Genomic DNA, 144,179 nt, shown 5'->3' on the forward strand with positions numbered 1-144,179 from the left:
TCGGGGTGAGGACAGAGACTTTGACAGTAACCCAAGCCTCTGCTCCCTTATGACATAACTTTTGAGTCTCCCGGCATGCACTGGGGATTCTCAAAGGACATGTCATAAAACTGGAAGTAGGTAAAAAAATAAAATTGCAATAACAGTATTAAAATACTGCTATTTAGATCTGCAATACTTTTAGTTTCTGGATCAGCTGTTATGGACAAAAGATGTCACAAGGCCTACCTGAATGTTCATATACTACTTGTGACTCTTTGGACTGCTTTAAAATGGGCAGCTTCGAGTGAGTTCCCTGATGATGTCAGATAGGGCATATGGACAGGGTTTATCCCAATAGATCAGCCCTCATAACAAGGGTAAGTGTTGATTACAATAGATTATCAGCCAATAATGCACATACAGAAGTTAGGTTATATTAATAGGTCCATCCTAAAATGAATCTAACTTGATGGCACAGGGAGAAAATTGTTCCAGATTGTCAAGAGAATAAGGGAGAAGCATGGGAAACAATGTGTGAATTTTATAACAGCCATGAATATGTCAGCTTATTTTGCAATTGGTAAAATGTTGTCACACCTGCAAGTGGTGCACATGGTTCGTGGACCCACTGTGCCACAGGACTGGACCTACCTAGGAATGTGCATAGCTAAGCGGCTACCTGATGTTTGCTGAATCTCACGATGGTGGTTTCAAGAATAGGATGCCGCCGAGCGGACACAGGAACACAGACAAACTTTACTGGGCTAACGGGAATATAGGAATAACTTTAACAGACTAAGGACGAGGACGAGGTAACATACAGTTGCATAAGCCAACACCACTATGACTAAACTGTAGGGGTTGTTCATGTACCTCCCTATTGGGCAGGGTGCCTTTTATACAAGATGCCTTCCAGCTATCGGCTGGGAGTCACCTTGCAGGGAATTACATTGAATAAATTACTCTCAGCTGTTAGCTGGGGACATTTTACCATGTGCGCTACCCCTTTAAGAGCTGGGGAGTGTGCGCACAAGGCAAGCCACCGGAGTACTGTGCGACATGCACAGGAAAGGAGGAAGTAGTTAGGGAGGATGCTGCAGGGGCTTGGGCAGTGAGTAAACTGGTGTCCCCACATGGTAGGAGGAAGGGAACCATGAGGAGATGCCGCCAGATGATACAGATGTGCTTTCAATATAATTAATGTGTGAGCACAAAAGATTTCACAAGCAGCTAAGCAATATGAAAAGTTTTAGCCAATGAGTCTCACTTATACCAGGAATATAAGAAATGTGCCTAATGATTTTCAGGTGAAAATACTGTAATTACGACTTATTGTGATTAGAAATGGGCGAACCCGAGCAGTAAAGTTTGGTGTCAGTACCGAACGCCTACTGTTTGGGCACAGGGGACCTGCCAACATACAGTTGTACACACCAACACCACTAAGACTAAACTATAGGGGTTGCCAATGTACCTCCCTTTTGAGGAGGGTGCTTTTTATACAAGATGCCTCCCAGCTGTTGGCTGGGAGGCACCTTGCAGGGAATCACATTAACTAAATTCCTCCCAGACGCTAGCTGGGGGTATTTTGCCAAGTGCGTGCGCTGCCCCTTAAAGAGCAGGGGAGTGCACGCACGTGCACACGCTTCTGCGGCCCGGGCAGTGAGTAAGCCGGCGTCCCTGTATGGTGGGAGGAGGAGAACCATGCTGAGGCACTGGTAGACATTACACCAACTTTTCATCAAGCCTCCAAATACTACTTGCAGAGTACATGGAGCCAGATTCTTCTTCCTGAACTTCCATGACCTCTCATCAGGACCACATATATCTCCCACCTTCTTGGCCATGATAGCTCACACCGGCTGGACATCCTCAGAGCAGAACAGAACGAATTTGGAAACAGGGACCTTAACTTGCTGAGTCTCATTTAGTCCAACAGGAATAACTGTCTCCTTGGAAGAAACGAAGATGGATTGGGACTTCTCCTTGTTGGTGAACCGTAGAGACTCGCAAGAGGCTTCCACCTTGATATTGTAATCCTGCAACCATCTAGAACTAGAAGATACCTTCTCAGGGTCGATCTTCACATTTGTCTCACCCAGGATACGTACTTCAGGTAGAAGATTTTCAGAAAACAGGCCATTGGAACATTGCCTGTCAAAGATGATGGCAACGCTGGTGACTCAGCTAGAAGCACAGGAACAAGACACCCCGTGTGACATGACTCTCCCCATCAAAGTTCCTCACCGGACTTCAATATAACACAAGCTCACAAGTTCTCAGCCATGGAAGATCAAAGAGAAGGGGGTGAAAATTTTCAGCCAGCACACAGAAAGCAATTTTCTCCAAATGGAGTGCTCCTATTTGGAGGACAACAGGTTCTGTGAGGACTTGAACGACTTCAGATAGGTCCTTCCCAACAACTTATGACACTCTCAGTGGATTCTGAAGGTGTCAGTCAGGAATTTGATACCAATCCACCTCGGCCTGTTGTACAAAATTTCCCGCCGAATTGAAGTCAAGAAAGGCTGTTTCGTTAAGCTAGTTTCCTCCACAGGGCACAGAAACATTCAAAGTCAGTGATGAATAGTTTCCACTCTCATCTAGGGAAACTCCACCGCAGATTTAGCAGTTTAGACCTCTTAGGACAGTCACAAATAAGCACACTCCCTTGGCATGACCACTTTCTTGTTGCGGCTCTGCCAGCTCAACATGATCGACCTGCATGGGTTCCACAAAGATGGCTGTTTCTGCAGGCTGAGAAAATTATTATTATTATTATTTATTATTATAGCGCCATTTATTCCATGGCGCTTTACATGTGAGGAGGGGTATACATAATAAACAAGTACAATAATCTTGAACAATACAAGTCACAACTGGTACAGGAGGAGAGAGGACCCTGCCCGTGAGGGCTCACAATCTACAAGGGATGGGTGAGGATACAGTAGGTAGGGTAGAGCTGGCCGTGCAGCGGTTTGGTCGATCGGTGGTTACTGCAGGTTGTAGGCTTGTCGGAAGAGGTGGGTCTTCAGGTTCTTTTTGAAGGTTTCGATGGTAGGCGAGAGTCTGATATGTTGTGGTAGAGAATTCCAGAGTAGGGGGGATGCACGAGAGAAATCTTGTATGCGATTGTGGGAAGAGGAGATAATAGGGGAGTAGAGAAGGAGATCTTGTGAGGATCGGAGGTTGCGTGCAGGAGAGTACCGGGAGACGAGGTCGCAGATGTATGGAGGAGACAGGTTGTGGATGGCTTTGTATGTCATGGTTAGGCTTTTGTACTGGAGTCTCTGGGTGATGGGGAGCCAGTGCAGGGATTGACAGAGGGGAGAGGCTGGGGAATAGCGGGGGGACAGGTGGATTAGTCGGGCAGCAGAGTTTAGAATAGATTGGAGGGGTGCAAGAGTGTTAGAGGGGAGGCCACAGAGCAGGAGGTTACAGTAGTCAAGGCTGGAGATGATGAGGGCATGGACTAGGGTCTTTGCGGATTCTTGGTTTAGGAATGTGCGGATCCGTGAAATATTTTTGAGTTGGAGGCGGCAGGAAGTGGAAAGGGTTTGGATATGTGGTTTAAAAGAGAGATCAGTGTCAAGGATTACCCCAAGACAGCGGGCTTGTGGGACTGGGGAGAGTGGGCAGCCGTTTACTGTAATGGATAGGTTCGTTGGGGAGGTCGTATGAGATGGGGGAAAGATGATGAATTCTGTTTTGTCCATGTTAAGTTTTAGAAATCTAGTGGAGAAGAAGGATGAAATAGCAGACAGACATTGAGGGATTCTGGTTAGTAGGGTGGTAATATCTGGTCCAGAGATGTAGATCTGTGTGTCGTCAGCATAGAGATGATACTGAAAGCCGTGAGATTCTATGAGCTGTCCCAGGCCAAAGGTGTAAATGGAGAAGAGCAGGGGTCCTAGAACTGAACCTTGCGGGACTCCGACAGATAGGGGGCGAGGTGAGGAGGTGGTGTGTGAGTGGGAGACGCTGAATGTACGGTCAGTTAGGTATGACGAGATCCAGGATAGGGCCAAGTTTGTGATTCCAAGGGATGAGAGGGTCTGCAGCAGCAGGGAATGGTCCACTGTGTCAAAAGCAGAGGACAGGTCCAGGAGGAGGAGGATAGAGTAGTGTCGCTTGCTCTTGGCGGTTAATAGGTCATTGGTGACCTTAGTTATGACAGTTTCAGTGGAGTGGTGTGACCGGAAGCCTGATTGAAAGCGGTCGAAGAAGGAGCAGGAAGATAGATGGGAGGACAGTTCAGGATGGACATGTTGTTCCAGTAGTTTTGAGGCAAAGGGGAGAAGTGATATAGGGCGATAGCTAGATACAGAGGATGGGTCAAGAGAGGGCTTTTTGAGGATAGGTGTGATTGAGGCATGTTTAAAGCTTGAGGGGAAAATGCCAGTTGTTAGTGATAGGTTGAAGATCCTGCTCGTTGGAGTGGGATCTTTTCCATCTGCGCTCAGCAGCTCTGGAACCTCGCCTCAGTTCTTTGGTCATGCTTGTGTGCCAGGGTTGTCTGTTGATTTTGCGAGCTTTGGTATGTGTGAGAGGGGCAAGAGATTCCAAAGCTGCAGCTATTGTGGTGTTATATAGAGCGGCAGCATCATCCGCATTGTGTAGGGAGCTTATGTCTGTGAGAGCGAGGAAGGATTCAGAGAGTGAGTGAAGATCAAGGTCTTTAAGATTTCTGCGAGGGTGTGAGAGTTTGTGGGGTGGAGGTTGTAGACAAGGAGTGGAAAGGGAAGAGAATGTGAGTAGGTTGTGGTCAGAAAGAGGAAGAGGTGAGTTTGAGAGGTTAGATAGGGAGCAGAGGCGGGTGTGGGTGGCTGTAGAAGACCATTGAGTGTGGCCAAAGGAGGAAGTGAGGGATAGAAGTTTAGTGGCAGCTGAGAGGGAAGTGTCAATGGGGATGTTGAAGTCGCCCATGATGATAGTGGGGATGTCAGCAGCGAGGAAATGGAGTAGCCAGGTGGTGAATTGGTCAAAGAAGGTGGTGGCTGGCCCTGGGGGACGGTAGATGACAGCCAGTTGGAGGTTGGAGGGTGAGTAGATGCGCACAGAGTGCACCTCAAAGGAAGGGAGGGTAACAGAGGGTGGCAGTGGGATTGGGGTGAAGGAGCAGTTATCTGACAGGAGAAAACCAGCTCCTCCGCCATGCTTGCTGCTGGGGCGGGGTGTGTGAGAAAGGTGGAAGCCACTGTAAGAGAGTGCAGCAGGGGAGGCTGTGTCAGAAGGGGTGAGCCAGGTTTCAGTGATGCCGAGGAAGGAGAGTTTGTTATTGATAAAGAGGTCATGGATAAATGAAAGTTTATTGCAGACAGAGCGTGCGTTCCATAGTGCTCCAGATAGGGAAATTGGGGGAGTGGGGGCAGGATGAATGGGTATGAGGTTACTGTGGTTGCGAGGATGTGTAGAGGATCGTGGCAGGGGATTAGAAATGAGTGTGGGAATGTGATGAGGAGGGCCAGGATTTGGGAATATGTCGCCAGCAATGAGGAGCAGCAGACTGAGCGTTAGAAGGTGTGAGCTGGATAGGTCATGATGCGGCCGTGTGTGCCTGGAGAGAAAGGATTGTATGTGGAGGAACAGTTCTGTGGAGGAGGTGAGGTGGCTGGGGAGGATTGAGGAAGAAATGACTAGTTCCTTACTGGGTGGAGTGATTACAGGAGATAGGAAGAAATAAAGTAGTATGGGGGTGAATGTTAAAAGAAACCGAAACATTATAGTGGTTTTCTATTCCTTTACCTTCCAGTCAATTCCAGTCCAATTCTAGTCTAATTCATAGCAATTTAAAAATGCAATTTCTAAGATGGTCAGACACGTCTGGTCAGACTCATGGCTTTGAATTTATGTGCACCTAAGTGCTCACAGCTGAGAGAGGGGATGTGGGCGTGTGTGTCCAGAGCACATGTTCACAGTTAAGCCAGGTCATAAAGAGGGGGTGGGGTAGATGGCCACTCAGGTATGCAATGAAGAGGCAAGAGAAGTGAAGTACATATGGATAGAAAATAACGGGTAAGCAAAGCATGCCATGTGGGAATTATATGCACTTCATATAGACAGAAAGCAGGAAAGCTGAGTGAAGCATACCAGGTGGGAATTATATGCACTTCATATAGACAGAAAGCAGGAAAGCGGAGTGAAGCATACCAGGTGGGAATTATATGCACTTCATATAGACAGAAAGCAGGAAAGCGGAGTGAAGCATACCAGGTGGGAATTATAGCGATCTTTGGAAAGATAGAGCCAGATGCCATAGTTTCTTTGCACACGGCACTTCTTTGGTCCATTCTTGAAACCTGAGTTGGATCCCGATTGCCAGAGAGATTAGTTAGTTCATCTAGAGAGGCCAGAAAGCCAACTTGTCCTTGATCCTTCTGGATAATCCCTCTCAGAAGGCAGCTACCAAAGCTTCATCGTCTCAGTCAAGTTTGGATGACCAGGTGTGGTATCAGACGGCATACTGGCTGATGTACAATTCTCCCTGATTCAGACTGAGCAGGGAAGATACAGTGAAGGAAGCATGACCAGGTTTGTCAAAGACCTTTCGGAAGGCCACCAGGAAGGCATGTAGGTCCATGGTCACAGTATCCCCTCTCTGCACAAAAGGAATAATCCATGCTGAAGGCTTCTCCTGAAAGATAGGGCATCAGGAATCCCACTTTAACCCAAAACTAATGGGCCAAAAGATGATAGTGCAGAATGCACTGGTTCAAGAATCCACAGCATTGCTTAGGGTCTCCGCTGAATTGTGGAGGAGCCAATAAGCAGAGATTAGCTTCTGGGGTATAGATCGCAGGCAGAGTAGGCTGATACATAGCTGAGACACCTTGAGCTGGAACGGAAGAAGCTGCCATGGTTAGAGCATCTATCTGGGAATTTACAGCCCTCAAATATGACATGGCTTGAACAAACTGTCACGCCCACAGGCGGTGCACGTGGTTTGTGGACCCACTGTGCCACAGCACCGGACCTACCTAGGAAGGGGCGTAGCTAAGCAGCTACTTGGTGTTTGCTGGAACTCCTGATGGTTGAGACAGATTGGGCTGCAGATAGCTGCGAGGTACCACTCATAGGCATGAGCCAGTACTGCAGCTGCCATTCCCAGGGGTTTGGTTTGTTGTCACTAACAAGCAGGTAACAGAGATGGATGGACAGTAAGGACAACTTGGATGTTAAAGATGGGTTCTTGTTAAAACACGTAGAGATCGGGGAAAAGATCTGTAGTTGGCTGCGCAGCGACCCGTGACAACGAACACAAAACTGGCCACACCAGGACCAGGAGACCGGGTATATGTACCACAGATGCAGTTTCAAGATTAGTATGCTGCCAAAGTGGACAAAGGAACACAAAGAAAATATACTAGGCTAACGGGAATACAGGATACGGGAATAACTTTAACAGACTAGGGACGGGGGACATGGTAACATACAGTTGCATACACCAACACCACTATGACTAAACTATAGGGGTTGCTCTGGCACCTCCCTATTGAGGAGGGTGCGTTTCATACAAGATACACCTTGCAGGGAATTACATTAACTAAATGACTCTCAGCTATTATCTGGGTACATTTTACCATGTGCGCTACTCCTTTATGAGCTGGAAACGCGCATAAGGCACGCCACCGGAGTACTGTGCGACATGCACAGGAAAGGAGGAAGTAGTTCCAGAGGATGCTGCAGGTGCTTAGGCGGTGGTGTCGCCAGACATTACTGATATGCTTTCAATATAATGAATAAGTGCGCACAAAAGATTTCACAAGCAACTAAGTAATATGAAAAGTTTTAGCCAATAAGTCTCACTTACATTAGGAATCTAATAAATGTTACTAATGATTTTCAGGTGAAAATATTGTAGTTATAACATATTGTTATAAGAAATGGGCAAATCCGAACAGTAAAGTTCGGCGTCAGTACCGAACGCTTAGTGTTTGGACACAGACTCCGAACACGGACTTCACCAGGAAGTCAGTGTTACTGTTTGGGTTTGGCACCCCAAACACCTGGTGTTTCTCACATGTGCATGACAGTGCGGCAAACAATGCCTCTGATCTGCGGTAAAATCATCATAATCGGTTAGACAGCTGCGGTTCCCATGTTGTCAAATGACAGAGTGAGATGGCAGCTGTGATTGTAGGTTAAAAAGTTTACCTCGGATCACTGGCATCGGCTGATGGGACTACTGCTTTTATCTGCCTACGCCTGCTGCCGCTAATAACATCGAGAGCAGCGGCTGCCAGAAGTATTCATCAGGTGGTACCTGTTCTCTAAATAAATAATAATAAATAAATGGTGTGATTTCCCTGTATATTTGATAACCAGTCAGGCAAAACTGACAGCTGCGGGCTGCAACCCTCAGCTGTCAGTTTTAGCAAGGCTAGTTATCAAGAATAGAGCCTCCACACCGCTTTTTAATTTATTTTTGACAACCAGCCAAGCTAAATCAGACAACTGGGGGCTGTTATTCTCAATTTGGTAAGGGGACATAGATATTGATAGAAAAATGCATCTATTAGATGTGCCAATTCTGGCGCTTTGACCAACACTTTACACTTGGCCTGTGGCGGTGGCAAATGAGGTTCATAGTTGTAGGGTTGATGTCACCTTGGGATTGTTCAGTGACATCAAGCCCACGGCTTAGTAAGGGAGAGGCGTCTGTACAGGTAAGAAATATTGTGGCTTATTATTTTAATTCTGTTACAGAAGACCATGGCTTCTGTGAACTGGGTGATAATGTGAGTATGGTTTAATGTAGATTCATTAAAGGAGTCTGTGTCGTTCTTTTAATTAAAGGACGTTATTCTGGGTGTGTGTTTATTTACAACTAGCTGAAGAGCCTGGCGTTGCCTGGGCATAGTAAATATCTGTGGTTAGTTATAGCACTTCACTTCTCTTATTTTCCCATCACGCCTCTCATTTTCCCCCTCACATCTCTCATTTTATCCCTCACACCTCTCATTTTTCCCTCACTCCTCTTATTTCCCCCCTCACTCCTCTCATTCCCCCCTCACTCCTCTCATTCCCCCCTAACACTTGTCATTTTGACCTCACATCTGTCATTTTCCGATCACTCCACTATTTTCCCTCACTCCTCTCATTTTGCACTCACACCTTTTCATTTTCACCTCACACCTCTCATTTTCACCTCACACCTATTATTTTCCCCTCAGTATATACATGTTTGTCATCTCCCTTATATATAGTATACACCTGTATGTAATTTCCTGTATATAGTATAAGCTGCTTGCCTATTGCAGATTCAGTCCTCCCACCCTGGTGCAGTGCTACAATTTTGTTTCTGGTGTCCTTTGACAGCTCTTTGGTCTTCACCATGGTGGAGTTTGGAGTGTGACTGTTTGAGGTTGTGGACAGGTGTCTTTTATACTTTTATACTTTATACTTTTATACTGATATCAAGTTCAAACAGGTGCCATTGCTACAGATAATAAGTGGAGGACAGAGGAGCCTCTTAAAGAAGAAGTTACAGGTCTGTGACAGATGGAAATCTTGCAAGTTTTTAGGTGACCAGTTACTTATTTTCCACCATAATATGCAAAATGAATCTTGCCAAATCAGACAAGGTAATTTTCTGGATTTGTTTTCTCAATTTTGACTCTCATAGCTGTGGTATACCTATGATGTTAATTACAGGCCTCTTTCATCTTTTTAAGTGAGAGAACTTGCACAATTGGTGACTGCCTAAAATTTTTTTTATTCCCTCTGTAGGTGTCTATGATAAAGAACCAGTCGGTTTGAAATGCGTAAGGCCATGAGTTTCCCAGGTTACTTGCCTTTTTTCTAAGCTAATGGTATTATACCATATTTTTAACCATGTTATATATTAAAGATTTTTGTTTTTAAATAATTATAATAATAATATAATAATAATAATTTTTATTTATATAGCGCCAACATATTCCGCAGCGCTTTACAAATTATAGAGGGGACTTGTACAGACAATAGACATTACAGCATAACAGAAATACAGTTCAAAACAGATACCAGGAGGAATGAGGGCCCTGCTCGCAAGCTTACAAACTATGAGGAAAAGGGGAGACACGAGAGGTGGATGGTGGATTATTCACCAATGGATCTGTTACTGGATACCTTTCGCTCTTTGATGCTGCTTCTAACACAAACTTCTTTCCTTGCATGGCCATTGGATACTACTGCGGTGAGCTGATTTTTTTCTACAAAGTTTTTTTGTTAGTATCATGGTATTCTTATATGGCTTACCCAGTGCTCTGCCTTATAATCAGCTTCATGTGACCATTGCTCCGCTCTATAAGCTTTACCCAACTGACTGGAGATGAATTGCAAAGTGATACAAGTTTTGGAAACTAATTTTAAATAAAATGTTTTTAAAAGCTGTGTAGTTTACACAATAAAGAAATCCTGCTGTTTTTGCTCAAACCTCATCTAAAATCGTATGTGTCTTTGAGGCTGTGTGCATATGTTGCTGATTTTTCAAATTTTTTTCACGATAAAAACGCTATAAAACCGCAAAAAAAAAGCATACAATAAGCATCCCATCATTTAGAATGAATTCCGCATGTTTTGTGCACATGATGCGTTTTTTTCCGCAAATAAACGCATCACGGTAAAAAACGCAGCGTGTTCATTAATTTTGGTTTTTTTTTTGCAGATTTCCCACTATAAAATGCATTGGGAAATGTCCAGAAAAAATGCACCAAAAACGTGGCAAAAACGTGCAAAAAACGCATGCAGATTTCTTGCAGATTTCTTGCAGAAAATTTCAAGTTTTTCTCAGGAATTTTCTGCAAGAAATCCTGAACGTGTGCACATAGCCTAAAGATCCAGGTTACAGTGTTAACATCCTAAAAAAATTACCTCTTCAATCCTGCACAAATATAGAACCGGTGGGCAAGACTAAAGTGGCAGCACTGGAGAAGAGTGAGATTTATAAGGTGATTGTTATTTTTATTTCTTTTTGAATAAAAATCATTTTTTGTACTGTTATTTGCCAGCAATTTGCTTTTTTATTAAAGTACAGTTTATTTCCAGACTGCTTAATAATGGTTCTATATACACGAGTTGATTTATCTGATTTATACTTGAGATGTCACTCTGAATATCTTTGCAAACTATTTCTGCATTTTCTTCTCCTACATCCTCTTCACCAAGCATCCTGTGCCCACAGCAAATCTGAAAATGAAACATTAGCTTCCTCAAGGAACTTCATCTATAACGATGAACAGCTTCTCCATGATGACATTATGAATATCTCTTTTTGATGGATAAACCAGTTTCCCAATTGAGTCTTTACCAGGTTAAAAGGGTTGCACCATAAACAATTTGTATCTCCTTTCCATAGCATAAATGTATGATTATTGGGCATCTAAGCTGGGACCCTTGGCAAGGGGAGTGGTCAATTGTGTAACAACTGCTCCATTGACTTGTATATAGAAGTGGCGATCCCACATATTTTCTACCACTTTATTCACGTAAAAGATTTTAAGCCCTCCGTTCTCAGGATCGGTGGAAGTCTGAGAAGTCAAACAATCATGCAAAGCTGAAAATATACAAGGCCAGCTTAGGACAATAGGAGTAGAGTTAACCTAGCCCAGAACTAAGGTAAATAGAAGTGTTTATGTGGCCTGTTTTTCATCTCTTTCTAATATTTTCTGACATTTTTGTTAGGCTTCAGATTATTGTATCACTGTTATTGATTTTAGATTGGCAAAGTAGTAAAATTGTGATACCTAACATTTTTTCTGAAAAGCTTCTTGATTTCCCAGCTTTGACAAGTTAGGCTAGATCTGGTAAATTCTATAAACGTACAAATCATCATTTTATTTAATCTCATGTGTGCACCAAAGGGACCTTATTACTCTGTGGAGGCACCAAAGGAGAACTATGTCTTGTTGGGCACAAAAAGGGGTAGGGCATCAGGAAGAGGTCAGGATTACCCTTTTGGGCTCTAGGGATAACTATGTGATCTTTAGGATGGTCTTGGAAAGATGGTGCCGAAAAGGAACTGTGAAAATCTATATTTAGAGGAGATGTCACCTGTGAATCATTGGATTCATCTGTATTGTATATAAACATAGACATCTTGCAGCATGCCTGTGTGCAACTGAAATTAGTCACTCACTGGTCAGTGGGGGTAATATTCTTCTTAGTGGGTAACAATATAGTGGTGTTAGTGAGTCACTGGTGTATATTCTGGTAAATGGGTAAATGTGGTAATAGTGTAGGAGCATTATTTGTCTTTTGTGTAGTGGTATTAGTATTTTTGTCGTGATTTGTGTTCACTAAGAGTATATCGATAGTATGAAAGTATTAATTTGGTAACTGTTTTCATTAACAGTATATTATCGTTTAGAGAAAATTATGTTCTAGTTATAATTTCTGCAATATTTCTATATTATATTTGTATTAATTTTTTTCCATGGGGGGAGTAGAAAAAAACATACAGTACAGACCAAAAGTTTGGACACACCTTCTCATTTAAAGATTTTTCGGTATTTTCATGACTATGAAAATTGTACATTCACACTGAAGGTATCAAAACTATGAATTAACACATGTGGAATTATATACTTAACAAAAAAGTGTGAAACAACTGAAAATATGTCTTATATTCTAGGTTCTTCAAAGTAGCCACCTTTTGCTTTGATGACTGCTTTGCACACTCTTGGCATTCTCTTGATGAGCTTCAAGAGGTAGTCACCGGGAATGGTTTTTACTTCACAGGTGTGCCCTGTCAGGTTTAATAAGTGGGATTTCTTGCCTTATAAATTGGGTTGGGACCATCTGTTGTGTTGTACAGAAGTCTGGTGGATACACAGCTGATAGTCCTACTGAATAGACTGTTAGAAGTTGTATTATGGCAAGAAAAAAGCAGCTAAGTAAAGAAAAACGAGTGGCCATCATTACTTTAAGAAATGAAGGTCAGTCAATCAGAAAAAATAGGAAAACTTTGAAAGTGTCCCCAAGTGCAGTGGCAAAAACCATCATGTGCTACAAAGAAACTGGCTCACATGAGGACCGCTTCAGGAAAGGAAGACCAAGAGTCACCTCTGCTTCTGAGGATAAGTTTATCTGAGTCACCAGCCTCAGAAATCGCAGGTTAACAGCAGCTCAGATTAGAGACCAGGTCAATGCCACACAGAGTTCTAGCAGCAGACACATCTCTACAACAACTGTTAAAAGGAGACTTTGTGCAGCAGGCCTCCATGGTAAAATAGCTGCTAGGAAGCCACTGCTAAGGACAGGCAACAAGTAGAAGAGACTTGTTTGGGCTAAAAAACACAAGGAATGGACATTATACCAGTGTAAATCTGTGCTTTGGTCTGATGAGTCCAAATTTGAGATCTTTGGTTCCAACGACGGTGTCTTTGTGCGACCCAGAAAAGGTGAACGGATGGACTCTACATGCCCGGTTCCCACCGTGAAGCATGGAGGAGGAGGAGGTGTGATGGTGTTGGGATGCTTTGCTGGTGACACTGTTGGGGATTTATTCAAAATTGAAAGCATACTGAACCAACATGGCTACCACAGCATCTTGCAGCGGCATGCTTTTCCATCCGGTTTGCGTTTAGTTGGACCATCATTTATTTTTCAAGAGGACAATGACCTCAAACACACCTCCAGGCTGTGTAAGGGCTATTTGACCAAGAAGGAGAGTGATGGGGTGCTACGCCAGATGACCTGGCCTCCACAGTTACCAGACCTGAACCCCATCGAGATGGGTGAAGGCTAAAGGGCCAACAAGTGCTAAGCATCTCTGGGAACTCCTTCAAAATTGTTGGAAGAGCATTCCCGGTGACTACCTTTTGAAGCTCATCAATAGAATGCCAAGAGTGTGCAAAGCAGTCATGAAAGCAAAAGGTGGCTACTTTGAAGAACCTAGAATATAAGACATATTTTCAGTTGTTTCACACTTTTTGTTAAGTATATAGTTTCACATGTGTTAATTCATAGTTTTGATGGCTTCAGTGTGAATGTACAATTTTCATAGTGATGAAAATACAGAAAAATCTTTAAATGAGAACGTGCGTCCAAACTTTTGGTCTGTACTGTATACTGGTAATTTATTAATGCCCCTGAGGTCCGCACACCTGAGCAGTGTGCTAGTGGAGATCCAGATATTACTCTGGGGCCCATTGGACTCTTGCAAACAGAACCATAAACAACTCAGTTACAAGAATCCATTGTCTTCAATTTATGAACTATAACTAAACCTGGTGTTGCTTCTTTTCAATCTCAGAATGGGTTACAACTAGAAATGCTTGAATTCGAATTGCATGGATAGGAAAAAAAGAAATGCTGGCACCATTTTACATACTGCTGAAGAGTCATAGAGTGGGCTAATGAAGTCAAACAGCCAGGTAGGCTTCTTCATAAAGCCTCAAGCAGAAAAACTGACCAGCACATCCTAACTAGTGTGAACAGGTGCCAGCTAAGGCTGGTTTCACACTAGCGTTTTTGAACGCATGCGTTTTTACAAAAAAAAACGCATGCGTTTTTTTCCCTATATTTAACATTAAAAACGCGTGCGTTTTTTGATGTCCGCGTTTGTCCGCGTTTGTGAACGCATGCGTTTTTTAACTGCATGCGTTCACTTTCTAAAATGCAACCTGTAGTATTTTGCAAAGCATTTTTTTTTTCCAAAAAAACGCATGCGTTCACAAGCGTTTTTTTTTGGAAAAAAATTGCATTGGAGTCAATGGAGACGCATGCGTTTTTTTGGACATGCGTTTGCATGCGTTTTTTTTGACGCATGCGTTTTTTTGAAGCATGCGTTTTTTTTGGCACCATAGTTAAGATAAGGTTGTCTAGACACTGATAAGGCTCCCCCATAGCTGAAGGGTTATAAAAGGAAGGCTGGGGGAAGTTTCTGGTCACTTCTCATCAGACTCCAAGGAAGACAGCACCCTGCCCGGACGCATTGTTGGACAAGACACAGAGCAATGTGAGTATATCCTTGCCAATGCATTATTCTTCAATTTTTTGGATCTACATGTCCTAATTTTTTCAATGTTTTTCTTTCAACACGCATCAGAATGTCTTCTCCGGTTTCTTCGTCTGATGATGAATTCCAGCCACGGCAATCAGAAGTGGATCACGTGAGCGAGGTAATTTTTTGTTCCGTCAGCTTGGTAAGTATTGACTGTCACATCGACACGAGGCAATTATATTTTTTTTATTCTATAGAGCACTTCAACTGAGGGACAGAGAGGTACGGAGCAGCGGAGTCAAGGTCCAGGTGGAAGACGGCAGCGGGTATGTATACCAGGCAGACTGTCCTTATTTAAGTTGTCTTTCATATTTCTGCCCTTTCTCATTTTTTTTTTTTTTTTTTTAAAATGTGGTTGAGCAAACTTAATTTTTTTTAATTAAATTTTAGGTTTCACAACGGGACGATGACCACATCGATAATGACCTGCTAATCACTCTGGTACAGGAGCGAGTCCCGTTGTGGGACAGCCGGGATCAACAGCACTCCGTCAATAGTGTTATCCGTCGTTTGTGGAGTGAGGTGGCCCAAGCGTTGTGGGATGGCTGGGAGAATTCAACGCCACGGGTCCGTAATGCATTTGGTAAGTATTGCACGATAGTGTGAAGAAACAGACCTTGGCCATGCTCTCTTGACTGTGTGTGATGACAGAAACTTTTTGTAGTTTCTGTCATCACACACAGTCACGAGAGCATGGCCAAAAGTCCTGATTCTGACCATTATATTTTATTGTTATTTCACAGTGGACAAAGTAAGAACACGTTGGCGTTCCATGAAGGACCGCTTCAACAAGGACCTGCGTGCAGAGAAGAGTGCAGCTAGTGGTTCCGGAGCAAGGCACCGGCTGTACAAGTACCACCGTGTGCTGGCCTTCCTGAGACCGGTCCTTCTCTTGAGAACGTAAGTATTTGTCACATGCCTCCGGTTGTATTGCATTGACATAATCTGTCATTTTTAATTCCATAGGATGTACCGTCTTGTTATCGTTTGGTATTAATTTTCTGTTTTATTTTTTCACAGCACACACTGCACGACTGTCGCCACAGGTTCTGGAGCGGTCCTTCAGCCGACAGCCACGGACCCGTCCCAGCCATCCAGCAGCGCAGCACCAGGTGGGTCTTCCACAGTCACTGGAGACCAGGGAGCTGGCCCATCAGGTCTTCCCCTTTCGCAGTCCTCTTTCGCTGCACCCATTTTTGCGGGCTCATCCCGGCAGCGACAGAGGGCTTCGGATAGGTCCCTCATGCCCGAGTTTTTGCACTTGAGCTCGGTTTTACACGAAGCTATCAAGGCTTTAAGTGACAAAATGGATGTGTCCCATAACCTGTTACAGTGCCGCATCCAGGATGTCGCTAAAAGCCTTGATCAAGTTAAAGCCGACCTCCAGAAGCCAGCTCATCATTTTTTTAATAAAATCCACCAGAGCATGTCGGAACACCTTAGCCCTGATCTCCAGCTGAGTGTGATGCAGGCCTGCAATGTTGCTTTGGGGCAGGCTATGCAGCAGAGTCAGAGTCGTAATGTGGCGGCATATCCAACTGTGCCGTCACTGTCCGAAGTAAACACCATTCCTACCTCTGCTGCATACCACTGCACGGCCACCTCTATTCCCTCCACAGGTGTTCTCCAGTACAGCGCCAACACGATGACGAGTGCTGTTGGACATCCCACCGCCACCACCGTGACGACCGCTGCTCCGGCTTGGACCTCCTCCGCTGACACCTCTATGACGCAGGACCCTGGCGTGGCTTATCGGCCCGGCAACCTCCCGATGCAGCAGGACCAATCCATGCAATATCGGACCGGCCCACCCCCGATGCAGCAGGACCCATCCATGCAATATCGGACCGGCCCACCCCCGATGCAGCAGGACAGAGGCCTGGCATATCTGACCGGACCCACCCCGATGCAGGAGGACCGAGGCCTGGCATATCGGACCGGACCAACCCCGATGCAGCAGGACCGAGGCGTTGCTTTCCGGGCAGGAAACCCCCCGATGCAGCAGGACACATCCATGGCGTATCGCACCGGTCACCCCATGATGCATGACCAAGCCATACGTTTCCGGGCAGGACCCACCCCGATGCACCAAGAACCATCCATGGCTTTATGTTCCCCCCCACCAGCAATGCAGCAGGACGCTGGTATGGGATTTGTTTCCCCCCCCCAACGAGGCACCAGGATCCTGGGAGGGTTTTTGTTTCCCCCCCCCCAACGAGGCACCAGGACCCAGGCGGGACTTTATCTTTCCCCCCATTGGACTCAGAGATTGCCGAGCGCTCCACAATGGAGACTGACTGTGAAATTGTGGAGCCGGGTCCTGACGTGTCTCCCACCCAAAGTTTACACCCTAGCCCCAAAAGACTTCCCCCAACCCGGAAAACACAGAAAACTGGCAAAACCCATAAGAAACAGAAAACTTTGTTTATTCCTCCCCCATCACCTTCCGATGTGTCTCAACCGTGCAGTTTGTCTCAAGCCCCTCATGTTTTAAGCCCCATCCCCGAACTTCCAGACCCTTCAAGTTTTGTTGCCCATTCTCCTGCAACCTCTGCCTCCTCCACGGTGAGCCAGGCTTCAGTTCTAAATATCCCCCAGTTACGGCACTCAACCCCAAGCCGGCGTGGTTCAACCCGGCGCGGTAAAAAAAAATAAATTTGTGTTTTTCCCCAATAAAAAAAAGTTTATTTTCAACAATTATGTTTGGTTTATTGTGTCTTTCACCACTCTAAATACACACCAATAAACTGCGTTTACACACTTTTATTCTTTTGGCCTACACATATCTCCAGTAGTATAAAATACCAGACAACATCTATATGTGTTTCTTTAGTATACAGATATGAGTTGGCCAAAAAAATAGTAGTTATTTCCATACTCTTATTTTTAATTTTTAACTGGTGTAGTGTCACTGTACAAAGAGAAAATGGTGTAAATCAAGTTCAGAACTCAACTGAACCGGTCAGATGTCAAAATAGACACCTGACCTGTTTAGTTGATTACTGACTTGTATATTCACCATATTCTATATAGCACATTATGTGACAATGTTTGTCAAACTGATGGGACAATGGTTGGCACACGCTAACTATCTATCCTCACCTTGGCAGGTGTAAGAAATTTTGAATTCATGATCATGTTTATGTTCATCATGAATTCATTATTTCTTACACTTGACTTGACGGGAATAGAGAGCGTGCCAGTCGTGACGCAATGACGTCAAGAAGATTACCAATAAAGAAATTTAAATCTGGTTACATTATAAGTATGCGTGTTTATATCATTGTTTGTAAACCAAAATAGGGAGTGCAACAGAGGTCAATTATGATTAAAAAAATCAAATTATTACCTCATCAACTATCACCCACTCCTTGTTTTGGATTACAAATTATGATATACTACTACTGCCCATCTTTGTTCAACCTTTAGAGAGGAAAAAGACAGGAGACCTGGTGAACACAAAAAAGTTTATTAATAAACTTTAATATTTGGTAAACATTAACATACAACAGGACATTTAAACAACATTGTCCTGCCATGAAACCCGTCCAATATCGGACACAAAATAGGCCGCAAATTGGTCACGCATAAGACCAACGGCTGCAGTTGACCTCATCGGGTGATGATGAAAATCGGGCAATGGGTGTGAAATTGGTTCATCAAGTTCAATGTGGGGTCGCTCCTTAGCCATTATATAATTGTGTAGAACCACACAGGCTTTGACCACCTCGTCCACTGTTTCCACTTTTAGATTGATGGCTGTTGCGAGAATGCGCCATTTTGCAACCAGAATGCCAAAGCTGCACTCTACGGTTCTTCTTGCCCTTGTCAGTCTGTAGTTGAATATTCTGCGAGTATGGTCCAAGTCCCTACTAGAATATGGCTTCAGGAGATTTTCACACATCTGGAAGGCCTCATCCCCAACCATAACAAATGGCAGCGGTGACCCTTGAGTGTTGGGGAGAGGCTGTGGAGGTGGGAAATTAAAATTGTTGCCATACACACGGCGGCCCATATCAGAGCTCTTGAAGGTCTGGGAATCATTGCCACGGCCAAAAGCTCCAACGTCCACGGCGATGAAGCGACACTCCGCATCCGCTATTGCCATGAGCACTATCGAAAAATATTTTTTATAATTAAAAAACTCAGATCCGGTTCTTGCAGGTTTAACAATGCGGATGTGCTTCCCATCCACCGCCCCTAAACAGTTTGGAAAATCACACACGTTCAAAAATGTTTTGGATATTTCCCGCCACATGTCCACGGTGGGTACGGGTATAAACTCCTCACGGAGTACATTCCATAACGCACGACAGGTGTCCACAACAATTCCGGACAGGGTTGAGATTCCAAGGCGGTATTGGAAGTGCAGGGAAGATAAACTCTCTCCTGTGGCCAGAAATCTAGAAGGAAAAGAAACCAAAAAAAACATTATAAAACGGCTCTTATTTTATGTTGTTTTTCAATAAGAAAAATTTTAAAAAAACAACCCAAAATACATGTCATAACCCCAAAATTTGACTATCATTGGTTTATTTTTGGAACGTACCGTAATGTCACCAACAGACGTTCCTCGGGTGGAATTGCTCTACGGAGCCGTGTGTCCTGTCGCCGTATGGAACCTTCGACACGAGACAGTAATTCACGGAAAGAATCTTGCGACATTCTGGTGTAATCCTGGAATTTCTCCGGGTTGGCATTCAGCTCCGCATACAGGGTGTGATATGCTCCGCGGGTCTCACGCACTTCAATGATGGGGTGCCTCCAAAAACGCCGACGCTGTCTCCTTCTCCATCTTTGGCGGTTTCGGTCTTGCTCCCAAGCAAAAACACAGGCAAGGAAAATCTTGAAGCTGAACTCCAGTTGGAAATTAAAGTTCGCTATTGAAAGATCCATCGTGACACCGGAAACAGTAGCAAGCTCTGAAACTTTATGTACCCCTAGGGTCTATATATTGAGTCCCAATCATGTACGCCCTCTCTAGCCCACTCTATTCTCATTGGTTGGTTATTGTAACCTTTTTTTTTTTTTTTTTTTTCCCAAAAATGCACAAAAAACGCAAACGCATGCAAAAACGCATGTAAACGCGTGTAAACGCTGCGTTATTTTGACGCACGCGTTAAACGCGTGCGTCAAAAAACGCAGCGTTTACACGCGTTTACATGCGTTTTTGTACCATGCGTTTTTTTAAAAAAACGCATGCGTTCAAAAACGCTAGTGTGAAACCAGCCTAACACAGTGATTCATAATGTCTGCATCTAACATATCATATGGTTTAGCATAGACAATCTTTATGGATTATCACAGCCAGTATAAAAGACAGGGGCCGGCTAAGGAGCACCATTTAGAATTTTATAACATAGGGATAGGAAGTCTGAGTGCACAGCCCATTCACATAGGCGCAGAAAAATACCCAAATTGGATTGTGTTGTACTACTGTACTAATGGGAGTGGTAGTTTGTGAATAATAAATTATCCAGATTCAAGTGAGTTAGAGAGATGCTATATTGAGATCCTTCTCAATTCTTTGGGGAAATTTGTTTTGAAGGTTTGAACCTAGAAAAGTTGTCCATTTTCAGAAAACTTTTACCAATATGTACAGTTTATTGTAAGAAAAAAACAAAACAAAAGAAAACTGTGCTTTACCTACCCTCCTGGGGTCCAGAGCAGTGTCTCAGCAGTTGTCCCATACTCCATTATTTGGCTGCAGAGGAGACATCACGTTGACATTGCTGCAGCCATTCCATGAGCTCAGTTGCACTGCACATGACACATGATACATCGGGCGCTGGGGGGGCCACAAACCTTGAACTGCCTGGATCACTGGCTACTCTTAATGGTTATGTGTTACAATAACTGACGCAAAACACTGAACAAATACCGACATGGAAATAAAGCCACAGCTAAAAGCTGCCTGAATAGAGGTGGGACAGGATCACACAGTTCCTGTGGCTGCATGATATTAAGTCAACAATATTTGTGTCACGGAATGGCGTTTAAATATGTGACTGAATAAGTATTTTATTCCTCGCTACGACCTTTACCAATCAAATTATTTTATATTTTGATATATCAGACTTTTACGAACCAGTGATACCAAATGTGTGAATTTTTTATTTTTTAATTAGAGATGGGCAAACTGTTTGGCTTCATCATTCGATAGTGTGAGAAACAGAGCGGTAAATTTGTTACTGCCGATCAGAGTATTGCGGTTCCCACGCTATCATACAGATGACAGCATGTGGGCCAGAAGCTGTGCCCTGCGGTAAGAAGGTTACTGCCGGTCACAGGCGTTGGCTGGTGAGAGTACTACTCTCATCATACGCCCAGTCTCACTGATCGCAGCGAAAGCAAATGTATGATAATGGAAGTATTCATCAGCATGTGCAATAAATAAATAAAATAAAAAATGGAGTGGGATCCCCTGCATTTTTGCTAACTAGCGCAGGCAAAACCGACAACTGTCAGCATTATCTAGGCTGGTAATCAAAAATATAGAGGTCCACATGCCGTTTTTTTTAATTAATTAAATAGATAATTAAAATTGCATGGGGTCCACCCATTTTGGACATTCAGCCAAGCTAAAGCAGAAAGATGGGGCCTGGTATTCTCAAACTGAGAAGGGGCCTTGAATATTGGCCCTCTCTAGTCTAAAAATAGCAGCCCAAGGCCGCCCCAGAAAAGGCGCATCTGTTATTGGCTGGCTCTTCCGGACATGTCAGGAATATGGTGTTTTATTATTTTTAATTTTACGTTAATAAATGGGTAAAAGAGGATGGGGAGTGTCTCTTTCAATTAAAAGAGTCTGTGTTTTTATTTCAAATAAAGGACTTTTCTGTGTCTGTGTTTATATTACATTTGACTATGTGGTTAGTAATGGGGGTGTCATATAGACGCCTCTCCATTAGTAACCTGTAAGATTGAAGTCAGCTAACATTACAAAGCTGACACCAACCCCACAAATATTACCCCACTTGCCACCACACCAGGACAAGGTTGAAGAGCCATGCAAATTAACAGAATTGGCGCATATAACAGATGTGCCTTTTCTGGGGTGGCTGCAGCCTGCTATTTTTGAGGCTCGGGAGGGTCTATATCCAAGGCCCCTTCCCAGTCCGAGAATACCAGCCCCCAGCTGTCTTTTTTAACTTGGCTGGTTGTCAAAAATGGGGGGGGCCCCAAGCCTTTTTTTTAAATTATTGATTTATATAATTTAAAGAAACAGCGTGGAGACCTCTCTATTTTTGTTAACCAGCCAAAATAATGCTGACAGCTGAGGGCTGCAGCCTGCAGCTGTGGGTTTTGCCTGCACTCGTTAGCAAAAATAGAGGGGACCCCTTGCCATTTATTTTATTTTATTTATTTATTGCAAAGGCACCGGCTCATGAATACACCCATCATCGTACACCTGCTCTCAGTGCTATCAGTGAGACCCAGAGTATGATGATGAGCGTATTACTCTCATCAGCCAATACTTGTGACTGGCGATACCCTTTCTACTGCTGGTCACAGCATCTGGCTTACATGCTGTCATCTGTATGACAGTGTGGGAACCGCAGAGCTCTGACCGGCAGTAACTAACCGCCGGTCAGAGTTGGTTGTTCTTGCACTGTCACATAGATGACAGTGTGGGAAACACCGGATATTCAGGTCCCCAATCATTTGAATGGGGTTTAAGTTTTGGTATCCGAGCCGTACTTTTTTTAAACACTCTGCTGATCCCGACGGACCCAAACATCTACGGGTTCACCAATCACTATTTTTAATGGGACAAAAGTTGGGTGATTTGAACGTGTTTTTTTTTTCATATTTTAAAAACATTTTTTTTTTACTTTTTAATGTATTTAATAGCCCCCTTAGAGGATTTGAAGCTGTGATTATCTGATTAATTGTACTATGCAAAGCAGTGCATCAGCATTGCTACGTATAGTGAAAATCATATTCTCCTATGAACGCGAGTTTGCATCGAAATCATGGACACGACATATGACATAAATATACGTCATATGTCATGAAGAGGTTAAAAAAGTGATGTCTTTCTTTTTGCCAATTTGAAAAAATTTCGCTGGCTGGATATTTTCAGGAGATATGTTGCTTTTTTTACTCATAGACCTTCATTCTTTATTTTGGTGCGTCTTACATTTTTGGTGCCCTTTTTTGCATTTTGACATTACAAATCAAGGGAGTCTAAGAGGAATCTTGGATACACATCATCAATGAATCGCATGATTTTTCATGTCGAAATCACAGTCACGAAGTTTGGGAACTAAAACGTTTGTTTTAAAAAATGCACTAAATACTCAGGAAAACTGCCAGAAAAAAAATGCTGACATTTTTACATACGTTTTTTAGGCCAAAAAAAGTTGGCAAAATAGTGCATGTTTAGGTATAGAGCTCCAAAATAGACTTTCCAAAGGAGAATGCCATGCAATCGATCAAACAATATAGCCTCACTCAGCTCAGAAATGTACAGAGCCCTACTATGCTCCTCTCGTGGACTCATGCTAAGTTCGATTATCGTTCCATCAGACATATGTGAGATTTGTGGAACATAATCCCACATAAGACCGCCATTGTAATATTCTGCATTTGTAGACATTAATAAATCATTGTCAATGTTTCACTCAAATAAAATATATTTTCCTTTATTAGGATAAATGTCTCAAATGTTTAATATTAATGGAGTGGAAACTTGCACTACTCTTTCTGGATTGCTATATTAATGGAAGGAATGAAACAATTGGTAACTCATAAAATGTAAAGAAATGATCAAAGTACACAACGTGTCTTGTAATATAATGTAGATAAGTCATTCAAAATCAGTTAGAAAGGGTATATTTTATAATTTTATTTTCACATAATTATGTGCGCACTGATTCAAAGCCTATAGATTTATGTAAAGCATGCTCCAGACAAATGTAAAAGTGCCTTGCTGTATTGCAGAGTCATCTTGAGTGCAGCTGTTAATTGCTTTCTGCTAACAGCTCATCCTAGTCAGCAGGAAAGATCTTTGATCTTTTATAACAGATCACTTAACGCCATTCCCAGGGCGATGCTGTTATACCACTGCTAAATTCCTCATAAATGTTAAATAAGGGGTTCATCCTTCTTATGTAAACGTTCGGAATATATTTATTTGTAGCAGTTTTCTTACAACGCAGTAAATTGTGGAAACTGCAAATTTTATACAGTATAGACTATAGGTACGAGTATATACACTCCTCAAAATTGAAATTGCAACACCAAGAAGGAAAAGTCATGGAAATTATGGAAATCACTGGTTTGATAGACATGTTACTGATATGCAAATTGTAAAGAAATGGAAACAACAATTTCAAAATATCTCAATTTATTAAATATCAAGCATTATTATTATTATTATTACTATTATTTATTTTTAAATTAATTCTAGGGTGCTGTATATGTGAAAAGGGTTACATTCTTATAATACATACATTGCTCAGCATATATACACCCCACCAAGTTTAGAACCAAAAACACATGGGCTACTTGCACAGTGAACAAGTCTGTAGAAACCTGTTCACACCACCAAGAAACTTGAAGACACAAAAAGACCACAGTGAGGTCAAAAATACTCTGTTGTAAAGAAGTCACAGTAAATGAGCAAGTGCTAGTTAAAAAATGAAAAAAATACAGGGTATTTAGTTAATACTTTTTTGCAAAAAAATGTATATTAAGCTGCTCCACCAATCGCCAAGGTATACCCATAATAGAGCAGTCCTATCTAATGTATATAATCCCTATCTGATGTATTTAAAAACCTGATCATCTGTATAGTACCTGTATGAACAGGGTTCAGAGAGAAAATGTCCATGTGGACATGCAGGATGGAACAGCTTCAGTGCAAATGGCCCACAGAGGAGTGGTGAACTCCCCAGTCTTGTAGAAACAAGGGAACAATTATAGAACCAGAAACACATGGGCTACTTGCACAGTGAACAAGTCTGTAGGAACCTGTTCACACACCACCAAGAAACTTGAAGACACAAAAAGAGCACAGTGAGGTCAAAAATACTCTGTTGTAAAGAAGTCACAGTAAATGAGCAAGTGCTAGTCAAAAAATGAAAAAAATACAGGGTATTTAGTTAATTCGTTTTTTGGAAAAAAATTTATATTAAGCTGCTCCACCAATCGCCAAGGTATACTCATAATAGAGCAGTCCAAGTTTGTAAGAAGACGTTTAGTTTCCTTTCAGAATCAACAATTTTCATAGGATACCATACTGCAAAATATTAATTGATTGCAAACAATATCTGTGGTTTTGTACACCCCCCAAAAAATTTTTTCCTTACAAATTAATTAAAGATCATGTTGCAAACATGGGTACACACCAATAAAAGTCTTAGGAGCAAACCTAAAGTTTACACTACAAAAATTCTAATTAAAAGGAATTCCACCACATATAAGTCTAATTATTTATGAAACAGGTGCAGAGCAGACAGTTGGCCATTAAAGGCCGTTACTTTATAAAGAAAACCCCTTCCCATTTCATGCTGTCATCAATGTCACTGCATGGAAGAGAAATGTCACAAGACCTGAGAAAAAACTGTAATTTCTTTATACCAGAAAGGTGAAAGCTACAGGAAGATCTGCAAAGTTTTACTTATCAGTCAGAATACTGTAGCAAAAGTTTAACCAGAAACTTTAGAAAGATTGAACTGCAACTATCTCACAGAGATATCCACACAGACAATGGACGTTAACACCTAAACAGGAGCATCTTCTGCTGATGAAAGGTTAAAGAAAATTGATATGCAAGCTCACTACAGTAAGCGAAAGAATTAAGGTACCGTCACATTTAGCGTCGCTCCAGCGTTATAGACAACGATCCGACCTAAACTAGATCGCTGCAGCGTCGCTGTTAGGTCGCTGTAGAGATGTCAAACACAGCAACTCCAGAAAGATGCAGGAGCGATCCAGTGATGTACTTATCGTTCTCGCTGGTTGTTAGCTCTGTGAAAAAACATTGCAGGCATCGTTGCTTTTGCTGTCAAACATGACGAATCACGCCGACCTGACGACCAAATAAAGTTCTGGACTTCTAGCTCCGACTAGCGATGTCACAGCGGGATCCTGATCGCTGCTGCGTGTCAAACACAACGAGATCGCTATCCAGGACGCTGCAACGTCACGGATCGTTGTCGTTCTCGTTGTAAAGTTGCTCAGTGTGAAGGTACCTTTAGAAAGTAGAACCGGGGTAAATGTCTCCCATAACATAATACTGTGTACACTGCTGAGGAATGGTGCATGGGTGTCATTCACGAAGGAAACCTCTCCTAAAGCTTATGCCAAAGAAGTCTGCCTAAAATTTGCCGGGACCAATGATGAAAAATAGGAAGACTACTGGGACGCTATGCTCTGGATTGATGAGACCAAAATAAATATTTTTGGAACAAATGGCTTTAAGGCTGTCGTCACACTAGCAGTATTTGGTCAGTATTTTACATCAGTATTTGTAAGCCAAAACCAGGAGTGGGTGATAAATGCAGAAGTGGTGCATATGTTTCTATTATACTTTTCCTCTATTTGTTACACTCCTGGTTTTGACTTACAAATACTGATGTAAAATACTGACCAAATACTGCTAGTGTGACGGCAGCCTAAAACTGTATGGTGTTGCAAAGGTGAGGAGTTCAAAGAAAACTGTATGGTGCCTACTGTGAAACATGGTGGTGACAGTTTCCTTATGTGGGGCAGCATGAGTGCTGCTGGTGTCAGGGAGCTACATTTCATTGTTCTAATTATAAATAAACAGATGTACTGCTCTATAGTAGTAGAGCCCTTAGTACACATACACTTTCCCAACATGACAATGATCCAAAACCCACATTTAAGGCCAATGTTGCATTTCTGAATAATAGGGTAAAAGTGATTCAGTGGCTAAGCATGTCTCCTGAGCTGATCCCAATTGAAATACCTATGGGACATTGTGAAAAGACAAGTTGAGCATCACTTTCCATCCAGTGAAGAAGTGATGGAAAAAGATAGATTTCACAATTAGTGATGAGTGAACATGCTTGGATAAGGTGTTATCCGAGCACACTTGTGTGCTAACCGTGTGATTTAAGCATTCTTGAAACATGCTTCAAATAAAAAGTTGGATATTCCTGACTTCTCTATATATCTTAGTGAACATAAGATTAGATACTGTAAGTACTAAATACATAAGTTATGCACAGCACAGTAAGGGTAAATAGTGCACTTTAGATGCATGGTCAAGGACAACAGATATATGCAACAGTATACATAGAACACATTGTGTTAGAGTAAGTATAGACCTCACACCAGATGCATGTTCCTAGCACACGTTTCGCCGGTGGCTTTCAAAAGGGAAGTCTATTTCAAGAGTGGCAAAATTGAGAAAAACAGCACAAATACGCCATTGTTTTTTGGTTTTTGTTTTTGTTCATTATTATTATTATTATTATTATTATTATTTATATAGCACCATTAATTCCGTGATACTGTAAACTGCATCAAGCACTCTGTACTCAGAAACAAATTGTACCATACATTTAAAATGGTTAACCTACTTTTACAAATTTGATGGCTGATCCTAAGTATATACATCAATATTACATCAGTGGTCAAGGCCAGGACAAGGTATTTTTGTGCCCTAGGCAAATAAAGCCAATGGTACCACCTTAATCCAAACAAAAGATGGGTCAGAGACAAAGGAACAGGACCCTTATTGCACCTCCTTTCTCCGACGGGTCATGTATAAAGCTCTTATGTCCACTTCCACTGGAATTGTTACATTTTTCACCAAAAAATATGGCCAAAAGTAAAAAGTGGTGTACTTTAGGGTTGAGATTTTAACAGGCAGTGCAACTTCCCAGTTAGATACAGAATTGCTCATTGTTTGCAGACCATTTACACAATATCAGGTACAAATAAAGACATTCATCCCTGACTAGAGTTGAGCGACATTGACCTTTTTAGAGTCGAGCCGTGTTTCGCGAAACCCGACTATCTCAAAATTCGAGTCGAGTGGAATCGGCCGATTATCGCGAAAAGTCGGGGATCGACCGAAACACGAAACCCAATGCAAGTCAATGGGGGAGCATAGTCGGCAGTGAGTAGAGGCCAGGAAAACATGTACAGAGCCCATTGTATTGGCAAAAACATCCATTCTTGCTACTGAAGCTTGTCAATCGTAATTTAGCTTATAATAATTGGAAGGCATTTGAAATTGGGGGTCATTTGGCTAAAGTTGTGGGGGGTAGGGCTGGTTCAAGTAATTAGTGTGCCCAGTAAATCTGGACCACGTCACGGCAGTGGAGCAGGGAGAGGTAAGTATTTCAACTTTGCAAGTGCTGTGATCCTGAGCAAGCAGGGGGGGCCCACTCGTTGGCATTGGCACTGGCACAGGGCCCCTCAAAGTACAGCGGTGTGTTTGCACGGCGGGGGCGCCTCCCACCGGCAGCAACACGTTTGCGTACTATGAGGGGCCCTGTGCCAGTGACGTCGCCAACGAGTATTCCTCCCCCCACCTGATGAAGGAACCTGCACCTTCATCTGCACCTTCCTCTTTGTCCCCGTGTAAGGTGGTATGGTATGCGGGAAGGGGGACCTGACTTTCAGCAGGGTCACAATCTTGCAGTGTAGCGTGCACGGGGAATGTTGCATTATGGGACAATGTACCAGCAGACTCATCTATCACTGGCTGGGCAATGGGCAGGATGAGGGGGAAATAGATATGGGCCCAAAGAATAAAGTGGGCTAAATACATTTCAGAATTGGTAACAGGACTAACCAGGGGGCATTGTTTTGTTCAGTGGAGGACAACTGGAATGAGAGGCTGACACAGAGAGTAGGCCCAAATCAGTAAGTATTCTAAATGCAGTTCAAAATTGGCAACAGTAGTAAACCGGCGGCACAGCTTTGTTCACTGGAGGAGAACAGCAAGGAGCGGCAGACACAGATAGAAGGCCCCAACCGAACTAGTAGGCCTGTGAAGGAACAAATTAAGAAGGATTCTCCATTTTGTGCTTTTCGACTCCATTTTGTTGTTTTGAATATAAATTTTGTTAGTAGACTAAAGTTTACAGATGTTATGAAACCTTGATGAGACCTTGATTGTTGCAATCTGCCAGGACATGAGACTGAGGGTGCATTGTTCTACGAGACTTTGACGTACAGACTGTTCCTGCATTCTTATAGGTTAAGAAATGTGAACGTGTTCTTATGCTGATTGGTTGAAGTATAATTTCTATGACTATGAAAAGTCAGAGAATAAACGGGGGCCCAGAGATCTGCTCGATCCCCCACACAGAGGCACGAGTCTCCGTCTGGTCATTTTCAGTTGCCGGCAACGCCCTTTAGATTAATTTGGAAATCACTGAGTCAACCGTGAAGGATCACTTTAGATCCTCCCTCAACAGGCCTAATGCAGTGTTGTTTTCAACAACTACTAAACGAGAGCCAGAAGATCGAAGCAATGGAGAGGAAACCTGGGGAACACCTTGGAGTGGAAGACACCGTCTCTACACCCCAGACCCAACTTGTAGGCCGAATGCAGTGTTGTTTTCAACAACTACTAAACAAGAGCTTTAAGATTGAAGCAATGGAGAGGAAACCTGGAGAACACCTTGGAGCGAAAGACACCGTCTCTACAACCCAGACCCAACTTGTAGGCCGAATGCAGTGTAGTTTTCAACAACTACTAAACGAGAGTCGGAAGACCGAAGCAATGGAGAGGAAACCTGGGGAACACCTTGGAGTGTAACACACCGTCTCTACACCCCATACCCAATTTGTAGGCCTAATGCAGTGTAGTTTTCAACAACTACTAAACGAGAGTCAGAAGACCGAAGCAATGGAGAGGAAACCTGGGGAACACCTTGGAGTGGAACACACCGTCTCTACACCCCATACCCAATTTGTAGGCCTAATGCAGTGTAGTTTTCAACAACTACTAAACGAGAGTCGGAAGATCGAAGCAATGTGGACGAAACCTGTGAAACACCTTGGAGTGGAACACACCGTCTCTACACCCCATACCCAATTTGTAGGCCTAATGCAGTGTAGTTTTCAACAACTACTAAACGAGAGTCGGAAGACCGAAGCAATGGAGAGGAAACCTGGGGAACACCTTGGAGTGGAACACACCGTCTCTACACCCCATACCCAATTTGTAGGCCTAATGCAGTGTAGTTTTCAACAACTACTAAACGAGAGTCGGAAGACCGAAGCAATGTAGACGAAACCTGGGGAACACCTTGGAGTGTAACACACCGTCTCTACACCCCATACCCAATTTGTAGGCCTAATGCAGTGTAGTTTTCAACAACTACTAAACGAGAGTCGGAAGACCGAAGCAATGGAGAGGAAACCTGGGGAACACCTTGGAGTGGAACACACTGTCTCTACACCCCATACCCAATTTGTAGGCCTAATGCAGTGTAGTTTTCAACAACTACTAAACGAGAGTCGGAAGATCGAAGCAATGTGGATGAAACCTGGGGAACACCTTGGAGTGGAACACACCGTCTCTACACCCCATACCCAATTTGTAGGCCTAATGCAGTGTAGTTTTCAACAACTACTAAAAGAGAGTCGGAAGATCGAAGCAATGTGGACGAAACCTGGGTAACACCTTGAAGTGGAACACACCGTCTCTACACCCCATACCCAATTTGTAGGCCTAATGCAGTGTAGTTTTCAACAACTACTAAACGAGAGTCGGAAGATCGAAAAATGTGGACGAAACCTGGGGAACACCTTGGAGTGGAACACACCGTCTCTACACCCCATACCCAATTTGTAGGCCTAATGCAGTGTAGTTTTCAACAACTACTAAACGAGAGTCAGAAGACCCAAGCAATGGAGAGGAAACCTGGGGAACACCTTGGAGTGGAACACACCGTCTCTACACCCCATACCCAATTTGTAGGCCTAATGCAGTGTAGTTTTCAACAACTACTAAAAGAGAGTCGGAAGATCGAAGCAATGTGGACGAAACCTGGGGAACACCTTGGAGTGGAACACACCGTCTCTACACCCCATACCCAATTTGTAGGCCTAATGCAGTGTAGTTTTCAACAACTACTAAACGAGAGTCGGAAGACCGAAGCAATGTAGAGGAAACCTGGGAACACCTTGGAGAGGAACACACCGTCTCTACACCACATACCCAATTTGTAGGCCTAATGCAGTGTAGTTTGCAACAACTACTAAACGAGAGTCGGAAGACCGAAGCAATGTAGAAGAAACCTGGGGAACACCTTAGAGTGTAACACACCGTCTCTACACCCCATACCCAATTTGTAGGCCTAATGCAGTGTAGTTTTCAACAACTAATAAACGAGAGTCGGAAGACTGAAGCAATGGAGAGGAAACCTGGGGAACACCTTGGAGTGGAACACACCGTCTCTACACCCCATACCCAATTTGTAGGCCTAATGCAATGTAGTTTTCAACAACTACTAAACGAGAGTCGGAAGATCGAAGCAATGTGGACGAAACCTGGGGAACACCTTGGAGCAGAACACACCGTCTCTACACCCCATACCCAATTTGTAGGCCTAATGCAGTGTAGTTTTCAACAACTACTAAACGAGAGTCGGAAGACCGAAGCAATGGAGAGGAAACTGTTATGACCTGGTGGTCAGGACAATAATGGACCTGGTGGTTAAGAGCACACGGAATGACCTGATAGTTACTGATAATAAGGACGAGCTCTGGGACGTGGGAACTCTGCTGACCGCAATCCCTAAAACTATGAAACACACTAGAAATAGCCGTGGATTGCGCCTAACGCTCCCTATGCAACTCGGCACAGCCTAAGAAACTAGCTAGCCCTGAAGATAGAAAAATAAAGCCTACCTTGCCTCAGAGAAATTCCCCAAAGGAAAAGGCAGCCCCCCACATATAATGACTGTGAGTAAAGATGAAAATACAAACACAGAGATGAAATAGATTTAGCAAAGTGAGGCCCGACTTACTGAGCAGACCGAGGATAGGAAAGGTTACTTTGCGGTCAGCACAAAAACCTACAAAAAGACCACGCAGAGGGCGCAAAAAAGACCCTCCGCACTGACTCACGGAGCGGAGGCGCTCCCTCTGCGTCCCAGAACTTCCAGCAAGCAAGACAACAAATTAAATAGCAAGCTGGACAGAAAAATAGCAAACCAAAGAAATACAAGCTGGAACTTAGCTTCTGATGGGAAGACAGGTCACAAGAACGATCCAGGAGTGAACAGACCAATACTGGAACATTGACAGGTGGCATGGAGCAAAGATCTAAGTGGAGTTAAATAGAGCAGCAGCTAACGAATTAACCTCATCACCTGTGAAACTCAGAAACACCCACCAGAGGAAGTCCATGGACAGAACCAGCCGAAGTACCATTCATGACCACAGGAGGGAGCCCGACAACAGAATTCACAACAGTACCCCCCCTTGAGGAGGGGTCACCGAACCCTCACCAGAGCCCCCAGGCCGACCAGGATGAGCCAAATGAAAGGCACGAACCAGATCGGCAGCATGAACATCAGAGGCAAAAACCAAGGAATTATCTTCCTGACCATAACCCTTCCACTTGACCAGGTACTGGAGTTTCCGTCTCGAAACCCAAGAATCCAAAATCTTCTCCACCACATACTCCAACTCCCCCTCAACTAACACCGGGCCAGGAGGATCAACGCATGGAACCACAGGCGCCACGTATCTCCGCACTAACGACCTATGGAACACATTATGGATGGCAAAAGAAGCAGGAAGGGCCAAACGAAATGACACAGGATTGATAACCTCAGAAATCTTATACAGACCAATGAAACGAGGCTTAAACTTAGGAGAGGAAACCTTCATAGGAACATAACGAGACGACAACCAAACCAAATCCCCAACACGAAGTCGGGGACCCACACAGCGCCGGCGGTTAGCGAAACGTTGAGCCTTCTCCTGGGACAATGTCAAATTGTCCACCACATGAGTCCAAATCTGCTGCAACCTATCCACCACAGTATCTACACCAGGACAGTCTGAAGACTCAACCTGCCCTGAAGAGAAACGAGGATGGAAACCAGAATTGCAGAAAAACGGCGAAACCAAAGTAGCCGAGCTGGCCCGATTATTAAGGGCGAACTCAGCCAACGGCAAAAAGGACACCCAATCATCCTGATCAGCAGAAACAAAGCATCTCAGATAGGTTTCCAAAGTTTGATTAGTTCATTCGGTTTGGCCATTTGTCTGAGGATGGAAAGCCGAGGAAAAAGACAAATCAATGCCCATCCTAGCACAAAAGGATCGCCAAAACCTTGAAACAAACTGGGAACCTCTGTCAGAAACGATGTTCTCTGGGATACCATGTAAACGAACCACATGCTGGAAAAATAATGGCACCAAATCAGAGGAGGAAGGCAATTTAGACAAAGGTACCAAATGGACCATCTTAGAAAAGCGATCACAAACCACCCAAATGACAGACATCTTTTGAGAGATGGGGAGATCCGAAGTAAAATCCATAGAAATATGCGTCCAGGGCCTCTTCGGGACCGGCAAGGGCAAAAGCAACCCACTGGCACGAGAACAGCAGGGCTTAGCCCGAGCACAAGTCCCACAGGACTGCACAAAAGAATGCACATCCCGCGACAAAGACGGCCACCAGAAGGATCTAGCCACCAAATCTCTGGTACCAAAGATTCCAGGATGCCCAGCCAACACTGAACAATGAATCTCAGAGATAACTCTACTAGTCCATCTATCAGGGACAAACAGTTTCTCCGCTGGGCAACGGTCAGGTCTATCAGCCTGAAATTTTTGCAGCACCCGCCGCAAATCAGGGGAGATGGCAGACAAAATTACCCCCTCTTTGAGAATACCCGCCGGCTCAGGAACACCCGGAGAGTCAGGCACAAAACTCCTTGACAGGGCATCGGCCTTCACATTCTTCGAGCCCGGAAGGTACGAAACCACAAAATCATAACGGGAGAAAAATAATGACCATCGAGCCTGTCTCGGATTCAACCGTTTGGCAGACTCAAGATAAGTCAAATTCTTGTGATCTGTCAAGACCACCACGCGATGCTTGGCTCCTTCCAGCCAATGACGCCACTCCTCGAATGCCCACTTCATGGCCAACAATTCACGATTACCAACATCATAGTTACGCTCAGCAGGCGAAAACTTTCTAGAAAAGAAAGCTCATGGCTTCATCACCGAGCCCTCAGAACTTCTTTGCGACAAAATAGCCCCTGCTCCAATCTCAGAAGCATCAACCTCAACCTGAAACGGAAGCGAAACATCTGGCTGGCACAACACAGGGGCAGAAGAAAAACGACGCTTCAACTCCTGAAAAGCCTCTACAGCCGCAGAAGACCAATTGACCACATCAGCACCCTTCTTGGTCAAATCAGTCAACGGTTTAGCAACAGTAGAAAAATTAGCGATGAAGCGCCGATAAAAATTAGCAAAGCCCAGGAACTTTTGCAGGCTCTTCACAGATGTCGGCTGAGTCCAATCGTAAATGGCCTGGACTTTAACAGGGTCCATCTCGATAGTAGAAGGGGAAAAAACGAACCCCAAAAATGAAACCTTCTGAACTCCAAAGAGTCACTTTGATCCCTTCACAAACAAAGAATTAGCACGCAGGACCTGAAACACCGTTCTGACCTGCTTCACATGAGACTCCCAATCATCCGAGAAGATCAAAATGTCATCCAAGTACACAATCAGGAATTTATCCAGGTACTCTCGGAAGATGTCATGCATAAAGGACTGAAATACTGATGGAGCATTGGAAAGCCCGAATGGCATAACCAGGTACTCAAAATGGCTCTCGGGCGTATTAAATGCTGTTTTCCATTCATCGCCTTGTTTAATACACACAAGATTATACGCCCCTTGAAGCTCTATCTTGGTGAACCAACTAGCCCCTTTAATACGAGCAAACAAATCAGACAGCAACGGCAAAGGATACTGAAATTTGACTGTAATTTTATTAAGAAGGCGGTAATCAATACAAGGTCTCAAAGAACGATCCTTCTTGGCCACAAAAAAGAACCCTGCTCCTAACGGTGATGACGACGGGCGAATATGGCCTTTCTCCAAGGATTCCTTTATATAACTCCGCATAATCGTGTTCTGGCACAGATAAATTGAACAATCGGCCCTTAGGAAACTTACTACCAGGAATCAAATTAATTGCACAATCGCAATCCCTATGAGGAGGTAGGGCACTGGCTTTGGGCTCATCAAATACATCCCGATAATCCGACAAAAACTCTCGAACTTCAGAAGGAGTGGAAGACGAAATAGACAAAAATGGAACATCACCATGTACCCCCTGGCAACCCCAGCTGGACACAGACATAGATTTCCAGTCCAATACTGGATTATGAACCTGTAGCCATGGCAACCCCAAAACGACCACATCATGCAGATTATGCAACACCAGAAAGCGGATATCCTCCTGATGTGCAAGAGCCATGCACATGGTCAATTGGGTCCAATACTGAGGCTTATTCTTGGCCAAAGGCGTAGCATCAATTCCTCTCAATGGAATAGGATACTGCAAGGGCTCCAAGAAAAAACCACAGCGCCTAGCATACTCCAAGTCCATCAAATTCAGGGCAGCGCCTGAATCCACAAATGCCATAACAGAATAGGATGACAAAGAGCAAATCAGAGTAACAGACAATAGAAATTTAGACTGTACCGTACCAATGGTGGCAGACCTAGCGAACCGCTTAGTGCGCTTAGGACAATCGGAGATAGCATGAGTGGAATCACCACAGTAAAAACATAGCCCATTCCGACGTCTGTGTTCTTGCCATTCAGCTCTGGTCAAATGTTGTGAATTCTGTGGCTGAATTCACTCCTGTGGTCACAAGTGGTACTGCAGCTTCTGAGCTTCCTCCCTCAGGTGTTCTGGTGAGCTCGTTAACTGCTTCATTACTTAACTCCGCCTGATGCTGCTATCCTTGCTCCTTGTCAATGTTTCAGTGTTGGATCTGAGCTTCTCCTGATTGTTCCTGTGACCTGCTGCTCTGTATAGCTAAGTGCTTTTTGCTTTTTTGTTGCTTTTTTTCTGTCCAGCTTGTCTTTTGTTTTGCTGGAAGCTCTGAGACGCAAAGGGCATACCGCCGTGCCGTTAGTTCGGCACGGTGGGTTTTTTTGCCCCCTTTGCGTGGTTTTGCTTTAGGGTTTTTTGTAGACTGCAAAGTTCGCTTTACTGTCCTCGCTCTGTCGTAGAATATCGGGCCCCACTTTGCTGAATCTATTTCATCCCTACGTTTTGTCTTTTCATCTTACTCACAGTCATTATATGTGGGGGGCTGCCTTTTCCTTTGGGGAATTTCTCTGGGGCAAGTCAGGCCTATTTTTCTATCTTCAGGCTAGCTAGTTTCTTAGGCTGTGCCGAGTTGCCTAGGTAGTTGTTAGGCGCAATCCACAGCCGCTTTTAGTTGTGTTTAGGATAGGATCAGGTGTGCAGTCTACAGAGTTTCCACGTCTCAGAGCTCGTTCTTGTATTTTTGGGTATTTGTCAGATCACTGTGTGCGCTCTGATCGCTAAGCACACTGTGTTTCTGGATTGCCTTCATAACACCTGTCATTAGCAAACATAACAGTACAAGGAGCCTAACTAATGATAGAGGGAAAGAAAAAGTTCTGACATCATTTTTTTTTTTTTTTTCTGCTCTGTGTTCACTTTTTTTTTTTCCCCTAGACATTTGGGTGATTCTGGCCACAGGTGTTGACATGGATATTCAGGGTCTGTGCTCTTCAATGGATAATCTCGTTATAAATGTACAAAAAATTCAAGATACTATTGATCAGAAATCTATGTTAGAACCAAGAATTCCTATTCCTGATTTGTTTTTTGGAGATAGAACTAAGTTTCTAAGTTTCAAAAATAATTGTAAGCTATTTCTGGCCTTGAAACCTCATTCTTCTGGTAATCCTATTCAACAGGTTTTGATTATTATTTCTTTTTTGCGCGGCAACCCTCAAGACTGGGCATTTTCTCTTGCGCCAGGAGACCCTGCATTGAGTAGTGTCGATGCGTTTTTCCTGGCGCTCGGATTGCTGTACGATGAGCCTAATTCAGTGGATCAGGCTGAGAAAAATTTGCTGGCTTTGTGCCAGGGTCAGGATGATATAGAAGTATATTGTCAGAAATTTAGGAAATGGTCAGTACTCACTCAGTGGAATGAATCTGCGCTGGCAGCTTTGTTCAGAAAGGGTCTCTCTGAGGCTCTTAAGGATGTCATGGTGGGATTTCCTATGCCTGCTGGTTTGAATGAGTCTTTGTCTTTGGCCATTCAGATCGGTCGACGCTTGCGCGAGCGTAAATCTGTGCACCATTTGGCGGTACTGCCTGAGGTTAAACCTGAGCCTATGCAGTGCGATAGGACTATGACTAGAGTTGAACGGCAGGAATACAGACGTCTGAATGGTCTGTGTTTCTACTGTGGTGATTCCACTCATGCTATTTCTGATTGTCCTAAGCGCACTAAGCGGTCCGCTAGGTCTGCCGTCATTGGTACTGTACAGTCCAAATTCCTTCTGTCCATTAACTTGATATGCTCTTTGTCGTCGTTTTCTGTCATGGCGTTTGTGGATTCGGGCGCTGCCCTGAATCTGATGGATTTGGATTATGCTAAACGTTGTGGGTTTTTCTTGGAGCCTTTGCGGTGTCCTATTCCATTGAGAGGAATTGATGCTACACCTTTGGCCAAGAATAAACCTCAATACTGGGCCCAGCTGACCATGTGCATGGCTCCTGCACATCAGGAAGTTATTCGCTTTCTGGTGTTGCATAATCTGCATGATGTGGTCGTGTTGGGGTTGCCATGGCTACAAACCCATAATCCAGTATTGGATTGGAATTCCATGTCGGTATCCAGCTGGGGTTGTCAGGGGGTACATGGTGATGTTCCATTTTTGTCGATTTCGTCATCCACCCCTTCTGAGGTCCCAGAGTTCTTGTCTGATTATCAGGATATATTTGAAGAGCCCAAGTCCGATGCTCTACCTCCGCATAGGGATTGTGATTGTGCTATCAATTTGATTCCTGGTAGTAAATTCCCTAAAGGTCGATTATTTAATTTATCCGTGCCCGAACACGCCGCTATGCGCAGTTATGTGAAGGAATCAATGGAGAAGGGACATATTCGCCCATCGTCATCACCACTGGGAGCAGGGTTCTTCTTTGTAGCCAAGAAGGATGGTTCGCTGAGACCGTGTATTGATTACCGCCTTCTTAATAAGATCACTGTTAAATTTCAGTATCCCTTGCCATTGTTATCTGACTTGTTTGCTCGGATTAAGGGGGCTAGTTGGTTCACTAAGATAGATCTTCGTGGTGCGTATAATCTGGTGAGAATCAGGCAAGGAGATGAATGGAAAACTGCATTCAATACGCCCGAGGGTCATTTTGAGTATCTAGTGATGCCGTTCGGACTTGCCAATGCTCCATCTGTGTTTCAGTCTTTTATGCATGACATCTTCCGTGAGTATCTGGATAAATTCCTGATTGTTTACTTGGATGACATTTTGATCTTCTCAGATGATTGGGAGTCTCATGTGAAGCAGGTCAGAATGGTTTTTCAGGTCCTGCGTGCTAACTCTTTGTTTGTGAAGGGATCAAAGTGTCTCTTCGGTGTGCAGAAAGTTTCATTTTTGGGGTTCATCTTTACCCCTTCTACTATCGAGATGGATCCAGTTAAGGTCCAAGCCATCCAGGATTGGATTCAGCCGACATCTCTGAAAAGTCTGCAAAAGTTCCTGGGCTTTGCTAATTTTTATCGTCGCTTCATCTGTAATTTTTCTAGCATTGCCAAACCATTGACCGATTTGACCAAGAAGGGTGCTGATTTGGTTAATTGGTCTTCTGCTGCTGTGGAAGCTTTTCAGGAGTTGAAGCGTCGTTTTTGTTCTGCCCCTGTGTTGTGTCAGCCAGATGTTTCTCTTCCGTTCCAGGTCGAGGTTGATGCTTCTGAGATTGGAGCAGGGGCGGTTTTGTCACAGAGAGGTTCTGATTGCTCAGTGATGAAACCATGTGCTTTCTTTTCCAGGAAGTTTTCGCCCGCTGAGCGTAATTATGATGTGGGCAATCGAGAGTTGCTGGCCATGAAGTGGGCATTCGAGGAGTGGCGTCATTGGCTTGAAGGAGCTAAGCATCGCGTGGTGGTATTGACTGATCATAAGAACTTGACTTATCTCGAGTCTGCCAAGCGCTTGAATCCTAGACAGGCCCGTTGGTCGTTATTTTTTGCCCGCTTCGACTTTGTGATTTCGTACCTTCCGGGCTCTAAAAATGTGAAGGCGGATGCTCTGTCTAGGAGTTTTGTGCCCGACTCTCCGGGATTATCTGAGCCAGCGGGTATCCTCAAGGAAGGAGTCATTGTGTCTGCCATCTCCCCTGATTTGCGGCGGGTGCTGCAAAAATTTCAGGCGAATAAACCTGATCGTTGTCCAGCAGAGAAACTGTTCGTCCCTGATAGGTGGACTAATAAACTTATCTCTGAACTTCATTGTTCGGTGTTGGCTGGTCATCCTGAAATCTTTGGTACCAGAGAGTTAGTGGCTAGATCCTTCTGGTGGCCATCTCTGTCACGGGATGTACGTACTTTTGTGCAGTCCTGTGGGATTTGTGCTAGGGCTAAGCCCTGCTGTTCTCGTGCCAGTGGGTTGCTTTTGCCCTTGCCGGTCCCAAAGAGGCCTTGGACACATATTTCGATGGATTTCATTTCTGACCTTCCCGTTTCTCAAAAGATGTCAGTCATTTGGGTGGTCTGTGATCGCTTTTCTAAAATGGTCCATCTGGTGCCCTTGGCTAAATTGCCTTCCTCCTCTGATTTGGTACCTTTGTTCTTTCAGCATGTGGTTCGGTTGCATGGCATTCCTGAGAATATTGTTTCTGACAGAGGTTCCCAGTTTGTTTCAAGGTTTTGGCGGGCCTTTTGTGGTAGGATGGGCATTGACCTATCCTTTTCCTCGGCTTTCCATCCTCAGACTAATGGCCAGACCGAACGAACCAATCAGACCTTGGAAACATATCTGAGATGTTTTGTTTCTGCAGACCAGGATGATTGGGTGTCCTTTTTGCCGTTGGCTGAGTTCGCCCTTAATAATCGGGCCAGCTCGGCTATCTTGGTTTCTCCATTTTTTTTGCAATTCTGGGTTCCATCCTCGTTTCTCTTCAGGACAGGTTGAGTCTTCGGACTGTCCTGGTGTGGATTCTGTGGTGGATAGGTTGCAACAGATCTGGACTCAGGTAGTGGACAATTTGATCTTGTCCCAGGAGAAAGCTCAACTTTTCGCTAATCGCAGACGCCGTGTGGGTCCCCGACTTCGTGTTGGGGATCTGGTTTGGTTATCTTCTCGTCATATTCCTATGAAGGTTTCCTCTCCTAAATTTAAACCTCGTTTTATTGGTCCGTATAGGATTTCTGAGGTTCTCAATCCTGTGTCTTTTCGTTTGACCCTCCCAGACTCCTTTTCCATACATAATGTATTCCATAGGTCGTTGTTGCGGAGATACGTGGCACCTATGGTTCCATCTGTTGAGCCTCCTGCCCCGGTTTTGGTGGAGGGGGAATTGGAGTATATTGTGGAGAAGATTTTGGATTCTCGTGTTTCTAGACGGAAACTCCAGTATCTGGTTAAATGGAAGGGTTATGCTCAGGAAGATAATTCCTGGGTTTTTGCCTCTGATGTTCATGCTTCCGATCTTGTTCGTGCCTTTCATGCGGCTCATCCTGGTCGGCCTGGGGGCTCTGGTGAGGGTTCGGTGACCCCTCCTCAAGGGGGGGGGGTACTGTTGTGAATTCTGTGGCTGAATTCACTCCTGTGGTCACAAGTGGTACTGCAGCTTCTGAGCTTCCTCCCTCAGGTGTTCTGGTGAGCTCGTTAACTGCTTCATTACTTAACTCCGCCTGATGCTGCTATCCTTGCTCCTTGTCAATGTTTCAGTGTTGGATCTGAGCTTCTCCTGATTGTTCCTGTGACCTGCTGCTCTGTATAGCTAAGTGCTTTTTGCTTTTTTGTTGCTTTTTTTCTGTCCAGCTTGTCTTTTGTTTTGCTGGAAGCTCTGAGACGCAAAGGGTGTACCGCCGTGCCGTTAGTTCGGCACGGTGGGTTTTTTTTGCCCCCTTTGCGTGGTTTTGCTTTAGGGTTTTTTGTAGACTGCAAAGTTCGCTTTACTGTCCTCGCTCTGTCGTAGAATATCGGGCCCCACTTTGCTGAATCTATTTCATCCCTACGTTTTGTCTTTTCATCTTACTCACAGTCATTATATGTGGGGGGCTGCCTTTTCCTTTGGGGAATTTCTCTGGGGCAAGTCAGGCCTATTTTTCTATCTTCAGGCTAGCTAGTTTCTTAGGCTGTGCCGAGTTGCCTAGGTAGTTGTTAGGCGCAATCCACAGCCGCTTTTAGTTGTGTTTAGGATAGGATCAGGTGTGCAGTCTACAGAGTTTCCACGTCTCAGAGCTCGTTCTTGTATTTTTGGGTATTTGTCAGATCACTGTGTGCGCTCTGATCGCTAAGCACACTGTGTTTCTGGATTGCCTTCATAACACCTGTCATTAGCAAACATAACAGTCAAAGTCCTATCACATTGCATAGGCTCAGGCCCATGCTCAGATAGTACCGCCAAATGGTGCACAGCTTTACGCTCACGCAAGCGTCGATCGATCTGAATGGCCAAGGACATAGACTCATTCAGACCAGCAGGCATGGGAAACCCCACCATGACATCCTTAAGGGCTTCAGAGAGACCCTTTCAGAAGATTGCTGCCAGGGCACATTCATTCCACTGAGTGAGCACAGACCACTTTCTCAACTTCTGACAATATATCTCCGCTTCATCCTGACCCTGACACAGAGCCAGCAAGATTTTCTCTGCCTGATCCACTGAATTAGGTTCGTCATAAAGCAATCCAAGCGCCAGGAAAAACGCATCAACATCACGCAATGCCGGATCTCCTGGCGCAAGGGAAAATGCCCAGTCTTGAGGGTCACCACGTAACAAAGAAATAATGATCTTTACTTGTTGAACAGGGTCACCTGAGGAGCGAGGTTTCAAGGCAAGAAACAATTTACAATTATTTTTGAAATTCAAGAACTTAGATCTATCACCAAAAAACAAATCAGGAATTGGAATCCTAGGCTCTGACATCGGATTCTGAACCACAAAATCTTGAATGTTTTGTATCCTTGTAGTGAGATTATCCATCCAAGAGGACAGACCTTGAATGTCCATGTTTACACCAGTGTCCTGAACCACCCAGAGGTAAAGGGGAAAATAGAGACAAAACACACTGGAAGGAAAAAAAATGGTCTCAGAACTTCTCTTATCCCTCTATTGAGATGCATTAGTACTTTGGGCCACCTGTACTGTTATGACCTGGTGGTCAGGACAATAATGGACCTGGTGGTTAAGAGCACACGGAATGACCTGATAGTTATTGATAATAAGGACGAGCTCTGGGACGTGGGAACTCTGCTGACCGCAATCCCTAAAACTATCAAACACACTAGAAATAGCCGTGGATTGCGCCTAACGCTCCCTATGCAACTCGGCACAGCCTAAGAAACTAGCTAGCCCTGAAGATAGAAAAATAAAGCCTACCTTGCCTCAGAGAAATTCCCCAAAGGAAAAGGCAGCCCCCCACATATAATGACTGTGAGTAAAGATGAAAATACAAACACAGAGATGAAATAGATTTAGCAAAGTGAGGCCCGACTTACTGAACAGACCGAGGATAGGAAAGGTTACTTTGTGGTCAGCACAAAAACCTACAAAAAGACCACGCAGAGGGCGCAAAAAAGACCCTCCGCACCGACTCACGGTGCGGAGGCGCTCCCTCTGCGTCCCAGAGCTTCCAGCAAGCAAGACAACAAATTAAATAGCAAGCTGGACAGAAAAATAGCAAACCAAAGAAATACAAGCTGGAACTTAGCTTCTGATGGGAAGACAGGTCACAATAACGATCCAGGAGTGAACAGACCAATACTGGAACATTGACAGGTGGCATGGAGCAAAGATCTAAGTGGAGTTAAATAGAGCAGCAGCTAACGAATTAACCTCATCACCTGTGAAACTCAGAAACACCCACCAGAGGAAGTCCATGGACAGAACCAGCCGAAGTACCATTCATGACCACAGGAGGGAGCCCGAAAACAGAATTCACAACAGGAAACCTGGGGAACACCTTGGAGTGGAACACACCGTCTCTACACCCCATACCCAATTTGTAGGCCTAATGCAGTGTAGTTTTCAACAACTACTAAACGAGAGTCGGAAGATCGAAGCAATGTGGACGAAACCTGGGGAACACCTTGGAGTGGAACACACCGTCTCTACACCCCATACCCAATTTGTAGGTCTAATGCAGTGTAGTTTTCAACAATTACTAAATGAGAGTCGGAAGACCCAAGCAATGGAGAGGAAACCTGGGGAACACCTTGGAGTGGAACACACTGTCTCTACACCCCATACCCAATTTGTAGGCCAATGCAGTGTAGTTTTCAACAACTACTAAACGAGAGTCGGAAGACTGAAGCAATGTAGACGAAACCTGGGGAACACCTTGGAGTGGAACACACCGTCTCTACACCCCATACCCAATTTGTAGGCCTAATGCAGTGTAGTTTGCAACAACTACTAAACGAGAGTCGGAAGACCGAAGCAATGTAGACGAAACCTGGGGAACACCTTGGAGTGTAACACACCGTCTCTACACCCCATACCCAATTTGTAGGCCTAATGCAGTGTAGTTTTCAACAACTACTAAACGAGAGTCGGAAGACCGAAGCAATGGAGAGGAAACCTGGGGAACACCTTGGAGTGGAACACACCGTCTCTACACCCCATACCCAATTTGTAGGCCTAATGCAGTGTAGTTTGCAACAACTACTAAACGAGAGTCGGAAGACCGAAGCAATGTAGACGAAACCTGGGGAACACCTTGGAGTGTAACACACCGTCTCTACACCCCATACCCAATTTGTAGGCCTAATGCAGTGTAGTTTTCAACAACTACTAAACGAGAGTCGGAAGACCGAAGCAATGGAGAGGAAACCTGGGGAACACCTTGGAGTGGAACACACCGTCTCTACACCCCATACCCAATTTGTAGGCCTAATGCAGTGTAGTTTTCAACAACTACTAAACGAGAGTCGGAAGACCGAAGCAATGGAGAGGAAACCTGGGGCACACCTTGGAGCGGCAGACACCGTTAGTAGGCCCTACCAAAGTAGTAGCCCCAATGCAGTTTTCAAATTCCTAGAGGCTGAAAACAAGACTATTGACGCTCTGCTTTTTTCAAAGGAGGACAGCTGTATTGAGTGGCGCAGACAGACACAGGTAGTAGGCCTTAAACCAAAAATGTGGCTCACTGCAGTTTAAAAAAGGTTACAGGGGTACACAGGCAGCATTGCTCTGGTCAGTGGAGGACAATTTCAATAGTGGACCGCAGACAGACTTTGTACGCCTACTATTAAAAAAAGGATGCTCTATGCAATTAAAAATAGGTTCCAGGGGTCCACGGGCAGCAGTGGTGTGGTCAGTGGAGGAGTATTGGAAGGAGGGGCCGCAGACAGGCGCAGTAGGCCTAACATAACAAAATTAGGCTGTAGGCACTTTAAAATTGGTTCCAGGGGTACACGGGCAGCAGTGGTGTGGTCAGCGGAGGACAATTTGAATTAGGGACTGCAGACAGACTTTGTAGGCTGTCCTCTGTGGACCATGCATCCAACACATTAACCCAGTGCGCCGTAATGGACACGTAACTTTTTGTGGACATGCCTACTGGTCCATGCGTCTCTTGTCAGGTGCACCTTTCTACTGTTTGATTGCCTGAGTGCTATGACAATGCAGACTTTTTCATGCCGGTGGAGGGCTGGGATGGCTTTTCTCGCAAAAGAAATGTCGACTGGGTAGCTTGAACCGTGGTACAGCGTAGTTCATCTGAGCTTTCTAAATATAAAACAAAGAAAAAATGGAGGCTCCATGCACTTTCAGCTGGGTTCCAGGGGTACACGACCAGCATTGGTCTGGTCAGTGGAGAACTATTGGAAGGAGGGACCGCAGACAGGCTTCGAAGGTCTAACATAATAAAATTGGGCTGTAGGCACTTTATAATTGTTTCCAGGGGTACACGGGCAGCAGTAGACAGGTCAGTGGAGGACTAGTGGAAGGAGGGACCGCAGACAGGCTTCGAAGGCCTAACATAATAAAATTGGGCTGCAGGCACTTTAAAATTGGTTCCAGGGGAACACGGGCAGCAGTAGACAGGTCAGTGGAGGACTAGTGGAAGGAGGGACCGCAGACAGGCTTCGAAGGCCTAACATAATAAATTAGGGCTGTAGGCACTTTAACATTGGTTCCAGGGGTACACGGGCAGCAGTAGACAGGTCAGTGGAGGCCTAGTGGAAGGAGGGACCGCAGACAGGCTTCGAAGGCCTAACATAATAAAATTGGGCTGTAGGCACTTTATCATTGGTTCCAGGGGTACACGGGCAGCAGTAGACAGGTCAGTGGAGGCCTAGTGGAAGGAGGGACCGCAGACAGGCTTCAAAGGCCTAACATAATAAAATTGGGCTGTAGGCACTTTAAAATTGGTTCCAGGGGAACACGGGCAGCAGTAGACAGGTCAGTGGAGGACTAGTGGAAGGAGGGACCGCAGACAGGCTTTGAAGGCCTAACATAATAAATTAGGGCTGTAGGCACTTTAACATTGGTTCCAGGGGTACACGGGCAGCAGTAGACAGGTCAGTGGAGGCTTAGTGGAAGGAGGGACCGCAGACAGGCTTCGAAGGCCTAACATAATAAAATTGGGCTGTAGGCACTTTAACATTGGTTCCAGGGGAACACGGGCAGCAGTAGACAGGTCAGTGGAGGACTAGTGGAAGGAGGGACCGCAGACAGGCTTCGAAGGCCTAACATAATAAATTAGGGCTGTAGGCACTTTAACATTGGTTCCAGGGGTACACGGGCAGCAGTAGACAGGTCAGTGGAGGCCTAGTGGAAGGAGGGACCGCAGACAGGCTTCGAAGGCCTAACATAATAAAATTGGGCTGTAGGCACTTTAACATGGGTTCCAGGGGTACACGGGCAGCAGTAGACAGGTAAGTGGAGGCCTAGTGGAAGGAGGGACCGCAGACAGGCTTCGAAGGCCTAACATAATAAATTTGGGCTGTAGGCACTTTGAATTCTCTTGCAGGGGTACACAGGCAGTGGGCACCATTGGTGTTGTCAGCGGCGGCCGATTGTAATGAGTGTCTGCCAGTTAGTAGTCCCAAAAAATAAAGACATGTTAATGTCTCGCATTACAACAAAAAGAAAAACCAAAAGGGTGCAATCATTAGGTACAGGGGTGGGCTCCTCTGCGTAGTTTCAGACCTAGTAATTTGGCACAAAGTATTTACTTGGGTAAATATAGGACACTGCCCCTGACTATGTTAAGTACCATCATACATGTCAACACAATGGTATTGTCAGTGGCAGGAATTTACGGATGTCAGCGCATAGACTAAACATAGGTGGAACTGTGAGAGATAATTGTTAATCATGTTACAACAGTGTTTCTGACGTTGGGTGCGCACCACCACCGCCAGAGACACTTTATTGTACTATGAGGGACCCAGTGGCAGTGCCGTAGACCAAAAGCAGGCACACCCACCTCTTCAGACAAACAGCACTCTCACGGGTGCTTGCGCCAAGTGGCGATACCACTGCCCCGTGTGGGGAGTTTGGCCATTTAGGGAGGTGTAAACATGTCGTATGCTGGACAATCAGCTGCTGCAAATTACGAGATTGGTAAAGTCATTCAGAGTAGTCCACAGGCAAAACCTTTTCATAGGAAAGCTAGGTGTCGGCCGGGCAAGGTGGGGCAAAAGAATTCGAAATCCAGTTGTGGTTCATTTTAATGAAGGTTAGATCATCAACATTTTGGGTAGCCAGACGAGTCCTTTTTTCGGTTAATATTGAACCTGCAGCACTGAATACTCTTTCTGATAGGACACTAGCTGCTGGGCAAGCAAGCTCCTGCAATGCATATTCTGCCAATTCTGGCCAGGTGTCTAATTTGGATGCCCAGTAATCAAATGGGAATGACGGTTGAGGTAGAACATCGATAAGGGATGAAAAATAGTTAGTAACCATACTGGACAAATGTTGTCTCCTGTCACTTTGAATTGATGCAGCAGTACCTGTCCTGTCTGCGGTCATAGCAAAATCACTCCACAACCTGGTCAGAAAACCCCTCTGTCCAATGCCACTTCGGATTTCTGCACCTCTAACACTTCTGGTCTGCTGCCCCCTGCTGCTCGTGTGAGAACAATCACGGGCGCTGTGTGCTGGGAATTCCTGAAGCAAACGGTCAACAAGAGTTGATTGTTTGGTTGCTAATATTAGTTCCAAGTTGTCATGTGGCATAATATTTTGCAATTTGCCTTTATAGCGAGGATCAAGGAGGCAGGCCAACCAGTAATCGTCATCGTTCATCATTTTCGTAATGCGTGTGTCCCTTTTGAGGATACGTAAGGCATAATCCGCCATGTGTGCCAACGTTCCAGTTGTCAAATCTGCGGTTGTGCTTGGTTGAGGGGCAGTTTCAGGCAAATCTACGTCACTTGTGTCCCTCAGAAACCCAGAACCCGGCCTTGCCACGCCACCAATTTCCAGTGGCCCCGGAGAAGCTTCCTCATTAAAAAAATACTCATCCCCATCATCCTCCTCGTCCTCCTCCTCCTGTTCGCCCGCTACCTCATCCTGTACACTGCCCTGACCAGACAATGGCTGACTGTCATCAAGGCTTTCCACTTCCTCGGCTGCAGATGCCTGCTCCTTTATGTGCGTCAAACTTTGCATCAGCAGACGCATTAGGGGGATGCTCATGCTTATTATGGCGTTGTCTGCACTAACCAGCCGTGTGCATTCCTCAAAACACTGAAGGACTTGACACATATCTTGTATCTTCGACCACTGCACACCTGACAAGTCCATGTCTGCCATCCTACTGCCTGCCCGTGTATGTATATCCTCCCACAAAAACATAACAGCCCGCCTCTGTTCGCACAGTCTCTGAAGCATGTGCAGTGTTGAGTTCCACCTTGTTGCAACGTCTATGATTAGGCGATGCTGGGGAAGGTTCAAAGACCGCTGATAGGTCTGCATACGGCTGGAGTGTATGGGCGAACGGCGGATATGTGAGCAAAGTCCACGCACTTTGAGGAGCAGGTCGGATAACCCCTGATAACTTTTCAGGAAGCACTGCACCACCAGGTTTAAGGTGTGAGCCAGGCAAGGAATGTGTTTCAGTTGGGAAAGGGAGATGGCAGCCATGAAATTCCTTCCGTTATCACTCACTACCTTGCCTGCCTCAAGATCTACTGTGCCCAGCCACGACTGCGTTTCTTTCTGCAAGAACTCGGACAGAACTTCCGCGGTGTGTCTGTTGTCGCCCAAACACTTCATAGCCAATACAACCTGCTGACGCTTGCCAGTAGCTGCCCCATAATGGGACAACTGGTGTGCAACAGTGCCAGCTGCGGATGGAGTGGTTTGGCGACTGCGGTCTGTGGACGAGCTCTCGCTTCTGCAGAAGGACGAAGAGGAGGAGGAGGAGGAGGGGGTGCGAACACCTACAGCCAACTGTTTCCTAGACCGTGGGCTAGGCAGAACTGTCCCGAGATTGATGTCCCCTGTGGACCCTGCATCCACCACATTCACCCAGTGTGCCGTGATGGACACGTAACGTCCCTGGCCATGCCTACTGGTCCATGCATCTGTTGTCAGGTGCACCTTTGTACTCACAGATTGCCTGAGTGCATGGACGATGCGCTCTTTAACATGCTGGTGGAGGGCTGGGATGGCTTTTCTCGAAAAGAAGTGTCGACTGGGTAGCTCGTAGCGTGGTACAGCGTAGTCCATCAGTGCTTTGAAAGCTTCACATTCAACTAACCGGTAGGGCATCATCTCTAACGAGATTAGTCTAGTTATGTGGGCATTCAAACCCTGTGTACGCGGATGCGAGGATAAGTACTTCCTTTTTCTAACCATAGTCTCATGTAGGGTGAGCTGGACTGGAGAGCTGGAGATCGTGGAACTAGCGGGTGTGCCGGTGGACATGGCAGACTGAGAGACGGTTGGAGACGGTATTGTTTCCGCCTGTGCCCTAGATGCAGTGTTTCCTACTACGAAACTGGTGATTCCCTGACCCTGACTGCTTTGGCCTGGCAAAGAAACCTGCACAAATACTGCAGATGGTGCGGAAAATGGTGGCCTTACAGTGACGGCAGGGATGTAGCGTTGCAGACTAGCTTCATTGGCCGAGGGTGCTACAACCTTAAGGGACGTTTGGTAGTTAGTCCAGGCTTGCAAATGCATGGTGGTTAAATGTCTATGCATGCAACTTGTATTGAGACTTTTCAGATTCTGACCTCTGCTTAAGGTAGTTGAACATTTTTGACAGATGACTTTGCGCTGATCAATTGGATGTTGTTTAAAAAAATGCCAGACTGCACTCTTTCTAGCATCGGATACCTTTTCAGGCATTGCAGACTGAGCTTTAACCGGATGGCCACGCTGTCCTCCAACAGTTTTTGGCTTTGCCACGCGTTTTGTCCCATCTACGGGCCCGGCAGATGGAACCTGTTGCAATGTTGATGCCTGCTGCGGCCCCTCCTCCTCCGCTTCAGAACTACTGCCGCCTGCACCCTGTTCCCCCAATGGCTGCCAATCGGGGTCAACAACTGGGTCATCTATAACCTCCTCTTCTAGCTCGTGCGCAACTTCGTCTGTGTCACCGTGTAAGTCGGTGGTAGAGCGTTTGTGACGGGGCAACATAGTCTCATCAGGGTCTGATTCTGGATCAGTACCCTGCGAGGGCAATGTTGTGGTCTGAGTCAAAGGACCAGCATAGTAGTCTGGCTGTGGCTGTGCATCAGTGCACTCCATGTCAGATTCAACTTGTAATGGGCATGGCCTGTTAACTGCTTCACTTTCTAAGCCAGTGACGGTATGTGTAAAGAGCTCCATGGAGTAACCCGTTGTGTCGCCTGCTGCATCCTTCTCTGTTGTTGTTTTTGCTGAAGAGGACAAGGAAGCGACTTGTCCCTGACCGTGAACATCCACTAACGACGCGCTGCTTTTACATTTACCAGTTTCAAAAGAGGAGGCAAAAGAGCTAGAGGCTGAGTCTGCAAGGTAAGCCAAAACTTGCTTTTGCTGCTCCGGCTTTAAAAGCGGTTTTCCTACTCCCAGAAAAGGGAGCGTTCGAGGCCTTCTGTAGCCAGACGACGAACCTGGCTCCACAGCTCCAGACTTAGGTGCAATATTTTTTTCCCCACAACCACCTGATGCTCCACTACCACTACCATCATTACCAGCTGACAATGAACGCCCACGGCCACGACCTCTTCCACCAGACTTCCTCATTGTTTTAAAAACTTAACCAAAGTAACGGTATTTGTTGCTGTAAAACAACTTACACAGTGAGCTATAACTTCAGTATGATTTAGATATCCCTTTACAGGTGGGTGAGACCGCAAGGAAAATCAGGCACAATGTTACACACTCTGTTTTCGGTGGCACCAAATGAGAGAGATGCCACACACGCAGGACTGTCACTCAAGCACAAATGTCAATATTGATCTCCCACTTTTTTTTTTTTTTTCAGGGAGAATTTAGAAACCAAATAGAAAAAAAAAAATAGGCTTTCTATGGCCCACTATTTGAGAGAGAGAGATGGCACACCCAGGAGTCAAGACTGGCACACAAGCAGAAAGGGCAATATTAATCTCCCACTGATTTTTTTTTATTTTTTCAGGGAGAATTTAGAAACCAAATAAAAAAAAAATGATTTTTTCAGGGAGAATTTAGAAACCAAATTAAAAAAAATGATTTTTTTCAGGGAGAATTTAGAAACCAAATAAAAAAATAGGCTTTCTATGGCCCACTATTTGAGAGAGAGAGATGGCACACCCAGGAGTCAGGAGTGGCACACAAGCAGAAAGGGCAATATTAATCTCCCACTGATTTTTTTTATTTTTTCAGGGAGAATTTAGAAACCAAATTAAAAAAAAATAGGCTTTCTATGGCCCACTATTTGAGAGAGAGAGATGGCACACCCAGGAGTCAAGACTGGCACACAAGCAGAATGGGCAATATTAATCTCCCACTGATTTTTTTTTATTTTTTCAGGGAGACTTTAGAAATCAAATTAAAAAAAATGATTTTTTTCAGGGAGAATTTAGAAACCAAATAAAAAAAAAGATTTTTTTCAGGGAGAATTTAGAAACCAAATAAAAAAAAAATTGGCTTTCTATGGCCCACTATTTGAGAGAGAGAGATGGCACACCCAGGAGTCAAGACTGGCACACAAGCAGAAAGGGCAATATTAATCTCCCACTGATTTTTTTTTATTTTTTCAGGGAGAATTTAGAAACCAAATAAAAAAAAAATGATTTTTTCAGGGAGAATTTAGAAACCAAATAAAAAAAAATTGGCTTTCTATGGCCCACTATTTGAGAGAGAGAGATGGCACACCCAGGAGTCAAGACTGGCACACAAGCAGAAAGGGCAATATTAATCTCCCACTGATTTTTTTTTTTTTCAGGGAGAATTTAGAAACCAAATAAAAAAAATGATTTTTTCAGGGAGAATTTAGAAACCAAATAAAAAAAAATAGGCTTTCTATGGCCCAATATATGAGAGAGAGAGATGGCACACCCAGGAGTCAGGAGTGGCACACAAGCAGAAAGGGCAATATTAATCTCCCACTGATTTTTTTTATTTTTTCAGGGAGAATTTAGAAACCAAATAAAAAAAAAATAGGCTTTCTATGGCCCACTATTTGAGAGAGAGAGATGGCACACCCAGGAGTCAAGACTGGCACACAAGCAGAAAGGGCAATATTAATCTCCCACTGATTTTTTTTTATTTTTTCAGGGAGACTTTAGAAACCAAATTAAAAAAAAATAGGCTTTCTATGGCCCACTATTTGAGAGAGAGAGATGGCACACCCAGGAGTCAGGAGTGGCACACAAGCAGAAAGGGCAATATTAATCTCCCACTGATTTTTTTTTATTTTTTCAGGGAGAATTTAGAAACCAAATAAAAAAAAAATGATTTTTTCAGGGAGAATTTAGAAACCAAATAAAAAAAAATTGGCTTTCTATGGCCCACTATTTGAGAGAGAGAGATGGCACACCCAGGAGTCAAGACTGGCACACAAGCAGAAAGGGCAATATTAATCTCCCACTGATTTTTTTTTTTTCAGGGAGAATTTAGAAACCAAATAAAAAAAATGATTTTTTCAGGGAGAATTTAGAAACCAAATAAAAAAAAATAGGCTTTCTATGGCCCAATATATGAGAGAGAGATGGCACACCCAGGAGTCAGGAGTGGCACACAAGCAGAAAGGGCAATATTAATCTCCCACTGATTTTTTTTATTTTTTCAGGGAGAATTTAGAAACCAAATAAAAAAAAAATAGGCTTTCTATGGCCCACTATTTGAGAGAGAGAGATGGCACACCCAGGAGTCAAGACTGGCACACAAGCAGAAAGGGCAATATTAATCTCCCACTGATTTTTTTTTATTTTTTCAGGTAGACTTTAGAAACCAAATTAAAAAAAATGATTTTTTTCAGGGAGAATTTAGAAACCAAATAAAAAAAAATGATTTTTTTTTTCAGGGAGAATTTAGAAACCAAATAAAAAAAAAATTGGCCTTCTATGGCCCACTATTTGAGAGAGAGAGATGGCACACCCAGGAGTCAAGACTGGCACACAAGCAGAAAGGACAATATTAATCTCCCATTGATTTTTTCACTGAGAATTTAGAAACCAAATAAAAAAAATGATTTTTTCAGGGAGAATTTAGAAACCAAATTTAAAAAAATGATTTTTTCAGGGAGAATTTAGAAGCCAAATTAAAAAAAAATAGGCTTTCTATGGCCCACTATTTGAGAGAGAGAGATGGCACACCCAGGAGTCAGGAGTGGCACACTAGCAGAAAGGGCAATATTAATCTCCCACTGATTTTTTTTTATTTTTTCAGGGAGAATTTAGAAACCAAATAAAAAAAAAATAGGCTTTCTATGGCCCACTATTTGAGAGAGAGAGATGGCACACCCAGGAGTCAAGACTGGCACACAAGCAGAAAGGGCAATATTAATCTCCCACTGATTTTTTTTTATTTTTTCAGGGAGAATTTAGAAACCAAATTAAAAAAAAATAGGCTTTCTATGGCCCACTATTTGAGAGAGAGAGATGGCACACCCAGGAGTCAGGAGTGGCACACAAGCAGAAAGGGCAATATTAATCTCCCACTGATTTTTTTTTATTTTTTCAGGGAGAATTTAGAAACCAAATAAAAAAAAAATAGGCTTTCTATGGCCCACTATTTGAGAGAGAGAGATGGCACACCCAGGAGTCAAGACTGGCACACAAGCAGAAAGGGCAATATTAACCCCTTACCGGCATCGGACGTACTATACCGTCCGATGCCGGCTCCCCTGCTTTGATGCAGGGCTCCGCGGTGAGCCCGCACCAAAGCCGGGACATGTCAGCTGTTTTGAACAGCTGACATGTGCCCGTAATAGGCGCGGGCAGAATCGCGATCTGCCCGCACCTATTAACTAGTTAAATGCCGCTGTCAATCGCAGACAGCGGCATTTAACTACCGCTTCCGGCCGGGCGGCCGGAAATGACGTCATCGCCGACCCCGTCACATGATCGGGGGTCGGCGATGCTTGTGAATGGTAACCATAGAGGTCCTTGAGACCTCTATGGTTACTGATTGCCCGTCGCTGTGAGCGCCACCCTGTGGTCAGCGCTCACAGCACACGTGCAATTCTGCTACATAGCAGCGATCAGCAGATCGCTGCTATGTAGCAGAGCCGATCGTGCTATGCCTGCTTCTAGCTTCTCATGGAGGCTATTGAAGCATGGCAAAAGTAAAAAAAAAAAGTTTAAAAAAATGTGAAAAAAATAAAAAAAACATAAAAGTTTAAATCACCCCCCTTTCGCCCCAATCAAAATAAATCAATAAAAAAAATATCAAATCTATGCATATTTGGTATCGCCGCGCTCAGAATCGCCCGATCTATCAATTAAAAAAAAGTATTAACCTGATCGCTAAACAGCATAGCGGGAAAAAAATTCGAAACGCCAGAATTACGTTTTTTTGGTCGCCGCGACATTGCATTAAAATGCAATAACGGGCGATCAAAAGAACGTATCTGCACCGAAATGCTATCATTAAAAACGTCATCTCGGCACACAAAAAATGAGCCCTCAACCGACCCCAGATGATGAAAAATGGAGACGCTACGAGTATCGGAAAATGGCGCAATTTTTTTTTTTTTTTTTTTTTTAGCAAAGTTTGGAATTTTTTTTCACCACTTAGATAAAAAATAACCTAGTCATGTTTGGTGTCTATGAACTCGTAATGACCTGGAGAATCATAATGGCAGGTCAGTTTTAGCATTTAGTGAACCTAGCAAAGAAGCCAAACAAAAAACCAATGTGGGATTGCACTTTTTTTGCAATTTCACCGCACTTGGAATTTTTTTCCTGTTTTCTAGTACACGACATGCTAAAACCAATGATGTAGTTCAAAAGTACAACTCGTCCCGCAAAAAATAAGCCCTCACATGGCCAAATTGACAGAAAAATAAAAAAGTTATGGCTCTGGGAAGGAGGGGAGCGAAAAACGAACACGGAAAAACGAAAAATCCCCCGGTCATGAAGGGATTAATCTCCCACTGATTTTTTTTTATTTTTTCAGGGAGAATTTAGAAACCCCCCCCCAAAAAAAAAATTAATAGGCTTTCTATGGCCCACTATTTGAGAGAGAGATGGCACACTCAGGACTGGCACACAAGCCCAAAGGCCAATATTAATCTCCCACTGTTTTTTTTTTCAGGGAGAATTTATAAACCCCACAAAAAAAAACAGAAAAATAAAAAGGCTTTCTATGGCCCACTATGTGAGAGACATGGCACACACAGGGATGGCACTCTAGCAGAAATGCCAATCTTAATCTCCCACAACTTATTTTTTTAGGGAGAAAAAGAAATAAAAAAAAAAAAACAGGGACTGTCCTACAATTACTATCTCCCTGCAGTAATCTCAGCCAGGTATGGCAGGCAGCAATAAGGAGTGGACTGATGCACAAATTAAATAAAAAGTGTGGACAAACAAACAAGATAGCTGTGCAGAAAGGAATGAACAACCGGATTTGTGCTTTGAAAAAAGCAGTTGGTTTGCACAGCGGCGTACACACAGCAATGCAGCTATCAGGGAGCCTTCTAGGGCAGCCCAATGAGCTACAGCGCTGAGAAAAAAAAAATGTAGCTTCCACTGTCCCTGCAAACAAAAGGTGGTGTTGGACAGTGGAAATCGATACAGCACAAGCGGTTTGGTGGTTAATGGACCCTGCCTAACGCTATCCCTGCTTCTGACGAAGCGGCAGCAACCTCTCCCTAGGCTCAGATCAGCAGCAGTAAGATGGCGGTCGGCGGGAACGCCTCTTTATAGCCCCTGTGACGCCGCAGACAGCAAGCCAATTACTGCAATGCCCTTCTCTAAGATGGTGGGGACCAGGACCTATGTCATCACGCTGCCCACACTCTGCGTTCACCTTCATTGGCTGAGAAATGGCGCTTTTAGCGTCATTGAAACGCGACTTTGGCGCGAAAGTCGCGTACCGCATGGCCGACCCCACACAGGGGTCGGGTTTCATGAAACCCGACTTTGCCAAAAGTCGGTGACTTTTAAAAATGAACGATCCGTTTCGCTCAACCCTATCCCTGACATCATATAATTTAAATGTCAGACCCAAGAATAGTAATAGTAATGGAAACTAATGTAGCTAAACTGTATTGGGGCTTTTTGGTTTCAATTAAGGTATCCAGCATTTGGTGGATACCTTAGTGGAAATTATATAGACCCATATATAGATGTAGGGATACATCTGATGGTGTTTGTGTCCATCATGCAACAAAATGGATATTGGTTTTTGTCCAGGATTTGTGTACTGATAATGGCTCAGGTGATGTATTCATGTATTGACAGTGGTTCTTGTCATGAATTCATGCACTGATGGTGGTTATGTTGATCTATTCATGTACTGATGGTGGTTCTGGTGACGCATTCCTGTTGTGGTAGTAGTTCTTGAGATGCATTCATGTAGTGTTAATTGTTCTGGTGCTGTGTACTACTGTTAGCTCTGATGATGTATTCATGTTGTGATGATGATTCTGGTGATGTATTCATCATCAGAACCATCATCAGGACATGAATTCAAAACCCAAATCATCATCAGTTAATACATTCATAAATTCAACACTAGTACCATCATCAGTACATGAATATATTACCAGAACCACCATAAGTATTTGAATACATGAACCAAGCTTAGTACAGGAATCAATTGTAATTTTAATTCAGACCCATACACATGTGTATCACTCACATGAACATACAACTCCCAATATGTCAAACTGTGATACATGTTATACTGCATACATATGATACTGCACACATGTGATTTGATCATACATGAGATACTGCATGCATGTCATCAGAACTGTAGTTCCTGTATGGTCCACAGTCTAATGATGGTGGCTGTTAACAACTAGTATCTCCTTTTCATTGTTAGCATTTTAACAATTGTAAGGAGATACTAGAAGTTGTGGTTAACAGCCATCATCAGACTATCAACCATATATGAACAACTGTTCTGATGACACACATGCAGTATCACAAATAAACATTTACATCCACGTACCTTACAGGTGACATAATCCCTGATTTAGTGGTTCTCTTTCTTTTCGTCTCCACCTTGTCCAGATGACATGATGACTTTTCAAAACCACAGCTGGTCTCTACAGACATCCCTCTTCTCCATTTTTCTGCAACCCACCCCAACATGGTACCCATAAAAATAAGTTTTATTAAAATTCCCTCTGCAGAAAATGTCTGTCCATAATATGCCCTAAATAAGCCTGACTGCCCTTATGATCTACACTTGCCTCACAATCTGCCTTAATGGCCTATAACCACCACATTGTCAACCGTTATCAGCTATGACTGCCACACTGTCAGTACTTATGAACTATGGCTTATACTATGGCTATCCCCGCTGCACTGTTACCTTACATGCTATATATCTCCCCACTGTCCCCTTGCAATGCTAACCTCTCTCCATACTGTGCCCCTATTTCACTCTGCTTGCTCTGCATATCCATTCTGTAACCCCTCTTCAGATTATGTCTTTAAACTGCCCACCATGTGGGGGAGAGCCAGGGCTGTAGTCATAGCCGAGGATTGCGGTATATCAGTGCCCTAGCCTCCCATCACATATATACAGTGTCCATTACTCTGCATACCTGTGTTTTTTCTCAATGCGCCGTCAGGGTCTTCTCTGCGTTGCTGGAAACTTTCTGTAATCAGTTTCACATCAATTGAGACACAGTCCATTGCAAGTTTTAAATGAACAACTTTACTGGCTTCAGGACACAGCACATCCATATTTATTACAGCATCATCAACAGGTTCCATTATGCACACTTCTTCCTTTTTCCCTGTACTCTTCTCCCTGTCACACAGCATGTGCCCGGGACAAACCATATCATACGATTCCTCAGCATCCTCCCTGTCCAGACTTAAATCACTTGAGGTTCCCTCAGCTGTTTCGCACTGGGTCTGAGGGCATCTGCGCATGCTATAAGGTGCCACATGGTGAGCGACCTGCCCGTCTGTACTGCCTTGTTCCATATGGGAACAACAGTTCTGATGACACACATGCAGTATCACAAATAAACATTTACATCCATGTACCTTATAGGAGACATAATCCCTGATTGATTAGTTCTCTTTCTTTTCATCTCCATCTTGTTCAAGGCAGTGGGGTACTCGGTACCGGGTCTGGTCGCAATTAAAGGGGTGGTCACGGTGGCAGCGACCCGATCCGGGGCCATGGGCACTCAAGTAAAAGGGACGGTCTTTAAAGGGGTTGTGGAAATAAGGAAAGTTCATGACGCCACCTGTGGTTCTTGTTCAGAGGTGATCGACGCTGCTTAAAGGGGTCCTCTGGGGCTATGGTGCAGCAACAAAGATAGTGTCGCTTCCCACAGGTGAAGCAGTGTCCCCAGTGCTCCTGGTGTATTTGGCAGGGATGGTGAATGCCGCAAATAATTGGAGGACACAGGGTTGCAGTCTTTACCTGGTTTACAAATGTTAAGCAGCCTCAGTCCAGGGTAGCGGCAACAGGTATAGATGGAGTACAGGCAGCCTGAAGACAAGTGGAAATCCCCTTGACAGGTCAGTTTGGGAGCCTTCCACTATGCGCTGGTCTGCAGTCCCTTGATACCTGTAGTTGTCTGAAAAGGTCCTCTTTCTTCCCCTGTCCAGGAACAGTACCTGCATGGTTAAGCAGCTTTAAATGTTTCTTTGGGTTCTCTGTCCATGGTGACTCCAGACTCTGAATGCTGCCTTACCCAGGTATTATGTGGGCAAGTCCCTTTTAGTTTCCTGCCCTCCGGTTCTGCTGTGGGATATGTAGTTCCTCATGACCTCGGGTTTCTGGTGCCCGGTTTCTGCGCTCAGCTTAGAGAGGCCCAGTAGCAGTCCTCCTCTATCTCCTAAGTCCTTCTCTGCTCCTTTACTGTATGTTACCCAACTGTCAACTGTCATTGCCTAGCAACTGACTCCTTCTCCCAACCAGAGAGAGCAACTCCCCTCAAGTCAGATGTAGAGCTCCCCCTTCTGGCCTCGAGTCAGAATGTGTTGCATGTAAGGTTACATGCCAAAGGGACTCCTCCTGTCTCCAGGCATGGCATTACTCTCCCCAAGAGGAAGGCAATACCACTGTGGTACCTGAACTCCTCCGGTGCCACATTCCCCCCCGTTAAATCCAGTACTCCCTGACTGGGAAAGAAAACATAAACATACAGGTTAGATACATGCAAACATTTTGAAAAAGGCATTTCAACAGTTTAAACTTTTTCTTCCCTTACGGGAGGCACTTTTGGCTTAAACATTGCAAAAATATTTGCAAAAGTATAACTGGTCTTATACCAGGGTGTCCTTGTTCATTAGCAACAGTACTGATGTGAGGGATCTGTCATAAAACCCCAACATAGTTATTGGGAGGGCTACAAGGTGTATATCCAGACCTGGTGTTCACCACGCCAGATGGTTTTAGCTCCAGGTCTGTGAAGGAACAAGGCCCTACCCACGCTGGCAATATGGGCAGAACCAGGGTGCACCATGAGGGTGCCAACTATGTACAATAACAGTTTTTGGGCAATTCACTGTCCATTACCCTATTGTCCATTTTAATCCTGCAACAATCATAAGCAAACATTTTGAAAACAGATAACAACAATTATTGACAGCAGTCCCTGTAACGGGCTGGAATCTGACCTCAGGTACTACGGGTAGATCTGCGTAGTTCCTGGTCTAACATGTCTGCTGTTGTGAACCCACTAGTGTCTGTGCTATTTGTAGGTGTCATGCCGTTGCTGCTGCCGCCTCTCCCCACTGCAGCTTGCCGGGTGCACGCGCGCGTCGCATTCAGCTCTGCGCGTGCGCACATCTGATTCCTCTGTTGGCGCTCTTTGCTGTCCTCTCCGTCATCCTGGAGGACTGTAACCCGGAAGTAGCTCCCACGCTGCTATGTAAACTGCTTCTTGCTGCTCCTCTGTGCCTGATGTTCATTTGTGTTTACAAGTGCTTCTGGTCACCTGTGGTCTCTGTGCGTTCCTAGCTCTCTGACCTTGGGTCTCCTCCGCCCTCTGCAGTGCCTGCCTGTTTCCTGTGTTCCTGCCTTGTTCCTTCAGTTCCTTTCCCTCTGCTGTGCCTGCCTGTTTCCTGTGTTCCTGCCTTGTTCCTTCAGTTCCTTTTCCTCTGCGGTACCTGCCTGGCTCCTATATCCTTTCCTTGCTCACGTCAGCCTCAGTGTCTCCATATTGTCCTGCCAGCCTCCGTGCCTCCGTAGCGTTCCCATCTTCTCCCTCGTCTCAGTAGTTCCTTTCTGTTCCCTCTTTCCCTTTGTGCCTGCTGTGTACCCATCTGATCTCAGTCGACCCTCCAGCTTCTGTGGCGATAGTCCCTCACGGGCCTGCCCCTATCTCTCCGTGTATAGGGGGCGGTCCACCTGGTCAGCTCGTCCGAGAGGGGTTCGTCGTCACGGTCCAGTGGGTCCACTCTCCGTTTTTCCCTGTTTGAATCTACACGCTCTAATAGGACTGCACTCGGGTGACATCCGAGTGCAGCCAGATTCTTACAGCATCACAGTAGGCCTGCATCGTATTGGTAAAGTGGGCAAATGTCTGCGACTTCTTAGATTTACCATGGGTCTGACAGATTCACCGATAGCAGAGGGTGGATTCTCTTGTTCCACTGCTGGTGTGGCGTTTGCTGCTGGAGCCCGCTGGTGTAAAGTCTCTTCTGTTTCAGGATGGTTTTACATCACTTCTTCTTCTGGTATTTCTAACTGAGGAAAAGTCAAGACAGGTATCACTATGGCTTGATGTAATTGAGTCAAAGACTTAGGAAAATCTCCAAGAACAGTATAGATTTTCTTTTCTTCTTTCTCCATGGGTTGAGAAGTTCCTGGGTCCTTTTGTTTTTCTCTCAGTTTGTTAGGACACACTTTAAGATGGTCCCTGGATACTGCAGTCGGAGATTCTCCGCCATCTTTGCTTATAAGGTACACTTTAGTACTGTCAAAACTCGATGGTAAGATGGTATATGGTTCTTCTTCCCACTGGTCATCGAGTTTGTGCATTCTTCTTTTTTGTTTTAGTATTTGTTCAACTGGTGACAAGGGAATTGCAGGAGCATGTTGATTATAGTTTCTCTCTTGTTTTTGTCTGGCCCGGGACAAGCTGCTCTCTACCCACTCTTGTACTTGGCGGTATTTCTGTTGTCGCTCAGTATCCCAACCTGCATCTGGTGAGGTTGTTTCTGGGGTTAGGACACCCATACCAAGATCAACAGGTAATTTGCTAGTTCTTCCTCTTATCAGGTAGGCCGGAGTGCAGTTGGGGAAAATCACTGGGATGTGATTGTACAGATCTACCAAGTCTGGCAACTTCTCTGGCCATAAGTTTCTCTCTTCCAAAGGTAAGGTCTTCAGTAAGTCAATTACCACTTGATTCATCTTCTCACACATACCATTTGTCTGTGGGTGGTACGGTGTTGTTCTTATCTTCTTACATATGTACAGGTTGCAGAACTCCTGGAACACTTCCGCTTCAAAGGTTGGGCCTTGGTCGGTAAGTACCTTCTCAGGGTATCCGTGTGGTTGACAAAAGTGTTGTTGGAAGGCTTTTTCTGCCGTCTTCACTGTCTGGTCCTTGACAGGCTCGATTACCAGGAATCTGGAGTAATGGTCCACAATGGTCAGAGCATAGACATAGCCTGACTGGCTTGGAGTTAGCTTCACCTGGTCTAAGGCCACCAGTTCAAGTGGCTGTTTGGTGACTATGGGCTGTAGGGGAGCCTTCTGGCTGTCACGGCCTTTTCTGCGCAGGTTGCATGGGCCACACTCTCGGCACCACTTTTCGATGGCTTTTCTCATGCCAATCCAGTAAAACCTTCCACGAAGTAGGATCTCTAACTTCTTCCATCCGAAGTGTCCTGCTCCATCGTGGAACGCTTCCAGAACCATTGGCGCATCGTGCCTTGGAACCACTATCTGCCAGACGAGCTCGTGTGTGCGTGAGTCAATATTCCTCCGGCACAGCTTGCCATCGTAGATAAACAATTTGCCCTTCTCCTTCCACAGCTGTTGACTCTCTTATGGCGCATCTGCACCAGGGTGTGAATTTGCTTGTGTTACCAGTTCTTTTATCAGATGACTGCTGGGTCACTATCCTTCATCTCTGCCCATAAATGATGAGGTAATGGGTTCAGCGTGGCTTCTTGCTTGCTATTGCGCTGGTTCCTCACATAATGAGAGTACTGAGTCACCCTGGGGCGATGGAAAGCTTGTAACTCAATCTCTTCAAGTGCTGCCGGATCTACTTCCACTTCTGGTAAGTTGGGCATCCTAGACAGCGCATCGGTATGTCCCATTCTTGTGCCCTGCATGGTACTTGATGTGTTATGAATAGGTAATTCAGAACCACAATGGACCTTGAAGTTCAGAGCACACAAGTGACCTGACAAAAACCACAAAACATAAGACGAGCTCTGAGACGTGGAAACTCTGCTGACCGCAATCCCTAAACCTATCAAACCACACTAGAGGTAGCCGTGGATTGCGCCTAACGCTCCCTATGCAACTCGGCACAGCCTGAGAAACTAGCTAGTCCTGAAGATAGAAAAATAAGCCTACCTTGCCTCAGAGAAACTCCCCAAAGGAAAAGGCAGCCCCCCACATATAATGACTGTGAGTAAAGATGAAAATATAAACACAGAGATGAAATAGATTTAGTAAAGTGAGGCCTGACTTACTGAATAGACCGAGGATAGGAAAGATAGCTTTGCGGTCAACACAAAAACCTACAAAAAACCACGCAGAGGGGCAAAAAGACCCTCCGCACCGACTAACGGTACGGAGGAGCTCTCTCTGCGTCTCAGAGCTTCCAGCAAGCAAGCAAAACCAAAAAAGCAAGCTGGACAGAAAATATAGCAACAAAAGTAACACAAGCAGAACTTAGCTTATGCTGAGCAGACAGGCCACAGGAACGATCCAGGAGGAAGCAAGACCAATACTAGAACATCAAAGCACTAGGTTGAGTTAAATAGAGCAGCACCTAACGACTTAACCTCATCACCTGAGGAAGGAAACTCAGAAGCCGCAGTACCTCTTGTGACCACAGGAGGGAGCTTGATCACAGAATTCACAACAGTACCCCCCCCCTTGAGGAGGGGTCACCGAACCCTCACCAGAGCCCCCAGGCCCACCAGGATAAGCCATATGAAAGGCACGAACAAGATCGGCCGCATGGACATCAGAGGCAAAGACCCAGGAATTATCTTCCTGACCATAACCCTTCCACTTAACCAGATACTGGAGTTTCCATCTCGAAACACGAGAATCCAAAATCTTCTCCACTATATACTCCAACTCCCCCTCCACCAAAACCGGGGCAGGAGGATCAACAGATGGAACCACAGGCGCCAAGTATCTCCGCAACAATGACCTATGGAATACGTTATGGATGGAAAAAGAATCTGGAAGGGTCAAACGAAAAGACACAGGATTAAGAACCTCAGAAATCCTATATGGACCAATGAAACGAGGCTTAAACTTAGGAGAGGAAACCTTCATAGGAATATAACGAGATGACAACCAAACCAAATCCCCAACACGAAGTCGGGGACCCACACAGCGTCTGCGATTAGCGAAACGTTGAGCCTTCTCCTGAGACAAGGTCAAATTGTCCACTACATGAGTCCAAATCCGCTGCAACCTGTCCACCACAGTATCCACACCAGGAGAGTCCGAAGACTCAACCTGCCCTGAAGAGAAACGAGGATGGAACCCAGAATTGCAGAAAAACGGTGAAACCAAGGTAGCCGAGCTGGCCCGATTATTAAGAGCGAACTCAGCCAACGGCAAAAAGGACACCCAATCATCCTGATCAGCAGAAACAAAACATCTCAGATATGTTTCCAAGGTCTGATTGGTTCGTTCAGTCTGGCCATTTGTCTGAGGATGGAAAGCCGAGGAAAAAGACAAATCAATGCCCATCCTAGCACAAAAGGCTCGCCAAAACCTCGAAACAAACTGAGAACCTCTATCAGAAACGATGTTCTCTGGAATGCCATGTAAACGAACCACATGCTGGAAGAACAATGGCACCAAATCAGAGGAGGAAGGTAATTTAGACAAGGGTACCAAATGGATCATCTTAGAGAAGCGATCACAAACTACCCAAATGACCGACATTTTTTGAGAGACGGGGAGATCCGAAATAAAATCCATAGAGATATGTGTCCAAGGCCTCTTCGGGATCGGCAAGGGCAAAAGCAACCCACTGGCACGAGAACAGCAGGGCTTAGCCCGAGCACAAATCCCACAGGACTGCACAAAAGAACGCACATCCTGCGACAGAGACGGCCACCAAAAGGATCTAGCCACCAAATCTCTGGTACCAAAGATTCCAGGATGACCAGCCAACACCGAACAATGAACCTCAGAGATAACTTTATTAGTCCACCTATCAGGGACAAACAGTTTCTCTGCTGGGCAACGATCAGGTTTATTAGCCTGAAATTTTTGCAGCACCCGCCGCAAATCAGGGGAGATGGCAGACACAATTACTCCCTCTTTGAGAATACCCGCCGGCTCAGGCAAACCCGGAGAGTCGGGCACAAAACTCCTAGACAGGGCATCCGCCTTCACATTTTTAGAGCCCGGAAGGTACGAAACCACTTAGTCAAAACGGGAGAAAACCAGCGACCAACGAGCCTGTTTAGGATTCAACCGTTTGGCAGACTCGAGATACGTCAAGTTCTTGTGATCAGTCAAGACCACCACGCGATGCTTAGCTCCTTCAAGCCAATGACGCCACTCCTCGAATGCCCACTTCATGGCCAGCAACTCTCGCTTGCCAACATCATAATTTCGCTCAGCAGGCGAAAACTTCCTGGAAAAGAAGGCGCATGGCTTCATCACCGAGCAATCAGCACCTCTTTGCGACAAAACAGCCCCTGCTCCAATTTCAGAAGCATCAACCTCAACCTGGAACGGAAGCGAAACATCTGGTTGACACAACACAGGGGCAGAAGAAAAACGACGCTTTAACTCTTGAAAAGCTTCCACAGCAGCAGAAGACCAATTGACCACATCAGCGCCCTTCTTGGTCAAATCGGTCAATGGTTTAGCAATACTAGAAAAATTACAGATGAAGCGACGATAAAAATTAGCAAAGCCAAGGAACTTTTGCAGACTCTTCAGAGATGTCGGCTGAGTCCAATCATCAATGGCCTGGACCTTAACAGGGTCCATCTCGATGGTAGAAGGGGAAAAAATGAACCCCAAAAATGAAACCTTCTGAACACCAAAGAGACACTTTGATCCCTTCACAAACAAAGAATTAGCACGCAGGACCTGGAACACCATTCTGACCTGCTTCACATGAGACTCCCAATCATCCGAGAAGACCAAAATATCATCCAAGTATACAATCAGGAATTTATCCAGGTACTCTCGGAAGATGTCATGCATAAAGGACTGAAATACTGATGGAGCATTGGCAAGTCCGAATGGCATAACTAGGTACTCAAAATGGCCCTCGGGCGTATTAAATGCAGTTTTCCATTCATCGCCCCGTTTAATACGCACAAGATTATATGCACCACGAAGATCTATCTTGGTGAACCAACTAGCCCCCTTAATCCGAGCAAACAAATCAGAAAGCAGCGGCAAGGGGTACTGAAATTTGACCGTGATTTTATTTAGAAGGCGGTAATCAATACAAGGTCTCAGCGAACCATCCTTCTTGGCCACAAAAAAGAACTGTGCTCCCAATGGCAATGACGACGGCCGAATATGACCCTTCTCCAAGGATTCTTTTACGTAACTCCGCATAGCGGCGTGCTCAGGTACAGATAAATTAAACAGTCGACCCTTAGGAAACTTACTACCAGGAATCAACTCGATAGCACAATCACAATCCCTATGCGGAGGTAGGGCATTGGACTTGGGCTCATCGAATACATCCCGGTAATCAGACAAGAACTCTGGGACCTCAGAAGGGGTGGATGATGAGATAGACAGAAATGGAACATCACCATGTACCCCCTGACAACCCCAGCTGGACACAGACATTGATTTCCAATCTAATACTGGGTTATGGACTTGTAGCCATGGCAACCCCAACAGGACCACATCATGCAGATTTTGCAACACCAGAAAGCGAATATCCTCCTGGTGCGCAGGAGCCATGCACATGGTCAGCTGGGTCCAATACTGAGGCTTATTCTTGGCAAAAGGCGTAGCATCAATTCCTCTCAATGGAATAAGACACTGCAAGGGCTCCAAGACAAACCCACAGCGCCTAGCAAACTCCAAGTTCATCAAATTCAGGGCAGCGCCTGAATCCACAAATGCCATGACAGAATAGGAAGACAAAGAGCAGATCAAAGTAACGGACAAAAGAAATTTCGACTGTACCGTACCAATGGTGGCAGACTTAGCGAACCGCTTAGTGTGCTTAGGACAATCGGAGATAGCATGAGTGGAATCACCACAGTAGAAACACAGCCCATTCTGACGTCTGTGTTCTTGCCTTTCAGCTCTGGTCAAAGTCCTATCGCACTGCATAGGCTCAGGTTTATGCTCAGATAATACCGCCAAATGGTGCACAGATTTACGCTCACGCAAGCGTCGACCGATCTGAATGGCCAAAGACATAGACTCATTCAGACCAGCAGGCATAGGAAATCCCACCATGACATCCTTAAGGGCTTCAGAGAGACCCTTTCTGAAGATTGCTGCCAAAGCACATTCATTCCATTGAGTGAGCACAGACCACTTTCTAAACTTCTGACAATAAATCTCAATCTCATCCTGACCCTGACACAGAGCCAGCAAATTTTTCTCTGCCTGATCCACTGAATTAGGTTCATCGTACAGTAATCCGAGCGCCAGAAAAAACGCATCAATATTACATAATGCAGGATCTCCTGGCGCAAGGGAAAATGCCCAGTCTTGAGGGTCGCCACGTAATAAAGAAATAATGATTTTAACTTGTTGAACTGGGTCACCAGAGGAGCGAGGTTTCAATGCCAGAAACAGTTTGCAATTATTTTTGAAACTCAGAAATTTAGCTCTATCTCCAGAAAACAAATCAGGAATAGGAATTCTTGGTTCTAACATAGAATTCTGAGCCACAAAGTCTTGAATATTTTGTACTCTTGCAATGAGAAGATCCACACATGAAGACAGACCTTTAATGTCCATCACCACACCTGTGTCCTGAACCACCCAAATGTCTAGGGGAAAAAAAAGGCAAAACACAGTGCAAAGAAAAAAAAATGGTCTCAGAACTTCTTTTTTCCCTCTATTGAGAAGCATAGTACTTAGGGCCTCCAGTACTGTTATGAATAGGTAATTCAGAACCACAATGGACCTTGAAGTTCAGAGCACACAAGTGACCTGACAAAAACCACAAAACATAAGACGAGCTCTGAGACGTGGAAACTCTGCTGACCGCAATCCCTAAACCTATCAAACCACACTAGAGGTAGCCGTGGATTGCGCCTAACGCTCCCTATGCAACTCGGCACAGTCTGAGAAACTAACTAGCCCTGAAGATAGAAAAATAAGCCTACCTTGCCTCAGAGAAATTCCCCAAAGGAAAAGGCAGCCCCCCACATATAATGACTGTGAGTTAAGATGAAAATACAAACACAGAGATGAAATAGATTTAGCAAAGTGAGGCCCGACTTACTGAATAGACCGAGGATAGGAAAGATAGCTTTGCGGTCAACACAAAAACCTACAAACAACCACGCAGAGGGGCAAAAAGACCCGGTACGGAGGTGCTCCCTCTGCGTCTCAGAGCTTCCAGCAAGCAAGCAAAACCAAAAAAGCAAGCTGGACAGAAAATATAGCAACAAAAGTAACACAAGCAGAACTTAGCTTATGCTGAGCAGACAGGCCACAGGAACGATCCAGGAGGAAGCAAGACCAATACTAGAACATTGACTGGAGGCCAGGATCAAAGCACTAGGTGGAGTTAAATAGAGCAGCACCTAACGACTTAACCTCATCACCTGAGGAAGGAAACTCAGAAGCCGCAGTACCACTCGTGACCACAGGAGGGAGCTTGATCACAGAATTCACAACATTGATGGTGAATTCATAGTTGGACAACTGGGCCAACCATTGCTGCTCCAATGCACCTAGTTTTGCCGTCTCCAGGTGAGTCAGTGGGTTGTTGTCCTTGTGAATCTTGCGGGGGCCAGGTAGTGCTTGAACTGCTCTTACCGCCCAGACGATGGCGAGGAACTCCAGCTTGAAGGAACTGTAGTTTTTGGGGTTCCTTTTCGTGGGACAAAGTTTCCTGCTGGCGTAGGCAATTACCCTTTCTTTGCCTTTCTGTACCTAGGACAACACGGCTCCCAGTCCCACATTGCTGGCATCCGTGTACAGCACAAACGGTTGGTCATATTCAGGGTAGGCCAGTACCTCATCTCCCATGAGAGCCAACTTCAACCGAGAGAAGGATCACTCCAGCCTGTCATTCCAGTCAAATGGGGTATTCTTACCCTTGGTTTTCTTAGATTGGCCCACTAACAGGTCTTGCAGTGGTGCGGCTATCTTGGTGAAGTCTTTGATAAATCTTCTGTAGTAGCCTACCAACCCGAGGGACTGCCGGACTTCATGGATGTTGCTGGGCTTCGGCCAGTCCTTGATCAGAGTGACCTTGTCAGGGTCTGGTGCCACTCCTTCAGAGCTCACCACATGGCCCAGGTACTGCACTTTGGATTTCAACAGGTGACACTTAGATGGTTTTACCTTCAGGCCAAAGTTGGACAGAGCTTCAAACACCTCGGCCAGGTGCTTCAGGTGGTCCTCATAAGTCTTGGAGAAGACGATGACATCGTTCAGGTACAACTAGATGGTTTTGAAATTCTTGTGCCCTAGACAGCACTCCATCATCCTCTAGAAAGTTCCTGGTGCGTTGCACAGTCCGAACGGTATGTACTTGAATTCAGAGAGACCCATCGGTGTCGTGAAGGCAGTTTTTTCTTTATCCGCCTCTGCCGCGGAAACCTGCCACTACCACTAGTGATATCCAAGGTGTAGGAATAGTTAGCAGATTTTAAAGCAGCTAATGACTCTTCAATTCTGGGTAATCGGTATGCATCCTTATGTGTAATGCGGTTTATCTGCCTGTAGTCCATGTCATTGTACCACCCTTTTTCCTGACGAGAACTAATGGAGCTGCCCAGGGGCTACAACTGTCTCTGATTACCCCAGCTGCCTTCATCTCTCGTAACATACTCTTGGCACATTGGTAGTGAGCTGGAGGTGCAGGCCGATACCTTTCTTTAATGGGTGACTGATTTCCAGTGGGGATATGATGTCGAACCCCTTTTACCTGCCCAAAATCTAGTGGGTGTTTGCTGAATACTCGCTCATACTCATGGACCACCCTATAAGCCCCTTGTTTTTGGTGTGATGGGGTGGAGTCAGTGCCCACATGTAATTTCTGACACCAATCCTCTAACTGTCCTGCAGAGCCATTGTCCTCTGCCTGGTCGGATGCGACCAAGGGTTCAGTTGCCCGTATTCCATTATTATTAACAGTGAACAGTTTAGCAAGTGTGGCATATCTGTGTAAGTGGACCACTTTCTCTCCACAGTTAAGGACATGTACTGGGACCCACCCCTTGTGGACATCAACCACCCCCTGGCTGTCAGGATTGTGGGCCTACTATCTGAATACACAGATTCCACCAGGGCCTGGTAGTCTTTACCTCTGAGGCCTATTGCTGCCCGACACCATATTAACATTTCACTCCTGGGGGGTATTGCAATGGGGATCGGATCACTTACTGTGACACATCCAACTTCTCCACCAGACAATTCTACCTGTTGTCTCTTCACCAGGGCTCTGATTTGTTTTTGCAGGACACGTTGCTCACTGGAACCAGCAGTTTCAGCCACCTGTTGTAACAATACAATAACCTCAGCAAGACAATTTTCAATGACATTAGTACCTATGGTCATCATTGTGTTACATCATGGTTACATTCACATCGGCCCATATCAACAATTACCAGTCCTTGGGCCTTCAATTCTACCCGCCCCACCTTAATGGTTACCTCCTTATACCTCACCTGTGGCAAAGGCTGACCATTACTGGCTACTATTGTCAAATCACTATCTGGGCCACGGGTAATATCAGAGTCCACCCAAAACCGTTTATAGAGAATGTAAGGCATAGTCTTCACCTGAGAGCCGGTATCCCATAAAGCATTCATCGAGATACCGTCAATCACAATGGGGAGGACCGGTCGTGTTCCGACGTACTTGGCTCGCCAGTTTTGTGGGCTTGGTCGTCTTACTCCTGGGGGTTGGCCTTCTGCCCCAGGGGTCGCTTGTTTACATGGCAGAACCTTGCGATGTGCCCCGGCTGATTGCAGCGGCGGCAGATGGGTCATCCGTCCTGATGATAGCGGTCGTTGTTTCTTCCTCTGATTGGTGGGATCCTCTTCTGTTGTCGCCAGGAGACGTCCTCCACACTGGAAGCCAGCTTGATTTTCTCCTTTGGGGATTCCTGCTAGGACTGCACGGTTTTAGCTAGTGCAGCTACGCTTTTAGTCAGTTCCTGGACCTGGAGGCGCAATTCTGTGGAGGGATCATCATCCAGGATCTGTGCGTCGGCCTCAACAGGGTCCTGAGGAAAGGGTGCCACCTTCTGGTGGTACATGAGGGTTGGACACCTAGGGGGAACTGTGCGGCTGGGCTGAGGTTCATGCAGCACCCGCGTGGCCCTGTCCTTAAATTGCGCAAAGTTCAGGTCAGGGTTTTGCAAGGCCAGGATGCGCAGCTGTGTCCTGTGGGTGCTGGACAGGAGCCCTTCAATGAACTGTTCCTTTAAGAGCCTGTCCCCATCCTGCATGCTGTTAGGGTCAACCTGTTTGATGGCACATAGTGCCTCCTGAAGATTAAGAGCATAGTCCCTTATGCTATCCTGTGCTCATTGTTTGCACCCGAAAAACCACATTTTGATTTCTGCAGCGGTGCGGGTGTCAAAAGTGGTTTTAAGTTTGGCAAGCATCTGCTTAACAGGTCCTTTCTCCATATCCTGCCAGGATTTTACTTTTCTTAGGGCTGCGCCAATTAGTTGGCCAATTAGGATGCTGACCTTTTGATGCTCTGTCAGAGGATATACTTCAAATAGGCTGCAGAGCCTTTCCTTAAAGTCACTTAGTGTATGGGACTTCCCAGAATATTGTGGCAACCAGGCCGCTCCTGGTATATAGGGCATGGATAGCGGCATTAGGCCGGCGTCACACTAGCGAGTGTTACGGACGTATGAGCGCATAAAATACGTCCGTAAAACTCGCATAACAAATGTACCAATTATTCTCTATGCCCCAGCTCCTATCTGCCGTATTTTAATGATCAGTATTATACGGCTTTCTACGGCCATAGAAAATCGCAGCATGCTGCGTTTGTCACCGTATTGCGCAAAAAAAACGCCAATGAAAGTCTATGGAAGCCCCAAAAATACGGATTACACACGGACCAGCAGTGTGACTTGCGAGAAATACGCAGCGGTGTTAGAGAGAAAAGCCGGCAATTCAGTGCAGTGTACAGTAAAATCACACTGACAGGTTAGAATAGAATAGGTAGAATAAATGTGTACACATAGAATAGGGGTATATACTGTATATATACAGTATATGTCAGTGAGACACATATATGTATATATATTATTATTTCATACAGCGCTAGATAGCTTTAAAGCCGGTAATTCAATTGCCGGCTTTTGCTATCTCCTTCCAAAGCTCGACATGATATGAGACATGGTTTACATACAGTAAACGATCTCATATCCCCATTTTTTTGCATATTCCACACTACTAATGTTAGTAGTGTGTATATGCAAAATTTGGCCGTTCTAGCTATTAAATTAAAGGGTTAAATGGCGGAAAAATTGGCGTGGGCTCCCGCGCAATTTTCTCCGCCAGAGTAGTAAAGCCAGTGACTGAGGGCAGATATTAATAGCCTGGAGAGGGTCCATGGTTATTGCCCCCCCCTGGCTAAAAACATCTGCCCCCAGCCACCCCAGAAAAGGCACATCTGGAAGATGCGCCTATTCTGGCACTTGGCCACTCTCTTCCCATTCCCGTGTAGCGGTGGGATATGGGGTAATGAAGGGTTAATGCCACCTTGCTATTGTAAGGTGACATTAAGCCAAATTAATAATGGAGAGGCGTCAATTATGACACCTATCCATTATTAATCCAATACTAGTAAAGGGTTAAAAAAAAAACACACACACATTAATAAAAATTATTTTAATGAAATAAAAACAAAGGTTGTTGTAATAATTTATTCTTCGCTCAATCCTTCTGAAGACCCTCGCTCTGTAACAAAGTAAAAATAATAAACCAACAATATACATACCTTTCGAAGATCTGTAACGTCCCACGATGTAAATCCATCTGAAGGGGTTAAAATATTTTGCAGCCAGGAGCTCTGCTAATGCAGTTGCTCCTGGCTGCAAAACCCCGGGGAATGAAGGTAATGTAGGTAAATGACCTATATTTACCGTCATTTGTGGTGAAGCGCCCTCTGCTGGCTGTTCCTGGAGCGTGGGAACTTTCCTAGAAAGCTCCCAGGCTCGAGTTCATATGAGGGCGCCCTCTGCTGGTTGTCCTCATATGAAGTCGAGCCTGGGAGCTTTCTAGGAAAGTTTCCACGCTCCAGGAACAGCCAGCAGAGGGCGCCTCACCGCAAATGAAGGTAAATATAGGTCATTGACCTACATTACCTTCATTCCCCGGGGTTTTGCAGCCAGGAGCAGCTGCATTAGCAGAGCTCCTGGCTGCAAAATATTTTAACCCCTTCAGATGGATTTACATCGTGCGACGTTACAGATCTTCGGAAGGTATGTATATTGTTGGTTTATTATTTTTACTTTGTTACAGAGCGAGGGTCTTCAGAAGGATTGAGCGAAGAATAAATTATTACAACAACCTTTGTTTTTATTTCATTAAAATAATTTTTATTAATATGTGTGTGTTTTTTTAACCCTTTACTAGTATTGGATTAATAATGGATAGGTGTCATAATTGACGCCTCTCCATTATTAATTTGGCTTAATGTCACCTTACAATAGCAAGGTGACATTAACCCTTCATTACCCCATATCCCACCGCTACACGGGAATGGGAAGAGAGTGGCCAAGTGCCAGAATAGGCGCATCTTCCAGATGTGCCTTTTCTGGGGTGGCTGGGGGCAGATGTTTTTAGCCAGGGGGGGGGGCCAATAACCATGGACCCTCTCCAGGCTATTAATATCTGCCCTCAGTCACTGGCTTTACTACTCTGGCGGAGAAAATTGCGCGGGAGCCCACGCCAATTTTTTCCGCCATTTAACCCTTTAATTTAATAGCTAGAACGGCCAAATTTTGCATATACACACTACTACCATTAGTAGTGTGGAATATGCAAAAAAGGGGGATATGAGATGGTTAACTGTATGTAAACCATGTCTCATATCATGCCGGGTTTAGGAAGGAGATAGCAAAAGCCGGCAATTGAGTTACCGGCTTTAAAGCTATCTAGCACTGTGTTAAGTAATAATATATATACATATATGTGTCTACTGACATATATATATATATATATATATATATATATACATAGACAGTATATATGGTTTTTTTTTTAACACATGGATCCCTTGTATAGCCGTATGTCGGTTTTGCAAGACTGCGAGAAAAACACACAGCACGGATGCCATACAGATTACATACGGAGGATGCCATGCGCAAAATACGCTGACACACCCTGCCTACGGAGGAGCTACGGACCACTATTTTGGGGACTTTTCAGTGTATTACGGCCGTAATATATGGACCGTATTGTCTTACGCTGAGTGTGACTCCAGCCTTATGGGAGCGGTTATTATGGCAGGGTCCTGCCTTTTTGCAAGAGCTGCGGGCACCGCGGGGCCTGGTGGCATTATGGGACCTGCGGCTGCGTCCACCGCGGGGCCTGGGTGCATCATGGGGCCTGCGGCTGCGACCACCGCCAATTTTCCTCCCCCGTCAGACATGTCCCCTTGCTAACCTTATAGAGGCCTGGTGTTTCTCTTCTGGAGTCTGTAACGGTCCTTCCTGTGCGCGGTCTGCAGCGATTCCTCTGTGTGCTGTCGGGTGTTTCTTCCAGTCCTCCTTCCAGGGCTGTGCAGCATCGTCTTCATTTGCGGTGTTGCTGTACGGCATCCTCACTTGCGGCTCTCACTTCAGGCTCCACCCACAATGTCACACCCTTCTTTTTCCTGCGCTCCTCATGGCGCTCCTTCTGGTGGCTGTTGACGGTTATTTTTAAAACAAAGTGCGCGCACGGTGTGATGCAGTGATGGCAGCAGTTATGGTGTGACGCAGTTATGGCGATGTTTTAGAAACCCATTAAAGTCTCTGGCACACAATTTAATAAAGTCTGTCTTTTCAGTACAGTCTCTTAGGGTACCGTCACACTAAGCGACGCTGCAGCAATACCGACAACGATGTCGATCGCTGCAGCGTCGCTGTTTGGTCGCTGGAGAGCTGTCACACAGACAGCTCTCCAGTGACCAACGATCTCGAGGTCCCCGGTAACCAGGGTAAACATTGGGTTACTAAGCGCAGGGCCACGCTTAGTAACCCGATGTTTACCATGGTTACCAGCGTAAACGTTAAAAAAACAAACACTACATACTTACATTCCGCTGTCTGTCCTCCGGCGCTCTGCTTTCCTCTGCACTGTCAGCGCCGGTCAGCCGGAAAACAGAGCGGTGACGTTACCGCTCTGCTTTCCGGCTGGCCGGCGCTGACACAGGATGCAGGAGGAGTGCAGAGAAGCAGAGCGCCGGGGACAGACAGCTGAAGGTAAGTATGTAGTGTTTGTTTTTTTAACATTTACGCTGGTAACCAGGGTAAACATTGGGTTACTAAGCGCGGCCCTGCGCTTAGTAACCCGATGTTTACTCTGGTTACCAGTGAAGACATCGCTGGATCGGCGTCACACACGCCGATCCAGCGATGTCAGCGGGAGATCCAGCGACGAAATAAAGTTCTGGACTTTCCTCAGCGACCAACGATCTCCCAGCAGGGGCCTGATCGTTGGTCGCTGTCACACATAACGATTTCCTTAACGATATCGTTGCTATGTCACAAAAAGCAACGATATAGTTAACGATATCGTTATGTGTGACGGTACCTTTAGGCGCACAACACCCACTTCAAAGGGTTAGTGAATCCTGGTCGTGACGCCAATTTAAGTAGCCCGTCAGGGCAGTGGGGTACTCGGTACCAGGTCCGGTTGCAATTAAAGGGGTGGTCACGGTGGCTGCGACCCGGTCCGTGGCCCTGGGCGCCAAAGTAAAACGAACGGTCTTTAAAGGGGTTGTGGAAATAAGGAAAGTGTGTGACGCCACCTGTGGTTCTCGGTCAGAGGTGACCGACGCTGCTTAATGGAGTCCTCTTGGGGTGATGGTGCTGCAGCAAAAATGGTGTCGCTTCCCACAGGTGAAGCAGTGTCCCCAGGGCTCCCGGTGTATTTGGTAGGGATTTTGAATGCCGCAAATAATTGGAGGACACAGGGTTGCAGTCTTTACCTGGTTTATGCACTGGTCTGCAGTCCCTTGCTACCTGTTATTGTCTGACAAGGTCCTCTTTCTTCTCCTGTCCAGGTTAGGCAACTTGAGCCATTTCTTTGGGGTCTCTGTCCACTGTTACTCCAGACTCTGATTGCTGCTTTACCTCAGGTATTATGTGGGCAAGTCCCTTTTAGTTTCCTGCCCTCCGATTCTGCTGTGGGACCTGTAGTTCCTCACGACCTCGGGCTCCCAGTGCCCGGTTTCTGCGCTCAGCTTAGAGATGCCCAGTAGCAGTCCTCCTCTAGCTCCTAAGTCCTTCTCTGCTCTTTCTTTGTCTGTTACCCAACTGTCAACTGTCACTGCCTAGCAACTGCCTAGCAACTGACTTCTCCCGGCCAGAGAGAGCAGCTCCCCTCAAGTTCGGTGTAGAGCTCCCCCTTCTGGCCTGGAGTTAGAATGTGTTGCATGTAAAGTTACCTGCCAAAGGGACTCCTCCTATCTCCAGGCATGGCCTTACCCTCCCCAAGAGGAAGGCAAAACCACTGTGGTACCTGAACTCCTGGGGTGCCACATACAGACATCCCTCTTCTCCATTTTTCTTCTTCACTTGAGGTTCCCTCAGCTGTTTTGCGCTGGGTCTGAGGGCATGTGCCCATGCTATAAGGTGTCACATGGTGAGTGACCTGCCTGTCAGTAATGCCTTGTTTCATATAGGAACAACAGTTCTGATGACACACATGCAGTATCACAAATAAACATTTACATCCACGTACCTTATAGGTGACATAATCCCTGATTGAGTGGTTCTTTTTCTTTTCTTCTCCACATTGTCCAGATGACATGATGGCTTTTTAAAGCCACAGCTGGTCTCTACAGACATCCCTCTTCTCCATTCTTCTGCAACCTAACCCAACATGGTATCCATAAAAATAAGAGTTGTATTAAAATTCTCTCTGCATAAAATATCTGTCCATAATATGCCCTAAATAAGCCTGACTGCCCTTATGATCTACATTTGCCTCACAATCTGCCTTAATGGGCTATAACCACCACACTGTCTGCCATTATCAGCTATGACTGCCACACCGTCAGTCCTTATGAACTATGGCTTATACTATAGCTATCCCCTTTCCACTGTTTTCCCTTACCTGCTATATGTCTCCACACTGTTCCCCTTGCAATGTTAACCATTCTCCATACTGTACCTCTATTTCACTCTGCTTGCTCTGCATATCCATTCTGCAACCACTCTTCAGATTATGTCTTCAAACTGCCCACCATGTGGGGGAGAGCCAGGGTTGTAGTCATAGATGTGGATTGCGGTATATCAGTGCCCTGGCCTCCCATCACATATATGCAGTGTCCATTACTCTGTATACCTGTGCCTTTTCACACTGAGCCGTCAGGGTCTTCTCTGAGTTGCTGGAAGCTTTCTGTAATTGGTGTCACATGAATTGAGACACAGTCCATTGCAACTTTTAACTGAACAACTTTACTGGCTTCAGGACACAGCACATCCATATTCATTACAGCATCATCAACAGGTTCCATTATGCACACTTCTTCCTCTTTTTCTGTACTCTTCTCCCTGTCACACAGCACATGCCCGGGACGAACCATATCATACGGTCCCTCAGCATCCTCCCTGTCCAGACTTACTTCCCTTGAGGTTTCCCCCAGCTGTTTTGCAACGGGTCTGAGCGCATCTTCCCATGCTATAAGCTGCCACATGGTGAGCAACCTGCCCGTCTGTACTGCCTTGTTATTCCTTTAAGCTCTAGTTCTCACTAAACGCTGTCACTGCTGCTGTTCTGCTATTTTTCTGGCCTGCTGGTCTGGTCTGCTGGCCCTGGATGGCTGGGCTTCTATCTTGCAACGTTACGTGGCCACTGTGTTGTCCTGGGTATTAAGGCCATCTGGACTGTCAGGGCACTCAGGCCCTCTTGAGTTGTTCAGCTCCCAGGCTACAGTGAGCCAAAAACAGGAAGCTCTCTAACTTATCCCACAGTGGCCTCATCTATATTATCTATCTACAGTACTATATCTGAAACCATAATGTACCCCATCTTGTGATTAAACTTGAGTAATACACTTTCCTAATGTAAGAATTGCTATACTTAGCAAGACAAGTATAAACATTTACACAAATATAGGCAAAGGGAATATTAACACTAAAGAAGGAAGTGGAGTATTACATGGTCCCGGTATACCCCTTACAACCACACAACAATGCCCTCTCTAAAGTGTACCACAATGACCTCACAATTTACAATGTGATATCTAATACAGTCCCCCAATATAGAGTATTATGTCCCCCACAGCCACCAGTATAATGTCCCCCACAGCGCCCTATACAGTATGATCGCCATGGCCCCCCAGTATAATGTCTCCCACAGCCCCCTATACAATATGTTCACAATAGTCCCAAACAGCCCCAATACAATATGGTCATCACAACCCCCAAAACAGTATGATGTCACCACAGACTCATGTATGTCCCCCATAGCCCTCTATACAATATAATGTCTCCATAGCCCAACAGTATAATGACTCCAACAGCACCCTATGCATTATTACACAATGTTACAAATTATTATGCAAATGACATTTTTCTCGGATTTTCCTAAATGGTCGGTGCTAATGACAGTCAGTCTAATAAAAGTCATCACCCGTTAGATTATACATCGAATTTTATTGAAGAAACCTCCCAATGATAACAGTATAATCTCCAAAATTAATAAAAACTCAAAATGCACTGTTCCAAATTATTAGGCACAGTAGAATTTCTAAACATTTGATATATTTTAAAGAACTGAAAATGATCATTTGTGGAATTTGCAGCATTAGGAGGTCACATTCACTGAACAAAAAAGCTATTTAACTCCAAAACATCCTAACAGGCCAAGTTACATGTTAACATAGGAACCCTTCTTTGATATCACCTTCACTATTCTTGCATCCATTGAACTTGTGAGTTTTTTGAGAGTTTCTGCTTGTATTTCTTTGCATGAAGTCAGAATAGCCTCCCAGAGCTGCTGTTTTGATGTGAACTGCCTCCCACCCTCATTGATCTTTTGCTTGATGATACTCCAAAGGTTCTCTATAGGGTTGAAGTCAGGGGAAGATGGTGGCCACACCATGAGTTTATCTCCTTTTATGCCCATAACAGCCAATGACTCAGAGGTATTCTTTGCAGCATGAGATGGTGCATTGTCATGCATGAAGATGATTTTGATCCTGAAGGCACGTTTCTGCTTTTTATACCATGGAAGAATGTTGTCAGTCAGAAACTCTATATTCTTTGCAGAGGTCATTTTCACACCTTCAGGAACCTTAAAGAGCCCTACCAGCTGTTTCCCCATGATTGCGGCCCAAAACATGACTCCTCCACCTCCTTTCTGACGTCTGAGCCTTGTTGGGACATGGTGGCCATCCACCAACTATCCACTACTCCATCCATCTGGACCATTCAGAGTTGCTCGACAGTCATCAGTAAACAAGACTGTTTGAAAATTAGTCTTCATGTATGTCTGGGCCCACTGCAACCGTTTCTGCTTGTGAACATGGTTTAGGGGTGGCCAAATAGTAGGTTTATGCACCACAGCAAACCTTTGAAGGATCCTACACCTTGAGGTTCAAGGGACTCCAGAGGCACCAGCAGCTTCAAATAACTGTTTGCTGCTTTGTAATGGTATTTTGGTAGCTGCTCTCTTAATCCCATGAATTTGTCTGGCAGAAACCTTCCTCATTATGCCTTTATCTGCATGAACTCGGTCTGTTCTCTGTTTCAGTCACAAATCTCTTCACAGTATGATGATCACTTTTATGTTTTTGTGAAATATCTAATGTTTTCATACCTTGTCCAAGGCATTGCACTATTTAATGCTTTTCAGCAGCAGATATATCCTTTTTATTTCCCATATTGCTTGAGACCTGTGGCCTGCTTAACAATGTGGAACATCATTTTTAAGTTGTTTTCCTTTAATTAAAATCACCTGGAAAACTAATTATCACGTGTTTAATATTGATTTCAGTGAACCATTGAGCCTTGACACAATACCATCCACAAGTTTATTTGAAAAACAAAACAATTAAATCTTTATGACATTTAAATCCAATTTGCATAATAATTTGGAACATGGTGCATGTCATAGTAACATAGTAACATAGTAACATAGTTAGTAAGGCCGAAAAAAGACATTTGTCCATCCAGTTCAGCCTATATTCCATCATAATAAATCCCCAGATCTACGTCCTTCTACAGAACCTAATTGTATGATACAATATTGTTCTGCTCCAGGAAGACATCCAGGCCTCTCTTGAACCCCTCGACTGAGTTCGCCATCACCACCTCCTCAGGCAAGCAATTCCAGATTCTCACTGCCCTAACAGTAAAGAATCCTCTTCTATGTTGGTGGAAAAACCTTCTCTCCTCCAGACGCAAAGAATGCCCCCTTGTGCCCGTCACCTTCCTTGGTATAAACAGATCCTCAGCGAGATATTTGTATTGTCCCCTTATATACTTATACATGGTTATTAGATCGCCCCTCAGTCGTCTTTTTTCTAGAGTAAATAATCCTAATTTCGCTAATCTATCTGGGTATTGTAGTTCTCCCATCCCCTTTATTAATTTTGTTGCCCTCCTTTGTACTCTCTCTAGTTCCATTATATCCTTCCTGAGCACCGGTGCCCAAAACTGGACACAGTACTCCATGTTCGGTCTAACTAGGGATTTGTACAGAGGCAGTATAATGCTCTCATCATGTGTATCCAGACCTCTTTTAATGCACCCCATGATCCTGTTTGCCTTGGCAGCTGCTGCCTGGCACTAGCTGCTCCAGGTAAGTTTATCATTAACTAGGATCCCCAAGTCATTCTCCCTGTCAGATTTACCCAGTGGTTTCCCGTTCAGTGTGTAATGGTGATATTGATTCCTTCTTCCCATGTGTATAACCTTACATTTATCATTGTTAAACCTCATCTGCCACCTTTCAGCCCAAGTTTCCAACTTATCCAGATCCATCTGTAGCAGAATACTATCTTCTCTTGTATTAACTGCTTTACATAGTTTTGTATCATCAGCAAATATCGATATTTTACTGTGTAAACCTTCTACCAGATCATTAATGAATATGTTGAAGAGAACAGGTCCCAATACCGACCCCTGCGGTACCCCACTGGTCACCGCGACCAAGTTAGAGACTATACCATTTATAACCACCCTCTGCTTTCTATCACTAAGCCAGTTACTAACCCATTTACACACATTTTCCCCCAGACCAAGCATTCTCATTTTGTGTACCAACCTCTTGTGCGGCACGGTATCAAACACTTTGGAAAAATCGAGATATACCACGTCCAATGACTCACCGTGGTCCTTTTCTTCGGGGCAGGTTGAGCCTTCGGACTGTCCTGGTGTGGATTCTGTGGTGGACAGGTTGCAGCAGATTTGGACTCACGTGGTGGACAATTTGACATTGTCCCAGGAGAAGGCTCAGCGTTTCGCTAACCGCCGTCGCTGTGTTGGTCCCCGACTTCGTGTTGGGGATTTGGTTTGGTTGTCGTCTCGTTATGTTCCTATGAAGGTTTCCTCTCCTAAGTTTAAGCCTCATTTCATTGGTCTTTATAAGATTTCTGAAGTTCTTAATCCTGTGTCATTTCATTTGGCCCTTCCAGCTTCTTTTGCCATCCGTAATGTGTTCCATAGGTCGACAGCTGTAGCTTAGAAAGACCAAGCTATCGCACAACTCTCAGGGTAGATAAGTAGAACACAGCTAGAAGAGTATAACCCAATAAAAATAAAACATAACTTTTACTAATAATATTAAAAAGTGGACAAAACAATACAAAATACAAATAAAAGTGCTCACGCCGAAAACCGTGCTCTAAAAAAAAACTGGTTTGATCTCACCAATTATGGACGACGGGTACCCATACCAGTGATGAAGGGTCCCAGGGAGGGTCCAGAAGTTGTAGGGTAATGTAAAGGGGACGGGGGACCTGTTTCCTAAACCCCTGTCGTGCCCCAGCAATAGCTCCTGTCCTTACAAGGACAGGCCCAAGTGAGCCCTACAATGGATACCCCCCGTTGTATGTAGTATGGTAGATACCTCCCTACGCGTTTCCTCTCCAATCACGGAGATTCATCAGGGGAGTTTTAGTGGCCAAAAGGCCCAGAGGTAGCTTCAAAGTCCATAAATGCTCAAAAGTCCATAAATTAGAAAGGGTAGGGGATATACGCAGTGGCTGTATATCATCCCCGGCATAGGCAGTTCTGTGTGATATCTGTGTGTGGTCACAGAAGATGAGTCAGCTCAGTATGGCGCCCGCTAGCTCCTTATAAACATGGGACCACTCCCCCTCACATCAATCAGATCACCTGTGTAGGCCCCCATCCCCCTAGAATACCTGAGTGGGCTAAGTCCGCGCTGCGCTCCAAGGGCTGGAACGCACGCCGTGTTTCCCCCACACATCTCCCGGCCGCTGGCCACTCACGCCGGCAAGACCGGAAGCACCAGCGCCATCTTCCCCATGTGACTTCCGGTGCGCCGCCAAGGAATGCGCTCCAGCGGTGGAACGCAAGCCCTGGGCGCGTAATGATCCGCTCGTCCCGGCGAGACCGGAAGTCACAGGAGACGTCACCTCCGGTACGCCGACAGCAAGGAGCGCTCCCGTAGTGGAACGCAACCAATGGGCGCACAGTACTGACGTGAAATACTACTGGTATGGCGCGTTCTGACAGAGGAACGCAAATACCCCAGCGCCCAATGATGACATAGGCGCCTATCACTGCCCCGGACCCATATGAAGGCAAATGTCATTAACTAAATCTTTGCCTATGTGGCACTACCACGGAGCGCAGGCACCAAGACCAAAAAGGGACCGGGGGGGGGTTTTAGAACGCCATATAAAACAATAAAAAATCCACCCATTCACTGCCCCACAGGAGAACAGTAGAAGGGGGGAGGGAAGGAAGGGGGGGGGGAGACAGACGCCACAATTGTTTGCCCGGCATACAAATAACAACATGGATACTACAGCGTCTTTTATGCATAGATTACACACTCCATACCAGGGAACCTAAACACTATATTCATGGCTGGAAATGTCCATACCAAGTAATGAGGAGTGATTGATAGCTGGAAATAGCCAGACTATTAAAGGCAACCTAGATATACCAATGGTAATATACCAAGTGTGCAACATGGTTAGTGGCTGAAAATGTTGAAACCATACCAACCAGATTAGACGCATACATAATAGTAAACAAGACGAAAACAACATGGATTCTACAGCGTCTTTTATGCATAGATTACACACTCCATACCAGGGAACCTAAACACTATATTCATGGCTGGAAGTGTCCATACCAAGTAGTGAGGAGTGATTGATAGCTGGAAATAGCCAGACTATTAAAGGCAACCTAGATATACCAATGGTAATATACCAAGTGTGCAGCATGGTTAGTGGCTGAAAATGTTCAAACCATACCAACCAGATTAGACACATACATAATAGTAAACAAGGGGGAGAGGGGGGGGACGATGAGAGATGGAGTGGGAACAGACCCAGGGGGAGACGGAGAAAGATAAGTGGACCCATATGTATGCGGACATGTTATCACTGCGCCATACTCAAATAAGAATGTAAAATTTGCCCACATCCAAAACAAACGTGCCCCTTGTCCCTGGGAAATCACTCGGTAATATACATCACAGTTTCCACTAACCGAGACCCGGGATTAAGTCAATAGGGGAACACCGGTACAGAGTAATGACCCTGTCCTACATAGTTGCAAGCGTTTTGTTTATTATGGCTGTTTTCCTGAACAGGACGTGGCGGACACTGAAAAATGGACATATGCAAATATATGAAAAATTCCCTAGACAGAGAAACAGTACGTATGGTTAAGGACAACAAGAAGAGGGATCAGAGATAGAAACAAAGAAGGAAACAAAGGGCAAAATAATATACGTATCAAGCTGACCTAAAGAGGACCATTATATATACTCAAGTATGTCTAGAGAAAGCAACTAAAGTTGAGCTGCTCGTTGAGTTCACGGGGGTGACAGGTGTCCAACAAGAAGATCCACCTTGTTTCTTTCTGCAGTAGGATCTTATCAAAATCACCTCCCCTCAATAAAGGGGCCACTTTGTCAATCCCCATAAAACTCATAACCTTAGTATCTCCATCATGGCAGGTGTTAACATGTCTTGCAATGGGGGTATCCCTCCGATTCCGGATGTCCCCCAAATGCTCACATATTCTTCTTCTAAGTTCCCTAATAGTTTTACCTATATATGTAATACCGCAAGTGCAGACAGCTCTATATATGACCCCTTTAGATTTACAATTGATGACTTCTATAATAATAAAAGTTTTTTGCGTGTTGGTGTTATAAAACTCCTTCCCCACCTGTATTGAATCACACGCTACACATGAACCGCATCTGTGACAACCCCTGGGTCTATTTGGTAGCCAAGTCGCCTTGCTGGGTGTAGTGAGATGACTATGTACTAGTCGATCCCCTAGCGTCTTGCATTTTCTGTATGTGATTTGTGGCTGTGTGCCCACGGCATCCCTAAGATCGTCATCCATTGCAAGTATGCCCCAATGTTTCCTAAGAATGGCCCTGACAGATGGAGCCCCATTGTCAAACGCACAGATCATTCTGATGGTCCTCTGATCCTCTCTCCCTCTCTCCCGTGGTACAAGCAGATTGTTTCTAGCTTGCCCTCTAGCGTGATGGTACGCCTCCCTCAGCACCCGATCAGGGTATCCCCTCTCGAGGAACCTCAGTCTAAGGTCTCTAGCTTTAATCTTAAAATCTACATCACTGGAGCAGTTCCTCCTAAGGCGGAGGTATTGACCCTTCGGGATACCCTTTTTGAGGGAGTATGGGTGGTAGCTGTCCCACCTCAATACAGAATTTGTGGACGTAGGTTTCCTGAAAATGGTGGTGTCAAGACCATCACCACCACTTGTTTTAGAGATCATGATGTCCAGGAATGGTAATTTATTCTCCTCCATCTCAAAAGTGAACCTCAGACCAATATTATTGTGATTCAACGATGACATGAATCTCTGAAAGATCTCTCTAGTACCCCTCCACAAGACAAAAACGTCGTCTATATAACAAACCCATAGGTCGATATAGGCGGTGAACTCCTCATTGCTTTCGGCAAAAGCGATGCTATCCTCCCACCAGCCCAGGAACAAATTTGCGTAACTGGGCGCACAAGGGCTGCCCATAGCAGTGCCCCTGAGCTGGTGGAGGATCCTGCCATCGAAGCAAAAATAGTTGTTATTGAGGACAAAGTTCAGAAGATTCAACACAAAGTCATTGTGGAGGGCATACTGTTGACCCCTCATCCCTAAAAAATACCGCACTCCTTGTATACCATCAGTATGTGGGATAGAGGAATACAATGACTCTACGTCAATGCTTACCAGGAATGACCCTGGTTCAAGAGAGATCCCTTCCAATCTACGTAGGAGATCCATAGTATCCCTAATGTAGGAGGGAAGAGAAGTCACAAATGGTCTCAAAATCTGGTCAATGTAGGTCCCTGCATTTTGACAGATACTCCCTATCCCAGAGACTATGGGTCTCCCCTTCAAAGGCTCAATACCCTTATGAACCTTTGGTAGGGCATAAAAGGTAGCCATGACCGGGTGCTGAGGGAGGAGGAAGAGATATTCTTCTTTACCAATGAGATTGTCCAATCTGGCCTGTTTCAGAATGCCCTCCAATTCCTTCATACAACAGCCGTTGGATTATGCATTACACGGGTATATGTAGACTGATCGTTCAGTAAGGCCAAGCACATATTCTTGTAGTTCTCCACATCCATAACCACCACGTTGCCCCCCTTATCAGAGGGCTTAAAGATGACAGTTTTATCTGTTTCTGGGTTATGGAGTGCTGTAATCTGTGCTTTACTAAGGTTGTGCCTTGGTTGTGTCTGCGTAACAAGGTTTTTACCTACGTAGATTGGAAGGGATCTCTCTTGAACCAGGGTCATTCCTGGTAAGCATTGACGTAGAGTCATTGTATTCCTCTATCCCACATACTGATGGTATACAAGGAGTGCGGTATTTTTTAGGGATGAGGGGTCAACAGTATGCCCTCCACAATGACTTTGTGTTGAATCTTCTGAACTTTGTCCTCAATAACAACTATTTTTGCTTCGATGGCAGGATCCTCCACCAGCTCAGGGGCACTGCTATGGGCAGCCCTTGTGCGCCCAGTTACGCAAATTTGTTCCTGGGCTGGTGGGAGGATAGCATCGTTTTTGCCGAAAGCAATGAGGAGTTCACCGCCTATATCGACCTATGGGTTCGTTATATAGACGACGTTTTTGTCTTGTGGAGGGGTACTAGAGAGATCTTTCAGAGATTCATGTCATCGTTGAATCACAATAATATTGGTCTGAGGTTCACTTTTGAGATGGAGGAGAATAAATTACCATTCCTGGACATCATGATCTCTAAAACAAGTGGTGGTGATGGTCTTGACACCACCATTTTCAGGAAACCTACGTCCACAAATTCTGTATTGAGGTGGGACAGCTACCACCCATACTCCCTCAAAAAGGGTATCCCGAAGGGTCAATACCTCCGCCTTAGGAGGAACTGCTCCAGTGATGTAGATTTTAAGATTAAAGCTAGAGACCTTAGACTGAGGTTCCTCGAGAGGGGATACCCTGATCGGGTGCTGAGGGAGGCGTACCATCACGCTAGAGGGCAAGCTAGAAACAATCTGCTTGTACCACGGGAGAGAGGGAGAGAGGATCAGAGGACCATCAGAATGATCTGTGCGTTTGACAATGGGGCTCCATCTGTCAGGGCCATTCTTAGGAAACATTGGGGCATACTGGCAATGGATGACGATCTTAGGGATGCCGTGGGCACACAGCCACAAATCACATACAGAAAATGCAAGACGCTAGGGGATCGACTAGTACATAGTCATCTCACTACACCCAGCAAGGCGACTTGGCTACCAAATAGACCCAGGGGTTGTCACAGATGCGGTTCATGTGTAGCGTGTGATTCAATACAGGTGGGGAAGGAGTTTTATAACACCAACACGCAAAAAACTTTTATTATTAAAGAATTCATCAATTGTAAATCTAAAGGGGTCATATATAGAGCTGTCTGCACTTGCGGTATTACATATATAGGTAAAACTATTAGGGAACTTAGAAGAAGAATATGTGAGCATTTGGGGGACATCCGGAATCGGAGGGATACCCCCATTGCAAGACATGTTAACACCTGCCATGATGGAGATACTAAGGTTATGAGCTTTATGGGGATTGACAAAGTGGCCCCTTTATTGAGGGGAGGTGATTTTGATAAGATCCTACTGCAGAAAGAAACAAGGTGGATCTTCTTGTTGGACACCTGTCACCCCCGTGGACTCAACGAGCAGCTCAACTTTAGTTGCTTTCTCTAGACATACTTGAGTATATATAATGGTCCTCTTTAGGTCAGCTTGATACGTATATTATTTTGCCCTTTGTTTTCTTCTTTGTTTCTATCTCTGATCCCTCTTCTTGTTGTCCTTAACCATACGTACTGTTTCTCTGTCTCGGGAATTTTTCATATATTTGCATATGTCCATTTTTCAGTGTCCGCCACGTCCTGTTCAGGAAAACAGCCATAATAAACAAAACGCTTGCAACTATGTAGGACAGGGTCTTTACTCTGTACCGGTGTTCCCCTATTGACTTAATCCCGGGTCTCGGTTAGTGGAAACTGTGATGTATATTACCGAGTGATTTCCCAGGGACAAGGGGCACGTTTGTTTTGGATGTGGGCAAATTTTACATTCTTATTTGAGTATGGCGCAGTGATAACATGTCCGCATACATATGGGTCCACTTATCTTTCTCCGTCTCCCCCTGGGTCTGTTCCCACTCCATCTCTCATCGTCCCCCCCCCTCTCCCCCTTGTTTACTATTATGTATGCGTCTAATCTGGTTGGTATGGTTTGAACATTTTCAGCCACTAACCATGCTGCACACTTGGTATATTACCATTGGTATATCTAGGTTGCCTTTAATAGTCTGGCTATTTCCAGCTATCAATCACTCCTCATTACTTGGTATGGACACTTCCAGCCATGAATATAGTGTTTAGGTTCCCTGGTATGGAGTGTGTAATCTATGCATAAAAGACGCTGTAGAATCCATGTTGTTTTCGCCTTGTTTACTATTATGTATGCGTCTAATCTGGTTGGTATGGTTTCAACATTTTCAGCCACTAACCATGTTGCACACTTGGTACATTACCATTGGTATATCTAGGTTGCCTTTAATAGTCTGGCTATTTCCAGCTATCAATCACTCCTCATTACTTGGTATGGACATTTCCAGCCATGAATATAGTGTTTAGGTTCCCTGGTATGGAGTGTGTAATCTATGGCGTTCTAAACCCCCCCCCCCCCCGGTCCCTTTTTGGTCTTGGTGCCTGCGCTCCGTGGTAGTGCCACATAGGCAAAGATTTACTTAATGACATTTGCCTTCATATGGGTCCGGGGCAGTGATAGGTGCCTATGTCATCATTGGGCGCTGGGGTATTTGCGTTCCTCTGTCAGAACGCGCCATACCAGTAGTATTTCACGTCAGTACTGTGCGCCCATTGGTTGCGTTCCACTACGGGAGCGCTCCTTGCTGTCGGCGTACCGGAGGTGACGTCTCCTGTGACTTCCGGTCTCGCCGGGACGAGCGGATCATTACGCGCCCAGGGCTTGCGTTCCACCGCTGGAGCGCATTCCTTGGCGGCGCACCGGAAGTCACATGGGGAAGATGGCGCTGGTGCTTCCGGTCTTGCCGGCGTGAGTGGCCAGCGGCCGGGAGATGTGTGGGGGAAACACGGCGTGCGTTCCAGCCCTTGGAGCGCAGCGCGGACTTAGCCCACTCAGGTATTCTAGGGGGATGGGGGCCTACACAGGTGATCTGATTGATGTGAGGGGGAGTGGTCCCATGTTTATAAGGAGCTAGCGGGCGCCATACTGAGCTGACTCATCTTCTGTGACCACACACAGATATCACACAGAACTGCCTATGCCGGGGATGATATACAGCCACTGCGTATATCCCCTACCCTTTCTAATTTATGGACTTTTGAGCATTTATGGACTTTGAAGCTACCTCTGGGCCTTTTGGCCATTAAAACTCCCCTGATGAATCTCCGTGATTGGAGAGGAAACACGTAGGGAGGTATCTACCATACTACATACAACGGGGGGTATCCATTGTAGGGCTCACTTGGGCCTGTCCTTGTAAGGACAGGAGCTATTGCTGGGGCACGACAGGGGTTTAGGAAACAGGTCCCCCGTCCCCTTTACATTACCCTACAACTTCTGGACCCTCCCTGGGACCCTTCATCACTGGTATGGGTACCCGTCGTCCATAATTGGTGAGATCAAACCAGTTTTTTATTAGAGCACGGTTTTCGGCGTGAGCACTTTTATTTGTATTTTGTATTGTTTTGTCCACTTTTTAATATTATTAGTAAAAGTTATGTTTTATTTTTATTGGGTTATACTCTTCTAGCTTTGTTCTAGTGTTCCATAGGTCCTCACAGTCTCCAGTATAATGTCCCACATAACCCCTTATACAGTATGGTGTCCCCACAGCCCTACATTTGGTGGCCAAATAATATAAGAAAAATAAGACAAAAGCTTATACTCATCTAATCCAGGCTCCCTGTTCATCGCAGCCCCCGACTCCTCTTCTATCTGGTATAGCAGTCGGCACTGGATAGCACAAATGAGTGGGGCCATCATCCAACAGGGAATAGGCGAGAAGTAGCTTGCATCTTGTTGGAGCTACTAGCGAAGCAGATAGCTGATCACGGCTTCTCTGCTCCTGTCCCGGTGATCATATCAATTATATTTGTGTCTTAGATGAGAATGCATATGAATGCAGAGAAGAAGAAGACATATAGAAAGTTCACCACAGTTAATGTCATACTGACAGTGTTCCTCAAAGATTCCCACAGTAAAGAGTGATACAGATATTGACCCTAAAGTACATAACAGTAAATGGAATTACAGTAGTCCTACCACCAATGTCCCTCATATAATTAGTGTGCAGAGTGTACAGTGACATAACATACCTATAAACCGTGTAATTACTATAAAAATACATCTTGTTAAATGTTCTGATTCCTCTTGCTAGTAAAATTATATAAGCACAGAGAATAGTTCCAAGCAAGAAACCAAGTGCTTGACAGAATGTCCTGGATTATTTAGGGACATTTAGTACAGTACAGTGAATAAGCTCCAACATTTGGAAATATCAAAACATTCCAAATCTTGTCTGGACATAGTGTATTCACTAGTGCCGAATGTAAAACTGGCAGATGGGATATTCATTTTTACATTTGATGAAAGGCAATGAGTATATAAAATGTAAACTATATTTGTTTACATGTTGAGAACTGCAAACTAAAATGTATATTTTATAATTTTTAAGTCCATTTACCTTCACATGTTGAAATAAGCTCTGTATCATATTTACAGCGTAAAATAAATTGTAGTACTCTTGCAAATTGTGGAAAACAATATAAAGGCGGATTGTGCTGCTAATGTGATAAATACTGCTTATCAACTATTTACACATGCATCCAGCTTTTATTAGCGCTGCATGATGTTACCTCTTAAAGGGAACATGACACGTGATACATGCTACATGGGCAGCATGCATTAGTCATTGGTTGTATGATTACAGCTAGGCATGTTTAACTCTGAAACGCTGTGGTGTTTCAGAGAAAGACATACTTTTAACAGTTGCCAGGGACCGAGTCGCGCAGGTGACTAGTCGTACAGGCGGATCCCCAGCCGCTTCTCTCCACTTGCTGACAGTGACTGAGAAGCCCATACAAGCACATGGGCAGAGGCTTTCCATTCACTGTCAGCTGGCGGAGAGAAGTAGAGATGAGCAAACCTTCAAGGTTTAGTTCGATTCACCGAACATGTTCGACGGATGGTTCGACGAATGTACCCGAACCCCATTAAATTCAGTAGGACGCCAAACCGAACGTATACACAACACCTTAAGGGGTGAAAAAAGCTTCACAAACAGCTAAAATTAGGGGCAGACACCATGAAAAGTGGCATCAATTGAATCACAGTAGGAATCTGAAAATGGCACTGCAGCAGTCATTCATGGACAAAGCATGAAGCATCAGGGTCTGAGCCAACATTTACAGCTTGGAATTGAAGTTTCAATGAGGACCTGGTGGTTGAGGGAACGATAAAACCCAGGGAGCCCTGATACCTCTTGAAACACCTCCAATTTCTATTTCTTTTTTCCAGCCACACTCAGATGGCACAAACATCATTTTCATAGAGTACTATTGGTAGAAAAATGTAAGGAAAGTAACATAGGTAGCTGAGTGAAAGTTAGTGCAGGCCTACTTACACGGGCAACCCACCAGAAGGAGACCCAACTTGGAGTCTCCACATTTCCAAAAATTATTGTCACACAGCACTAAAGTGGTATCAATTTCACCAGAGAAGAAAGAGCATAATAGATCTCTGACACACCTTCCACTACATTCAACCCACCAGATGAAGACCCAACTTGGAGTCTCCACATTTAAAAAAATTATTGTCACAGACCACCACAGTGGCATCAATTTCCACAGAGTAGAAATAGTATAATAGGCTTCTGACCCATCTTCCACAACAGACAACCCACCAGATGGAAATCCAACTTGGAGTCTACACATTTTAAAATTTCAGATACATCAGCTGTCAAGTACCGGAAAATGTGCGGGGTCATCGCCGGAGCCCGCACCAAACAGGGGGAGATGTCCAATGATGGACTCTGGCCGTCATTGGATGTTGAGGGGTTAAATGCTTATTTGTATGAACTCTTATTCTGTGTATATATACACTGTGCAGTACCAGTTCTCCTATTCTATATACTGGGTCTAAGTACCTGTATTATTCTGTATATACACTGCACAGTACCATTTTGTCACATCCTATATACTGGGTGCAATTCCCAGTCTTTGTATTATACTTGTATTATACTGTATATGTACACTTCACAATACCACTTCTCCTGTTCTGTATATATACACTGCACACTACCACCTACTTCTTCTGTCCTGTATACAGGGTGTAAATCTCAGTATCTGTATTATCCTCTACGTACAAACTGCACATTACAAATTCTTCTGTTCTGCATATTGGGTGTAATTTTCAGTGTCTGCAGTGTATGGGTGCAGAATAGTACAGACACTGAGAATTACACCTAGTATACAGGACAGAAGAAGTGGCACTGTGTACAGAATGATCGACAGTACCACTTCTCCTGTCCTGTATATATACACTTCACAATACCACTTCTCCTGTTCTACATATATATATTGTAAAGCTGCAGTAGCTTTGTAAGCAGTGAAGAAGCAGTGACCCACAAATTCAAACACAAAAGTTTCTTTTAATGTGTTTCTTCACAGCATTAAAGTCCACTTCACATAAATGCATATAACTTCAGTGATCAGTTTACATCAGTTCAAAGTAATGCATATCACATGGCTTTAGATTTGCGGTCCCTAAACAGGCCAGACTTCCCTTGTCCAGTTTCCCTGGGCGACCGCACGCCATCTCACAGTCTCTATACGTCTCCATACACACAGCCTCATATGTTGCAGACACTACTCACGCCAGCCCTCCTCTGACTAGTTCTCGTGGGTGTCCTGCATCGCTGTATCACAGTCTCTTACAGACTCATTACTCACACAGTCGTACACAGTTCAGGATATCCTCCAGATAGCAGCCGGGCACCATATCCACCTGTTTGCAATCGTTGCACGTGCTAGTCCTCTTTCGGGCACAGGACATCCACCTCCGGGCACAGGACTGTCCACATCCGACTCCTACGGGTACAGGACATCCACCTCCAGGCACAGGACTGTCCACATCCGAGACCAGTACCATGGATGACTTGCATCTCTGTGTATACTGCGGGTGCCAGGCTATTCAGCTGCCCTGGGTGCTGGCTCTGCTGGCCTCCATGCACTCTGCAGACCAGCACACACCAGACTGACACTGACGTGCCCCTCGCACACCTAGCCTCACCTGGCCAGACACCTGACACGGCCTGCATGGCCTGACACTACTCACGCCCCTTACTGCAGGGCTTTTAAACACACACAAACCTGTGGCCTTCAGCCACCTGGAAAACCCGGACCGGAAATCCGTGACTCTCATGCACACCTATGGACTTCATCCATCTGCATGCACATTTTGGGGAGAACAAACAGCGCCCCCTAGCTGTATCAGAGGCCAGAGCCTCACAATATATATATACATATATATATATATATATATATATATATATATATTCACTGTATATTACTACTTTTCATGTCCTGTATAATGGGCGTAATTCTCAGTATTTGTATTATCCTGTATATTGGGCGGAAGAAGTGATACTGTGTAGTGTATATATGCAGAATAATTCATAGTATTATTTCTCCTGTCTTTTATATATACAGTCATGGCCAAAAGTATTGACACCCCTGCAATTCTGTCAGATAATACTCATTTTCTTCCTGAAAATGATTGCAAACACAAACTATTTGGTATTATCTTCATTTAATTTGTCTTAAATGAAAAAACACAAAAGAGAATGAAGCAAAAAGCAAAACATTGATCATTTCATACAAAACTCCAAAAATGGGCCAGACAAAAGTATTGGCACCCTCAGCCTAATACTTGGTTGCACAACCTTTAGCCAAAATAACTGCAACCAACCGCTTCCGGTAACCATCAATGAGTTTCTTACAATGCTCTGCTGGAATTTTAGACCATTCTTCTTTGGCAAACTGCTCCAGGTCCCTGATATTTGAAGGGTGCCTTCTCCAAACTGCCATTTTTAGGTCTCTCCACAGGTGTTCTATGGGATTCAGGTCTGGACTCATTGCTGGCCACCTTAGAAGTCTCCAGTGCTTTCTCTCAAACCATTTTCTAGTGCTTTTTGAAGTGTGTTTTGGGTCATTGTCCTGCTGGAAGACCCATGACCTCTGAGGGAGACCCAGCTTTCTTACACTGGGCCCTACATTATGCTGCAAAATTTGTTGATAGTCTTCAGACTTCATAATGCCATGCAGACGGTCAAGCAGTCCAGTGCCAGAGGCAGCAAAGCAACCCCAAAACATCAGGGAACCTCCGCCATGTTTGACTGTAGGGACTGTGTTCTTTTCTTTGAATGCCTCTTTTTTTCTCCTGTAAACTCTATGTTGATGCCTTTACCCAAAAAGCTCTACTTTTGTCTCATCTGACCAGAGAACATTCTTCCAAAACGTTTTAGGCTTTTTCAGGTAAGTTTTGGCAAACTCCAGCCTGGCTTTTTTATGTCCCGCGGTAAGAAGTGGGGTCTTCCTGTGTCTCCTACAATACAATCCCTTTTCATTCAGATGCCGATGGATAGTACAGGTTGAAACTGTTGTACCCTTGGACTACAGGGCAGCTTGAACTTGTTTGGATGTTAGTCGAGGTTCTTTATCCAACATCCGCACAATCTTGCGTTGAAATCTCTTGTTAATTTTTCTTTTCCTTCCACATCTAGGGAGGTTAGCCACAGTGCCATGGGCTTTAAACTTCTTGATGACACTGCGCACGGTAGACACAGGAACATTCAGGTCTTTGGAGATGGACTTGTAGCCTTGAGATTGCTCATGCTTCCTAACAATTTGGTTTCTCAAGTCCTCAGACAGTTCTTTGGTCTTCTTTCTTTTCTCAGACAGTTCTTTGGTCTTCTTTCTTTTCTCCATGCTCAATGTGGTACACACAAGGACAAAGGACAGAGGTTGAGTCAACTTTAATCCATGTCAACTGGCTGCAAGTGTGATTTAGTTATTGCCAACACCTGTTAGGTGCCACAGGTAAGTTACAGGTGCTGTTAATTACACAAATTAGAGAAGCATCACATGATTTTTCGAACAGTGCCAATACTTTTGTCCTCCCCTTTTTTATGTTTGGTGTGGAATTATATCCAATTTGGCTTTAGGACAATTCTTTTTGTGTTTTTTCATTTAAGACAAATTAAATGAAGATAATAATACCAAATAATTTGTGTTTGCAATCATTTTCAGGAAGAAAATGAGTATTATCTGACAGAATTGCAGGGGTGTCAATACTTTTGGCCATGACTGTACACCGCACAGTACCACTTTTCCTGACCTGTATATGTGGCACCCCAGGAGTTCGGGTAAGTACCACAGTAGTGCTGTCTTCCTCACGGGGAGGATAGTGCTATGTCTGGAGACAAGTGAGGCTTCCTTTGGTAGGTTTACACTCACACAACACCTTCCGCTTCCGGGCCAGGAGGGGGAGCTCCAAGCCCTGTTTTACGGCATCTTCCTTCAATAAAGATCCTGGTTTGGAGGCCGAGAGAGCTGTTTTTAGCAGGAGTCTGTGTGTGAGGACAGACAGGAGTGGAGCACAGAGGAAAGAGAGCTCCAGGAGGCCATGAGCAGGCCTCTGAAGAGTATCAGTGCAAGAATCCGGGTACCGAGAGCCCAAGGTGTTTGTGGATTATAAAACACAGAACAGAACTGGAGGGTATTGTTCTACAAGGACTTCACCCATAATTACTTGTGGCACAGCAGCACCTAGGAGCATGGAGTCACTAAGAACAGACCCCAGTTCACATGGCCTCAGCTGCCTGCCATACAGGTACCTGTCCTAGGACAGCAGAATGATTACAGACTTTGTTGAGACACTTAGTGGCAGCAGGGACTTAGAGACAGAAAGCGCAGAGTGGTAGGCTCCCACCTGATTTACCCAGGGAAACTTGCTTGTCTCTGGACTGCCCGGACTCTCTGTCTGCCCTGTGGTCTGGTGCCCTGGACTGTGGCTGTTGAAACCAACAATAAACAAGGTAAAGAGACTCAAAACCTGTGTCCTTGTTCTTCTCTGCGCCTCTCACCATCCACCATCTACACACCAGGAGCTCTGGGGACATACTTCACCTGTGGGAAGATAAACCATGTAGCTGCCATAACATCACCCCAGCGGACCCCTTAAAGCAGCGTCGGTCCCCACTGACCGAATACCACAGGTGGCGTCACGAACATAAACTTTATCCCTTTAAAGACCTTTCCCTTTTACATGAGCGCCCAGGGCCATGGACCGGGTCACAGCCACTGTGACATCCCCCTGTGAACACCAGACCCAGTACCGAGTACCCCCTAACCCGCAGGGGGACTCATATAGGGATGCTTTTTGGTCACAGTCTGGCCCTGGTGCCTGATGCACAAACGGCAATGATACTAGTACTCCAAATTGGTGCTGAGATTAGATCGGGGCTGAACTCACGGGAAGAGTGTTGGAGGGTCAAAAAAGACTTTACAGAACTGAGCATGCCAACGCTGGTGTTCCACCCACAAGGCATGCAGAGGATCACTTTGTCTGGCAGTATGTACTGCAGGAGATGCTTGAAATGTACTTGGATATTAGTAATGCTGGGATTGCCCCCAAGTAGCTTCTAAGGTCTGAAGTGATAGGGATTGCATACATTAGTTAGGACTCCTCTGATATGGGTATACCGTGAAGATTGGTAGAGCAGCTTAGTATACATTTTTTGCAAAAAACGTATCAACCAAATACCCTGTTATTTACATCTTTTACTAGCACTTGCGGATTACTGCAAACATTTTTTCAAACTGAGTGTTTTTGGTTTTACCATTCTCTTTTGTGTCTTCAGGTTTCTTGGTGGTGTGTGAACATGTTCTTACAGACTTGTTCACTGTGCAAGTAGCCCATGTGTTCCTGTTTCCATAATTGTTCTCTTGTGTCTACAAGACTGGGGAGTTCCACCACTCCTCTTGGGCTAGCTGCACAAAAGCTGTTCTACCCTGTATGCACACATGGATTTTTCCTCTCTGAACCCTGTTCACACAGGTAATATACAGATGATCAGGTTTTTAAATACATCAGATAGGGATTGCATACATTAGTTAGGACTGCTCTGATATGGGTATACCGTGAAGATTGGTAGAGCAGCTTAGTATACATTTTTTGCAAAAAACGTATCAACCAAATACCCTGTTATTTACATCTTTTACTAGCACTTGCGGATTACTGCAAACATTTTTTCAAACTGAGTGTTTTTGGTTTTACCATTCTCTTTTGTGTCTTCTAGTATATATAACCTGTAACATTATACTTTTCAAGAAAGGTATCCAGTCCCCTCTTAAATTTTAGTAATGAATCACTCATTACAACATCATATGGCAGAGAGTTCCATAGTCTCACTGCTCTTACAGTAAAGAACCCGCGTCTGTTATTATGCTTAAACCTTCTTTCCTCCAGACGTAGAGGATGCCCCCTTGTCCCTGTCTCAGGTCTATGATGAAAAAGATCATCAGAAAGGTCTTTGTACTGTCCCCTCATATATTTATACATTAAAATAAGATCACCCCTTAGTCTTCGTTTTCCCAAACTAAATAGCCCCAAGTTTACTAACCTATCTTGGTATTGCAGACCCCCCAGTCCTCTAATAACCTTGGTCGCTCTTCTCTGCATCCGCTCTAGTTCAGCTATGTCTTTCTTATACTCCGGAGACCAGAATTGTACACAGTATTCTAAGTGTGGTCGAACTAGCGACTTGTATAGAGGTAAAATTATGTTCTCTGTTGTGAATTCTGCTCCTGGGCTCCCTTCGGTGGTTGTAAGTGGCACTTTTGTGAGTTCTGCTCTTGGGCTCCCTCTTGTGGTTTCAAGTGGTATGGCTGCTCCTTGGAGTTAGCTGTGGTCAGCTGCCTCCACTTATCATCTCCTCTCTCGCCTATTTAAGCCTGGCTGTTCCTTCAGCTAGTGCCACTTGTAAATGGTTCCTGGTTGGATTCACATCTGTTTGGAGTTCCCTGTTATCCTGACCAGTTCTGCAAAGCTAAGTTTTTGCTTACTTTTTCTGTCCATAGCTTGTGGTCTTATCCATTCTGTGCTTTCTTTGTTTGTCCAGCATTATCAGTTTGAAGTATTTTCTGTCTTGCTGGAAGCTCTGGGAAGCAGAGTTACCCTCCACACCTTTAGTCAGGTATGGAGATTTTTTGTAAACTCTGCGTGGATTTTTGTACTGTTTTATACTGACCGCACAGTATTCCATCATGTCCTATCTATCAAGCTAGACTGGCCTCCTGTGCTCATCCTGGTTTCATTCTGTGTATGTCTTTTTCCTCTCCACTCACAGTCATTATTTGTGGGGGGCTAATCTATCCTTTGGGGATTTTCTCTGAGGCAAGATAGTTTTCCTGCTACTGTCTTCAGGGGTAGTTAGCTCTTAGGCTGTGACGAGATGCCTAGGGAGAGTTAGGAGCATTCCACGACTGCTTCTAGTGTTGTGTTGAGCTTAGGGTCTGCGGTCAGTACAGTTACCACTTCCCTCAGAGCTCGTTCCATGTTGGTCCTAGACCACCGCATCATAACAGTTCTCCTCATGTGCATCTATGTCTCTTTTAATGCATCCCATTATTTTATTTGCCTTTGTAGCAGCTGCCTGACACTGGCCACTAAATGTGAGTTTGTCATCCACCCATACACCCAGGTCTTTTTCATTGACGGTTTTGCCCAGAGTTTTAGAATTAAGCACATAGTTATACATCTTATTACTTCTACCTAAGTGCATGACCTTACATTTATCCCCATTACAGCTCATTTGCCGTTTATCAGCCCAAGCTTCTAGTTTACATAAATCATCCTGTAATATAAAATTGTCCTCCTCTGTATTGATTATCCTGCAGAGTTTAGTGTCATCTGCAAATATTGAAATTCTGCTCTGTATGCCCCCTACAAGGTCATTAACCCTGCTGTTTTGGTCGCATTTACTATACACTTGCAGTGTTCCGGGTCACTATGACCCGGCTTATTAAACCTTGATTTTAGACACTCTAACTCCATTTTTTTTTATACTTTTTGCTTACTAGACTGTTTGTGAACATGTTTGGTAGTAAAAAAAAAAAGAAAAATGAACTAGAAATCTTTTTTTTTTTTTTTTATTCTGAAAAAACAGATCCATCCAATGAGCAAAACGAAAATAGAAAACTACACATATTTTGTAAAAAAAAAACAAAAACAAAACAATCAAATCAAACATTTTGTGATAAAAAATTAAAGATAATAAACATTACAATGTGAATATATTTACATGATCATATAAATTTACGGATTCTTGCATGAAAAACAATACACATGGTTTTTGCATAGAAGTGTTTTACAGCCAGAACATGTTATACTCGTCTTGTTGTCACAAGTAGAAGGGCAATAGCTGCATCTTTTTCTTTTGATGCCGGAAGAGGCCATGGGGGTAGAAGCACACAGCTGCTCTCCAAAGAAACTGAAAGGTAACATGTCTGGGCTAGCATATGTGTACTGATAAGAGCAGAGAAGATAAGAACCCTTCTGAAAACAAGCAGATAAGCCAGGAAGACAGACTTACTTAGCAAAAAAAATTATTTGCAAGACTTTACAGCTCAGCTTTACAAAAAAAAAGTCTTAGACAGCGCGTTCTGAGCAGTCCGTTCTGCGCATAATATACACATGTAGTGCACACCTAGTGATCTCTCCGGATGCACTCTACATTTTAGAATAGACTGCGCACCAAAAATAATCAATATAAAGCCATTTTTATGGTGCGCAGATCTCAATGCATACCCCCGGTAGAGCGCGTGTACGATCCCATTGAAATAATTTAGGAAATAAATCAATTGATATACAATAGTAGATGCAATAAATAGACCCAACTGAGGTTATAACTCCTTTATTTCACTGAAAATATGGCCTCACAGCTGTAAAAAACGATGTCGGGTCACTATGACCCGAACACAACAAGTGTAACTTTTTGCGTGTAGCAAAAAGTAAACGAAAAAAAAAAAAAAATTCTCATAGGTAGGTCCCCCCAAATGAGGAAAAGTCAAGGAGTCTCAAGTTTTAGAGACTTACAGAAAAAAATCTACAGGGCCGCAAAAAGTCTGTTCGGGTCACTATGACCCGAACAGAACAGCAGGGTTAATAAATGTGTTAAAAAGAAGAGGGCCCAATACTGACCCCTGTGGTACTCCACTGCTAACCGTGAGTAACCAAAAATGAGTGACCAGGACCGAGGGAACAGAGCCAGAAACAAGCGGTCGGGGCCCGAGATAAGTGTGCGGAACTAGAACCGTATGAGTGGATAACAAGACCGGGACATTCATGTGATCTGCAATGCAAGGTGTGGTCTTACGGTACAGAGGGGACTAGGGCAGCACTCCAGAAAATGGAGGCGGTCAGCGTAACAGATGATTGGAGCAACTCATTGATCAGGGACTTGTGGCCTAACAAGATAGTACCCTCGACTCCCGTTGGGGCCTGTACAACAATCAGTATTACAGAAAGACTGAAAGATTGACAGGATGATGACGGTGACGAGCATGAGATTAACTAAGATGTACATTAGTCTAGGACATTAGGATCAAGACACTATTGACTCCAAAAGTTGTTTATTCATTGTAGGAGAGTAGAAATGGGTGATTAGAATTGTATCAATATCATATTTAGGCGAATTGTCGTATTTCCTTTGTAACATGATTGTCTTTCCATTGTTTGCCTTCCACTTTTCGTATTGTGCCATAGTCACCAGATCGTTTCTGTAATTGAATAAAGTCTTGTTGTATCAAGTTATCACTGAGTCTACATTCCCTGCACTGTTGCATCCATCTACCTGTTTACACAGTTAAATAGTTTTCTCTAACTGTAAAATTGATAACATAACCTATGGGACAATTCTGGAGACAGCTTTCCTCTTTTGTAATTTTAAAACATTTGTTTATTTAGGTATCAGTTAGTATTGGTTGATGGTTGATTAGCAGGACTTGGTCCAGGGGCAACACCAGAAATTTGTAGCCTTTAGGAAATATGTTTTACCTAATTGCATTCTTGACTCTTCGTTTGGTTAGCCGACCTGGCATGACTTCACATGTCCATCACGCCACAAAGAAGAGGTTGCACTAGGCCAGCTAAACAAATTAGGAGCCGATGATGTCACCGGGTAATAGTTTCGCAAGGCTCCTGGCCAGTGGTCACAGATTTCTGACATGCCTGCTGGACTGAATACTCCACATTGATTTGCACCACCTTTAGTAATTGATAATATGAGTTAATGTGTTATCTAAACTGGTATATTTTGGCAAAAATCCTCTTTGTTCTCTAGTTTTAGTCATTCTTCAAAGAGAGACTAAAGCATTTAATGCCCAATATTTAGGGCCATTTTGTTTATTAGTAAACTCTACTGATGCTAACAGTTAACCTACTAGAGACAATGCTTATGATCATTGCTAGTCAAATCCTGTCCCCTCCACGAGTAGACAGTTCAACTCGGGTTATTTTGGCAGGGAAGGCATATTTTTTTATTGTTGTTTGCATATATTAAATCTTGGAACTCGTATGATAGGAGCACATGGAATAAAGAAATCAGTCAAAGTGATGGATGACATGCTATCCCCATTATTTTTTAAATCACTTAATTTACAATACAGTGTTGGTGGTGATAAACTGGTATCATTTGTGTCATTAGAAAATAGTTGAGCAAATAATGCTAATACAAAATTGCAAATTACTTGGTGTACTTTCATTAAATTGGATTTATTTACTGATTTACGTGACCTGATTGTTTAAATTAGTTTTTGAGCACAGTAGCTTAATTATTAGCACTGTTGTTTTGCTGTTTTGGGGTTGAGGCTTAAATCCATTGAAAAGGCAACATTTGCATAAAATCTGATAGTTTGTCTCCTGATTGAATGGGGTTCCTCCCACACTGCAAAGGTGGATGACTTTCTTTCAAATTGTCTCCAAAATATCTTCCTGTGTGTGTGTAGAATAGAAAATGTGATTGTGAGCAATCGTGGGGGTCTACAATCCTTGGATATAACTATTGAATATGTTCACCATGTATTAGAAAAACAATGAAATACAAAACTAATGAGAAGACTTAGAGAGCAAACGCACATTGAAATTAAGTGAAAGGATCATACAGGACCAATGAGCATACTGTGAAGGATTTAGGCCACAAAGCAAAGTTTTCAACAGGAGCCCTAGCTATTATGGGTCTGTAATAGAATTGGTATTTTCAGATGGTCAAAAAGAACCATTTTGGCACCTTAGACTTCAAGGCCTGGGTGTCACTAGAACCCCTGCACCTACTATAGTTACACCCATGGCTGATTCTAGCTTTTCACCTGCCTTATGCAAAATCTGAAATGGCACTCCCATACCGTGCCCAAAAAGGCTTTAACAGGAAAAGAATAAATGGCTTAATGTGTAAACATCATTTTTAATTTTATCTCATAAAAGAATAGTCCGCTTGAAAATAAGAAGCTGTGTAATATATCTTATCAGTGAATTCTGATCCTTTCTCGACAGGATTCATTATTCATTTTCAAAATTCTAAATTTATGGGTAAAATCTGTATTCAATGAAGACAGACATTGCCATTACTGGGATAGGAGATGACCATTGCTACAGATAAGATTCTATGAAGAAAGGAGTGAGGAGGAGGGAAAAACTAGAGGTGGCGCTCTTGTGGCACCCCCGGAGTTCGGGTAACACAGTAGTGCTGCCTTCCCCTTGGGGAGGGTAGTGCTATGCCTAGAGACAAGTGAGATTCCCTTTGGCAGGTTATCACACACACACAACACCTTCCAAATCCAGGAGGGGGAGCTCAAAACCCTGTTTTAGGTCAGCTTCCCTTAATAAAGATCCTGGTTTGGCGGAGGAGTCAGACAGTTGGTCCCAGGAGACCAGTGAGTGCAGTTCAGTCTGTACGGAGAGTCTGTGAGCGAGGACAGACAGGAAGGGAGCAGAGAGGAGATACAGGACTCAAGGAGGCTATGAGTAGGCCTCCAAGGAGTCAGTGCGCAGAAACCGCGTACCGTGATCCCAAGGCTTTTGTGGAAATTCTAAGAAAGAGAGCAGAACTGTAGGGCATAGGATTACATGGACACTGCCCATTTGCACCTGTGGTACAGCAGCACTCTGGAGCCTGGAGTCACTGTGAAGAGACCCCCAGAAGGGACAGCTCAAGCTGCCTACCATATAGGTACCTGTCCCAGGACAGGGGAAACAACTTGGACCTTGTTTGGAGCACTTAGTGGCAGCAGGGACCTCAGACACAGCAAACGCAGAGTGAAAGGCGCCCAACCTGACCTGCTAAAGGGATTCCACTTGTCTCTGGACTGCCTGGACTCCTAATGTACCTGTTGCCGGTGCCCTGGACTGTGGCCTACCATCTGCAGTAAACCAGGTAAAGACTTACAGCTTGTCTCCTCTATTTATTCATTGGCACATACCATCATCTTGACCACACACCATAGGACCCCTGGGGACCCTCTTTCACCTGTGGGAAGTGTAACACCCATGCTGCCACAGCATCCCCCAGGGGACCCCTTCAATGCAGCATCTGTCCCACTACTGACCGAACACCACAGGTGGTGTCACGACAGACTCATAAACATTTTCCCCTTTAAAGACCGTTCCCCTTTGATGTTGATCCCCAGAACCACAGACCGGGTCGCAGCCACCGTAACATCTCCCTTGAGACTGGACCCAATACTGAGTACCCCACTGCCCTGGCTGGGCGACTTAACTCTTCCCTCCTCCTTCCATCTACAAAGACTCGCATGAGTAGAAAATGCTGTCTTCTATTTCACTGATTAGTGTAGTTTTCTAAATTTGGTCTCTTATGATTTTTTTTTTTTGCTGTTCTACCATCTTAGGAGCTCTGTCAATGCAACATGACATCAGCAATTTTATTCAGCCGAAATATGCACTCCAAAAGACAAATAATGCTCCTTCCCATCCAAGTCCTCCCGTAAGACCAATAAATAAAATTCTGACACTTATGTGGATATCACTGCGTTTAGGAGAAATTGCATAACAAATCATGGGGTCCTTGTTAGCGATGAGTGAGCACTAAAATGCTAGGGTGCTCAATACTTGAGTAATGAGTATAATGGAAGTCAATAGTAAACTCAAGCATTTTTCCGGCGCCTGCCCTCTCCAGAGATCTGAAGGGGTCTAAAATTGCTGAAATCGATGAAAACCAAGTGCTGAAATGGCATGGGAACAGCATGGGCAAAGCATCTCTAAATCCCAGGTCGCTGCTGGGAACAATATTGTCAGAGTATTACGCCACTTTTATGGACTGACAATAAAACATACATAACTGAAGTTAAAATGGATTTTACTGGAAAAAATGTTAAAAAGCAGTCTACCCAGGATACTGACTTGTATATAAGGTAAAATAAGTAGAAGAAAACAAAATGCTCCTCCATATCTTGGGCTCTGTTCACACGTAGTGTTTTTGCACTTTTGCATTGCTTTCAATGGAGAAAAAAATATTCACCAGGCAATGTAATTTTAACATTTTGCTACCTTATCTGGCCACGTGATGTGTGAGACATGATCAGACACATCCTGTTTAATTTATGAAGGAGGGACTCACTATTACTAGAGGGCCATCGGGTAGCCCTTACTATTGTTAAGGGGCCACCAGTGAGCCCTCACTATTGTTAGAGGGTCATCAGGAGGCCCTCACTCTATTTGTAGAGGGCCAGCAGCCGGCCCTCACAATTTATAGAGGTCCAGCAGGTGGCCCCCACTATTTTTAGAGGGCCAGCAGCTGTCTTGTGGACAGATGAGACCATGATAGAGCTTTCTGGTAAAGCAAATCATTCTACTCTTTACTGTAAATGGAATGAGGTCTATGACTAAAAGAACACAGTAATTACAGTCAAATATGGTGGAGGTTCAAATATATTTTGAGGTTGTTTTGCTGCCTCTGGCACTGGGTGCGTTGACTGTGTGCAAGACATCATGAAATGTGAAGACTGTCAGAGGATTTAGGGTGTCAGAAAGCTGTGTATGCATCCTAGGTCATGGGTCTCCCAGCAGGACAATGATCCCAAACATCAAGAAGCACCCGTAAATGGTTGGTAACAAAGCACTGGAGAGTTCAGAAGTTGTAATTCCAGCTCCAGTAGCTTAAAGCCTCCCACCACTACCTCTTACATACAGCTACTAACATGAAGTGAAACTGTGAATCTGCACATTACATTACTTAATTTAGCCTACTTTGATGAATTTCTGATTACAGACCACGGTAAAAATATGAATGTGTTAATGAATGTATGGAAAAAGTAATCAAGTTATGTGAAAGAGATGTGTGTGACCAAAATTAACACTCATTTCCAACAGATGATACCTGGCACCTATCCCTACATTAAACGCAGCTAACAGCGGTATTAATAGGAAATAGAATAGATGTTATCTTGACATATATTTTTTCAGGTTGCATCAGCAAGTATTCTAATTTATAAGGCAATAAACCCTGACTAGATTCCTGCAATATGCTAACCCTACTGCGATAGCACACGGTAGATGAATTGCAGATAACATTATTAACATTAGTATTATTCCAGAATATAGAAGGGATTTGAAACGGCCCTAAAAAGATTTTTTCTTGTTTGTGGCAGCAACAAACTCTGGAGGAACACAAGCAACCAGCTTTGATGAATTTCTATGTACAGATCACCGTAAAAAACATGAATCTGTCAATAAGTGCATGGAAAAAACAATCAAGTTATGGACTGTGGAAGAGATGTACAGGTCCTTCTCAAAAAATTAGCATATAGTGTTAAATTTCATTATTTACCATAATGTAATGATTACAATTAAACTTTCATATATTATAGATTCATTATCCACCAACTGAAATTTGTCAGGTCTTTTATTGTTTTAATACTGATGATTTTGGCATACAACTCCTGATAACCCAAAAAACCTGTCTCAATAAATTAGCATATTTCACCCATCCAATCAAATAAAAGTGTTTTTTAATAACAAACAAAAAAACCAACAAATAATAATGTTCAGTTATGCACTCAATACTTGGTCGGGAATCCTTTGGCAGAAATGACTGCTTCAATGCGGCGTGGCATGGAGGCAATCAGCCTGTGACACTGCTGAGATGTTATGGAGGCCCAGGATGCTTCAATAGCGGCCTTAAGCTCATCCAGAGTGTTGGGTCTTGCGTCTCTCAACTTTCTCTTCACAATATCCCACAGATTCTCTATGGGGTTCAGGTCAGGAGAGTTGAGTTTTGAGAAGGACCTGTATGTGACCAAAATGAATGTGGCGAATTTGCATTTAATCTGAATTATCCAGACATATTATTTCAGTAGACCCAGAGACATGAGCTAGAGTTCATATGAGAATGACTGTTGGCCCTTATTGTCCCTGAATTATTGTTCACTGGCTGCATTTGTTGACTGGCTGCTGATTAGCTATTGTATCTGTCAAAGGCACAATGTTTGAATGTTTGTTAATATTTTGATGACCTATTGGTACTCTACAATATGAAGGTCAATCCATGCATGTTGTTTGAGTACTCCAGCAGTGAGGAATTCCCTTCTTCCACCTTCCCCTAAGTCTGTGATGGAATGACTGAATGAGAAGTTGTGACCTATAAAAAGGAGGATCTGCCTGTGTTCAGAGAGAGTCTACATTACAGAAGTTATGGCATCATGGCTCCAACTGAAGAAATACACAGCTGGCTCACTGACCATCACTGAACCCTTAAAGACATTTAGAGAATCCAGGTTGGGACAATTAAGTCACCTGGCCTCGTACATCAAAGGACTGTCAGCTTCCTAAGCTTATCATGACCTCCTCACTGTGGGGGCCGGCCAAAAGTGGGGAGCCATTGGTGGGGGTATTCGGCATTGGAAGCAGCTCTAATCCTGCCAAGTCAGTGGAAGAGTGAGACTCTGTAATTTGCACCATCTTGGTTATTTGCTGAGACTGTTCTGTATGCTATAGTGTGTTGGTGGTTCAATAAATTATTGCCACAATGTTTTACCCTCACCCTGTGTTGTCTCAGTAGTGTTCTGCCCACGGGGAGAGAGACCGGGTGTCCAGTGGTATGAGCTCTGGTCCATGCAGTCTTTCGAAAGACAGCCGGGCCAGCGGACGAGAGCACCCACTGACCCCCGAGTCTCCACAATGAACACTCATTTCCAGCAGATAAGTACCTAGCACCAATCTCTACACTAAACATAGCTAACAACGGTATTCATAGGGAATAGAATAGATGTTACCTCTTCATATTTTTTTTCAGGTTGCAACAGCAAGGATTATAATTTATAAGGCAATAATCCCTGACTAGATGCCTGTAATATGCTACCCCTACTGCAACAGCTCACCCTACACAAATTGCAGATAAGAGTGGTATTATAAGAGAGTAGAATCTAGTTGAATTACCCGTCAAGGAAGCTATTAGTTTAAAGTAAAAGCATCAAGGAATATTATTTCATAAACCCTGCTTGGGAATATAGTGGCGTGTTTTGCATCTACTCAACCTGATATGGAGAAGACCAGAATCTTCAATGTACAAAGCCTCCTGTCCCAGTTGTGAAATCCTGTATGCAGTATGAGAACTCCCTATGTGATGACCACCTGACAGCCCACAACAAGGCACTGGATCATATACTAATAGAATCCCCCAACTCTTTTGGTTTCCCAAAATGTTCCCTCAACTAGAAGTGGAGCCTCAAAAAAGCATTTTTTCCCCATTACTAAGGAGTTAATCTTCTAGACTGGTAAAGTGTATGCACTAAGTGCAGGGGACACCAAAATTATAAGGAGGCACTCCAATACCTCTTTGGAGAGACGTAGTGAAATGAATCAGGAAACATTTTTTTCCCATTATTTAGGAGTAGGTATTGTAGACTGGTAATGCGCATACACTAAGTGCATGGGCTGAAAAACATTTACTCCTGGGCTTTATACATATATATCAAAGAATGTTTAAGGTAGGCCTCACAAAATTCTTAATGTAGGCATAATAAACGCCCTTAAAAAATTTATTGCGAGGGTAGCATGATCACCCTATTCATTTAGTGGTGGAGGAAGAGGATGATTCAAAAAAGACAAAATCATGAAGCAATATCCATGTTTGTTTGAGAAGGGGTGCATGGGAATAGAAAATAAAATAAAAAAGTTGTTGCTGCTATCATCTGATGATGTTGAGAAGTTTAAGCCAATCGAGCCCTTGTTCATTTTTATAAGAGATGCACCTATCGGTTATAATACCCCCAGCAGCACTAAAAACCCACTCTGACAAAATGCTACTGTCATGGCAGGCCAGAACCTCCAAGTCATAGAGAGACAGTTCATGCCACATGTCTAGCTTGGATACTCAATAGTTGTAAGGCACGGAGGAATCAAGGAAGACACTGGTATGGTTGGGAAGGTACTCCTTCAGCATCTTTCAAAAATGTTTCCTCCTTGTAGGAGTACCCAGTGCATCAGGGCCTGGGCACTGGGAGGGTCTGAGAAAACTGTCCCAGACCTTTGATAGTGTTCCCCTGCATCTAGTGTGTATCTTCCTCATCTCTACTCCTCGACTGTCCAAGGAACTGTGATTTGTGCCGCTAGTGTTGTCAGATGATAATTTTTTCAATAATTCTTCAATTACAGCCTTCTGGTATTGCAACATTTTGTTAGACCTCTCCTCAACAGGAAGGAGAGATGTAAAGTTATCCTTGTAGCATGGGTCTAGAGCAGACCTAGGCAAGATGCGTACCGTGGGCCGCATCCGGCCTGCCTGACGATTTTAAACGGCCCGCCAGCTAGCTGTCACTTCTGACAGCCGCCCCGACACCGCTCGGCCAGCCGCCAGATGCTTCTGAGGAGGACCGTTGGCGGCTGGAGTGAAGGCTCCGAGCTCATCCACACGCTGTCGGAACTGTATGCGCTTGCAGCGCATACAGTTCCAGGGTCAGGATGTGATTGACACAGCATCAGGAGCTATTGGCTCCCGGCTGTGTCAATCATTCTTGTGACCGGATTCTAGTGCAGCACCCCAGAGTTCTGGTCGTTGCAGTAATGTCGCTCTGCCACTAAGGGGAGCGATGTTATGTCTGATTGCACTAAAGGAGTTCCTCTGACCAGGTATCACAAACACACATTACACTTCACACTCTGGCCACCAGGGGGAGTGGTTCTATCTACTAAGCCACTCCTCACACTCTGGTAAAACTGGGGGTTGAACGGGAAGTTAGGCAGAAAGAGCCCGGGAGAGTTCGGTAAAGGACCTGTCAGGGGTGGGATCCTGACAGCGGCCTAGAAAGAGGACAGATCGTTACGGAGCCGCGCCTGCACTACCTTGCGGCGGCATCTTAAGAAAGGACACGAAGCGAAGTATAGTGTGGGGAAGTGAGAAGCGTGATCACAGCACGAAGGAGATAGAACCAGAAGGATTCGTGCCCCTGAGATCGTGGCAACATCCTTCTGAGGCGCGTAGCCGGTGGCTGGAGCACCGAGAAAGTAACAGACTCTATGCATTACTTTGAACCACGGCAGGACAGTTAACTCTAGGTTGGCTGTCTCACCTAAATCACCTAAGCAGACAAAGGAGGCAAGTGTGGGAGAGGGGCGACTCTAGGGTCCCGGAAGAACTCCAGTTCTACCCCGTCATACGGGTGCGTCCTAGCCATATCATCTGGGGGACAGAGAGAGGAAAGAACATCAGAAACAGACACGACAGTTGTGAGGACTATCCTGTGGTGCTTAACAGGGAAGGACTACAACACACAGGCGCTAGTTGGTGGGCACTGATTTCCACCTGCAAACGGAACTCTGGATGTGCCTTCGGACCGTCCGGTCTCAACCAGCCTTGTTAGCAGTGCTCTGGATTGCGGATCCCTAAGTCTCCAGTAAAGAGGTAAAGAGACTGCAACCCTGTGTCCTCGTTATTCATTGCACCTTGCACCATGCACCAAACCACCACCTTCCATTGGATGCCCCTTAGCAGGGTCATGGACCAGGTCTAGCCACCGTGAAATCCTCAGAACAGAAGAAGAAGAGGCTCGGTACCGAGTACCCCGTGGCCCTGTGTCTGGGGGCGCTCCAATTTTGGCATCACGAACAGGATGTACTTAAGCCTGAAGAATCAGGTCATGTGTGCCTTGGAACTGTGATTGAACTCTGACTTATTGCAAAGACTGTGTATCGCTATTTGCCACCAAAATCCGCCATTGCTGTGCCGTGTGGAGCGCGAGGGGAGGAGCCATAGCTTCGTGGGTGGAGCCGGCTGGAAAAGAGCGCAGAGCGGAAGACGTGGTAAGGTGCCGATCCCGGAAGGAGAACCCCGACAAGGTTAGCAAGGGGGGAAGAACGGCCATGTCGGATCCCGGAGGAACGGAGGCGGCGGCCACAGCTGCAGACTCGGGAGCACTTCCAGATTCCGTGGTAGACGCAGCCACGGGTCTGTTATCACTGCCGGATGCCACGGGGCTTGCTGCTCCCATCAACCAGCCGGATACTGCCGCTGCTACAACAGCCATAATGCCCTTCTCTATGCCGTACCTACCAGGAGCCACCTGGCTCCCGCGATACTCCGGAGAAGCTCATACGTTAACTGACTTTCAAGAGAGGATTTGTAGCCTGCTCGAGTTTTATCCCTTGACGGAGCCTCAGAAGGTTCATATGATAACCGACCAACTCTTTGGAGCGGCATTGAGGGAAGTGAAGTCCTGGCCCGCTGCAGACAAGAAAACTGCGCAACAGGTATTTGCAAAGCTTAAAACCACCTTTGACACCCGCACCGCTATGGAAATTAAATTGGCGTTCTATGGGTGCAAGCAGAGGCCGCAGGATAGCGTACGGGACTATGCCCTTAATCTTCAGGAGGCGCTGCGGGCCATCAAGCAAAGTGACCCAAACAGCATGCAAGATGAAGTTAAATTCCTGAAGGAGCGGTTCATCGAGGGGCTCCTGTGCAGTAACCAAAGGGCCCAGCTACACTTCCTGGCCATGCAGAATCCGGACCTGACTTTTGCGCAACTCACAGATAAAGCCATCCAGGCACTACCAGAGCGACAGCCCAGCCGCGCCACACTTCCCAGGCGTCAAGCCCTCACGTACCACCAGGAGGTGGCGCCGGACGCACCCGTCTCCGCTGAGGCCGATGCCCAAATCCTGGAAGACGACTCCCCTGCAGGACTACGCCTCCAGGTACAGGAACTGACCAGGAGTGTTGCTGCCCTAGCTCAGACCGTCCAGTCCCTACAGGAGGCCCCCAAGGAGAAGATCAAGCTGGCGTCCAGACCGGAAGATATCCCCTGGCAGCGACCAAGGAGAGTTCCATCGACCAGAGGCAGAGACGACGATCATTTTCATCGGGATGGACGACCTATCTGCCGCCACTGCTACCAGGTGGGCCATCTTGCAAGGTACTGTCAGTCAAACCAGCAACCCCTGGGGCCAAGGGCGGACCCCCAGGAGTAGAACGCCCAGGCCCGCAAAATTGGAGAGCCAAATACATCGGGGGCGACTATTTCTCCCCATCGAGATCAACGGTATTCCCATGAATGCTTTGCTGGACACTGGTTCCCAAGTGACAACTATGCCCTACATTCTTTATAGACGTTATTGGGAGGACACCGACATTACCCGTGCCCCCGATGATGATTTTACCATAATATCTAGTAACGGTCAGCCGCTGCCGCAAGTGGGGTATAAAGAGGTCACTATTAAGGTGGGGCGGGTAGAATTGGAGGCCCAGGGAATTGTCATTGTTGAAATTGACCGATGTGAACGTAACCCCATGATGACCATCGGTACTAATGTCATAGAAAATTGTCTTGCAGAAGTTATTGTCTTGTTGCAGCAGGTAGCAGAGACAGCTGGTTACAGTGAACAACGTGCCTTGCAGAAAGAAATCAGAGCCCTAATGCGGAGACAGCAGGTGGAGCTGACTGGTGGTGAAATTGGCCGGGTCACAGTGTGTGATTCAAATCCCATTGCAATACCCCCCAGGAGTGAAATGTTAATATGGTGTCGGGCAGCCATAGGCCTCGGGGGCAAAGACTAACAGGCCCTGGTAGAACCCGTGTATTCGGAGAATAGGCCTACCCTCCTGACAGCCAGAGGAGTGGTTGATGTCTGCAAGGGGAGGGTGCCGGTACGTGTCCTTAACTGTGGGGAGGAGGAAGTCCACTAACCAAATATGTCACACTTGCCAAGCTGTTTACTGTTAATAATAGCGTGATACAGGCACCTGGGCCCTTGGCTCCGTCCAAGTCGTCGGAGGACAACGGCTCTGCAGAGCAATCAAAACATTGGTGTCAAGAATTACATGTGGGCACTGATGCTACTCCATCTCACCAGGTACAGGGGGCCTACAGGGTGGTTCACGAGTATGAGCGGGTAATCAGCAAACACCCCCTTGATTTCGGGTGGGTAAAAGGGATTCAACATCACATCCCCACAGGAGATCACCCACCCGTAAAAGAAAGATACCGTCCTGTACCCCCAGCTCATTATCAGTGTGCCAAGGACATGTTGCGAGAGACGAAGGAGGCTGGGGTAGTGAGAGACAACTGTATCCCCTGGACAGCTCCATTAGTCCTCGTTAGGAAGAAAGATGGCACCATGAGGATGTGTGTGGATTACAGGCAATTAAACCACATTACACATAAGGACGCATACCCCCTGCCTAGGATAGAGGGGTCCTTGGCTGCGTTAAAGTCTGCTAATTACTTCTCTACCTTAGATCTCACCAGTGGGTACTGGCAGGTTCCCGTGGCAAAGGCGGACAAGGAAAAGACAGCCTTCACGACGCCGATGGGTCTCTGCGAGTTCAACTACATGCCCTTCAGATTGTGTAACGCCCCGGGGACGTTCCAGAGGATGATGGAGTGCTGTTTGGGACACATGAACTTTAAGACCGTGCTGCTATATCTGGGAGATGTCATTGTCTTCTCTTAGACCTATGAAGACCATTTGAAGCACTTGGCCGAGGTATTTGAAGCGCTGTCCAACTTTGGCTTAAAGGTGAAACCGTCCAAATGCCATCTGCTAAAACCCAAAGTACAGTACCTGGGCCATGTGGTGAGTGCCGAAGGAGTGGCCCCAGACCCCGACAAGGTCACGGTGATCAAGAACTGGCCGCAGCCCGGTAACCTTCATGAAGTCCGGCAGTTCCCCTGGTTGGTGGGCTACTACCGGAGGTTTATCAAGGACTTCACCAAGAAGACCGCGCCGTTGCAAGACCTGTTGGTGGGCCAGCCCAAGAAACCCAAGTGTAAGAATATCCCATTAGATTGGAACGACAGACTGGAAGGATCGTTCTCTTGCTTAAAATCGGCACTGACGGGAGAAGAAGTACTAGCTTACCCTGAATACGACCAACCGTTTGTATTGTATACGGATGCCAGCAATGTGGGGCTGGGAGCTGTGCTGTCCCAGATCCAGAAGGGCAAGGAACGAGTAATCGCTTACGCCAGCAGGAAACTTCGCCCCACTGAAAGGAACCCGGACAACTACAGTTCCTTCAAGCTGGAGTTCCTCGCCGTCGTTTGGGCCGTGACGGAGAGGTTCAAGCACTATCTGGCCTCAGCAAAATTCACCGTCTTCACGGATAATAATCCACTAACGCACTTGGACACAGCGAAACTCGGTGCCTTGGAGCAGCGGTGGATGGCCCGGTTGTCCAATTATGACTTCACCATCAAGTACCAGGCGGGGCACAAGAATGCGAATGCTGATGCATTGTCCCGAATGCCTCACCTGCCCGAAATGGAGGAAGATCCAGAAGAATTTGAAGAAGTAGAGCTGCCCGCCTTCCATCACCCCAAGGCAACTCAGTGTTCCCATCAGGTGGAGAACAGGCGCAGGAAGAAACAGGGCGCCCCATTGAATCCCCTGCCCCACCATGGGTGGACAGAGAACCAGGATGGTGACCCTGCGGTCCGTCGGGTGAAAGAGCTCCTGACGCAGGCAGGTTTGCATCCCGGCCCGGATGACCCACCGGAGGCATTACAGTTGTGGAAGGAGAGGGGCAAACTGTTTATTCACGATGGCAAGCTGTGCCAAAGGAGCATCGACCCCCACACTCATGAATTGGTTTAGCAGATTGTGGTCCCAAACAAGATGTGCCAATGCTCCTGGGAGCGTACCACGATGGGGCAGGACACTTCGGATGGAAGAAGCTGGAGAGGCTACTCCGTGGGAGGTTCTACTGGATCGGCATGAAGAAAGCCATCGAGAAGTGGTGTCGAGAGTGTGGTCCCTGTAGCCTATGCCGGAAGGATTGTGACAGCCAACGGGCTCCTTTGCAGCCCATCAACACCAAACGGCCGCTCGAGTTGGTCGCGCTGGATCACATAAAGCTAACACCTAGCCGGTCAGGTTATATCTACGCTCTCACCATTGTGGACCACTATTCCAGATTCCTGGTAGTCGTACCAGTCAAAGATCTAACAGCTAGGACGGTTGCCAAAACCTTCCAGCAGTACTTCTGTAGACCCCATGGGTACCCAGAAAAGGTGTTGACCGATCAGGGGCCAGCATTTGAAGCGGAGGTGTTCCAGGAGTTCTGCAATCTGTATGAGTGTAAGAAGATCAGAACCACGCCGTACCATCCACAGACCAACGGGATGTGTGAGAAGATGAACCAAGTGGTGATCGACCTACTGAAGACCTTACCTGTAGAGGAGCGGAACTTGTGGCCCACAAAGTTACCAGACTTGGTAGATATGTACAACCACATCCCGGGGAATTCCACCAACTGCACCCCAGCGTACCTGATGCGAGGAAGGTCTAGCAAGTTACCCGTCGATCTGGACATGGGGGTCCTGACCCCTGAAGATATATTGCCAGATGTGGATTGGGATACCGAGAGGCAGCAAAGGTACCACAAAGTACAGGAATGTGTAGAAAGGAGTCTCACTCAAGCCAGACAGAAGCCAGAGAGGGACTACAACCAGTATGCTCCCGCGGCTCCATTGTCACCTGGTGAGCAGGTACTCAAACGAAAGAGGAGACTACACAAGCTTAATGATCAATGGGAAGTGGAACCGTATACCATTCTGTCCTCTGATTTCGACAATACGAAGGTCTGTCTCATCAGTAAAGACGGAGGGGATACCTCAACGGCCATATCCAGAGACCACCTGAAAATATGCCCTGATAAGCTGAAAGATGGGGAAACTGATCCCAGGACTTCTCCACCCGTGGAAGAGGAGAAGATGATACACACCGTTCTTGGCGATTTTCCCCAGTCCTGGATTTAAATAAATCAGGCCATCGTGGTACCTGTCTTAACGTTTCGTCAACCGAGACCGCCAGAACTAGATGTGGTGCCAGAACATCCGGACCCGCAAGCGCAGCCGACCCCACCAGAAGAAGCGATGCCAACAGTTGAACCAGCAGGTCCTCCCTCTGCCATCGGTGAATCTGCCATGCCCACCACTAGTAGTGGCAGCACTGAGAACTCCAGCATGCCAGTAATGCCCAGACTCACTAGAAGTGTAGCTAGAAGACAGTGCACTACACCAGCGATAGCAAGCGTAGCGGGCCCTGTCAGGCCAATAGCAACCCCTGCGCTGCAAAGGTCTACGCGCAGCACCCAGAATCAGACTCCACTTCGCTATAAAACGTGGAGATATTAACGATAGTTGCTATTTGGTTGAAAATGCTGTGTAAATATCTGTATTATAGGTTTAAAAAGGGACAATGGGGTCATGGACAGTGAATCACTCCAAAACTTTCACAGGGGCCCCTTTGTTTACCCGGGGTCCCTGCTGTTCTATGGTTGCACCTACTGAACTGGGAGTCATGGACTGTGCATGACCAATCTTTTGCAACATTCAAGCGTCCTTACCTTCCATAACGGAAAGCACTGTTATATTTACTTGTTCATAGTATGTAAAAATTTTGTGTGTTTTCTATTAACATGTATTGTTATTCTCCTTTTCCCAGTCCGGGAGTACTGGATTTAACCGGGGGGGAGTGCAGCGCCCCAGAGTTCTGGTCATTGCAGTAATGTCGCTCTGCCACTCAGGGGAGCGATGTTATGTCTGATTGCACTAAAGGAGTTCCTCTGACCAGGTATCACAAACACACATTACACTTCACACTCCGGCCACCAGGGGGAGTGATTCTATCTACTAGGCCACTCCTCACACTCTGGTAAAACTGGGGGTTGGACGGGAAATTAGGCAGAAAAAGCCCGGGAGAGTTCGGGAAAGGACCTGTCAGGGGTGGGATCCTGACAGCGGCCTAGAAAGAGGACAGATCGTTACGGAGCTGCGCCTGCACTACCTTGCGGCGGCATCTTAAGAAAGGACACGAAGCGAAGTATAGTGTGGGGAAGTGAGAAGCGTGATCACAGCACGAAGGAGATAGAACCAGAAGGAGTCGTGCCCCTGAGATCGTGGCAACATCCTTCTGAGGCGCGTAGCCGGTGGCTGGAGCACCGAGAAAGTAAGAGACTCTATTACTTTGAACCACGGCAGGACTGTTAACTCTAGGTTGGCTGTCTCAGCTAAATCACCTAAGCAGACAAAGGAGGCAAGTGTGGGAGAGGGGCGACTCTAGGGTCCCGGAAGAACTCCAGTTCTACCCCGTCATACGGGTGCGTCCTAGCCATATCATCTGGGGACGGAGGGAGGAAAGAACATCAGAAACAGACACGACAGTTGTGAGGACTATCCTGTGGTGCTTAGCAGGGAAGGACTACAACACACAGGCGCTAGTTGGTAGGCACAGATTTCCACCTGCAAAGGGAACTCTGGATGTGCCTTCGGACCGTCCGGTCTCAGCCAGCCTTGTTAGCAGTGCTCTGGATTGCGGATTCCTAAGTCTCCAGTAAAGAGGTAAAGAGACTGCAACCCTGTGTCCTCGTTATTCATTGCACCTTGCACCATGCACCAAACCACCACCTTCCATTGGACGCCCCTTAGCAGGGTCACGGACCGGGTCTAGCCACCGTGACATCCTCAGAACAGAAGAAGAAGAGGCCCGGTACCGAGTACCCCGTGGCCCTGTGTCTGGGGGCGCTCCACTAGCATATCAGAGTCCTGGAAATCTGGAGCTCCGCCCCTGATCATGTGACCCCTCCCCATGTGACAGATCACATGACTGTGACATCACACAGGTCCTGTCCGCACACTGCGGGGCCGCTCTGCAGGAGGAGGTATGTGTGTGTGTTTCTGTCACTCTCTTATATGGTGCCACCATAGTCCTCAGCGCTGTACAGACATTATCACAATCTAATTCCCTATCAGTTTCTGGAATGCGGGAGGAAACACGGGGAAAACAGACAGACTCTGCACATGTTGTCTTCTCCTATTAGTGCAGATGATTTGTTTTTTGTGACATGGCCTCTCAAGGCTTCTGTACCTTCCTCCCTATGACATGGCCTCAGTGTGGCCCCTCCAGTCTCCTGTTCCTTCCTCTTTATGACATGGCCTCAGTGTGGCCCTTCAGGTCTCACTCTGCTGCCAGGACCAGGTCTGTATTGGCCCCATGTCTTCAGTGTCTCCGTCACACCGGTATTCTGATTGTGTAACAACTCACAGGGGTAAATAGGTAAAACACTAGAAACTGCAACTGACCCTGCCGATGCCTGTACAGCAGAGTTAATTATATTAGTCCGGCCCTCTAAAACCATCCCAATTTCTCATGCGGCCCCATGGCAAAATTAATTGCCCACCCTTGGTCTAGAGGGATGATCAACCAGTAATTAGTGTTGGCCAAAATGCATACAACGCGAGGGTTATGGAAAAGGCAGTACAAAGAAGAACAACAAGGAATAGACCATAAAAAGGGGATCACCTGAGGCATTAGATCAAGTATAAAAAATACAAATTTTATTAATATAACACAAAAGAACACAGAAAAACACACGGAGCGCAAGTTAAAAACATTAAAATTGGTCACAAATGTGACCTACATGCAATACCAAATGGCTCGTAATAAAGCCAACCCCCTGAAGCAACTCCGCAGTAATAGTGTAATGAAATTTCCTTGTAGATACAAGGTGTGATGTCTACGTGAACAGCACTCTAGGCTCTAAAAGAGAGCGAGATAAAAAATCGCTGGAAAAGACTTAGAGCAACTAAATACATAAACACATAGCCCAAATATAGCAGACTCGGCGACACACTACAAACATCAAATTACTCACATAAGCCATACCAAGGTAAGACAGTTTGTAAAGTACAATAGTGTGTAATGAATTGGAAGTATAAGCATAGACTTGGCACCTATTTCACCCACAAAATAACTAAACAGGTAAAGATAAGAAAACATGCGAAATACCAGCAAGATAGCTATATACAGCCCCCTCTCACATAGTCATTTAAAGGGGTATAGATTCAAATGTACCAGAACACCAAGCTTTCCCATAATAGGGAGCATACAGTGAGTTACCAAAGCCAATGAGCCTAAATCAACATTTCTCTGTCGCTATTAGGCAATCCCAAACGCTACTGTAATCCTGTGAGGAGCCCTGGGGAGTAAAGACAGGAGGTGCGGAGACCTCAGTACTTGAGAGAGGTCTCTCTTTTTGTCCAACTAATGCTCTAGATAAATTTACTGTAATTAAGGATGTTTACCTCTTCTGTAGACAGCTGGTTTTTAAGCTTATGTACCATCAACCATCTATTGTAGATGATCTACCTATGGAGGAGCGGCAAGTCCTTAGAGATCTGCTAGACTTATTGGAAGAAAGTGAAACCGGATATTCAAAGAAAAAATTCCCTGGTAGGTTACCATCACAGGCTACACCCTCCTTGTCTCTCTTTCCAGTAATTCAAAGTTTTTTCAATGCAGTGTGTGATGAGGTACAATGTTTGAAATTAGACCCGAATAAAGGGAGAAATCTGAGTAGGGCTGAACAGAAAGCCATTGTGAAGCTTTGTTCAAATCGGGACTTTGTTATCCGTGAGGCTGACAAAAGTGGTAACCTGGTCATATGGCCTATTGAACTATATTTAGACGAAGCAAGGTGCCAATTGTCAAACTCTGACTGTTACCAGGTCCTCTCATCAGACCCTTCTGATGTGTTCAAGGCCAAACTGGATCGCCTCTTGGACTCTGCATTCACCTTGAGTATCATAAATAAGCGTGAAAGGGACTTCATGACTAGCCGCCATCCAAGAGTACGACTTTCTATCTACTCCCAAAGGTCCACAAATCAATACAGACACCCCCAGGTAGACCTATTGTGTCTGGGATAGGGGGCCTCTTGGAGCGTCCATGCACTTACATTGATTTCTTTTTGCTGCCTCTTGTTTCCTCCTTAGATTCCTTTGTGAAGGACTCTACATTTTTGATCCAACAACTACAAGACCTGAGTGTTCCATCTGATGTGTGGCTCGTTACATTGGACGATGAATCTCTATACACTTGTATAAGACACGATCTGGGGATCCAGGCAGTCGCCTTCTTTTTGGACCAGAATACTACCAGTGATAGACAACACGACTCTTTCCTACTTGATTTGCTCTCCTTCATACTTGTCAAAAATTACTTTATCTTCGATCGTGTCTTTTATAGGCAGGCCAGGGGAACCGCGATGGGCGCACGATGTGCGCCCTCGTACGCAAAACTTTTTTTAGGGTGGTGGGAGTCAACCAGGGTGTACTGTCTAGAGGCGTTTTCCATGCATGTCATCAAATGGTATCGCTATATAGATAATATCTTGTTTCTCTGGACAGGCACCCTGGAAATCAGAACCCATGGAATATATGGTTGACATCACATTTTTCACAAAAGGAAGTGGAATTCCTGGACCTCAAGCTCTACCCCAGGGATGGGTGCATTTATACCACCTTGTATCGCAAACCGACGGCCACTAATAGCCTCTTACATTTTTCAAGTTTCCATCCACAGCATTTGAGAAGAGGCATTCCAAAAGGACAGTTTTATCGTATAAAACGAAATTGTAGCACTCAGGAGGACTTTCGGGCGCATTTGCAGGATTTAACCCATTGGTTTAAGGACAGAGGCTACCCCAGGAAGGTAATTGCACATGCCTATACCACAGCTAGGGATGTTGATAGAGGGAGCTTATTACAACCCCGCTTGAGGGGACTTTTGAAACCTTTGGGTGTCATTACCACCTACAACAACCAGTGGCAGGAGGTTTGGGGGATACTTACCAAGTATTGGGGGATCCTCCATAGCGAGCCTAAACTTAAGCCACACATCTCTGCACAGCCAAGTCTGATAGCCAGAAGGTCAAAGAACTTAAAGGACTGCCTGAGCCACAGTCATTTCAAACGTCCGGTAACTCGGTTAAACAGCGGAACAAGACTGGTTGGCACATTCCCTTGCGGCAACTGTAATATCTGCCCGTTTATCAGTGATAATGAGATGCTTACTTCATCATCCTTTTCGTTTCAGATGGCTGCAAAAACCTATTTCAACTGCAAATCTCGCAACTTAATCTACGCCTTAATCTGCCCTTGTCCAAAGACATATGTCGGTCAAACGACACAGGAACTGAGAAGGAGGATACAACAGCACTTTTCAAATATATCAACAGCACAAAAGGACTTGGAAAAGGGCAAAACTCTGTCTTCTGTGGCCTCACACTTCTTGTCTGTACATAACTCGCAATGTAGATGAACAAAGATCTTGTGCCTGGAGTCGGTTTAATCAGATATCAGAGGTGGAGATATCACTTGGGAACTTCTCAGACGTGAATCCAAATGGATTTTCATTTTGAATTGTCAAGCCCCGCTTGGTCTTAATGAAGATCTTTTGTTCACGGGGTTCTATAATATATATATCTTGAAGTCTTATTACATATTTGCTGTTTGATAAACAGTTTGTGTTCTCCTCTCTTAGGTTTTCCTTTGCATATATGGATTTTATTTGAATATCACAATTCAGTGCTGGACAGGCTTGCTCACTTAATCGTTGGTTATTTGTGGTATATTTGATCTCTATGTGAACAGCACTATATGTTACTCTACGCAGTTTTTTCAAAAAAATCTATGGGTTATCTATATCTGATGTCTATGTGAACAGCACAATACAGTATGTTATGGGCCCTTTTTGCCCCCCAAACTTTGGGTCCTTATGTCTATTTCTAATGGGGGTACAATCTGAATATATTTATTTGATAATTTATAATCAGGCCCTCCTGCCTGATTATACCCTATTTACATAGGTGGCCCTGTGTTGTCAGCTAGATTATTTTTGTTCAAATAAGGCATATATGTTTCTGAAAACTTACACTTTTTATAGTGGGTTTTCGCTTCAAACTATTTGGTCCTACAATTATGTGCCAACAAGCTATCTCGTCTACCTTAATATAGAGCGAATTTGTCTGTGTGTATGTCTTCTTGAAAGCCTAATGGGGTCTAGGTCGTCCTGGACTCTAAAGGGCTATTGATGCCAATATATGACATCTATTTTAAACGGTTGGCCTTTTTAAATGCTGAAACACTCAGAGTGACAAATTGTATGCCTAAATAAGACTACAGCCTGTTTTCAAGAAATTTACTTGTAATATCTCCTCCATATTGCCTTGTTTGTGGCTGAAGGGTTTGGTTAACATCTTAGGGACACAGCTTATCAGCTATTGGATAATGAATTTGGCTCTACATTTATGAATCTTCAAGGTGATTCTTCACTGTAATATGGAGTGAATAAGACCTGTATATGTTTCTTCTAAGGTTGTAAACAGGGTTGCGGTTCTTTCTAGGCTCAAGAGGGCTATTAAAGCGTATTTTTGGCATTCATTTAATCGTTCGGTATTTATTAAGTGCTATAGCACTCTGAGCAACAATGGATTTATAAAACTTTATCCATATCTATCTGTTTATGGCTGGGTGGTTTTGCGTGACATCATAGGGATATAGATCGCCGGCTTATGGTATACTAATCTGGCGCTATCTCTACGAGTCGATAAGCTGACCTTCTATTGCAATACAGAGTGAATATATCTGTGTTTGCATCTCTTGCGGTAATTTATAGGGTCTGCGGCCTCTCCTGGGTCTAACAGGGCCATTGGAGTCAGTAAGTGGTATCTACTTATGCTATAATACTTAGAGTGATAACTTGTATGCCTTAATAAACTTACAACCTTATCTTAAGAAATTTGTCTGTGTAATGTCCTCCACATTTGAGGTTGATAGGCTCGTCTGACACTATAAGATCTTAGACCATCGGCTGATGGTCCACTAGTATGGTCAGTTTCTCTTTTTTCTAAGAGCCACCTCTAAGTTAGGAGGAGTGGGGGCGTGCCTTATGAGGCGCGTTCTATTCTGGCAGCGCTGTGCACCAATGTAGTGCATGTTTGGACGCCGCTTCAATATTCAATGGTGCCCATGGCAACCCTGCCTGGGGCGCGATGACGCGCAATAGATGGAGCCTCCACATGCGCGTGCGCCACCAATACTCACTGGACGCCGCTTTTTGGAACTTCCATGTTGATGGAGTCCACGCTATCCTTGGTAAGCAGCACAGCTACATCTTTTTGATTTGTGATTATTTGTTATATAAGGACACAGGACGTCAACAGGAGATACCCCTGACGAAGCCACTGTCTGTGGTGACACGCGTCAAAAAGGGTCATCCTTGTGCAATGCGAGGATGCAATTTTTTCTCATCAAAGTATCTGTATGACATCCGTATGTCATCCGTATGGTGAGATCTTCTTGCCGGCTTGCAAAATGGACATATAATGGATCCATGGCTTCAAATATTCGTGAAAACTTATATACAGTCTATATCATATATATATATATATATATATATATATACATATATTTATACCTAATTTATACCTAACTCATCTCTCGCACCCACAAAGCTCTCCACAGTTCTGCACCGCCTTATATCTCCTCTCTCATCTCTGTCTATCGCCCTACACCTGCCCTCCATTCTACATATGACCTAAGACTAACATCCCCCGTATTCCGAACCTCGCACCTCCATCTCCAAGACTTGTCTTGTGCTGCGCCAGCTCTCTGAAATGCACTTCTCCAGACGATCAGACTGATACCTAGCCCCGACCTATTCAAGCGTGCTTTAAAAACCCATCTCTTCAAACAAGCCTACCACATCAACTACTCAGTAAACTAACTTTGTCCTGTTCCCTCCTTCCAAATATTATGTGCATGTGAATCTACACCCTACTATTCATCTGTGTCCACACCCTCCATGCACATGATAACTGCACTTGATACTTGACTATTGCACTTAAACACACGGGCTGATGACCGGATCATGCAGCTTTATATGAAAATCCCTATTTATTATAATTGCCAGACCTGAAATAACAAGCACTTTTCACCTATTGTGTCCCCCCATTTCCTTGTAGATTGTAAGCTTGCGAGCAGGGACCTCACCCCTAATGTCACTGTTTAAATTGTCTTAACTTGTACTGAATTTATTGTCTGTACATGTCCCCGCTCAATTGTAAAGTGCTGCGGAATATGTTGGCTCTATATAAATAAAAATTATTATTATTATTATACCTATACTATGTATATAAACATAAGGATGAATGACCTCGGGGAGATCAAAACATCCAACACTGCGGAGACACATCACGTGTTTCTCAACGCAGTGATCCAGAACACTACCCCCATCCCTTATGGGAAATATGCAAATGCATGTAGAAAAGCCGTGGAGACACCATCACGTGTTTCTCAACGCAAGCAATAAATAGCCAGGTCTTTCACCGGGAAGGAACAACCACGGGAAGGGCACGTGATGGTGTCTCCGTGGCTTTTCTACATGCATTTGCATATTTCCCATAAGGGATGGGGGCAGTGTTCTGGATCACTGCGTTGAGAAACACGTGATGGTGTCTCCGCAGTGTTGGATGTTTTGATCTCCCCGAGGTCATTCATCCTTGTGTTTATAGTCCTTTTACTAGGCACTGCTCCTAATAGCCAGTTTCCTATTCCACACTGATGAGGGGCAAATACCCCGAAACAGCTGTCTGTGGATGGATACCATGTTTTTGCATAGGTGGTTTTCCTTTATGGATGCTGCCCTGCCTGTGGTTGTTCCTTCCCGATGAAAGACCTGGCTATTTACTGCTTGCGTTGAGAAACACGTGATGGTGTCTCCGCGGCTTTTCTACATGCATATACTATGTATAGACATTTATTTTATCTATTCTATTTTAACCTATCAATGTGATTTTACTGTACACCGCACTAAATTGCCGGCTTTTCTAAAGGACATCGGTGCGTATTTCATTGCCGGCTTTTCTAAAGGACACCGGTGCATATTTCTCGCAAGTCACACTAATGGTCCGTGTGGTGAGTGAGTTTTTCTCCCACCCATAGACTTGCATTGGCGAGTCTCAGCCGATATATGGTGCAAATCGAACGTATAATACGGCCAAGAAAAAAAACGGTGATGTGAGCTGCCCCATAGATTAACATTGGTCCGAGTGCCATGCGATTTTTTCTCGCATAGCACTCATCCGTATTTTTCTCTAGTGTGACTCCAGCCTTATGCTCTTTATGGTGTCATCAACACTCACCATCTTGGTAGAGTCCTCAAAGTTTTGGAGAACCGCACAGATGTCAGATATCTATGCCCACTCATCAGCTCTTATGTGTGTAGGCTGAACGGAACACAGATGGACATGTTGTAGCTGGTATTCAACTACTGCCCTGTGCTGCTCACAAAGCCTTGCCAACATATGGAACGTTGAGTTCTAATGTGTAGTGACATTGCACATCAGTTGGTGAGCTGGAAGTTGCAAACACTGCTGCAGCACTTCAGGGTGTTGGCAGCTGTAGCCTACTTGCGGAAAGCTCCACACTTGCGGCATACTTTCACAAGTAGCTCAGGCAGATCTGAGTAGGTTTTGAAAACCACTGAACCACCAATTTGAGCATGTGGGACATGGTACGTGTGTGAGGTTGCCAAGCTTCAGAGCCGCCACTGGGTTATAGCCATTGTCACAAATGACCATGTCTGGTTGCAGGTTCAGGGGCGACAGCCACAGATCAGTCTGGTCTGTTAGACCTTTCAACAACTCTGTGGCGGTGTGCGGTTTGTTGCATAAGCAGATTAGCTTCAGCAGAGCCTGTTACCGCTAGGCCGAGGCAGTGCTGCAGCTCTTCCAGTTTCCGACTGATGTTGACATTTCTGAGATGGAGGGTGAGGAGGATGAAATGCAGGAACTGCTGTAGAATGTGAGGTAAACCCTGATTGAACCATGGCTTGAAATCCTAGGTGTCGGTAGCACATGTTCCATCCCAGGGTCCCGGCTTCAACAATGTTCACCCAGTGTGCCGCCATGGAAATGTAGCCTCCTTGGCCACAAGCACTTGTCTGTGTGTCTGTGGTTAAGTGGACCTTCCCAGTAACAGCATTGGTCAGGGCATGGCTGATGTTATGGATCACATGCTTGTAAAAGGACGGGACAGCAGACCGGGAAAAATAGTGGTGGCTGGTGACCGAGTATTGACAAGATGTTGCGGAAAGCTTTGTCTCCCCAAGCCTAAATGGCAACATTTCCAGGGCAAGCAGTCTGGAAATGTAGCCGTTTAGTAATGTGGCCTGTGGGTGGGTGGTTGCATATTTACACTTGCGTTCCAAGGACTGGAGTTGGCAAAATTGAATGCTGCGCTGGGACAAGGATGTGGGCATGGTTGCTGATGGTGGTTGCAAGTGTGCAACGACAGATGGAGGGTGGAAGACACAGTTGCCTGCGTAATGGACAAGGTTTTGGCATGCATGTAGAACAGGGGAAGAAGCAGTAGTGTCACCCACAGACATTGTTTCTGGACCCTTGCATTGGGACCAACTTGTCGGGTGCTTTGCTGTCATGTGCCTAAGCATACTGGTGATGGTCAGATTGATAGTTGTGCTTCCCCTGCTGATGCGGGCATGGCAGATGTAACAAATGGCCTTTTTAGTTTAACTGGACTGTTTTTAAATCGGGAACGCGTAACCCGGCCTGGCTGGCAACTTCACCCATGTTGGTGCTCTGGTGAATAGTTGTCCGCCTTGTGTCTCTGGCCACCCTACTGCCTCTTTGTTGTGGTGCTGAGGAGCTCTCCACTTCTGCACTTCTGTCCTCGCTGTGGATGTCACCTTCCGAGGTTGTGTCAGTGACTTCATCGTCCACCACTTCATATTCCACTTCTGCACCCTGGTCCTCCTCGTGACTTGCGGACTTAACAATATCACTTGTTGGCAATTGTGTCCCATGATCATCCACCTTTTGTGACAGTAATTGCATTTTCCCACTGTCATCTTCTTGTGAGCGTAGCTGCTCAAATATTTTGGCATTGCTGCATGCAATCTCCTTGTGTCCCGCTTGAAACGTGCAGTGCGAGAGACCAGAATATAAGTGGAAATGTGAACAGCTCTTCATAGTGTCCAACAGTGGGATCACTTGTCTCCGGGCATACGGCATGGTAGGAGAAAAGAGGATCAGAGTGAGGATTATGTGGTCCAGAATCACAGCTACTGAGATTGGACAGTTTGGAAGACAGTGTGGTGCTGGCAAAGTGAGTGGAAGCATTATTTGTTTTCCATCCAACAACCTATTCAGACTGAGCTGATTTCAAGAGTCGTGTTTGTTGTGTTCCTGAAGCAGGCACAGTTTCACCATGCCAACAGTCTCGGCCTCTACACACACACACAATCACGTCCACTTCCCTGTCCCTTACCATGTGCCTTGCCCATTATAAATTACGTATGATATATCCCTGTTGAGAAACCTTTGCAGGATGAATATTGCAGGAAAATGTGCCCACTTCGAATGGACGTCTTACATTGCAGGAGCAATATAGTGATTTCTAACCAACCAAGTCTGGCTGTATGCTTTTGACACACAACTGGTGCAGTATAAATTGTGCATAATATTTCCCTGTTGAAAAAAATTTGCAGGATTACTAATGCAGGAACATTTGCCCACCTCAGATGGATTTGTTACAGTGCAGGAGCAATATAGCACTGCTATTGATAACCAACCATGTCTGGCTGTATGCTTTTGACTCACAACTTGTGCAGTATAAATTGCATATAATATTTCCCTACTGAAATTTTTTTGCATGATTAGTAGCACAGGAAAATTTGCCCACCTCAGATAGACTTCTTACACTGCAAGAGCACTATAGCAATGCTATTGATAACGAGCCAAGTTTGGCTGTATTCTTTTGATGCACAACTGTTGTACTATAAATGGTGTATAATATTTCCCTGCAAGAAATAAAATTGCAAGATTACTACAGCAGGAAAATTTGCCCACTTCAGATGGACTTGTTGCAGTGCAGGAGCAATATAGCGATGCTATTAAAAACACAGGTCTACAAAAAATATTTTTTGTAATCATCGCAGCTGACTTTGTTCTTTTCTGAGTCATCTTTTTGTCCTGTTTTCAAAAATGTATATAGTTTTTTTGCAGCACGTATAGTTTCCATGGAGCAGCATCATTATTATAAGGTATAAGAAATATACTGGCGACATTAAGAAAACAGTAATCTACATATCAGGAAAAAATGCTTCACCTTGAAAAACAGCTATTATTGAACCAAAATAATTTCACATGCAAAATAGAAACCAAAATATCATGTCGTTGATATGATTTTTCAGGGTTGTCCCTATATAACATCCAACAGTAATCTGCCATTGAGTCATTCCAAAAACCCTGGTAGCGGTATTCCATTACTTTAATGTCCTGGTGAAACCACTCACCTTGTTCATCGCTTATATCCTCAAGATTTTGAGGGAAGAAATCTAAATGTGAATGCAAAAAGTGCATTTTCAGAGGCATGCAACATCCAAGACACTGGTATGAATTTAACAGTTCCTCAACACCGTCAACATATTCTGGAGATTTTTGTTTTCACAGATCCATTTGAAGCTTTTCCAAGATCTCAATCCCTTATCATTTAGAGTTCCCTCCAACACATCATCTCTCTTAAGCTCTCTGATCTGAGGACCAACAAATACCCCTTCATTCAGATTTGCTGGTGAAATGCTGGAGAAATTCTGTGAAATGTACTGGAACCCTTGTGAATTTGTCTTTGTCATGGCTTTCACAGTTATTAATCAATCCCAACTTTATATGTACTGAAGGAAGAAAGATTTTTGTTGGAGCAATTAAAGGATTACGCTGCACATTGTCTCTACCTGAAGCATAGATGTTTCTCTGTCCCCAATCATGACAAACATAATGCTGTACTTTATTTCTACTGTCCCATTAACACAAGAAGCAACGTTATTTTATGAAACCTCCTTGCATTCCCATTAGCAGACCAATCACTTTTAAATCTCCACAGATATTCCATTGATAATGCTTATATGGTATAAAAACAACTTACAGATTTTCATAACATTCCTTTAGATGACATGAGTGAGCAATAAGGATTGATGGTTTCATATTTCCACCATGAAGCAACACTTCTTTCAAACGTCTCTGGGATGAGTCAATAATCAATCGCCAATCTGAAACAAAATACTCTTGATTCAGTTCTTCAAAGAGGCCATTCACATTGTTACAGTAGACCATTGGTCCATCAACTGTGAAAAATTGTGTTAAAGTGTTACTTCTGTTTCAGCAATAACACACTTTGACATCATCATGAAGAAGATTCTTCTATTTCAACATGGTTGCAAGAGGTTCAGCTTTATCATTTGACAATGAAAGGTCTCTGATGAGATCATTTAATTCATGTTGAGTAAAGTGTTCTGGCTGTTTGGCTGCTCCATCTGGTACATACTCATCTTGACTTGAGGTATCCATGTCTTCACCAGTAGCTTCAGCTCCATAATCTTCATATTCTACTTCATTTTCACCCAATCCAGACAATGGTGGTACAGGAACTGGAAAGGTACCATCATGTGAAACTGACCTAATTGCAGATTTAAGTTCAGAGTAATTAATCTTATGTTTGTTCTTTGTAGAAAAGCCCTTCAGTTTGACAAAACAAAAGTAGCAGTTATCACTATGATTTTTGGGTTCTCTTCAAATCATGGGAACAGCAAATGGCATATCCACTTTCCTCATAGTCAACCAGTCATGAAGACCATTTGAACAACTTGAGCATATAACATGAGGGGCCCAGCTTTTGTCTTGATCACCAAGTGCACACTTAAAGTACATCTGTTACATCTTTTTAATATCATGAGTGGATGAGTGGTTGAATGTACTTGGCCTTTGGTGTAAAAGAAACACACACATAGCAGAATCTCTTCGGATGATTGCTACACTGTTGGCGCATTTTTCTCCTTTAAATCAGATCAAACAGTAGAGTAAGTTCAGTTCAATGGTGGTGACAAACTAAAAAATAAAATGTGTGGCTGTTCGCGGCCTTCCATTCTATCTCTCTGTGGCAGGGCTTAGATCTCTGTAGAGGCCTGTCTCCTGTTAGAGTCTCACATACCAGTCCTTGCTGCCATCACCATCCTTTTCTGACTGACTCAAATCTTACCACCTCACAACAGTTAGCTCCTCCCTATAACATGTGACTTTCCGAGAAGCAATCATTGGTTGACTGCACTGTCAATATTCCTTCCCATAAAACTCACTAAAACCTTTACTGATGCTATCCCTGTAAGAAAATTCACAATTAAGTAAGACAAACAAAGAAATGGGAATAACATAGGAAAAACCACATACATTGAAAATGCAGAAACAATGTATTAACAAAAATACTTCTATCTCAGAAACTTTATGTGATATTGCAAAACTTAGCATATTTTTGGAATCAGCACATCAAGCTCCATAAAACAGACATATTACCTTTGCTGATGTTTTTTTTGTATTGACCAGTGTAATTATTGATGGCTGGACTCCTGGATCTTCGGGTCTGGTGGGTTTGGCCAAACAGTTAAAAAAAACTTTGGTGCAGGTACCAGAAGAGTACTTAAACCTGAACCCAGACCCCATTCACTTGAATGGGGGCCCAAACATCTAGTGTTTACCACGCTCTCATGGCATGACACCACGGCAAATACTGCCTCTGATCAGCAGTAAAGTCAATACCGCCAGTCAGAAAGCTGCGATTCCCACGCTGTCAAATGGCAACTTGTTATAAATATAATAGTTGTACTCACCTAACGCCCTTTCCACTAAAGCCATAGTTTCGTGTAAAAAAAGCATAAATAAAAAACAATCATATCTCTCACCCATCCATGGTTCTGTCTTACGCAGTAAACCATAAGCCAAGATGCAGCTGTCCAGGGTGCCAAATTCCACTAAAAGGTAGTGGGCAACAGCAGGGTAAGGCCTTACCTTTTTTATAGAGTGACCAATGTTTTGTGAAGCACAGTCCAAACATATTAACATCAAGAATGGTAAAGGACTGATTACTGAATTGACAGAATTGAAATTATGCTTATTTAAGGGAGCTTTCTATTAGTTCAGAGAGATGGTGTCTGGTTTTCCCTAACCCCCGTTGTTGGTTGTATATCAATTGGTATCTGTTAGTGATGTATATTTCTATGATCAATGAGAGACATATGAGTTATGTTTAGAGATGGTGGTTATTTGATACACTATCTAAACGGTAGATCCTTTTGTATTGTTATAATTAGTTTCACTTTGTGTCTAAACCGTCCAAGTGGTAGATTTTCATATATATTGAGTTAGGTGTTATCATCTTTAGTGTACAGGCAAGGGATAACTAGCGGGAGCCGACTTTGAGGTTGGGCGCCAATGTCATGTCCCTAGGGTGCCAACCGCCGCCGCTTAGGTAGGATTCAAGATTATGGTGAGACCCATAGACTCGAAACAGTTAACATCACTCTATAAAATCCCTATTTAGGATATTCATTATATTTTATATTACTCACTAATTTATATTTGGGTACATTTGGTATTTAAAAAAAAAAAAGATCAATAAAATTTTGTTTTTAAGGGGCATAGTTTGTTACATGTGTTTTGAAGTCCTTTTTATAATCAATAGTGTAAATCCACTATGTTAATGTGAGAATAACATTACCCAACTTGTCTTGGTTTTTATGTTTTACTACTCACGGAATTTTTTTTTATTATTAATTTTTGGGGGTTTGCTAGATTTTGAGACCAAGACATTTTTTTATTTTTTGTAGACAGAATTGTGTGAGAGCTTATTTTTATTTTTGCAGGAGCAGCTGTAGTTTACACTAGTGCAATTTATGTGTATAAACAACTTTTGATCACGTTTTATTTCACTTTTTGTGAGGCTAGATCAAAATCCATCAATTCTGGTATTGCTTCTGATATTTTTTCTGTAGTTTTATTGCTTGGGGCCCTTATACCTATATTTTACAGTGCAGCCTAGAAATAATGTCCCTGATTTGGTAAATGGCCTTTGTCAATCTAGTTTGCTGTTTATGAATATTTGTCTGACGTCATTGTAAGCAAAGAAATTGGAAAGTTTTTTATCAAATTCTTTTGACTGTTAAATAAGGATACTGTACATTGCCTTGAAGTGTGATTCTCCAATGTGCAAAATGAAGGAAATTCAGCTCCATGAACCGTGAATGTTTTATTCCCAAAATACGCTTCAAGGACATGCAGAGTCAGCAGTACAGCTTATGAGACACATGGTATTGACGTGTTTCAGGTGTCTACGCACTTGATAAAAGGTGCGTAGACACCTGAAACGCATTGATGTCACGTGTCTCGTAAGCTGTACTTCTGATTCTGTATGTCCTTAAAGCAATTCCTGTGAATAAAACATTTAATGTTCGTGGATCTGAATTTAATTCATTTTGCAGTTTCGATGTCTTGACGTGGCGTTTCCGTGCTCCAGCAACCCTCAGATGCATATTTTGGTGAGCTGGACTATATTTTCCAATGTTCTATGTGTTTTGTACAGAAAATAATATGCAAAATACGTATTTACGGGGCTTATCTCATCTTCAAAAATTGGTACAATTGTAAAAGTATTTATAAAATCAACAAAACTTGCAAGTTACCTCTTATTAAATATCAGTAGTGGCACTGCTCTGAAGCAAATCTGCCTCTGCTTGCAGTATGGAAGACTGCACAGTTCCAATCAGCAGTACAGCCGTGCCACTGGCCCGAGCTGTCAATCATCAAGAACGCTCCAGAAAACACATAATGAGATAATTCCTGTAAGATATGACTTACACAGAATGTAAAAACATTCTAATTAATTCTGTTTTAATCACCCAAACCAGTTTCTTCCTAAATAAATATGGAAAATAGGTTATTTTAACCCAGAACATTTTGTGATTTACAAAATGCTGCCTACATTAACTTACTCATACTTAAATGTGGCACAGAATTTTTTTTTTTTAAGAAAAGCACAGTTTACAGTGTACAACATACAGTGTGACATTAGACCCAAACTCAAATGAATAAAATACTTTATTACCATTTTGGACTTGTTTGTCTGACTATGCTTACATTAGTCTATACAGTTGATTAAGAGAGTAGGTTACTGTCCTTTTACTTCAATTTTGCCAAGAATACTTTCAATGTTTTTATAAAAATCATTATTTGCACTAACCAAGTTGTTGCCGCCTGCCGTGGGCCAAGCAAAACTGCAGGTCAACCCCCCCACGACAGACGCTGCAAGCCTTGGGCCGTGGTGGCGATGCTGGTGTTGAGGGTTGTGATGTAGTAAATGAGGGGCTGGGATGGGATTCTGAGGATAACCGCATATCCCCCAGGCCTTGGTGGTGGCTCTGACTCCTCTGGGATCTTCAGTGTCGACAATCGGGACATGAATCTTCGGATGACAAATGAATAGTTCCAGGAGATAGATGCTGTTGGTGTAACTCTTCTGGGACTTGCATGGTGACTGCAACCATGGTGACAACTGCTGGGAATGGGGAGACCGGCCTCTCATGCCATCTGAAACAAAAAAGTGAGAGCGAGCAACTGTCTCATGGCAAACACTTATAGTGCCCTCTACTTGTGTAAAAAGACAGTCTCCTATCCCCACCAAATGTGGCCCCTAGTGATCAGGGCTGGCGTTAGGGGCAGGCAGACTAGGCAGCTGCATAGGGCCCCCGCTGTCCTAAGGGCCACCAGCCAGGGGTAGACATACTGCTGATGGCACTTCTCCGGAGCCCAGAGGTGGAGGGGGCCCCTGCAGGCAGGCCCGGTATCATGCAGGATCGGGCTCCTCTCACTCTCTTCTGTAATCATGGAACACCCAGTGCCAGGGAGAGAGCGAGGCGTGGAGCTCAGGAGTTCAAAAAGGGGCATGTCATGCAGGGAGAGACGCTGGCCAATGAACGCTTTCCCTACCAGACTGAGTGAGGAGAGTGCTCACTGGCTGTTGTCTGTCCTCCTGTATTGTGCGTCCCAATGGTGAGTACTCACCTACAGTCTTGGGCCTCCGGCCGCACAACACACAGGAACAGCAGTTGAGGAAGAGCAGGACTTACATTGTGTCTTCTGCCTCCTCCACTGTTCTGTTCAGAGCAGGCTGCAGCATCTCCTCACTGTGAAGAGATGGGGGAGGAGGCTCACTGCACAGGACAGCATGCCAGCACCAGGGGGCTGATATCAGTCCTGTCTGCTCTGTGTCCCCTTCCCCCACAGTGGCTTCTGCAGCCCTCTCCAGCTGAGCTATGTGGCTGACCTCATCCAGGGCTCATCTAATCACCTGATATCACAGATTAGTATGTGTGTATGTATGTGCTTCTATATATGTATGTATGTATGTGTGTTTGCATCTGTGTATGTACAGTATGTGTGTTTATCTATGTGTATGTTTCTGTGTGTATCTGTGTATGTATGTACGGTATGTGTGTATGTATGGTATATTTGTATGGCTGTGTGTGTATGTATGTATATATGTACAGTATATGTGTATCTGTGTATGTGCGATAAATTTGGATGTATATATGTATGTTTATGTGCATGAATGTACAGTATATGTGTATGTGTACAGTATGTGTATACTATATGTGACTATAACTGTATGTGTGTGTATGGTACGTGTATGTGTATCTGTATGTACTGTATGTATGGTATATGTGCGTGTATGCATGTACGGTGTATATATATATACGTGTATATATGTATGTTATATGTGCTGTATGTGCATTTGTGTGCATGTATGGTATATGTATGTATGGTATGTGTATACTATATGTGTATATAACTGTATGTGTGTATGTACGATATGTGTGTGTATGTATGGTATGTGTGTGTGTATGCATGTACGGTATAGATATGTGTATACAGTGTTATGAACAGGTGATTCAGAACCACAATGGACCTGGTGGTTACGAGCACAGAAAATGACCTGATAGTTGCTAATCACATAGGACGAGCTCTGAGACGTGGGAACTCTGCTGACCGCAATCCCTAATCCTATCACACCACACTAAAGGTAGCCGTGGAGTGCTCCTGACCAGACCTAGGCGCCTCGGGCACAGCCTGAGAAACTAACTAGCCCTGAAGATAGAAAAATAAGCCTACCTTGCCTCAGAGAAATTCCCCAAAGGAAAAGGCAGCCCCCCACATATAATGACTGTGAGCAAAGATGAAAACACAAACACAGAGATGAAATAGATATTAGCAAAGTGAGGCCCGACTTACTAAATAGACCGAGGATAGGAAAGATAGCTTTGCGGTCAGCACAAAAACCTACAAACAACCACGCAGAGGGCGCAAAAAGACCCTCCGTACCGACTAACGGTACAGAGGTGCTTCCAGCAAGCAAGACAAACCAATATAGCAAGCTGGACAGAAAAAATAGCAAACAAAAGTAACACAAGCAGAACTTAGCTTATGCAGGGCAGACAGGCAACAAGAACGATCCAGGAGAGAGCAAGACCAATACTGGAACATTGACTGGAGGCCAGGAACAAAGAACTAGGTGGAGTTAAATAGAGCAGCACCTAACGACTTAACCTCGTCACCTGAGGAAGGAAACTCAGAAGCCGCAGCCCCACTCACATCCACCAGAGGAAGCTCATAGACAGAACCAGCCGAAGTACCACTCATGACCACAGGAGGGAGCTTGACCACAGAATTCACAACAATACAGTACAACAACAATACAGTATATGTACAGTATATGTATGTGTATGTATGGTATGTGTATACTATATGTGTATATAACTGTATGTATGGTATGGTATGTGTTTGTATGTACAGTATGTGTGTATGTATGGTACATGTATCTATACTGTATGTATGCTATATGTGTGTGTATGCGTGTACGGTATATATATGTCTATATATGTACGGTGTATGTATGTGTATTTGTGTGTATGTATGGTATATGTGTGCACGGTATGTGTATACTATAGCGGCAAATGACTTCAATATATAGCATGTAGCTACAACCAAAATGGTTCTGTGTGATGTGAAATATGTTAGTATTTGGGACCCCATTTTAAACTTTTGTCTGGGGCCCCCCTTTGCCTAAAACCGGCCAGGCTGGTGATATAAGGGTATCCGATAATGCGTAACTTATCTGTTCATGTAATGAACCAGGCACAGGCTCAGACATCTGACCTGTACCTGTGTGTCTTTTAACACTTTCTGTCTGAGGGGTTGCAACAAATCTCCTGCTGTGTGACTATAAATTTAACTACCTCTTTATCTAGGAGCAAGTATATACAGTGGGGGAAAATAAATATTTGATCCGTTGCTGATTTTGTAAGTTTGCCCACTGACAAAGAACAGTCTATAATTTTAACCCCTTCACGCCGCAGCCCTTTTTCATTTTTGCATTTTCATTTTTCGATCATGTGACGGGGGTCGGCGATGCGCTCATTTTCAGCCGTGTGGCCGGAAGCGGTAGTTAAATGCTGCTGTCAGCGGCATTTAACAGGTTACTAGCGGCGGGTGAATAGCGATTTCTCCTGCCGCTATTGCGCGCACATGTCAGTTGTACAAAACAGCTGACATGTCGCGACTTTGATGTGGGTTCACCGCCGGAGCCCACATCAAAGGGGTAGACACAACATGTGCCGTACTAGTACGGCACATGGCGTGAATGGGTCAAGGATAGGTTAAATTTAACATTCAGAGATAGAATGTCAAAAATAAAATCCAGAAAATCACATTGTATAAATTATATAAAATTATTTGCATTTTGCAGTGAGAAATAAGTATTTGATCCCCTACCAAACATTAAGAGTTCTGGCTCCTATAGACCAGTTACCCGCATTAAAGACAACTGTCTTACATAGTCACCTTTTATAAAAGACTCCTGTCCACAGACTCAGTTAACCAGTCAAACAAACAAGGCAGCACACTGTAGCGCCAAAACATGCAAACATAAAATATGTAAGTTAGACTGCATTACTGCACTAGAAATATGAAAAAATGAGAGCGTTTAGCGCATAACTTGGCCAATTTACGTGTACCTGGTAGCCACTTTACGGCATCTCTCGTATACCAGGTCCTACGCTTGTTTGTTTGACTGTGTACGAGTTGGTGACTCTAGGTTCAGCACCTGTTCACACTTGATCTATGTTTGGATGTGACGGTCAGTTTTTTAAAATTTGTATTTACTAGCCTTCTGACCGAGCACTCCGCCTCTTAGCCACAGGTGTTTTAACTGCAGCAGGTCCTTTACGCCTCCACAGAGAGAGAGAAATTTAGTCTAAGAAGAGGTTTCACAGGTACCCATTCAGATGAAGACGTTTGTTCTTAGCAGGGAAAGCGTAGGACCTGGTATACGAGAGATGCCGTAAAGTGGCTACCAGGTACACGTAAATTGGCCAATTTATGCACTAAATGCTCTCATTTCTTCATATTTCAGTAATGCAGGCTAACTTTCATATTTTATAAAGGCACAGATGATTGGCCTCGGGGAGACCAAAACATCCAACACCGCGGAGACACCATCACGTGTTTCTCAACGCAGTGATTCCAGAACACTGCCCCCATCATATTTTATGTTTGTATGTTTTGGCGCTACTGTGTGCTGCCTTGTTTGTTTGACTGTGTATGAGTTGGTGACTCTAGGCTCAGCCCCTGTTCACACTTGATCTATGTGTGGATGTGCCGTCTGTTTTTTGAAATTTCAATTAATCAGTCAGACTCTAACCTCTACAACATGGCCAAGACCGTAGAGCTTTATAAGGATGTCAGGGACAAGATTGTTTTGCGCCCACTCTGCCCCACCACTTTCTCACCTCCAATACTGGTTTTCCTGTTACCAACCCAGGTCAGTCTTCCTTGTATGAGACTGTGTGCTGCTCCAAGAATCCTCTCTCCTTCTAGTGGTGCTGACCTCACTCGTCACTTCTGGGTAGCGTTGACTCTCCCTCACGATGGCAGGAGTGCCGATGTGTTCCCTGATGCTGGCTGACCCAGATATTTTATCTCACTGCGCCAGAGGGTCAGACATTGCGGTTCTAGATGATTTTACCAAACGATAAGGTACAGTGTCGGAACCTGCATTGACCCTCCCTCTAAACCATCTCCTTCAATCCTGTGCCCTGTATGTCCACAGGACCCAAGTAACAATTTGAAAAGTATCTTCTCTAGCCTTCTGCTTTAACCCCTCCAGTCCTTGACGACTTCTCTATTTGCTGTGGTGCCGATAATGGGTAACAATAATGTAACTCAGGCCTAGTGAATTTAGTAAGTCAAACACCCTACACTGACTGCTCTATTCTATCGCACTCTTAACTATAAACTCTAAACTCCTTCATAAATTGATCAGGTGTAATATTTAGTTACTGTATATCTAATTTACTGCCTAAATTGATAAGAAACAAAACATATTTGTAAAAGATTATTAGGCTTTCCAGTTGTTTTTTTTTTTTTAAGTATCTAAACAACAAACTATGTTAATAATGAAACCAAGGAATTCAATCAGCCTATCCTTGGTATTTTGTCAGATTAGGATGATTAGAGTGGGTGTAAAGGCCTTTTCTGGCCTTTTAAAACAAATATTTTGTAAAAAGCTGGGTGGTGGCACCACTGTGCCAAAACCCAAGGAAGACCTGGAGGGGCGTGACTAGGAGCCTCACCCAATCTGACCACGGACATACAGCAGCTAACATTTATGTTTAGGTGGACGTGTGCACAGCAATAACGTGGTGCCAAGGTAGGTTCCTAAACCGTAGTGATATACTGTATATATAGAAAGAACCTGGCACTAGTGATGGGCGAGCACTAAAATGCTTGGGTGCTCGTTGCTCGGGTCGAGCAAATTGAAATACTCGGCTACTTGGCCATAACAACGAGCCCAATGTAAGTCTATGGGAGATCCGAGTATTTTTACCACGATCCCTCGGGGGTCCTTTTAAGGTCTAAAAACGTCTGAAAATGATGAAAACACTGCTCAAATGACGCATGGACCTCATGGGGATCGCCCCTGGAAGCATTCCTGACTCCTAGTTCACAGCCTTATCATTATTTTTCTGAGATTCATGCCATTTTTCCTGGTGCCACACAAAACACATGAAAACGAAACCAAAACGGGTTTTGCTTGGAAATATGTCAAGGTACCGTATATACTCGAGTATAAGCCGACCCGAGTATAAGCCGACCCCCCTAATTTTGCCACAAAAACTGGGAAAACTTATTGACTCGAGTATAAGCCTAGGGTGGAAATGCAGCATTTACCGGTGAATTTCAATAATAAAAATAGATCATTATTTCCCCATAGCTGTGCCATATAGTGCTCTGCACCGTTCATTATTTCCCCATAGCTGTGCCATATAGTGCTCTGCACCGTTCATTATTTCCCCATAGCTGTGCCATATAGTGCTCTGCGCCGTTCATTATTGCCCTATAGCTGTGCCCCATATAGTGCTCTGCACCGTTCATTATTGCCCTATAGCTGTGCCCCATATAGTGCTCTGTACCGTTCATTATTGCCCTATAGCTGTGCCCCATATAGTGCTCTGCACCGTTCATATTTCCCTATAGCTGTGCCCCATATAGTGCTCTGCACCGTTCATTATTGCCCTATAGCTGTGCCCCATATAGTGCTCTGCACCGTTCATTATTGCCCCATAGCTGTGCCATATAGTGCTCTGCACCATTCATTATTGCCCTATAGCTGTGCCCCATATAGTGCTCAGCACCGTTCATTATTGCCCTATAGCTGTGCCCCATATAGTGCTCTGTACCGTTCATTATTGCCCTATAGCTGCCCCATATAGTGCTCTGCACCGTTCATATTTCCCTATAGCTGTGCCCAATATAGTGCTCTGCACCGTTCATTATTGCCCTATAGCTGTGCCCCATATAGTGCTCTGTACCGTTCATTATTGCCCTATAGCTGTGCCCCATATAGTGCTCTGCACCGTTCATTATTGCCCTATAGCTGTGCCCCATATAGTGCTCTGTACCGTTCATTATTGCCCTATAGCTGTGCCCCATATAGTGCTCTGCACCGTTCATTATTGCCCCATAGCTGTGCCATATAGTGCTCTCCATCATTCATTATTGCCCTATAGCTGTGCCCCATATAGTGCTCTGCACCGTTCATTATTGCCCTATAGCTGTGCCCCATATAGTGCTCTGCACCGTTCATTATTGCCCCATAGCTGTGCCATATAGTGCTCTCCATCATTCATTATTGCCCTATAGCTGTGCCCCATATAGTGCTCTGCACCGTTCATTATTGCCCTATAGCTGTGCCCCATATAGTGCTCTGTACCGTTCATTATTGCCCTATAGCTGTGCCCCATATAGTGCTCTGCACCATTCATTATTGCCCTATAGCTGTGCCCCATATAGTGCTCTGCACCGTTCATTATTGCCCTATAGCTGTGCCCCATATAGTGCTCTGTACCGTTCATTATTGCCCTATAGCTGTGCCCCATACTGTGCTCTGCACCGTTCATTATTGCCCCATAGCTCTGCCCCATATAGTGCTCTGCACCGTTCATTATTGCCCTATAGCTGTGCCCCATATAGTGCTCTGCACCGTTCATTATTGCCCTATAGCTGTGCCCCATATAGTGCTCTGCACCGTTCATTATTGCCCTATAGCTCTGCCCCATATAGTGCTCTGCACCGTTCATTATAGCCCTATAGCTGTGCCCCATATAGTGCTCTGCACCGTTCATTATTGCCCTATAGCTGTGCCCCATATAGTGCTCTGTACCGTTCATTATTGCCCAATAGCTGTGCCCCATATAGTGCTCTACACCGTTCATATTTCCCCATAGAAAGCTCTGCCATTGTCGCTGCTGCTGCTGCAGTAAAAAAAAAAAAAAACACATACTCACCTGTCTTGATTGCAGCTCCCAGCGTCCGGTCCCGGCGTCTCTCTGCTCTGACTGATCAGTCAGAGGGCGCCGCGCACACGATATGCGTCATCGCGCCCTCTGACCTGAACAGTCAGAGCGCAGAGACGCCGGGAAGATGGAGCGGCGCCCGGCGGCTGGAACGTGGACAGGTGACTATGCGATACTTACCTGGTCCTGGTGTCCGGCTCCTTCCCCCGGACAGCTGGTCTTCGGTGCCGCAGCCTCTTTCTCTATCAGCTGTCCCCGCACCGCTGATTAGAGAAATGAATAGGCGGCTCCACCCCTATGGGAGGTGGAGCCGCCTATTCATTTCTCTAATGAGCGGTCCCACGTGACCGCTGATGGAGGAAGAACTGCAGCACCGAAGACCGTGGGACGGCAGGGGGAGCGTCAGGATCGCTGGAAGCAGGTAAGTATGCCTCAGCGCCCTCACCCGCCGACCCTGCCACCCATCTTGACTCGAGTATAAGCCGAGAGGGGCACTTTCAGCCCAAAAATTTGGGCTGAAAATCTCGGCTTATACTCGAGTATATACGGTACATCCTTTGCAGGTTAATGACTTACCTGTAAGGCCAAATATTTCACCCCAGACTGAAAATTTCCTCTCCCATTTAGGCTTAGTTCAGACGCTGCATTTTTGAAGCATTTTTCAACTTTAACATTGATTTCAACCACTACAAATGCATTTACTGGGAAATGTCATTGTTATATTTAACACCCCTAGCTGGCCATGTGGTGAGTGACACATAAGCAGACCCATCTTGTTTCATTTATGAAGGAGGGACTCTTAAAGTCACAGAGCCTATTTTTACTGGTGCATCAGGCGGTATTAATCTTCTTAAAGGGCCATTATGAAACAGTGGGTCTCCTAAGCTGTTGTAGCCTATGCTGTGAGTGGATAAGCTGCCAAGAATTACGACGCACCACAATACCCCTTTCATAAGATGTCCAGGGGGGACTCCTGAAAAAGTGTTGCATTGAATTCAAGGCCTGCCCTGCTACTAATTCATATGCACCCCAATAATCCTTTGAACCCACATACTGGATGCGCCCAAGAAAATCCACTTCACAGTATGCATTTTGTACTCCCGTACTCCTTTGTTTTATACATTGGCGGCAAGGCGAGCCCTGCTGCATAGTCAGTCATATGAACCCCATTAGGCCTTTGAACCCACATACTGGATGTGCCCATGAAAATCCATTTCACAATATGTATTTTGTACTCCCGTACTCCTTGGTTTTACACATTGGCAGCAAGGCCAGCCCTGCTGCATAGTCAGTCATATGAACCCCATTACGCCTTGGAACCCACATACTGGATGGGCTCAGGAAAATCCACTTCACAGTATGCATTTTGTGCTCCATACTCCTTTGTTTTATACATTGGCAGGAAGGCCAGCCCTGCTGCATAGTAAGTCATATGCACCCAATTAGGCCTTGGAACCCACATACTGGATGGGCCCAGGAAAATTCACTCGTATTTTTTAATGGTATGATGGTTTCTTCTTTGCACAATAATTTATACGAGAATTTGGCAATTTTATTTTACATGTTTTTAACACTAAGGTTCAGATAAGGCATTAGAAAAGGCAAATACTTGCAATACAAGGCAATTTTATTGCAAAATACAAAATTCAAGGAATAGTATGATTGAATAGTGTGAGTGCGTACACTTTTGTATGTGTTAACATACACAGGTTAATAAGTGCATATAAGGATTAAATAAATATAGTGATTACTTATATATGAAGATTAACTACATACAGAATACTTAGATTATTATTATTATTAATAATAATTTATATAGCACCATTAATTCCATGGTGCTGTACATGAGAAAGGGGTTAGATCATCATCACCAAGATGCTTTTAAACATCATGCGTCTGGAATATCAGAGAAGCAACACCAAGACAGAGAACCCCTGGGAGATTACCTACACTGCATGGGTGTCCCCAATTATGCAGGTATCAGCACACTGTATATGTACAGGTACCCCATTTTTGGCATCTGTCTTAGTCATGTTTCTCTGGTCTTATATAGTGAATAGCACTATGTAGTAACTCTAGTTTCACCCACACCTTCAAGTGGCCACTTTTCAAGGTTGGATGAAAACTGAGATATCATGGATTCATCAGACTAGGGGCCATAAACCCCTAGAAAATAAAAGCCAAAATGATTTAGAAGAAACCACCACCGGCACCGTTTCAGTAAACCTTAATGTTTTACAATGACAAACAGCAGATAGAGGCTTAGAACTGTTTGTGAAGTGAATAAACAAACATTTATCAAGATTGTGTCACTATGGGCATTGTCTGTCACATCTGTAAATGTTTTACAAGAAATGCAGCTATGTCATTGTCTGAATGCATTGGATATACAGTATTTTAATCTTGGTTACAAATCGCAATTTGTATATTTGAGGCAGCCAAAGTTAAAGGGAACCTGTCACCCCGTTTTTTCAGATTGAGCTATAAATACTGTTAAATAGGGCCTGCGCTGTGCGTTACTATAGTGTATGTAGTGTACCCTGATTCCCCATGTATGCTGAGAAATACATTACCAAAGTCGCCGTTTTCGCCTGTCAATCAGGCTGGTCAGGTCGGGTGGGCATGTTCACAGCGCTCTTTTCTTCCCCAGCTTTCCGTTGGTGGCGTAGTGGTGTGCGCATGTCCAAGGTCCGAATTCCCTGCGCCCACGTGAAGACACAGCGCGCGATCTGCACTGTCATCCCTTTCATCGGTGGGGGCGGCCATCTTCCTGGGGCCGCGCGTGCGCAGATGGAGTGCTCTGCTGCATGGGGCTTCAGGAAAATGGCCGCGGGATGCCGCGCGTGCGCAGAGGAGATCGCGGCGGCCATTTTCCCAAAGCCGAGATGCAAACTCGGCTTTGGGAAAATGGCCGCCGCGATCTCTTATGCGCACGCGCGGCATCCCGCGGCCATTTTCCTGAAGCCCCGTGCAGCAGAGCACTCCATCTGCGCACGTGCGGCCCCAGGAAGATGGCCGCCCCCACCGATGAAAGGGATGACAGCGCAGATCGCGCGCTGTGTCTTCACGTGGGCGCAGGGAATTCGGACCTTGGACATGCGCACACCACTACGCCACCAACGGAAAGCTGGGGAAGAAAAGAGCGCTGTGAACACGCCCACCCGACCTGACCAGCCTGATTGACAGGCGAAAACGGCGACTTTGGTAATGTATTTCTCAGCATACATGGGGAATCAGGGTACACTACATACACTATAGTAACACACAGCGCAGGCCCTATTTAACAGTATTTATAGCTCAATCTGAAAAAACGGGGTGACAGGTTCCCTTTAAGGCTCTCAAGGAGAGAAACTAATATAGTGGACAAATAATTAATTTTAATGAACTACTGAGCCAAACTAACAGCATTGCTTTATCAAATTTATATGAAGTGTATTGTGTCCAATGTTAGCAACCAGGCAACACAAAAGGGAGCTTTTCAAGTGATCTCTTTAAGGTACACGAATGTTATGAAGTGTTTGCCAACAAGAATGTGGTTTCACCAATGTGGGGTACCTTTTTTAAAAATATACTAGTGCCATCACAGCCCCCCTTGCCCAATCTTCACCAGCCTATAACAGTACAAAGCACATTCACCCTGGTGATCTAGTGGCAGTTATACAAGAGACATTGCAGGAGACAGAGTTAAAAATTAGGCCCAGTGTAGTGTTGTGTATCTCTGAGACTTGTAATAAAGTGCATGATCGGCCAAACAATTCCGCAATGGGGGTACCTTTTTTAAAAATAGACTAATACCATCGCAGGCCCCTTGGCCAAAGTTCAACAGCCTATAACGGTGCAAAACACATTCACCCTGGTGATCTACTGGCAGGTACAAGACAGATTGCATTAGATCGTGTTAAGAAGTAGCCCCAATGTAATGTCATGCCCAATTCCCCAATGTGGGGTCATTTTTAAAAAAAATAAGAGTGCCATCACAGCCCCCTTGCCCAAAATGCACCGTACAGAGCACGTTAACCCTGGTCGTCCAGTGGCAGGTAAAGGACACATTGCAGGAGACAGAGTTAAGAAGTAGGCCCAATGTAGAAGTGTGGGTCTCTTAGACTTGTAATGGAGTGCCTGGCCTGACAAGCATTTGTTCATAGGTGGTTAATTTGTAAAAAATTGTTCATGTGCATCCTAGACACCCTTCTCCTTAAATTGAATTTCTGTAGCAGCAGGGAACACGTGAACCCTGGTGTTCTAGTGGTGGAATATGAGGAGAAATTGCTGAAGGCCTCATTAAAACATAGGCCCAATGTAAGGCCTCTTTTACACGTCAGTGTCTCCGGTACGTGTACTGACAGTTTTCTCACGTACCGGAGACACTGACACACTGTAACAACTCTGCTGGCATCACAGCATGGCCTCACATCTCTCACACAATCTTACCCACTGCTCCAGGCCATGATGTGGTTTCTGTTTCATGCCAGCTCCATGTTCTGTGTCTCTGCTCTCTGTATGCCTCATGGCTATGTGTATAGGGGGCCAGCACCTGAACTCTCTGGTTCGTATAGGAATCAGGTGCATCTGTCTAATCAGTTCCTGACCAATTACCAAGAGGCCTCCTGTATATAGTGCAGCTCCACCCTGTGGTCTGGGCCTGTGCAATGTGTTAGCTCAGTTAGTGTTTAGCTTCTGAGTTTGCCTGGCCTTGCTCTGAGTTTCTCCCTCTGAGTTTTTCTCTGTGCTTTTGCCTTGATCTTGTAGTCCGCCCTCCAGGAGGCAGAATATCCTGGTCCCTGTGTCTTTGTCCCTGTGTCTTGTTCCATTGCCTTGTCTGTACTTTGTCTTTTCTCGGTCTCCTTGTCTGTGGCTTCCTTCCCTGCTTTGTGTTTCCTTGTGTTCTCAGTCTGCTTACACTCCGCACTCTTGCGGCTCTGCACTCAGTCCTTGCTTCGTACTCTCTGGCTTTGCT

Source organism: Ranitomeya imitator, chromosome 4, assembly GCF_032444005.1.
Source record: "Ranitomeya imitator isolate aRanImi1 chromosome 4, aRanImi1.pri, whole genome shotgun sequence".
NCBI lineage: Eukaryota > Metazoa > Chordata > Amphibia > Anura > Dendrobatidae > Ranitomeya > Ranitomeya imitator.